General features: G+C 43.7%; 1 protein-coding gene across 1 annotated transcript; it reads left to right on the forward strand.

Moving 5' to 3' along the window:
* The first annotated feature begins 8,647 nt into the window (after positions 1 to 8,647).
* Positions 8,648 to 95,359, forward strand: LOC144823553 (indolethylamine N-methyltransferase-like). The gene is made up of 3 exons (XM_078682167.1): positions 8,648 to 8,804; positions 34,385 to 34,592; positions 94,624 to 95,359. Exons 1-3 carry the CDS (start codon positions 8,660 to 8,662, stop codon positions 95,066 to 95,068), a joined length of 798 nt encoding a protein of 265 aa, XP_078538293.1. The 5' UTR covers positions 8,648 to 8,659; the 3' UTR covers positions 95,069 to 95,359.
* Positions 95,360 to 144,179: the final 48,820 nt, after the last annotated feature.

A 144,179-nucleotide genomic window follows, 5' to 3' on the forward strand; every position in this document is an offset into this window, starting at 1 on the left:
GTTATCTCAGCGATAAATTCCGGCGATGCTCAGCGATAAAAAAATCATTGCTAAGCCTATTTAGCGATAAATATCGCTAGTTGTTGGTAATATGCCCCTTGGTTCGGCTAGGGAGCACAATGATGAGCTATCAAAAAGATACATTAGCATTAATACATGTTAAGATTAGAAAGATATCCTATTGGTTTTATTCAATTCACGTTCTTAAACAATAGCTGACTCATCTTCTCTTTTTTTTAAAACCGATTGCAATGCATTTCTACAAGAATGCCTACAGGGTTGTAAACATGTCCGACCGAACCTGAGCATGACGATTCCCTGCATTTCCCATTACTCTACAAAGTGTTTCGTAAACATTCAGGAAAACGGATGGGGCGTATTGAGGGTGGTAAGGTGCTACGTTACTGCCAATGATCCGGGTCTGGCAGATTGGTATGCCAGAAGATGTCAGGGTGAGGGTATCTTGTGTTGTATTAGAGGTGTGTACCTTAACTGGATGTAGCCAGCAGTCAGGAATGGAGGATCAGGGCCAAGGATTGTGCGACTTTGGAGGGGATGGGACCTTGGGGACGGGGGCGGAATTGCTGGGTGGGAGAGGGATAGTGGCGCAGGAGGGCATCTTGCAAAACTGAGTAGCACTGCACCATCGACTTCCTCCTGTTTCAGGGTCCCTTTGGGTTATGGGGCTGAGTGTAGGTTGGAGCTAATATCCGACACTGAGAGCATGGTCTTCATTGTAGGGTCAATCAGTCGGGACTCTAGGGTTTTCCTGGCGTGGGCAATATTTGACTGCAGAGTTCTCTCACCTCTTCTCGAAAAAGAGCTGATGTGTCAGCCTCTGCCCACCTGACTAGAGTGTGCTCAAGATCTCAGTTGCTCGAGGCAGTGGCACATGATTATTATAAGGGCCGGGTCCAGAAAGCGTGCTGCTGTCTTGTTGCTTTTGTGAGGCTTAAGGACACCCTTAAGGACAACCCTTATTGAAAAACAATGTGGGTCTGATTTACACGTTCGTGGTCATGGTACTCTGTCACAAGGAGGACAGAATACTGTATGTGTTGGTCTGCCTGCCCTATATACTGTTGGGAGGACTGTCAGCTTTATGACAACGGTGTCCCCATTGGCTCATCAACAGGAAGCCTACTTTTAAGGCCTAATGAAGTTCTGGCCACCACAGTGAAGGCATCACATTGCCATGCCCTGTATATAGCTGACAGTCTGATGCCCATTTTTCTTGTCTGTTTATATCCAGAAAAACCTGGTGGCAACAACCAGAAATATTATAATGATGACCCCTTACCCAGGGGGAAAATCCCATTGGTGTGGGGTCACCCGAAACATTTGGTGCCTTCAGAGAATCTGCAATGGTGGAGGATCCTCTGAAGATACAGAATTCATGACCGGGCCTTACAACAAATCAGGCCCAAAGCACTATGGTAAAATATTTTACCAGTATGACTTGCTTTGCTTTCGTTATACCTGCTCTATAGTGGTTTGCTTGAATTCACATATAGGTTCCAGTCAAACACGAACTAAACGTTTAATTTGTGTTTTGTATTTTCTGGGTGCTTTTTGCTTACAGACATTAAAGAGTCATGTTTTTGTTTTCCCTATTTTCATAAGTTTAGTCTCTTGTTGCTTAATTCATTTTTCTAAATTGGTTTATGAATTTGATTTGAGGTTTTCTTGACTTTAAAACTGCTGCTACTGTTTCAACTTTACAATCGTTTCCATGGGGAATTAGCTCCTGCTTGTGCCACAGTTTCCAATGATTGAGAGAAGTTACCTTAAGAACAGTTGTGTGATCTCTACCGACAACATTAATAAAGGTACCTCCTTCTCAAATTAGCAACCCAGTTTCTTTCACCTTCACAAAGAGGAAATATTCACCAGCACCTAGCAAACTGGAAAAAAAACAATGGTGAGAAAACGTTTCTTCCTCACTGCCTGTTTTTGGAATCAGGGAAGAGGGTGACCTTAACACAGCAAACGTTTGTTGAAGTTATATTTAGCCTAAAACACTTTCTTTCCATACTTTAAAAAAAACCCTGAATTTTGACACATTTTGGCTATTTTCGCAGGTCCCTTCAGCGTAAATCACATCCATATGGGGGGGAGACGTTTTAGCAGAGGCCCCCCCTGAAGGCGGGCCTCGAGGGCCGGCGCCATAACGGCCTCCAGAGCCCACAGGGAACGGATCCGGTTAGCGCTGGTTTGCGCCGCCGGGAAAGGCCACGCGGCAAAAAGCCCCCGAGGCCCTTCTCCTCCCTCTTCTCAATAACAAAGGGAAGAGGGAATAGGGGCGTAGGATATAAGGCGACGCTCCCCCTGGGGAGCTCACCTTTACATCAGGGAGCTGGGGGAGCGCCAATGGATTTTGAGTTGGCATACCAGCCTCATGGCGAAGTTGCTGTCCCCAGCCTCCAGGGATCGAGCCATCCCCCTCTGTGCCTGCTGCCCGGTGTTCGGGCGCCCGTGTGCGGGGATGCGGTCATCAAACAGCGCTCCTCTAGGCCCGTGAAACAGCAGAAAGGCGAGGACGGGTGTTATAATGTGCTTATTGCCTTTTTCATGTCTCCCCTCTTTGGTTCTCTCTCTGCCTGCTCAGCCTGCTATGATGTCATGTGGAATGTTAAGATGGCTTTGTATGTGGCAAGATCAGTTGGTGAGATGGGCTGAGCAGAGTGGACCTTGCTCCTGGTGGGGCTTTATCAGAGACTAACTGAAATACTAAAGATCTTCTTGTAACTATTTACCTGCTCACTTCTACCAGAATAAACCTATTTACATCACCAACAAGAGATGTCAGCCCCCTGACTTCATTATAACACTGGCGACGACGGAAAAAGAACCTACTTGAGCTACATTGTTGATTTTGACTTTTAAACAGAAGTAAGTGAAGCTGTTTATGTACATGAAGAAGCGTTTTCACAAAAAGGATTTAAAGTTTTGAAATTTATTGTCTTCTAATAAGCTGAATGGGGGAAACTAGGCACCCTAAAGGCCCCACCAGTGACCCTACCAACGGTCGCCCTTTGGATTAAATTGTGCCAGTTTCCATTAGCCTGTATACAACCTCACAACAAGATTTCAGCTTATGACTATTTTCGCTTATTGGAAAATTACGAATACCCTCTTGTTTTAATGTTATGGATACTGATCTGGATTTTACTGTCATCAAGCACTGGGAGAATCGCCTTGTCCTGGAGGCAGATTTTGACCGTCTTGGAGTGATCACTTTCATGAACTGTCATGTTGTGTGCCTGGAGTTCTTCACAGTACTACACACGCAGCGTTTTGTTGGTTGGCTACGCAGTAAACTTCAATTGTATCCTGACTGACTCACCATGTTAACACACTACACTGTGTTGGGAGCAGTGCAGCGAAGATGTGTGGCACTTGCGATTTGGGCAGTTTGAGACCGACGGCTTTGTCTCTGGAGGGGACACGGCGCGTAATTCTACTCGAGACCTTTGTTTTACGGATGGACCCTGCGCACATGAGGGACGTTTCGCTGCATTCACTCACCCTTTGTTTCTGCGCATATGCTGGCAGCAGCGAGTCATTTCTCATCGTTGACACCAGAGACGGTTGGTCTCTGCAGCTCCTTCATCTTCGCCTGCATGATTGGTGTGGTGACGTCACTGGAATCCTCGTTGGTATTGGTGCAACTCTCCTTTGACCTCAGTAACAGCGTCAGATCCAACGTCCTTGTGTGGTCTAATTTCCTTAGAAAGCGACGCCGAACGACGCTATGGCGGCCATTTTGAGACATTGGGATGAATCCCTTTATTATCCTGAGTTTCACGACGTTTCACCTCCAAGTTTGACTAGCAGATACATCGCTGGCGGATATTGTTTACTTTTGCCTACATTTCAATTACGAGAAGGCTATCTTTTCTATAATTGTGGCAAACCTGGTCTAACATGCGCAAATCTGGATTTACATGCGCTAACAAAGATTTTATGGTGATTCTACGCTCAACCATGAAGGGAGTTCTCGTGTAGATGATACTGTTTATGGCGCAATTCACTACTTACGCTGGATATTTCCTACAACTTTTAAACTATGAATGAAAGATTAATAACTGGATTTTCGGGTGAGATATCGCTCACCTTAGACTACGGTGACCACGTTTTTTGTTTTAGTTTGTTTTATTAATAATATCCCTTGTTTTTTAATTGCATATTCACAACTATATATTGGGGACATCTTAATGTTATTAATATATGTATGTCTTTTGAGTATGTATTATATGAATAATATTGTTTTGCGGAAGACGTCGCGAATCTTCCTGTATTTACGATATTCTTTACTTGAAACAGCTCCCCAGAGTTTTGAGACACTTTTATCATTGCTGGTCACTTGTATTTTTGTCTCTTGCTCTCTAGGATGGTATTGATGAGTATAAGTATTTTTCCTTGACTTTGTGTAGTGTGTCCCTTTTACGGTTGTGTGTAAATGTTAGATGTTTAGTGGTTTTCATGGGATATGTCATAGGCCTTGTTGATCCGTGTTTTGTTTTCCTTCAAGTGCAATTGTTCCCTTAATTCTGTACACTGGAGTGTCTTGTCTGCACGTTGTGCTTGTTTTTTTTTTTCTGAAATTTTAAGTTTTGGTCAATTTCGTACAGGATTTTTGAATTAAGAATTACCTTAGTTTTTCGAGTGTGTGACATGGGTTAAAGCTTGCCCACAGTTATACGAGAATGTCTTAGATTTTAAAAAACCCTTGGTTTTTGATTAGCATGTACATGCTAAGTGTGTTTACTTCACAAATGGGTTAAGGGTTACCCTAAGTTTTTGGTTTTTCTGAATATGCTATTTACATACACAGTCTGTGTGTGACGAGTACACACTCTTTACCACATTTTGGGATTTAGTGCACTTAAGGATTGTATTCCCTGTTTTGCCCCAGTTTATCCGGATTTAATATTGTGCTGATTTTGTTTTTTGCAGTTTTTGGGAATGGCACATTAAGTTTTGGGCATAGTTTTGGATTTATTGATTTTTAGAATAAATTATCTTACATTGTTTTTCGTTTATTTTTGATCATTTTCAGGGAGAAGGAGGTATTGTATTGTGTTAATACTGTGTCTTCTTCTTTCTGTTGGAAATGCGTTTTCCATCTGAGCATTTCTTTTTGTAATTATGATCACTATCCATAGGGAGAGTTGAGTTTGTTACATTAGGTAATACATTTCTCTTCTTCTCCTTTTGGTTTTTATTAATTCATTCTCTCTTCTTCCACTTGTTGCGTTTATTAATGCATTCTCTTATTCTCCCTTTCTTTCGAATGGATAGGGGATATTTTGATTCTATGTTTTAATACATTCTCTGTTTCTTCTTCCTTTAATTGTTCAGTTATTAAGGAGGGGGATGTGTTATAATGTGCTTATTGCCTTTTTCATGTCTCCCCTCTTTGGTTCTCTCTCTGCCTGCTCAGCCTGCTATGATGTCATGTGGAATGTTAAGATGGCTTTGTATGTGGCAAGATCAGTTGGTGAGATGGGCTGAGCAGAGTGGACCTTGCTCCTGGTGGGGCTTTATCAGAGACTAACTGAAATACTAAAGATCTTCTTGTAACTATTTACCTGCTCACTTCTACCAGAATAAACCTATTTACATCACCAACAAGAGATGTCAGCCCCCTGACTTCATTATAACAACGGGCTCTCGACCAGATGCACAGCACCCAGGTTCGGGGGTGGGCATCTCGGCATCCCTGGGTGATGGCGACAAGGGGGAGAGAGACCCTGACCAGCAGGCGCCCGGCAACCAGGAGGCGGCTTGGCCGGAACTTGGAGGGTCACGGCGAGGCGGGACCGGAGGCCCTGGGTTTCATCTGCAGCTCCCCCAGGCACCGGTGGAGGAGACTCTCGGCTCTTGCGACAAACCGGGCGGAGCAGGGTAGCGGTGGTGGCGAGGTGGGTCTAAGTGCTAGCTGCAGCAAGGCAGTACTGGTTCCATGACATGGGTTTGAATCCCAAAACTATGTTTGGATTATGTTGTGCTGCTGCTTGGGTGCAGGCCCTCCTAGTATCTGCAACTGCTGCGCATCGTCTATTTTGGGTCTTGGAATAGTCCAGGGTCAACTGCGGGCATGCGTCTGGGCCATTTAAAAAAAAGAAAAACCCTCTGTGCTTGCAGGCTACATTGGAATGGCAGGAGGCAGTCTCCCGAGCCTTCCATGGTTGAGGGAGGTCACCAGGTGCAGTGTGATAATGTATGATCATGATTTATGACCCTGGCTCAGAGAAGGTGTCCAGGGGAGTTGTACAAATATGACGTATGTGATCTGCAGTTTGCCACTTTTACTCACTTTGGAGAGGTAGGGCTTCTTTTTGGGTTACTGCCCCAACGTTGTTTGCCCGCCTACCAGTGGCTCCTTGACTATCTACCTGTTTTGCTGACCTCTCGTTGTTAAGGAGAGGGTGATCATGCTCTCCCCTGAGTCCAAGGGACAAGTATTGTAGCTGACATTCCGTCTTAAATCACCATTATCTGAAGCCCCCGTGATATCGGCAGAGTCCAGCACAAACTGAGAACTTCCCTTGGGGCTTAATCATAGGACAAAAGAAGATTTGATAGGCAAAGGAACATGGTGTAAAAACCTAATAGTAATGGTTAGCTAAGCTGGGGTCCAATTTACCAGGGGTTCCCAGATGGCTCTCTTCTTGCCATTTTTTAATCTAGCCAGATCGATCCTTGATGTTTTATACAAAGAGGAAAGCCAATTCGAATGTGTAGGGGGTGAAGCTTCAGCCCATCTCTTACATATTTCTCGTCTGGCCAGTAATATAGCAAAAAACAGAAAGCCCCTATTGGAGCCAGTAATTCCATCTTTCATACCAAAGATTATTAAACTAAGTGTAATAGATAAAGAATATCCTAAGATAGATTTTATAGTGGACCCCACTTTTCCCCAATATTCTGAAACAGCAGGGCAAGTCCAGAACACATGTGTATCCAGAGCTCTTTCCAAGTTGCATTTTTTACATTTAGCAGGTAGATCTTTGGACATCTTAGAGAGTCTTGCCAGGGATAAATAGGCACTATGAGTGGTGAAATAATGATTTCTTCTCAACCATGCTGACTTTACTGTTGAAAACAAAGTACCATAGGAAGTCTGCCGCATCTCGGCCCAATCTGCTTCTGGGATAGGTTTCTCCCATAGCTCTCCTGCTAGTTTAAAATCCCCATCAATGGCCTCCTCAGTTGCCCAATAGAAAGAAGATACCTCCTTCTTCCCTACTGACTTTCTCACAAGATGATCTTCTAGAGGATTTCCCCACCCAATCGGTGTTTTTGGGTTCTGAGACCAGCTCTTCAGCTGTAGATATTTGAATCTAGACATGCCCTCTTCCAATTTCTCATTGAGCATACCCCAAGAAAGGAAAGAATCAGCTTCAGTTAGATCTCCCACCAGTAAGCTGGGGTCAGAGGCGAATGAGGAGAAAAAAATATGAATATGACATATGTAATGAGTAATAAAATTGCGGCCAACAACCACCTAAAAAAACAATGACTGTTGGCTCTGTGTAGTAATACAGATTCATAAGTATGGTACGGTTCCTGGAATGGGTGCAGTGCGGCTGTTATAGGTCATGGGCCACGTGTGCAATTGCCTAAGTCCCCCACTTTCTAAGGGGCCACCAAGGAAAATTAACTTTCTCTATATTCTGCCCCTCTCTATACTTTTTGTCTATCTTTCACTCTCGATCTACTCCTACCTCTGATCCCATCACTCTATCCTGTGTCATCGTAAGCATTTTTGGGCTCTCGGGCAAGACATATTTCAACAGTTTTTGTGATACCCTAATAAAGTTTAACATGCGATTTGCAATTGTTTGGCATCACGCAGGATTTAATGAGCATGAAATGGGAAATCAAATTAAAACGTTTTCCCTACCAGCACCCCATAAATATATCTTGCCTGGGGCTCCCAAAATCCTATCGATGACACTAATATGTGGATGTATAAAAAGCATAAGAATTTTCCTTGGTTGCTTAAGCGTGAACTGCTCTAAATTTAAAAAAAGCACAAAGGGGCATATTATCAAAAATGGCGTTAAAAATTATCGCCGGTTTAGTGGCAGAAAACTGCTACTAAAGCAGCGATAATGGGCTTGATAATATGCCCTTGAGAATTCCAATAGAAGTCCATGTTCTGGTGTGAACATGGGCTTCTATTGGAATTCTCCAAGGCATATTATCAAGCCCATTATCGCCGCTTTAGCTGCAGTTTTCTACCGCTAAACTGGAGATCATTTTAACGCCCTTCTTGATAATATGCCCCTTAGGTCTCGGGGGATTGACACAAGGGATTAAAACCCTACTCTATTGTGTAATGGGCACATTATTCAAATTGCTAAGTCAAGTGAGGTACTATTTTAATTGAGTTTTGAACTGTTAGAATAACATGGCTTTCAAACATTCAAAACAGTCTCACCTTGCCAGGAGGCATTCCAGTGGCAGTACTTTATTTGGTGAGCACTGCAGTGACTTTGCATCTATAATGTTGTAACCACAGTCTTTTTTTCATAAATCAGCAGGGTCTGCAGTTAGCACAACTAATGCCTGAGGAGCAATATGTCTTATAAAAAGGAGTGAGTTAGCAAACGTCATCTGAAGGTTTTAACATTTACAAGGAAGCAACATGTTGTTATCTTCGAAGGACGTCCAACAGGAACCATTCAATGCAAGACTTTTTTTAACCACATTTTTTTCAGAACACACTGTTATTAACAAGCAAGACATGTTTGGGTTTCCTCTAGAGCACCTGCATGAATTGTTTAAGCCAGGTAGGTGAAGAACTCTTGTAATAGGAATCTCATGTTTGTAAAGGCATTCTTTGGAGCAATCGTCTAAAATGATCTTGCTTCACAAAATATTTTGTGCACATAAATATAACTCAGGTGATCTCCTCACGAATCTAAATACCAAATAGTATTCACAAAATTGAGATTTGAGATGGAATTATGGGAGTCTCTGGGTGAGACACCAGGCTAAATCATCTAGGGGAACACCAGTAATTTTGCAATTGAGGACAGGCAAATTCCTCTTGTAGATAGCTTCTCGCCTTCAAAATATTCTCAAATTAGTTTTTATCAAAGGTAGGAGTAATGCTTTGTCAGAGACACAATTGCAAGCCAAAACGTCCATATTTTTAAATGGGGAGCAAGAGATTGGGTAACAGTGTGTGAAAACTTAACATTTCCGTGTAAGAAAAAATTAAAAGGTTACAAGTGGCGAATTACATTTTCACCACATTTACATATGCACAATTTTCCACTCAGTAAACATTATGTATGTTTTATTTTTTTTAACTGCAGTACCTCTTGAAATCCATGTTTCTCGTCGAATTCTATACTTCTTTGTAATTTTTGTGACAACAAAAGTGTCCATAGAAAATCAAAACTCCTCTCCAAATATAGAAGGTTTTCAATTTCTTTCTATTTTTTAACTTGCCTTTTGTGAGCCAGGATACATATGCCATAAATAAATACGCTGATTGATCGCTTATCATGACAGAAAGAAAATGCAATATACAGAGACATTATTTGGTGTGTATGCGTAGATATTTCTCCACCCCCCCCTTTAGCTCTGTACTATTCTCTTTTTTACTCTAAGCCTGCATGTAAAGTTAGCAGAAATAAGGCAAATATTGGTAAATATCATTATCCCAGGGTGAGGTGTGTACCACAAGAAGTAAATGCCTCCTATTCTGAGTTTGTAATTTATAAATAAGTTATAACATAGGGAATTGGTATTTAACACACCAAATGTGCCTATTTCAACTTTTTTATAGGCCTTATACCCCCATAAATGTATGCAGGTTATATGTGCTGGAATATATCTAGGGAACTGCAGGAGTGTGATGATTGCCACATATATGGAAATTCCAATCTGCACACTATCGGAATTAAGCCCCACCATTGTAATCGGGGCATATGTCTCATGCCTCTCTGTCATTCCAGATGTCGACCCTGTATTGGTAATTACTTCCACAACTGTGCATGATGCATTGAGTTATCTGTAAAATACAACACGTTTTTACTTGTTTGCAGGGATTTCCAATTTTCTTGCCATATTTCAGAATTGTGAATAAGGGATGAAGGAAGATATGTTATACCCATGATTCTGTCCCTCTCCACTCCAAGTGCATGGTTTGTGTTAGTTGGTTGGTTTGCAGGTTAAAAAATGTGAATTGTGCTCTGTTATTGCAATTTGTACAAGTGCAGATTGAGTTTTTGAATCATCCTACGTAGGAAATAGGCTTTACATTTGTTCATGCATCTGCTTTGCAGATAGACCTTCTTAGGCAATGGATTTCCATAGAGACTTTAGTAGAAATTTGACTTGATCAATTTTTATATTATAAACAGCGCCAACTATGGCAAACAGTGTTACAGGGACAATAAGACAGATACGGTTTTCTTGCTGCGAAAGCACCTCAAACACAGGTGCTGTAGTCAGAAAGATTTTCATGGAGGATGGTGGAAACCAGAATAAAGAGATTTGCCAAGAGGAAAAGCTTTTTGATCAATGATTTTAAGCTGGACTATAGACCAACTCCTAAGAATTAGAAGGAAGCCATTGTATCACTGGATCAAAATTTCTTCCGTAAATACGTGATATCGTTAAAAAGCTCAGACAATGCAAATTAGAACACAATAGTGAAAAGCCTGAATGTATTTGACCCACCATTCTGGAACTCTGTGGTTCCAATTTGAAAATTAATAGATCAAATAAAAAACACCGACCAATTCTTGTTATTGAAAGTATTAGATACTCTAACCCTGTCCGCTGAAGCCTGTACCCTTTAACTAATGTAAAATGTGGGGTATGTAGCAGTGAGTAGCGAGTTATAGTTACCTTAGGCCACAAGTTACAGTTTCTTGAGGTAAGTATAACTATAGCTCTTGAGTTTCTATGGATTTGTGCATGTAAAATCTGATCTAACTATAACGTCCCTCTAACCTTAGTTTGTTTCAATGAATTTCTATGTTTTTTAAACACTAAGTAATACTTAATTACCTTACGTTAATCCGAACACTGTCATGCACAATCATTGGCGCTGTGCGGTGGGGGTTGGCTGCAGGGCCTGGCCTATAGGCACTAGGACCAAATGGCACGCATGGACTTTGGGCTTGACTGCAATGCTGGCAGTCAACCTGCCGCAGGCACCTAACCCTGCTCCGCGTAGATCTTTGGCTGGCCATGCGAGGAGGTGGGTCTGCTACAGGGCCTGCAGCCAACATCCCGCAGGCACCCAAACCTGCACCCTTAGCATGGCCTTTGGCCATACTTCATAGGGGCATTGGTCGCTAGGCCTGCCAAGTGGTCAGGCTCTGTGGCCAAACCCCCATATGTAGGCAACATGGGAGGGAGGCACGCAGCCCCCATCCCCTTGACAATTACAACCCTGGGGACCCCATCCCAGCCTGCAAGGGGAAGGGGGGTGTGTAACATCCCTCCTTGGGCTGATTTTAGCCCCAGGGGCCCCATTCCCCTGAGCCCAGCTAATTAATGCAAGGAGTGGGGGCACGCTACACTGCCCCCCTCCTTGCGCCAAATTTTGCTCAGGGACTCCATTCCCAGAGACCCGGACAATTACTGTAAGGGGAGGGGGTAGGGTGGCACCCCTCCTCAAGCCGAGTTTGGCCCCACAGATCCTATACCCCAAGGGCCCAGCAAATTACTTGAAGGGGAAGGGCGCGATTTGGCCTCTGACCCAGGCCGATTTCTGCCCTGCGAACACCATCCCCCGTGGCCTGGCCAATTAGTAAAAGGCGAAGAGGATACACATCCCACCTCATCCCACCTTCCCAGGACCCCATAACCCAGGGCCCAGCAACCTACTGGAAGGGGAGGGAGGCTATGTCCCTGTCAGCTCCCTGTCTCCAACAAGAGCAGGCAATGCTCCCGCACACAGGGAGCAGCAAGAAATGCATGACAGTGGGCAGGGAAGCGGAAAAATCTGCTCACAGTGACGGGACCAGTTTCCGTCTTCCCTCCTGCTGGGAGTAGATTTACTGTTTGCTCTCACCTGGTGGGAGATGTAAAAGCTCCTCCCAAGTAAAGGAAAACACCTATATTTCGAGGCTGGGCATCTCAGGACATGGTGAGAAGGCATTCCTCATGGCCATCAACAGCTCCTTGAGGGAGACGGAGCGGCCCACCTCCTTTGCATTTGCATGGTCTGACCTTGGGGATGTGGGGGTCCTTGGATCTGAAAATGGTACAAAAGGGGGGCCACATGTCCCCCTCCATATTCAGAAAATCGGCTTCGCCCCTGAGATATGGTGAGTCCCGGGGCCGTAAAGAAACCCAGAGGAGGTCTGTGTCCCCCTTCCTCTTATAGTATTCGGCCTGGCCCCTGGGAGGTGGTGGCCTCTGGGGCCAAAAAGGGCCCAGGCAGGGTGTCCATGTGGCCCCCCCTCCCTAACAAATATCAGGCTTGCCCCGGGGCGGTGACACCTCCCTCCCAAATATACGTATATAGATCTGCCCCTAAAACCTGGACCACAAGTGAACTGAAGTAGAAACAAGCCCTGGAGAACACATTTTCTTTTCAGGGGTTCACAGATCTGCCACAATTCAAGTGGCAGTTTAAAAAACTAACTGATGACATCCCAAATGACAATATGACTTTTGATGTCATCAGTGATGTAATTTGAGATGTCATGAGTGATGTCACCGACCATGTTATGATGATGTAATACGTGAGGTCATAAGCAGTGCATTGCAGGGGCGTAACTTATAGTTAGCTCAGGAAAATATAACCACTGAATTTATACTATAATGTCCCTGCAACCTTTGTTTTCGTCAGTGAATTTCTAAAGTTTTTAAATTCTATTTCCTAACTATAACGTCCCTTTAACCTTGGGTATTTTAAGTGAATTTCTATGTTTTTTGAACTAGTAGTCGCAGAGTTGTGGGGAAAGGGGGCGGCACCTCCAACCATCTATCAGGAATCCCACAGTAAGAGACTTACTGGAGGTAACAGGAGGGCCTCTTGGCCTCCAAGGTCCCTCAGCATCCAAGGGCACCTCATCCCCCAACCAGTAGTGCACCAGGAGGTGCATTTGCAGAGTGGTGGAGACAGGGGGTATGGCCTCTGAAGTCCTGACAGCATTGTGCTCTGTGGGACTTATAGAAGGTAACAGGAGGGGTAATTGGCCCCCAAGCACCTTGGGGAGCCAAGGGGACTTCAACCCCCAACTATCGGTGCACCAGGAGTCGTGTTTGCAGAGTGGTGGTGAAAGCGGGGGGTGGCCTCCAACAACCTCTCAGCAAACCTGCACTGTAGGACTTACAGGAGGTAACAAGAGGGGTAAATGGCCCCCAAGTTCCCTCTAGCAGCCCATGGGACTTCATCCCCCAACCAACAATGTGCCGGGAGGTGTGTTTGCAGAGTGATTGATAATCTGGGGAGGGGGTCTGCATGGCCCTCCTTCCCTGGGCCGATTTCAGCCCCAGGAAGCCCATACCCTGACCATGGCCTTTTCATTAATTTGCTTTTTCAGAAAAAAGGATAAGAGGAGGAAGGCCACGTGGCCCCCCATACCCAGCTGTTTTTGGCCACAGAGACACCAACCTCTGGGACCTGGCCTCTGCACTCACTATTCAATGATGGATACCACTGGGGAACCTCAAGGCTGCTGCAATCCGTGCCAGCTCCCCACCTCTTCCAGGAGCAGGCATTGCTTTGACAAAGAGGGAGCTCTTTCAAAGCAATTGAGCTCACTTTCAGCAAGCAAGAGCAAGCAAGAGCAATGTTTGTGCTCTCACTTGCTGAAAGTGAGCTCTGTTTGCTATGACTTGGCCGAAGTGGTAATGCGCCCGCCTAGCAATAGCACCCCGGGACATAGCAGGAGTCACCCTGGGTGTGGCAGTCCCCAGGGCCATCCTTCACTCCAGGAGGGGGGCTGCACTCCCCCCTCCAATCCTTACTTTAGCCCCAGGTGAGGTGGTGGTCTCTGCGGTCCGGATCTACAACTGACCCCCTCCATTATATTACTTGAGCCCGGGGAGTTGTCGATCTCTGGTAGTGTGAGAGTGCCGGTCTGTCTCCCACATTTCTATGTTAATTGCCCCGGGGAGGTGGTGATTCCCGGGGCTGCAGGTGGGCATGCGTCCCCGTATTTCTATGCTAATTGCCTCATGGAGTTGGTGGTGCCTGAGGCTGAAGGGGGGTCAGTGCGGTCACCCGCATTTTTCTAATTTAAAGCCCCGGGAGGTGGCAGCCCTCAAAGTTGCAGGGGGAGAGTCTGCACTGTCCCCCGCTTTGTCCTTATGTAAAACTCAGGAAGGTGATGGTTCCCATGCCTGCATAGGAGGTAATACAGGCCTGTGGGGGGCATGCAGGCCAGTTTGCATCGGTTTATTATTGTTTGACCCAGGGATGGGGTGGTCCCCAGGGCATGGGGGATGCTGCTTGGGAACCCCCCACATAAATCTTAAACACTGCCCCAAGGATTTGACTCACCTGGGGGCTTCCTATAAGAGACGTGCTGGAGCCTGTTCATCTTTTTTTTTCAATGCAATTCATTCTCTATTTTCCATTTGATTAAATGCATAAAAAGTACAAAAGACAAAACATTTTATATATATATAATGGTACTGCATACCACAAATTACTAATACAATTACAAGGAAAACATGATAAAAAAGAAAGTAAAAATGTTCCAAATGAATGAAACCATTAGCCCGAGCTTCATATGTTAGATCAGTTAAATTAAGACACATAAAAGACAGTAGTAAAAACAGAATTCATTTCTACCGACAAACCTTCACCCAGTTCTTAATCATGGTTGAAGAACTCTGCACGAGAAACAAAAATTATTTGCTTTGTTCATGCATACAAGAGATGAATGTGCAAATCAAGAGTCAGTTAACATCATAGTCTGCCCCTAATGTAACTTCATTCGGGTGGTTCGTTGTTGGCCTTTCAACTTCTTAACATAGCTTGTAGGAAGGAATCCATAGTAAGGCAAAACATGTTGTACTGTAGCAAGAGCCTATGTTGGGGAACGATAGTTACATTTTTTCATCAGAGGGATAATATATTGTTTCCCATCTTTGGTATAAAAAGTGCAGAAGAACAATATGTGCAAGATTGATTGAGATGAATTATTACACGGGCAAGGGGGGAGTTGTTAGGTTGAGAAAATATTTGATGGATACCCCAGCATTATCGGTATATAATTGAATCATAATCTAGTTAAAATCAAGTGGTGTTGGGTGTTTTCCACAGAAGGATGATACGGTGGAGCCCCTGGCTGTGATTGTGGTAGACCATAGTAGGTCGTAACAGAGATTTTCCCTCTGCATCTGTCCCACCTATCAAAAGCAGTTTTCTTCATAAATATTTCCTTTAACCTTGATTTAGGGAAACCTTCACAAAGTCTAGGAGTGTCAAAGAGTTCCGTTAGCCCCAGTGATGCCAAGGTGTGTTTTACGTATGAAAGCCACAGGTTTTTATGACTGTAATCTAGAGACAAAGGGGCCAAATGTACGACCAAGGAATATGCGAGTCGCAAATTGCGACGCAATAGCGAGTCGCAATTTGCGACTTGCAAATTGGTATTTACTACAGTGTCTGCCCCACTGATTGTCATTCCTATTGGAGTTGCAAATTGCATGCCTCATGCATATTCATGAGGCACTCACAGTTGCGACCCCATTGGGAATGGCTGACTCTCCCAGGTATGGTGGCCTGCTTGGCTCAGCAGACCTCCATGTCTGAGACTGCTTTTAAATAAAACCGTTTTTTTTGTTAATGCAGTCCATTTCCCTTAACTGAAAATGGGATGCATTTAAAAATAGAAAAATGAAACATTTTTGTTAATTTTCTAAGGGTAGGTAGTAGTCCCTGTAACCACTGCCTGCCCTTAAAAAATATTTTTAGAGCCAGTCACAAAGGGGAAGGGGTCCCCTGGGGACCCCTTTCCATTTGCAAGTGGTTTACCACCCTTCTGTGAAGGATGGTAAACTGATATTGTTTTGCGATCGCAATAGCGGTCGCAAAAAGTCATACATGGCATTTGGGGTTGCTATTAGGAAGGGAATGCCCCTTCCTAATAGCGAGTCGCAAATCCTATTTAGCGAGTCGGAAATAAATTGTGACTCGCTAAATAGGGTCTGTACATGGCCCTGCAGGTTTTTGCATGCGCAAATGGATCAAAAACCTGTTTGTGCATGCTAAAACCAGGTCATACATCTGGCCCATAATGTCTTTCAGGATCCGTTGGTTTAGTGCAACGCTATTCCTTTCCCAAATTGACAGTCACAAGGAAAGCGGAGCCAATTTATTAGCATCACTAATATAGGGGAAATCAGCTTCCTTGTGAGCAACAAGGTTGCTGCAAGCTGTTGGGACCGCTAGCAGCCACTTAATTAAGTTGTCTTCTGCTGCTTGAAGGGGTGCGCAGTCTACTATCCCCCAAATTGCTGCCCCATATGTGGCAATAAAGCTTGATATATCTAAATAGATTTTAATAATTTTAAAAGGTTTGGTGCATTCCCCTCTTTTACCAAATTGAACCGAAACAGAGGCAACTATATAAGACTCTCTAATAAATTTGGTGATTGCAGCCTCCACTTCATTGGCCTCCATGATAAATCACACAGTCTGCTGTGCACCACGCAGTCAAACGCCTTCAACAGATCCATGAAGGTCATGTAACTGTCCTTTTTTTGCCAGGGTGTACTTCGCAACAAGTAGCGACAAATTAAGACATTGACCAATGGTACACCTAGCCTGCCTGAACCTATACTGGACTTCTGCGAGAATGTTCTTCTCCGCCACACAAAGTTTCAACTAATTCAGTAGTAATCAGCCCATTATTTTAGCCGTGCTGTCTAGCGAGGAAATAGGTCGATAGTTGAGTGGCGTAGAGGCATCGCCTTTTTTCAAAATAGGTATTATTACTGAGGTTTTCCAGGAAGGCAGGGGACCCATTAATGCTATTGAATTAAAAACTACAGTCATCCCTAAATTCTCTAATACAGATTGAGGATTGGAAAAATTGTTATTGTAAAGATGTATTAACAAAAGGTCCCAAGTATCGTAACCTTTAATTACTAGCATATGAAAGTGAGGAGATGCGTTTAAGAAGTGTAATACTTTCATTACAAGAGTGTTAGCTAGCAAAGTCAGAAGGCCCCCCTTAGCTCCATCCCCAGCTGAAGGTACTGCTGGTGTGCTGAATGAGCAGTAACTGTTCATAAAGTTTGAATGTGTCTCTCAGGTTTCTTGGAAGCAAATAATCTGATAGTCAGAGAATACTTTAAACCACTCTTCATTGCATCCTTTAATATTAAAGCCTGTGATGTTCCATGATGGGAGGCTGTAAGTCAGTGTGGTCGGCAAGGGGTGGGGGGAACTATTATATCATCCTGTTGTAGACTGGGTGGACAGGTATCATAAGTCGGGCCCATCCTTTCCTCCCCATTCATAACATTGTGTTCCTGAAGCCTTGGACACACCCTTGGAGCTGGAAGATCGATCTGGCAGAGCCTTCGACTGTCACTCTCCAGTCAATCACAGGAGTCAAGATTTGATAGGGGAGCAAATCTGTCAAAAGTTATGAGGCCATTGCTGACGTTAGATCCAGACCTACTTCCTGTAATATCTGCCTTTGGAGCAATGTGATGTATGTAGCGTGGCGGATTGTAAAAAAAAACCAAGTGGTACAAGGAGAATTTGGGTCATGGCTTTGGGCACCACGTGAAAATGAGATAGTAGATCAGCTACAAGCGGCAAGTTGTCAACATTTAAAACAGTTCAATTGCCCTCGTACAGTTTTGGAGATGGGCCAACCCAGGGTATTCTTCTTGCCATAATAAAATGGTTCCGGGCTAAGTGTCCCAAACAATTATAAGCTGATAACCTTTGGGATTATTTGTCCATGAGTTAAATGATAGTTTCTTGCAATATGGGCCTTAGTATGGGAACGTTTGCCAAGATTAAAACAAAGGGTTAAGCGGCTGGAGGTAAATTGAGAGTTTTTGGATGAGCGTCACTCATGTGTTCTGGGGGAATAGGCGTCCGTTGGCTAATGGTAGAATTACTATTGGCCCTAAAGGGTCTGGGTTGTGCACCCTTGCCCCATAACTATTGGGAACACAAGTGGTCTTCGACGTGTGTATGGATAGCCCTTCAGGACCTGCTTTAGGAGTCAATCCATCTGTGGAGGATGCCGCTTTCCCCTTAGTGTGGTGCCCGTTTTTTATGCTCGGGTTTGGTTTTATTGTACCCCGAAATCGGCTACCTGCACATAACATACTAACCGTGCGGTCATAGGGGTACAAATGTGGCATTGAAAGGGCTGACTCATTGTAGTGTAATTTTTAGATGTAAAACAAACCTTATCTAAAATTTCCTGGATTTTTAATTAAAGAAAGTTAGACGTAACAGAATAAGATGTAATATTGAGGTAATCTCCGGAGTTAGATCGTCTATATTATAATGTTGCGATAAAGTCTCATTAGCTGCCATAGCAGGCATTGTGGTGGGCTAACTAAATATAGTCTTTCTAGGTTTCTTGTGTTTGATTAATGCAGGGTCTTTCGTGGTTCCTCTTTTCCTTTTGGCCATAATGGTTTTTGGTGTGGTGGACGCATTGTTATTAAGTTGTTGAGATAGGCCTGGATGATCGATATAAGGTGCCTGGGTGATTACTTGGGGCGTGATTTGCTCTTGGAAGCCCTGGATATCATGGTCCACTATATCATTGGTAGGAATCTGCTGCAAGCCGTTAGAGACAGAACCCCCCTCTCCAGAAGACAATCTTCTTTCTGCCATGGTAATCTCCTGTGTTATTGCGTTTGTTGCATTAATCAATAAAGTACCAATAGCAGACATGGTAATCCCTGCGAAAGATGTTAAGGTTGCCTTTTTCTTTCACATGACTAACCTGGAACGCCAGCGGCGTGCTTCAAAACTGCAGCCGATGGAAAGAGGTTGGGGGGCAGCCTAGCCTATTCTGGGCTCCAACGGGCCAGCCCAGCCTCTTCCAGGCTTCAAGGGGGTGGACGGGCCCGCCCTTGGCCCTGGCTTTGCCCAGGCGCTCTCTGGACGTGCCCGTGCACATTCTGCGCAGCGGGGCCTGGCCGCCATAATTATGCGCCTCCGGGCGGAGGCTGTAGACTGTGCAGGTGTGGCAACAGCCGGGAAGACTGCCGGGGCTTGTGCTCCTGTCCCTCTAGCTTGGTAACGGGCTCCCACGCTGCGGGGACCAGCTGCCATACGTATGCGCCTCTGGGCACAGGTTGTAGGCTGTGCCTGTGTGGCAATGGCCGAGAAGACTGCCGAGGCTTGTGGTCAAGTCCCTCTTGTCAGTGCAGCTGATCCGCATTTCCACCTCTAAATTTACTGTAAAATTGACCACATCACCAAATCTTGTGGGTCAGGGTATTCCTTCTTTACCCTGTATCCTTAATTTTTTTAATTGTAGGATTCAGCTTCAATCAGAGTCCCAAGATGGCTGCCAACACTTCCTCGTTGAAATGTAGGATTCACGAGTCCACGGCAAGGACTTGCATCCCCAGAAATCTACATTTCTTAGTCTTAAGTATCTATGAAACTACTGACCAGATTTAAACCAAGTCATAGCTTCCGGACCAACATCTAGTTTTCTGCCAAATTTGGTGCAATTGTGTTCAGCGGGTCGGGCTGTAGGCAGGTTAAAAAAGGTAAACATATCCAGAGACATAACATAGGGAAAACTCGTTTTGGGACCCCCCTTTTTTCCACACTCCTGAACGTCAGATCACCCCGAAACATTAAACACAGCAGCTGAACCAAAAACGGAAGTCTTTTGAAAATTTAATGGAAATTCATCATGCAGCGGAAAAGTTATTGGCAAGAGAAAAAACGATTTTCCTATGGATACTTTGGTCCCAACTATAACTACCTAGAGCTCAGAGGGGGAGAAGGAAGGGATGGAGAGAAGCAAAGAATGGAAGGATGGAAAGACAGATAGTACATTTTTCCCGGACTTCTTTTAATTCCCAGTCCTGGTCATTTGTTACCCCTGAACAGCAGAGCCCAAAGAGCACATAACATTTTAGGGGAAAACAGTCTTCACAAGGAACAAAAAGATTGCAAAATGAAAAAAAACCAGATAACTTACCCTGTAACTCTTCCACTGAGATTTAAACACATTAGAAGAAGCTTATATGGCAAGGGAAAGAACCTAGGCACTGGGCTGTAGCTGTGGGATATTGAAGTATGTTTACAACAACACTAACAATGTGAAGAGAGACCATGAAACATTAGCCAGCAATTAAGCTTTGGGATACTGATAAGAGAAACACAACAAAAAAAAGGGGAAATGCAAAGCTCAACCAATAGAAACAAAGGAAAACGAATATGACAAGCCAATGGACAAATGAGAAGTGAATAAGAACTGAAGGAGGGATGTAAGCCCCTTTTAGGATATAATAAATACAATAGATTTCACAAGCACAGCGCAAGTGCTGTGCAGGCGAAATCTAAAAAGGCTTTGTTAAGAATAAGATTGGTAATTGCTGAAAAAGACAGTGCCCAAAACTGAAAGAGCCAAGCAGCTCCAAGTATTGAGAAATGGAAACAAGTCTTGACATGTGGTATACCCTATAAACTCCAACATATATGCATGAGGATGTTTCCAGAAACACCAAGGGCCACATTTACTAGAGGCATGCGCCACCGGAGGGTCACTTTTTTGACATACTCGTGGCACAAGCCCCTCAATCATATCTATGAGGTGACACAAAGTCACCCTACATGGCTTTGCACGGCATCACAGAAATTGAACGAGGCAGCACAAAGCACTGCCTTGCTTTACTCTGTGTCAATGAGGCATTCCATGGGTGTCGAAGTGGGTGCTCCCATGCAACACCCAAGGACTTTGACACTATCCCAGGTTCACAAAAACCCGTAAACCTGGGTCAGCGCCAATACCTTACACCTCCGCAGAGCAGGCGTAACAAGGAGACATTTTTAATTGTTCCTCATTTTTCCCTTTTTTTTTATGTGTGCTGCATTCCACACTCCTATCACTAAAAATACACAAGTCACTCTTCTCTGCTGAACCAAAGAGAATTTAGTTCTATGGGCTTCTGGTTGCACACAGATACTTCTTTAGTGAGCGCATTAACCAAGAAAGTTTCATGACATAAACTACAGTTTTTCTCTTTTTTAGTTTTTTTACTTGCATTTACTCTTTTTTAAGGTGTGCATTATTATTGAGGAATTTCTAGTGCTGTTACCTGTGCCTCCTTGCCGCGATACTCCGGCTCTGTTGCAATCTTTGGTGGAGCCTTTCATTTTCTCTGTCCACTGCGCGACATCACAGGCCCCCGCTTCGCGTGGGCCGCTCGTCACCTGATTGGTGTGGGGTCGTGGACATTGCTGCATATCCTGTTGTGGACTTTGTGCTCAAGCTGACAGCTAACCATCACCAGCCTAAGGCGGGACTGCGTGGTCCAGGCTCCTGTGCACGGCGCTGATCGCCCGCAGCTGCTCCTCTTCCCACCCCTCCCTTGGATTATAAACTTGGTGGAAATCGTCGCACTGGTGAATTTCTAGTGCTGTTACCTGTGTCTCCTTGCCGCGATACTCCGGCTCTGTTGCAATCTTTGGTGGAGCCTTTCATTTTTGCTGTCCACTGCGCTACATCTCGCTGCCCCTGCTTCGTGGGTGCCTCTCGTCCCCTGATTGGTGAGGGGTCGTGGACATTGCTGCATATCCTGTTGTGGATTTTGTGCTCAAGCTGACAGCTAACCATCACCAGCCTAAGGCGGGACTGCGAGGTCCAGGCTCCTGTGCGCGGTGCTGATCGCCCGCAGCTGCTCCTCTTCCCGCCCCTCTCTTCAGCTCAGACTATTAAATTAGTGGTTATTACTCACGCGTAGCGGGACGCTTGCGGGACGAGGGCCGGACGAAGCCCGGGCAAAGGGCGGGCCCTCTGAGGCCCTCAGAGGCTGAAAAGGCTGGTGCTGGGTTTTTTCTGTTAAATTTTTAAGTATACTCTTATATTATTACTCTTTCACCGTATTTATTTTAAAATTGTATGTGGGTCTGCCTATGGTAATATAGTTATTGATCATTGACTGTTGTTTCCTATAAAATCCTCTCTTTGGGACTACAAGCCACTTTTTCTGATAAACTAAAATACTCTATGACTGCTACGAAATTGAGGTCTGGGAGACTTTTGGTAGGCAGGTCTTGTTCCAAAACTAAATCTAATCCATTACGAAACAAGGATGGTCAGGCTTCTCTATTAAAGGGGAAATCTCAGTTATTCAGCCTATGGGAAAGGGGCAAGGATAAAGTCCTTACAGGGGGGCCTATGTTAAATGATAATCTAAAGGTTGGAGACGATGAGGGTCAACTCTCAGAGAATAGGTATAATAAACTTCCTATTGCTGTGACTACGGGGGAAGAGAATGTTGGCCCCCCTTTAGAAGGGTTAGGGGGTGCGTTTGTACCATCTAAAATCTGTACTCCATCTCCGCTAATTGTATACATCACAAATAAACTTGGTCTTTTGCCCCCTCATGGATTATCTGCACCTAGTCATAAAACAGTAGATGTTATGGTACATAACCAAATGCCTAACTCTGGCGATTCCCCAATTCCTTTAAAAGATGCTTCTGGCACCTCATCGCAGGGGGCAGCACAAAATATTGATTCCCTTTTTCCTGATATAGCCATGGATCTCTGTAAAAGGTATATAGAGGATGAAATTGGTAGGACGTTAGATCCAATAAAAACCCCGGCAGTATCTGCTCCAACAGGGCTTCTATTATATAGCAGTACGCCTTCTAACAATTCCCATCTCATCTTGTCTCAGTCAAATATTTCTTCGAGTCCGCAGCTTAATATATCTAATATTGATCTTAATAGGTCTGCTAGGTATGATAAACCTGTTTCCGACACTTTGTTATCTCTTGAGCACTTGCTCTCCTCTATTCTTACTCTTTTAGAAAAATTTGTTGGCGGTTCCGATTGTGTTTTGGAAACCGTGACCCAAATATTGAAGGTTCTTCCGAATAGTAAGCGGGGGAAGGATCTTAGTTCTTATTTGGCGACTTCCCAATCTGAGTCTGACGCTCTGAAGGTTACGTCGGAAGAGAATGAGATTGTTGACTCGGACCAAATCGGCTTAGTGGAGAATCTTTTGTCTATAGATAAAAAGAAGGTAGTCGTATCTCAGAAGAATTCTCCTATAATTCTTCTGAAAGCTCCTAGAACTAATTGTGTTGCGGAAGTAGAATTAGAAATTGAATCTATGGCTGACCTGGGAAAAGGAACAGGTCAAGATTTATTCCCTATTTTTAATCCTTTGGTAAAAGATGGAAAAGAGGAGGTACCGGCGTCATCCGATAAGGGAAAGATAGGGAATTCAAAAAAGAATGGTGGGAAAAGGAGGAAACCGTCACGCAGATTTGCGAAAAAGAGGCGGAGGGAAATTATTTTTGAAGACCAACAGAATATTACAGTTAATAATACTCATGAGGACATTCGGGAGGATAAATCTCCTCATGAGACGCAGGTCTTACTAGATAAGGGAGTTGCATCCCCACGCCTCCAAAATGCCTTTCCTCCTACCCCTCCTCAGTCCTCATTAGGTTCTATTTGTCCAGCACTTGGGGGGTTTGCTAATATTGTTTTCTCTGTGGAGTTGATGAAACCTGTTGGCCAAGTGTTGACCGTTCTTAACCCTCTCGCAGAGTCATTTCCTGTCTTTGCGGGAGGGGAAATGGACGCAATAAGGCCAACTGAGTTAACTGAGGAGGAAAATATCGATACTCTTATTTTAGATTTTTTTCCGCTGTTTGATTCTGATTTTATTTTAAATAGATCCATGCTTCTTAAATGTTTTCAGGAGACGGAAAGCTTGAAATTGTTGCAATCAAATGATATAGACTTAGTAAAAATTTTGAAAACTGACTTTGGGACTCTAACTAGAGTAAGATTGTACTCAAAACTTATTGTTAATCTCATTCTTGAAAAATCTGAAAGCTTTCAGTGTAGAGGGATTGATGTTATGCCTTTCTTGGTAAAACCTCAATTTGATAGATTAATTGGCAAGCCTTTGTCTTCACAGGCAGCCGTTGGAAATAAGGTCTATCCCTCTGAATTTGAAGACCTAAAAATCAGTATTGCTAAAAATGTGCGGCACGTGACATATTTAAATCCCCCTCTCTCCTATTCTCAAAGTGTTGTAGCAGAAGAGTGGCGTCAATGGAATTGGTTGCCTGGCGTCCTCTCGAGTAAATCTACCAATAATTCCCAGCCTCAACCATACTTTTAACAAAGATCTCAGGATTTTATCCTGGAATGCTGCAGGAATAAGAAATAGCCCTGAAAAATTACAATTCCTACTCACATTAGAGGTTAGTGTAATATGTCTCCAAGAAACTTGGGGCCCGATGTAGGTGGCCATTACCAGTCGGTAACGGCCGTATTCGGCCGTTACCGACCGGTAAATGGGACATTGAGATGTAGGGGCTATATTTTACAGAATCTGTAAATTTACCGAATCGGTAAATTTACCGATTCTGTAAAATACCAAATCGGTAATTTTTCCGATTCGGAAAATTCCTGATGTAGGTAGCACTGTTTCCAGTGCTACAGGCCTTTTAGATTCGGTATTTTACCACCCAATCCAATTGGGTGGTGAAATACCGAATCCAGGTGTGCATGCACATCTGTGCATGCACACCTGTGCCATGTGACACACAGGGGCATGTCTGTGTGCCACATGGCACACATGCCTGTAATTGGGGTGCCAGAGGGTGTCAAAGTGACACCCCCTGCACCCTTGCAAAAATCGGTATTTACCGATTCGGTAAATACCGATTCGGTAATGGCCATTGATTCCTATGGGCTTCAATGCCCGTAGGAATCAATGGGCATTACCGATTCGGTATTTACCGAATCGGTAAATACCGATTCCTTCCGATTCGTTAATTGTAAAAATACAATTACCTACATCTGCCCTCCTCTTTTTTACCACTTCTTAAATACCGATTCGGTATGAATCGGTATTTAAGAAGTGGCAAAAAAGATTTACCTACATCGGGCCCTTGGTGCGTAGAGAAATTATCTGTGGGAAAGGATTATTTCGCTTTGGAAGGTAGAGCTACTCCTTCAAGGAGAGGTCATGCGAAGGGGGGAATAGAATGCCTCTTGTCTACTAAGATAAAATGGAATTTTAACCATTTTTTAGATTCTAGTAACCTTTTTCAGGCAGTTACGTTGTTTAACTGTGTTAACTCTGAAAGCAAACCTATTGTTCTGATAAACGTTTATATCCATCCCGATGCCTGTTATAATGAAACCTTAAAAAGGGTTTTTTCTTACATTAAGAAAATTTTGGATAACGATCCCCCATATAATTTTATTAGGGGATTTTAACTGTAAAATCTCTAACTCTAGTTTGGAGATTTTTCGAAATAAACATAAAAAGGAATCTTTACAGATTCCCCAAACCTTTTTTCCTGGGAATATTAAGACAACTAAGAGAGGGAAAATGCTTCTTGAAGAACTGTCTGAAATTTATGGAATCATAGTAAATGGAAGGCTTTCCTCCGATACTCCTGCAAATTTTACGCATAAGTCTAATAACAGCGATTCTATTTTAGATGACGTGTTGGTGGATATTTCCTCATTTTCCCTTCTGAAAGACCTCATGGTCACTCATACAGCTTATAGTGACCATAAAAAAATAACACTCTCCATAGATGTAAATCCACCTCCCACGGTTTACTGGTCCTTGGACAGTAATCTGGTCAGCTTCAGAGTTCAAACCGGAAGATGTTTTTTGAATATTTAGGCAATTAGGGGTATTGAGAGCCTCCTAGAGGTCACAGTGAATGATCTGACCAATTGGAAGGGTTCTGAGTTAATATGCTTTGCTGATTTCTTGAGCAAGGTGTTATTGGTTGCAAAAAAAACGTTAAAAAAAGAACAAATTAAAAAACTTCCTAGTTTGCTTCGGTTGCTTAATTTAGAAATAAATAAACTTGTAAGGGAACAGTATTTGAGTCATTGTCCTTTAAGATATCATAGATTGGCTTTATTAAAAAGGAGGAGGAGAAGGGTGAAAATCAAATTAAAAAAGGAAAATGAGGACACAGTATGGATTAAACTGCGGAAGGCTGCCTTTAATGGCCAAGCTAGATTATTCTGGTCGCTCATCGGGGAAGGTTGTGGTGTAAGATCTAGATCCTTACCAGTCCCGATTGAAGAACGAATTTGGGTAGATTACATCTTGAATTTGTATGCCGGAAATGGAATGGTAGTCGTTTGCGATAGAACGAAAGAGAATAATTCCGGCCTTGACCCGCCTTCCGAAAGGGTTATTGAATTGGCTATTAAAGGTATGCGTTCCTTGGGAGCTATGGGCCCGGACGAGCTACCTATTTCTGTTTTAAAACAAAATAGTGTCCTCTGGAGTAAGATTCTCTTCCCTGTGTTTAAGTTTTGTTTTTTGCACAAAATAATTCTTCCCTCCTGGAAGGGGAGCATACTGGTCCCCCCTGTTTAAGAAGGGAGACAGAAATGCTCCTCAAAATTACCGTCAAATTGTCCTTTCGGACTCTATTGGCAAAGTTTTTGCTAAATGCCTTTTTCAGTTGATTAATTATTGGGTAGTGGAGAATAATATATTGCCCCTCGAGCAGACGGGGTTTCGGCAAAGGCATGGCACCATGGACAATTTGACTGCTCTGCAAGTTTTATCAGAGAAATACATCCGGATCCGGGGAGGGAGAATTTATGCTGCCTTTATAGACTTCTCCACAGCGTTTGACAAAGTTGATCGTCCTCTGCTGTGGAGAAAACTATCGGACCTTGGCATGCCAGCTGAGCTCTTGGACTTGGTCCTGGAGCTTCATTCCGATACAAGGTGTAGAGTGCTCTTGGGAGGGGAAAGAGGCCTCTCTCAAGCTATCCCGTCCGTCAATGGGTTGAGACCAGGCTGCCTGTTGGCCCCACTACTATTTTCCTTATATCTATCAGATCTTCCCCAGAGCTTATCGTCAAGTGATGGTATTGCCCCATACTGGGGGGCAAACCAATTGTATGTCTGTTATACGCAGATGATATATTAATTTTGGACTTTACGCCTAGTGGGTTGAATAATCGCCTGCAAGCACTCCATGGATTTGCAGAGACACACCATTTGAGGATACATGTGTCTAAGAGCAAAGTTATGTGTATTGTAGGAAGGAAAAAGCCAAAATATGGGAGTTTCTCCTGGAATATAGGGGGTCACGGGTTAGAAGTGGTTCAATCCTATGTTTTCCTAGGGAAAATAATTTCCAGTACGTTAAGTGACAAGGCCCATAGCAAACAATATTCGGAAGGGAATGGCTCATGGGAAGGGTTTAAACACCCTTTATAGATCTACTGGCCAGAGACATTTTGCTTATTTATTGGAGGTCTTTAGAGCTAAAGTCCCGGCCTCCCTACTATATGGTATCGAACTACTTGAAATGGGGAACTGGGGTTTTCTGAACACCACGGAAGGGAACATTTTACGGAATTTGTCCACGGTTAATACCGCTTGTAGTGTAGCAGCTCTTAGGCTGGAATTTGGCCTACGTAGTGCCTGGGTACAGGGCCTTGCTGCGGTAGTACGGTGGGTTTCCAGTCTGGCAAAGGGAGAACCGGGTACTTTAAGATATTTGATTCAAAAAGAACTTCATGGAACTCTAAAAGAGTACTCCTTAATTATAAAGAATTTTAGATTAGCAGCTGATCTCTTGAAATTAAATGAATCGACTCTTTTTTCTTTATCCGCATACCAGTTAAAATCCACCCTAAAACTGGCTTCATGGAAACTAAGTTTTGTAATGGATAGGGAGGCTCTCATTGCAAAAAGAGGTCCCCTACCAGTCATTAATTCCTGTCAAATTAGGACTATTCAACCTTATGTCTCCTGGAATCTCTCCATGGGGTACATCGTTTTATGTTCCATTTGAGGCAGGACCTACTCCCTTTAAATAATCTATTGTCAAGATGATATGGCTCATCAGTAATGTGCAATTTTTGTAATAACCCAAATCAGGATGTTAAGCATGTATTATTTGTATGTCCGGCTTTAAAACAACATCGTCTTAAATGGTTGAGACCTATTTGTTTAAGACTAAGTATCTTGTCTGCCCCTGCTTTCTTAGATGCTATTTGTAATCCGCCTAATGAGAGGTTTTGTTGTAAAATCTTTAATTTTTCTAAATGTTTTTTAGATATATATTAGTTGGTTCTCTCAAAATGCTCATTTGTTATAATTGTATAAATTCTAATAACCCAAATCAGGATGTTAAGCATGTATTATTTGTATGTCCGGCTCAAAAACAACATTGTCTTAAATGGTTGAGACCTATTTGTTTAAGACTAAGTATCTTGTCTGCCCCTGCTTCTTAGATGCTATTTGTAATCTGCCTAATGAGAGGTTTTGTTGTAAAATCTTTAACTTTTTTAAAACGTTTTTTTAGATATATATTAGTTGGTTCTCTCAAAATGCTCATTTGTTATAATTGTATAAATTCTAATGTTTGGTGATTTTACGTGGACCTCTGTTATGAGTTCCAAAACATAAATAAATAAAAACTTGAAAAACTTGTATGAGCAGTTACCTGATAGTGAAAGATTAAAACATCAAAAAATAGTCACCGAATAATTTGTTCTTTTTAGCTCAGCCTTTGATTCCACCTCCACGCTAAATGGCCACATCCCCATTGCACTCCGGATGACTGTATCCATACTTTTGTTAAGGCCCTTTGACCACTAAGAAAGTCTGTGAGGTTAGCATATTTTGTCCCACAGTCCATCAACATCACTATGTACCTTTCTTCTGTTTGTCACTTTGTCAAATTAACATGTGATCTGTATTTACTTAACACAGTGTACTATTCATCTGACAGAATTGTACAAAAACACTGTCCTCTGGTTTGAAAGGGGATTGCGAAAAAGAAAGTGATCTATACAAATGCTAAATTGCACTTTATTAGGATTCCGGGTTTAAAATCCCGGCTCACCCGCATGACTAATTGTGTGATTTACGGGAAATCAACTTACTTCATGAGTCTAGTTTATTTAGTAGTGCCATTTGAAAACACATTCAAGTAATTCAGTTCAAGATCAATCCAGTTTAAAACTTTCATTTGGTATATACTTCAATAGCCTGTAATGTTCCTTCATCCATAAAAATAAAATTGCCCATTGCAGAAGGGATACCTGACAATTTGCACGATTTGTTCACTCATGGCTTTGTCAGGGGAATGGTAAATAACTGTTTTAAGTTTCATGCTTAGAAACTTCCAATTCAAATAAATGTTAATGCAATGTTGTAAATTGATATACTAAACTGAAACACTTCCATGGTTTAAAGGAACACTTTCTATATTTTAAAGTCTGTATCAGGTTCTTATATTTCTTTGTTGTTTAATTTGTATTCCAAATATTTTGAAGGTTTGGCATGCTCTTTGGCACTAAGGGATGAGCCAGACCACTGGTTCAGGCTTTGTTTGACTGTAGAGCCATTTTAAGACATGGACAGAGTGGCCAATTGCCCAGAGCCCAATATTTCAAGAAGCTGTCCTCTAGCCTCCCTTCCTAAGCACTACCAATGGACCATCACATCAACGGAGCTTGCCAGGGTGGGAGGGTCCTGCTTATTCAACCACTGGACAGTGCCTCTTCTGTTTCTGGCCCCTCTGCTGAGACTAATCTCTAGCTACGCAATACATTCCAGTACTCATAGAGGGTCTATTTGATTTTAGGAATTGTCCTGCTTTGTTCTTCTCTTTCCTATTAATTCAGTTCTTAGGAGTTACCCTGGGAAACAGTTGACTGGATCTCCCATCTGAGCTTGACTTCATCCGGCTCTTTAATTCTCTCTCTCTTGTGATTGGGCTTTCAGTTCATAGATAAATATAAAATCCCTGAAACACACAACCTAATGCAGCAGTTAGGCCTTTCTGGTGCAGTGAGACTACAGACAAGTTGTGGGTACAGCACATCCTGACATTTGGTGCGCGAGTGTCACCCGCACCATCTGCTTTGCCTCATTAATATTTTTAGGTTTGATGTTTAGTAGAGGGACAGGTGAGTCAGATATGTTTATTCCCCTTGCCTAAACTAAAGGAAGGTAAAAAAGTCCCTTACCTTAATTTTTTCCAAACTGTTTACATACATATTCAAATGTTTGGAAACAGAATCAAAATGTGGCTGTTGTTTTCTGTTCAGTTTCGCTAAGCATTGCACAGTGTGCATGGTTTACCCCTCTGCTACAGCACGGCCTTCTAACTCTTAGTAAACTGTATCCGTTTTCAAAATGGTCCAAATCCTTTAACACACAACAGTTTAGTGATTTGTTAGCTGAATGTTTCAATCAATATTTAATCAATGTGGCAAAACGGGGGAAAGGGAAAGATAACGGCTCGTATGTACATTATATAGTACGTATATTTATTTTACCTTCTCAAGGTGTTTTCAAGTGTTAAGCAGATTTGCAGCAGAAAGAAAGGTGTCACACTGAATGCAGTTACAGAATATAGTTCAAAAGTTGAGAGATTGTAATTTGTATTAGTTGCATGCAATATGGGATACAGTTGAGAAAGCTTATCAATTGTAATTCTCAACCTATTACCCACCAGCTGTCATCATCAGACAGAAGGGCAGGTGCGGTGCAAGGTGGTGAAGCTAACTTGAAACTGTAGCAATGTTAGAAATGGGGTTCTCTAGTTTGCAAGGGTTTGCACCTTTGTCCAAATAGGGACCCTTCTTCCTAGTCAGGATAAGGGAATTACACTCCTAAAATAACCCCTGCTCACCCCCTTGGTAGCTTGGCAGGAGATGTCAGGTTTATCTGCATTTGCACAAACCAAACAGTAATACAGTGTAAGCACTACAGAAAGACACCACACGAGCTTAGAAAAATATCCAATATTTTTATATACTTAGAACAAGACCAAGGCCCAGATGTAGGTCGCCATTTACCGGTCGGTAACGGCCGAATTCGGCCGTTACCGACCGGTATTGTGGATTTGGCATGTAGGGGCATCTTGTTTACAGAATCGGTATATTTACTGATTCGGTAAATATACAGAATCGGTAAATTACCAAATCGGTAAATTTACCGATTCTGTAAATCAAGATGTAGGTGGTACTTCAAAGAGTCGGTATTTACCACCCAATCCTATTGGGTGGTAAAATACCGATCTCCAGTGTACATGCACATCTGTACATACAGACACACAGACATGCCCTTAGGGCATATATGTGTGCCACATGGCACACAAGCCTACAATTGGGGTGCTACAGGGTGTCAAAGTGACACCCCGTTCCCCCTGCCAGGATTCGGTATTTACCGATTCGGTAAATACCGAATCGGTATTTCCCATTGATTTCTATGGGCTTCAAAGCCCATAGGAATCAATGGGAAATACTGATTCGGTATTTACCGAATCGGTAAATACCGAATGTTACAGATTCGGTAATTGTTATTTAAAAATTACCTACATCTGCCTCCTTCTAATTTACCGATTCATAAATACCGAATCGGTAAAATTTGGTATCTATGAGTCGGTAAATTAGATTTACCTACATCTGGGCCCAAATCTGATAAATATCCAGAATACAGTACTATAAAAATAGTTAATACGCAAGATGTCTTTAAATTGCAAAAATACATTGAAAACACAGTTTGTACGAGTCGTTAGCTCGGTACGAGCCTACCGCAATGATGAAAACAACAGAGTCTCGCAGTTCCAGATGACCACGTCGATATGGGCCAGCAACAGTGTGAACAGACTTGTTAACAGTACCTTTCTTAGTGTGGCTCACGCGGAGGTGTAAGTTGGTCTTGGCACTCATCGCGGTTGCGATTCAAAGTGGCGCACGGTGCGGTGTACTCTTGATGCGGCGCGAGCAGCAACTCGGTGACGATCATCCAGATGGTGTCGGTGAGAATAAGGCTTGCGGTGCAGGGCGAGACAGTGCTCAATGCGGTGCTGGCAGGTTGCGGTGCAGGTGACAGAGCTGGTTGTGGGGTCTGTCGCGGTTATGGTGCAAAGTGGAAGCGGTGAAGGGCGCGGTATCCTCTCAATGCGATGCAGGCAGCTGCTCGTGATGATCATGCAGACGGTGTTGATGAGCCCAAGGCATGTGGTGCAGGGCGAGGTGGTGCTCGATGTGGTGCTGGCAGGTTGCGATGCAAGCGACAAAACCGGTTGGCAGGAATTGGCGCTGGCAGAGCCGGACAGCTGTGCGTGATGAGGCGGTCACGGGTTTTGAGCCAGCGGTGCTCATGTCGGTGAGACCAGGCCAGCAAAGTGAAGCAAGGCAGTACGGGCTGCGGTGCAACTCGATGCTGTGCAGGCAGCGGCTTGGTGCCGATCGTGCATACGGGGTCGGTGAGACCAAGGCCTATGGTGCAGGGCGAGATGGTGTGGCCTGTTTTGCCTTCAGGACACAAGGCCAGCGACAGAGTCGTTGACAGAGTTGGTCATGGTTCCCTCTTCTCTGTGGCAAGGCAACTGGAACAGTGGTTCCAGGAGCAGTACCCAGAGGTTGGTGAAGTCTTTGGAGTCCCTGAGACTTCTTAACAGGAGGCCAGCTTGGTTTCAGGCTCTTGGAGATACTCAGCACAAGTAGAGAAAGTTCAGTCCAGTCCTTTCACTGCCTAAGGCAGAAGCAGCAGCTTCAGTCCAACCCAACAAAGCAACAACACAGCAAAGGGGCAGTACTCCTCCTGGCAGTTCTTCCGGCTCTTCTTCTTGGCAGGTTTGTTGATTCCAGTGAGTTCTAAAGTCTTGGGGTCTGGGCCCCAATATTTATACCAGCAATTCCGTTGTCCTCCGAAGACAGAGGGGCCTGGGACTAGTTCAAACTAGCTTGGGGTGCATTCTGCCAGGGTGCACCTTCTTCCTTTGTCAGTGTGACCACAGACGCACCATAGGAGGTGGAGGCAGCATTGTGGAAGGCAAACTGGCCTATTCAGACCCAGGTGCTACTCCTCCCACCCTTCCATGTGTGGATGAGTCTATTTAGACCTGTGCTGACTCAGCCTGTCTCCTGGAGTCTCCCCAGCCCTTGTCACTCACAAACTAGACAGACAATACACAAGCTAGCAGAAGCAGGCTGGATGGTTAGGTCAGAAAATACCTACTTTCTAAAAGTGGTATTTTCAAATACAGAATGTTAAAAACAACTTCACTAAAAGATGTATTTTATCATCCTGAGTTCAGGCATACTAAACTCGAATTTCTACCATGTTCCCTGAGTCAGTTACGATTATAGGATGTTATAATCAAACTGCCCACTCTGGCCTATGGGGAACAGGTAGCCTTGCAAAAGTGAAAAACGAAGTAGGCTGCAATTCACTATCAGGACAGGCCACACACACACCAGGGTTTGTCCTACCTTTCACGTACAATGCACCCTGCCAATGGGGGTACCTAGGGCCTACCTTAGGGATGAGTCACATCTAGAAAAATAGAAGGTTTAGGGACTGGCAAGTGTATGCACTTGCCAAGTCGACATGGCAGTCCCAGGCTGCACACAGGCTCTGAAATGGCAGGCCAGAGTTACACTTTACGGGCTGTTTGCATAGGTGGCACAATCCAGTGCGGCAGTCCACCAACAGCATTTGATTTATAGGCCCTGGCGCTCACAGTGCACTTTACTAGGGACTGACCCATAAATCAAATAAGCTAATCATGGAAATACCAATTCTTAACACATTTTACAACAGGAGCACTTGCACCACTGATCAGCAGTCAAAACCGTGAGGTCAGAAAGCAAAAACTCAGGGGAAACACGCCCAAGTCTAACAGGCAAGCATACTGGTAACTTGGGGTGGGTTCAATGCAGCCGAATGAAGAAACACATCAGTCAAACCTGATTAGATGTTGTTGATTTGTCTTGCATTGTCCTTAGTGAGTTCTAAAATTATGAGCTGTTTTGAACTTTATCTCCTTGCTGTTCCTTCTTGAGATCTATTGCTCAGTCCTTAGGTAGAACGACGTCACTAGTGATATACATTTAAGCCAGAGGAGAAAAAGATGTTGAGCAGGACAGATGTGGAAAGCTCATTCTATACAGGTTTCAGGCAGGGCTCAGGAGGTGAACATCAAATATTGCTGTATTAAGCAGTGCATTCACCCCCATTCTCCTTTCACCAGACAGTCACCCACAAGTAACATCAAATACCTTTTTACTTACATAAAAAGGACTAAACGCAGAACTGTAGATACATGAAATGCACCGAAGACAATACGCAACAGATTGTTCATATACTCACATATCTTCTTTTAATTTTGAAATCAGTGTGCAAAAAATGCAGAACTCACAAGTTGTTTTGTCTGATAACAGGTGGCATAAAAGGGAGAGTCCTGTTTAGCTTAGCGTTTGGTCCAACGTTCTTGCAAGTCCTGCCAGCCTGCGAACATTTCGAAGAGATCTACATGGCAACCTCCTTTGAGGCCTGTGTAGCAGAATACCAGAAATGGCTGCGGAATGAGCCCGATGCATTTGACTGGACTCCACACATGAAACAACTTTGCACCTTGGAAGGCGATATGTATGTATGGAGTCTCAAACCTTTTACTTAAATTGTGTATTCTGTTGTCTCATATAAATTATTTTGGCCTGATTTATAGTTTGACGGATGGTACTTTCTCAAGGTGGCACTGGATCTTGCCTCTGTCATCCTGATGAACTACCATCAGTCTAAATTTAGAAAAGACCACGAGCCTAGCCTCCTCTCTGTAAATTCAAAGGGACATGTGTCCCAGAGTTTCTTTTCAAAGTACCAAATGTTTGCTGGATGTCTGTTGTCAGTTTGTATGGCAGTTCACCACACTTTTTAAAAGATTTTGCTTTTCGGAAACAAACTATGGGAGTTTATTTCAGACAAATAAAAAAAACGAATGACCTCTCACATTGTGAGAGTTTACTGCCAGAGTGTAGAGGTCATTATTTGTTTTTCTTTTCCTCACTCCTTTTTTTTCCTGGTTGTGAGGGAACAAAAAAAGACATTCCACCAGTCACCTTAAATAGGGTGGGTGGTTTGATATTCTTTCACGTTCTCCGTTGAACTGTTGTAGGTCGTTTTTAGACAAGAAGCCAGCAGAGACTCCATTGATGGTCCAACCTTCTCTATATGAGGTGGGAGGACTAATGATTTGGCCGACGGGTACTCTGACACATTTGTGATGGAGTACCTTGTCTGCCAAACTCTAAATCGAACTCTGGGACATAATATAAAGGACCGGCGTTAAAAGTATTGCCACTTTGGCAGCAGGAAACTGCTGGTAAAACGGCGATAATGGGCTTGATAATATGCCGTAGAGAATTCCAATAGAAGGCCATGTTAACACCATAACATGGGCTTCTATTGGAATTCTCTAATTCTCTACGGCATATTATCAAGCCCATTATCACCATTTTAGCGGCAGTTTCCTGCCGCTAAAGCGGCTATCATTTTAACGCCGTTCCTTAATAATATGCCCCTTAGTTTGTTATCCCATAGACTTCTAATAGAATTAACTTTTCTATAGCCCTTGCAAGTGGAGTTGTACTGTTTATTGGAAAAGTCATGAAGTTCAAGATACAGCCTCATATTTCTAGATGCTTCACAAATGCAGATTTCTTGCCATCAAATGCCCAGTGTATCTCAAATGCCAAAAACAGCATTTAATATGAGGGTCAATACATCGCAATTGTAAGAACAGTCTAATATCACAAGGCAGAGACTTATGTGCTCAGCTACAATTCGCAAATTCCTAACTAAAACCTCACAAGCTCAGCTATATTGCAGATATGTAGTGCTGTATTATGCTTTGTTAGTTGCCGAAGGTATCCTGATGCTGCTAAAAATGTACAGTGAAAGCATTACTTAATGAATATTTTTCTTGTCTTGTGAAATGTTGTCCACTCTTTGTCACTATGATAGCAACATTGCAGAAAAGTGGAAGCTGAGAGGACACCCTAGGAGATAGCCAAGAGGTAGTCATTCTTGCCCACTGCCCCAACCTTAGAACCTCAGCAGCTTCCGTCTTTGTGCCAGGGACCAAGGCTGTGGCATTTGTAGAAAGTCCCTGTTTGGCGTTTTCTCCCCAAAGCAGCCCCTGAGAATCCTGAACAATAGCTGGTAGTGTTAAAATCAAAGTACTGCCAATGATGTGCCAATCCTGGGTTGGCTATTGTAACCTCTATCAAGCCCTTAATGGCATCTCGGATATAGAAAAACACCTTGTATAGCTACTGCACATATGACACACAGGAAGAAATTAAAACAGTTCTTACATTGCAAACCAGTTTAAAAATGATAATGATTGCGTCTTCACATGTCCTGTAAATATCTGTATTAATGTGCAAATGTTACCTAAGGACCTCTTGAGTATTCTGAGAGGCTACTTTCCACCGCCATATATCATGAAAATCAGGTTGTGAAATAAGATGTGCATAGATGTCTCTTAGAAAAGGATATGTGGCTTCTCCGTTGCTTGGTTGCATATCTAGATAGATGTCTAGGGACACATCCTTAATGGCTTCTATGTTTAGACTGTGTTTTGGATTACAATTGGTAAACACTCAAATTGAAATAATTAACATATTTATTACATCCAGTTTAGTCTCCGGACAGATGAACATATGCTCTACAGCAGTAGAATCATTGGCTGCATAAAATGGTTTATGACAGAAGGGAGGTTAATAGTTAAAAAAACAAAGAGGCATATTACCAAGTGTTAGAACCTGGGGTAGCCTGGCCTAGGGCAAGACATACATTTCAGAGGCACAGTGTTAAGGTTGCAGACCACCCAAGAGTAAATCCACGCAATAGCACACCAAAAACAACACTACACCAAAATATAGGAAAATAAGCACTGCTTTATAAAAATAATATTCTCTTTGGTTTAACTCTCAATATTCACACAGGAAAAATTTACACTTAGTTCAGGAGAAATTATATCACTGTTTGTCTGTAGAAAGAGAATTACAACTCAATACATGTAACTTGTAAATATGCTTAGTCTTTCACCATTACTAAATTGACCTCTTATGCAGATTCCCTTTTGGAGAGAAAGCACAATACCTATTAATCAGGAATTTAATATAGTCTCTGCCAAGGTGCTAACTAGTCATCAACTTTACATCACTAGAGGTCTTAGCATTTAATTAAGCATAGTTTCTAAGCAGGTTCTATACTCTACAACTGGTCTCAGTAATTACAATAACACTTCTTATCTGCTATGCAAGTTCAATGAATTCCTGTAGTTCATTACGTTTAACAGGCACTATAACCATAACAGGCAGGTAACCTTTATGCCTTCTTAGGCCAGATAAGCATGCCTTGTACTTGGCTCTGGCTCCTCAGAGCTTCTATTCCACCCTGGGGGGCAACTGTCATGCACTGTCAAAAGTGAGGATTAACCCCTGTGCTCAGAACTCCCCAGAGGGCCCCACTCCTTACTGTAGCGTGGGGACGATGTTGTCCCAGTCCCCACGCGTCGCTGCTGACTTAAGGCTCCTTCGAGGTCCCACAGGCCTCACTCTACTCCCTCCTGCCGAGCCAGCTGCTTATTTGATGCTGGGGCGGGGGAATAGCGAAGCGCACATTTCAAAAGCTCCTTTCCGGTCAATTTCCTCCTCGCCGCTCCAGCTGCTTTCTTGATGCTGGGGCGGAGGAACAACAACGAGCACACTTCCAATGCCCCCTTTTCGCTTGCGCCAGCTCCTTTCTGAGGCGCTCGAGTGGGGGGGGGAAACCGAAGCCACACACCTCACCCTGGCCGGGGACGCGCTACTCACTGGGGCATGCGCGAAGCGCTCCACGCTCCTCAGCGGCTGCTCCCGCCTTCACTGATCTGGCTCCGCCTCACGGAGCCCGGCGGCGCCACTAAGCATGCGCGAGTGATGAGTGTCTCACCGCTTGAGACCGCGCTGTGCTTCCGACGCTGCTCTCCCCTCCCAGCACACTTGGAAATTGTCAAAGGCTTCCCCGGCTCCGCTCCTCACCTCAGGGCACTCGATTACAGCTCCAAAACGGCGCCGCTCGCCCTGCACCGGATTGGGGGGTTGGAAGGGCAGAACAGCCCGTTTTCTCCTGGCTTCTGCTACTCTCCTCAGTGGCGCTCCACCACAGCAGGTGAGAGATAACGCTCCAGGGGTTTACGAATTAGGGGACAGTCTAGAACAATTTACCAGTCTCTGGACTCTTTATGCTGGGCAGAGGACTGCACACCGCAGCGCTGCAGTCTCCTTCTCCTGAAGGCTTCCCCTGGACAATTTAGACAAGGGGCAAGCTAGGGGCCCAGGGTCTCCAGTAACTTCCCACAGCGGGGCCAAGACAAGTAACTAAAAGGGGAGTAGTGGGATGGAACAATAAGGCAGCTTCCCAGTCCGGGAGGTCAACCCTAAGTCTAACCTCTTCCCACCCTTAGCTACAGCCTGTCCTCCAGCTGACTTCCACAGGTAGACAAAATGGCTGCCCCGCATTCCGCCTTTTATAGGCTGCCCTTCAATGGTCCAGCATGGACCAGAAGGTTCTGGAATGCCCTATGTTAGGCTATGGCCAAGTCCTGAGTGCGACAGTTGGGGCAGTTGGAAGCCACCATTTTGTGTGGTTCCAACTTTCCTGTCAGAACAGGCCTCTGGGCCTGAGGTAAAAGACTATGGGGGGAAGAAAGAACACCTATCCCCTTGACCAACACCTATAAAAAGTAGTAGACACAAAAAATATTAAGGGTATGAGGGGCAAAAAGGGGACAAAATAAAGAATAATGAGGAGGGACTGCCCCAAAAAATCCAGACAGGTCTAACACGCGTCCCCCCCAGCTGAAAGTGGGGAGAACTACCCAACCCCTTGGGAGTCCTCTTCACTAAGGCGGAAATACCTGGAGAGACCGTCTGCATTGGCGTGGTCCACTCCAGGCCGATGTTCCACCCGGAAGTCCATTCCCTGTAGGGAGATGGACCACCTCAACAGCTTGGGATTTTCCCCCTTCATTTGCATCAGCCAACGAAGGGGGCGGTGGTCAGTCTGAACCAGGAAGTGCGAGCCAAAGAGGTATGGCCGCAGCTTCTTCAGAGCCCACACCACCGCAAAAGCTTCCCTCTCAATTGCACTCCACCTCTGTTCCCGGGGAAGCAGTCTCCTGGATAGGAAGACTACAGGCTGATCCAGGCCCTCTTCATTTAGTTGCGATAACACTGCCCCAATGCCATGTTCGGATGCATCTGTTTGAACAATGAACTCCTTGGAGAAATCGGGAGCCTTCAGGACCGGTGCTTCACACATAGCCTGCTTCAACTTTTCAAAGGCTTGCTGACAAGCCTTTGTCCAAACTACCCGTCGAGGTTGTTTCCTAGAGGTGAGCTCTGTGAGGGGCGCTACAATAGTGCCATACCCCTTCACAAAGCGACGGTAGTAACCTGTGAGGCCCAGGAAAGCTCGGACCTCAGTCTGTGTCTTGGGGGGTTCCCAGGCCATGATTGCCTCAATCTTCGCCTGCAGGGGCTGCACTGACCCCCTACCCACCAAGTGTCCAAGGTACACAACCGACCCCTGCCCAATCTGGCATTTGCTGGCTTTGATGGTCAATCCAGCTTGTTTCAGCGCCTGGAGAACTGCTTGCAAATGTTGCAAGTGGTCCTCCCAACTGCTACTGAAGACAGCAATGTCATCCAGGTAAGCAGCCGAGAAACCCTCCATTCCAGAGAGGACCTGGTTCACCAGTCGCTGAAATGTGGCAGGGGCGTTCTTGAGCCCAAAGGGCATCACACAGAACTGGAAGTGTCCCTCAGGCGTGGAGAAGGCTGACCTTTCCTTTGCTCCATCTGTCAAGGAGATCTGCCAGTACCCTGAAGTGAGGTCAAAGGTACTTAGGTATTGGGCAGCTCCTAGCCGGTCAATTAACTCATCCGCCCTGGGGATTGGATGAGCATCAGTCTTGGTAACTGAGTTCAGTCCTCGGTAATCCACACAGAACCTCAGTTCTGGTGTGGTGCCCGGTGGGGCGGCTTTTGGGACTAGCACCACCGGACTGGACCAAGGGCTGCTGGACGGTTCTATCACTCCTAGCTCCAACATCTTGGCAACTTCGCCATGGATGCTAGCCTTCACCTTGTCCGACAGCCTATAGGTCTTGGATTTCACTTGGGGGCTGTCTCCTGTGTCCACATCATGGGTACACAGGTGGGTTCTTCCCGGGACAAGGGAGAACAGCGAAGAGTACTGCCCCAATATCTGACGGCAATCCTCTCGTTGCTCAGGAGTGAGAGACGGGGAGAGAATCACTCCCTCCACTGACCCATCCTTCTCTTGACATGAAAAGAGATCTGGGAGAGGCTCGCTTTCTGCTTCCTCAGCACCATCAGTCACCAACTTCAGGATGACCTCTGGCCTCTCATGGTGGGGTTTAAGGCGATTGGCATGCAGCACCCGTAGGGGCTGCCGCGGGGTCTTAAGATCCACCAAGTAAGTGGCCTTACCCTTCTTCTCCAACACCTCAAATGGGCCTGTCCAACGATCCTGAAGGGCACTTAGCTCTCCAGGTTCCATCACCCAAACTTTCTGGCCAGGCTCGAACTCCACCGGGTGAGCATTTTGGTCGTACCATTCCTTCATGACTGCCTGACTGGCCTCCAAGTTGTCAGCAGCCTGCTTCCACAACTTGGCCATCTGGCTTCTGAAGGCCAACATGTAGCTCACCACATCCTGGGGAGGTTTTCTGGGAGACTTCTCCCATCCTTCCTTCACCAGGCTGAGAGGCCCACGCACAGGGTGCCCATACAACAATTCAAAAGGGCTGAAGCCCACTCCTTTCTGCGGCACCTCTCTGTAGGAGAACAGCAAGCAAGGTAGGAGGACGTCCCACTTCCTCCGTAAGCTCTCCGGCAGACTTCTTATCATGCCCTTCAGGGTCTTATTAAACCTCTCAACCAGTCCATTGGACTGGGGGTGATAAGGAGTGGTGAACCGGTAGGTCACCCCACACTCCTTCCACATGGTCCGCATGTAAGCGGACAGGAAGTTAGTCCCCCTGTCAGACACAACCTCCTTCGGAAATCCTACCCTAGTAAAGATTCCCATCAGGGCCCTAGCTACCACAGGTGCAGTAACAGTTCTCAGAGGGATGGCCTCTGGGTACCGTGTGGCATGATCCACCAGAACCAGGATGAACCTGTGACCAGCTGTTGTTGGTGGATCCAATGGCCCTACAATGTCGATGCCCACCCTTTCAAAGGGGGTGCTAACGACAGGAAGTGGTTCCAGGGGAGCCTTTAGCTTCACCCCTGTCTTCCCACTGGCCTGGCAGGATACACATGTCCTACAGTATGTGTTGGACGCCGCTTTCATCTGAGGCCAGTAAAAGTGGAGAACAAGCCGTGCAAAGGTCTTGTCCTGGCCTAAGTGTCCTGCCAGTGGTATCGCATGAGCCAATTCCAGCAGAAAGGCTCGGTATTGCTGCGGGACCACCAAGGCCCTTGATGAGCCAGGTAGAGGTACCTTAGGTTCACTGTAGAGGAGGCCATCCTCCCAGTAAATATGGTGGTGTCCCGTAGCATCACCTGCTGCCTGGGCTTCAGCCTGACGCCTCAGTCCCTCAAGGGTAGGGCACTCCCTCTGCCCCTTACAGAATTCCTCTCTGGTAGGACCTCCCTCCACATGCCATTCAGCAGGGATGGATAAATCCTCCAGAGAGTCTACTCCCCCCTCCATGGACTCCTGGCCTACCACCGCAGGTGGCCGATCTGTCCCATGGGGCGTGGAAGCCGAAGCAGGCTGTCCCTGTCTCCGTTTCTGTCCCTTTTTGGCAGCGGGTTGGGCCATTGTTCCAGGCTCCAACCCAGGCGAACTCCCTCTCCGGGCAGTCGCAGACCGTGTGCTTACACAGGCCCAGTCAGGTGTACCCAGCATCGCAGAATGCGTCCGGTATTCCACCTCTCTCCAAGTGTTGTGCTCCATGTCATTCCCCAACAGACAATCAACTGGCACGGCAGGGCTTACGGCAACTCGAAGTGAACCTGCAACCCCTTCCCACTCAAAGGGAACCTCAGCCACTGGATAGTGGCCCATTCTGCCGTCAGCCATCACGGCGGGGTGGAGTACATTAGGAACAACCTGCCCTGGAGACACCAGTTGACTTCTCACCATAGTCATACTGGCTCCTGTATCTCTCAGAGCCTCCCCTCTTTGGCCATTGATGGTAACCCATTGCCCATACTTTGTAGTATTTGGGGGCACCTGGATCTTTGGTACCATCTCCCGCTCTCCCAGGGACACTAAGGTGACACCCGCCCACTCACCCCCCTTATCTAAGGGCAACTCCTCCCCGAGCGCTACACTAGCTACTCTCGGTGACTTTCCTCCGGTGGGAGGGGGTGGTCTCTTTGGGCATCTGACATCTCCCTTATAATGTCCAACACCACCACATTCAAAACAGTGGAGAACCCTTGGCTGCTGGCTTTGACCAGGATTAGGGTTTCTGGGCGGGTTTGCCCTAGGGGTGAAACCTGCTCCCTTACCTTGGAAATTATTTTGGGGACCTTTGGAGAACTCCTTCTTTTTATCTCCTCCCTCTTTCTTCTGGGGGGCGCCCTGTCCGGCTTTTTGAGAATCCCCTCCAGTCCCCTTGGAGGACACCCGGGTACTTGCCCAAGTGTCCGCCTCCTCTGCAAGCTTCCGGGGATCGGTCAGCTTGCTGTCCACCAGGTGTTGGCGCAACTCGGGAAAACATTTCTCGAGGAGGTGTTCTTTCAAAAATAGATTGTACAGCCCCTCATAGTCTTTTACCTCGCTGCCCTTGACCCAACCCTCCAAAGCTTTCTTGGCGTAGTCTAAAAAGTCTACCCAATTCTGGGTACTCATTTTGTGACTTGCCCTGAATTTCTGTCGGTACCTTTCAGGGGTAAGTCCAAACTTTTTCACCAGTGCCACCTTCATGGCAGGGTAGTGGGTTTGCTCATCCTGCTCCAGAGCCAACAAGGTGTCTCTGCCAGCAGGTGGCATGTATTTATACAGCCCACCTCCCCAGTGAGTTTCTAGGATCCCGTGAGCCCTTAAAGAAACCTCGTAGGCGGCCAACCATTTGGCAATGTCATCACCTGGGGTGTAGCTAGCAATGACATCTTTGGGTAAATAGGGTCTGGATTCCCTGGTGTTCACTTTATTTTCGCTGCCACCATTATCAGGATTGGGAGACCTTCTTAGGACGGCTTGTAGGTCCATCTCCTTGATGGTTCGCTCATGAGCTAACCTCCTTTCCTCCCTTTCCATATCCATCCTAGCTAATTCCAGCTTCATTCTCCTCTCCTACCTCCTATCTTCCAGCTCGGCTTCAGTTAAACCCCTGTCTGAGACGCTGCTGCTTGCCCTTGAAGGTATCCTGGGACCTGTCAGCAGATTCCCACCTCCCACTTGGTTTAACAATGCAGCCTCAGTGACAGTGTCCCCGTCACCCTCTTCAGTTTCTGGTTCCTCCCTTAAATGAGCTTCCACCCATGCCCTTATGCTTGTCAGCAACTCTCCTTTCTTGGCACCTTTATTAAAAAATACCCCTTGATGCTGACACCAATCTCTGAGTTGGGCCACAGTATTGGCTTCCAGCTCTTTAAAATTCAACTCCATCTTTGCCATGGACTAAAATCACTCACAGGAGAAAACCACGAAGTGACCTGAGGTTAACCTCCACCCACCACCAGAAATAAATTTAGAAAAAACAAAATTCAAATTAGGAGGGCCGCAAGGAGAAAACTCCTGGTGTAGGTTAGTGTATTGCGTTGAATTACTAGTGAGTAGCTGCAACCAAGTCAGTAATCCCACCGCTAGGCACCAAATGTTAGAACCTGGGGTAGCCTGGCCTAGGGCAAGACATACATTTCAGAGGCACAGTGTTAAGGTTGCAGACCACCCAAGAGTAAATCCACGCAATAGCACACCAAAAACAACACTACACCAAAATATAGGAAAATAAGCACTGCTTTATAAAAATAATATTCTCTTTGGTTTAACTCTCAATATTCACACAGGAAAAATTTACACTTAGTTCAGGAGAAATTATATCACTGTTTGTCTGTAGAAAGAGAATTACAACTCAATACATGTAACTTGTAAATATGCTTAGTCTTTCACCATTACTAAATTGACCTCTTATGCAGATTCCCTTTTGGAGAGAAAGCACAATACCTATTAATCAGGAATTTAATATAGTCTCTGCCAAGGTGCTAACTAGTCATCAACTTTACATCACTAGAGGTCTTAGCATTTAATTAAGCATAGTTTCTAAGCAGGTTCTATACTCTACAACTGGTCTCAGTAATTACAATAACACTTCTTATCTGCTATGCAAGTTCAATGAATTCCTGTAGTTCATTACGTTTAACAGGCACTATAACCATAACAGGCAGGTAACCTTTATGCCTTCTTAGGCCAGATAAGCATGCCTTGTACTTGGCTCTGGCTCCTCAGAGCTTCTATTCCACCCTGGGGGGCAACTGTCATGCACTGTCAAAAGTGAGGATTAACCCCTGTGCTCAGAACTCCCCAGAGGGCCCCACTCCTTACTGTAGCGTGGGGACGATGTTGTCCCAGTCCCCACGCGTCGCTGCTGACTTAAGGCTCCTTCGAGGTCCCACAGGCCTCACTCTACTCCCTCCTGCCGAGCCAGCTGCTTATTTGATGCTGGGGCGGGGGAATAGCGAAGCGCACATTTCAAAAGCTCCTTTCCGGTCAATTTCCTCCTCGCCGCTCCAGCTGCTTTCTTGATGCTGGGGCGGAGGAACAACAACGAGCACACTTCCAATGCCCCCTTTTCGCTTGTGCCAGCTCCTTTCTGAGGCGCTCGAGTGGGGGGGGGGAAAACCGAAGCCACACACCTCACCATGGCCGGGGACGCGCTACTCACTGGGGCATGCGCGAAGCACTCCACGCTCCTCAGCGGCTGCTCCCGCCTTCACTGATCTGGCTCCGCCTCACGGAGCCCGGCGGCGCCACTAAGCATGCGCGAGTGATGAGTGTCTCACCGCTTGAGACCGCGCTGTGCTTCCGACGCTGCTCTCCCCTCCCAGCACACTTGGAAATTGTCAAAGGCTTCCCCGGCTCCGCTCCTCACCTCAGGGCACTCGATTACAGCTCCAAAACGGCGCCGCTCGCCCTGCACCGGATTGGGGGGTTGGAAGGGCAGAACAGCCCGTTTTCTCCTGGCTTCTGCTACTCTCCTCAGTGGCGCTCCACCACAGCAGGTGAGAGATAACGCTCCAGGGGTTTACGAATTAGGGGACAGTCTAGAACAATTTACCAGTCTCTGGACTCTTTATGCTGGGCAGAGGACTGCACACCGCAGCGCTGCAGTCTCCTTCTCCTGAAGGCTTCCCCTGGACAATTTAGACAAGGGGCAAGCTAGGGGCCCAGGGTCTCCAGTAACTTCCCACAGCGGGGCCAAGACAAGTAACTAAAAGGGGAGTAGTGGGATGGAACAATAAGGCAGCTTCCCAGTCCAGGAGGTCAACCCTAAGTCTAACCTCTTCCCACCCTTAGCTACAGCCTGTCCTCCAGCTGACTTCCACAGGTAGACAAAATGGCTGCCCCGCATTCCGCCTTTTATAGGCTGCCCTTCAATGGTCCAGCATGGACCAGAAGGTTCTGGAATGCCCTATGTTAGGCTATGGCCAAGTCCTGAGTGCGACAGTTGGGGCAGTTGGAAGCCACCATTTTGTGTGGTTCCAACTTTCCTGTCAGAACAGGCCTCTGGGCCTTAGGTAAAAGACTATGGGGGGAAGAAAGAACACCTATCCCCTTGACCAACACCTATAAAAAGTAGTAGACACAAAAAATATTAAGGGTATGAGGGGCAAAAAGGGGACAAAATAAAGAATAATGAGGAGGGACTGCGCAAAAAAATCCAGACAGGTCTAACACCAAGCAATAGCGATAATTATCGCTATTGCTTGGTTAGAGACAAAAATGTATCGCCGACCTGCGGCGATTTTTATCGCAGATAAACCTTGGTATTACCAAGGTTTATCGCAAATGCGATAAAAATCGGCCGCAATGCATGAATATCGCTGAAAAGTCAGAGATATTCAGGCATTACCGAGCTAATGCTCTTAGCCATGTTATCCACCTCCCATTGGATAACATGGCTAAGAACTGCTCAGGGCAGGTGTTAGTTTTTGGAGATATTCGCGCTTAGCGCGAATATCTCCAAAAGTTGGTAATAGGAGATAGCGATGTTAGCGACTGTTTCCAGTCGATAACATCTTGGCACGCCCACTTTGCATGTCATTAGTGATACATTTCTCTGACATGCAAAGTGGGGCCCAAGATGGTCGCTATCTCCTACTAGCTGTCGCTAACTGGTGTTAGCGACAGCTAGGTAATAGGGAGATCATTTTATCTCCGCTTTCTTGGCTTTTTAAGCCAAAAAAGCAGAGATAAACCCCCTTGATAATATGCCCCAAAGTGACGTTGTATCTAATGCCCCCTCCAAAACCCCAGATTGTTCACTCTTATTTAACGACTGTGTCTAATCCCCAGCATAGGTTTATTTTAATGAGGTTTCAAATAAATGATATTCCTTTGATGTCAGGTTATCCAAGTAACTTATATTCTGTAGATGACCTGACTCTATGCCCTTGTAATTGAACATAGTCACAGACAGATTTGCATATACTCGTTTCCTGCTCCATTTATAGAATCCACAGGAAGAGATTTACAATCCCCATTCTGTGAAAATATAATTTTAGTCGCTGTAGACCTGCCCTTCAGTTTTTTTCAGTTGTTGGCGGATCCTTTGATATGTTATTCATTGGCGTCATTTCATTGGGTTGCCATGAAGAATAGGAGCTCAGTTACTTCATGATACTCGACTATAGAGGATGTTTTATGTACCTATGAACTGTCGTTAATATTATTTAAATTACATGGTATTATGGAAATATAGTTTTGAATTTTTGTAAGATTTTTTATGAATCAACTAATTATCTATTATGGTGTCTTTTGTTTTAAATATTTTAATAATATTTGTATAATATGTACTTTTTCTGCATTTGCACTTTAAGTGCTATGAAATATAGCAAAATAAAGTGTACAGACTGACTAAATCATTGGCTCAATAGGCAGTTTCCAATGGGCAGGCGAGTTCCCTGTGTATATTAATAATTCCCAGTACCATCACCAGCCCTAAAATCCTCTGCTGGTTTACAAAACTGTCAGAGGTTGGCCATTACCCAGGATTGCACTATTCCTGGCATTGATTACGGTGCTGTCTTGTGTGCACTGAAGAGATCTGGCTGAGTGTAGAGGAGCACCACTAGGTTCCATCTCAAAGAACGTCACATCTGCACCCATCTGCTGCCCCAGGAATAGGCCCTTCTTCTTCCTGGGAGGTGAAGTGTAACTACTGTAATCAGGGCCGGATTCGGAACCCAAATCAGCCTGGGAATTTTCTTGCACCAGCCCCATGGGAAATACTGCCTGGCCCCATGAGGCTGGAAATGCTTGCTTGCTGCTTCTGTTGCTGGGGGCCAATACTGCAGCGCCACTGCACAACCGGCCCCCAGTAACAAAATCAGCCCCCACCTCAGCAAAACCAGCCCCACCATTCCAACCTCCGGGGGGAATGCCCGATGCCCTGTTCGGCCAGTCTTGCCTTGTTTACCAACTCCCTGCTTTTCCCTTACCGATTTACTGTCTAGAATGTAATGCTTCATCTTGGTGAAGTGGCTTTTTTACATTACAAGAGACCACTATTGGCACTATAGGGATGGATCATGTCAGACTTTTTAAGAATCCACATGGAGTAAGTTTCCATGCGGTAAATCTAAATGGAAGTAATTCACGATGTCATAGGCTATTCTGAAAATCTGGCATTAATCCGCTATTTGTCGACCAATGTTGAACAGCGCTGCTCTCTATTGTTTTGATAGGGGAGTGTGACAAATTTGTGTCAGCACTTTGAATCAATAAATTCAAAACGGACGATAAGCAGGATGGGGACTGTGTGGATCCCAGAGGGCAGAGGGCCTAGTTGTATAGAGGAAACCTTTGCAAGAGAGAATTCAAAGTTAAAGACCCTAACGGTTTATTTAAAATTAAGAATCATTACAGAAGGCGAAAGTAAGTTAGTCAAATTTGAAATGACTGCTAATGCATAAAAATAAAGACTGTTGCTAGAGGTCATAACATAAGCGAATTAAATATAGTTTAGTCATGAACAAGCATAAAATCTACTCAGTTCAAAAGTCAAGACAAAGGGGTACATCAGTAGACAGTCTAACATTGAGACTGTTAATTAAAAAACAAAGGTCTAATTATATAGTCAGATAACAGTCCGACTTGGGAACTGCTCAGTATGAAGGTAGGTAAAGTCTTCTAATTATGTATCAAATAGCAGACTGTCATAGTCTGCCTTCATGGAAATGAGCAATAGGTTTCACACTCTAGCAAGTCTATGGAAAGCATGGCACACATTTGAGAAAAGGTACATGTTATAGCTCAAGAGAAGTAGAAAATAATTATTTCAGCGTAAAATGATGTGGTATCTCAAGTCTGAGCTAATAAAGTTACATGACACAAACCAATCAAATTGGCTGAAATTGAATTACAAAAAAACATGCTACGTTTGGGACCACCTAAATTATTAATAAATAATGATCCCCTTAAGTCTACAAATAAGGGAAATTACATTGTACTATTGTATTATATATTTATTTATTATACAGTTAATTAAAACCGTAACATACAAACATCATATTAATATTTGGTAAAAATAAGATTAAAAGTTGAATACACATTATAAAATTAAAAAATACGAGCTAAATGACAGCTCTAAAACAACATTTCTGGTTGATGACAATGAATCACAATTTAGCCTTTTAGCACCAAAAGTAAAGTCTGTAGTGCAAAAAGGCAGTAACAAAATGTCCCAATACTTATTACTAATACAATAGCTAGTTTTCATCAAAATTCATTTGTACAGCAGCAATATAAAATAGAACTTGAAATTAATTCAGCGGCTCTTACAAGGCTATCACTATAAATGTATTGTTAAACCCTTCAAGGTGATATGATTTAGCCCCTTTAAGCTTGTCTCATGTTCTATGACTATTTCTCAGTGTTGGGCTGTATGCAATGCAGGTAAAATGATATTAACAAACTTCCCAGCCCTTGCTAGATCTTGAGCTGAATTATTACTGAAGCCCAAATCCGATGCTTCCCTGCAGTGCCTCTGTAATTTATCCCGATAGACTAGGACCAATAGGGGTCGACGGTCAGTAGCAAGATGAAGACTACAACAACATAGCAGGTGTAACCAGGACTCATGTAGATAATTACAAAGCCTACATGTTAGCTGTCCTTTCCTCCGTGCTCACAATGGATTAAAGTCATAAATTGGGAGTGTTAACAGCCTCAAAAAAATAATTTTATTGTGAGTCCGTGGTTGGAGGGAATGATTAAAATATGGTTGAGGTTTCCCCTGAATATACGAGGTGTCCAGAGTTGTGAAGAGTGGCTGTTTGAGAAGCCGAGCGATGTCTCTCTCATATGACACTAGGGTGATTTGACTCTTTATTATATTTTTCCACGTTAACAAGGGAATGATTGGATTAGAGAGGTTTATAATTTCAATCTTCAAGGTGGAAATGGCCAAATGCAGCTGTCTGTACCAGGGAGAGTGTTCATCCGCGAACAATGATTGCAGTTGCTCTTTCATGGATTTAGCTGGTGCATGCAGAGTGTAGATGTAAAATTTGATTAAATCACCTAGGTAGTAAAGGTCTACACTTGCCAGGCCCAGCTCAATCTCAACCTGGCCCTCCTTGCATGCCGGGGAACCAAAAATATTTTCTTATGGCCATTATGTGATATTTCATGAGGAATGAGTCTATTTTGCCTGTGAAAGCCATGTGACTATAAGACCATAGTTTGGCACGTAAGACCCTTAAAATTGGCTCAGCAGTGGGGCTGTGCAAATTCCGATTCAGGCGCCTCAGACTATGTATAACCCCAGCTCCCTTGGGCCGCAGATGTTTAAGATGGGCAACTTGGTTTTCTCTTTCTTTAAACCAAACTCCGAGTTAATTGTAGCTGGTGCAGGTGGCTATTTGTAGTCCACCTGCTCGCCAAGACAAGATTTTCTTTTTTTTATATTTCCCAAAAATCATAACTTTTGTTTTTGACTCATTCATCAGAAGATTATTTTTTATGTTTTATGTGTTAAGGGCAGGAAGCATTCTTTGTAATCCTGTTTTTGTATGATCCATGATTATAATGTCATTTATTTATTTATTTATTTTGAAAGTTTTATATAGCGCGAACAAGATCTTTGCAGATAACAGAGCGCTTTACAGAGGCAGGTGTAATCATCATCAAGATCATCACGTTCCAGTACATAGCAAAAATATTTCGTATAGTACAGGTATGAGGTAGCCAGGCATAGTAGGAGCGTATGACAACAAAAACGCTGCGATTATACAGAGATGGAGAAAAAAAAGGATCTAAGCATTTCAGACTAATATAGGTCAAAATCATCATCATCAAGATCATCACGTTCCAGTACATAGCAAAAATATTACGTATAGTACATGTATGAGGTAGCCAGGCATAGTAGGAGCGTATGACAACAAAAACGCTGTGATTATACAGAGATGGAGAAAAAAGGATCTAAGCATTTCAGACTAATCTAGGTCAAAACACACGTGCAGAGGAATATATATGCTATATCATAATAAAATACTGGAGTACTGTTCGCAGTGTAAGTCAAACGCATTGTTCAAGTGTATTTAGCCATAAGGATACTTTTGACTTCTTTCTTAAAAAGAAGGGAGGAGGAGATGAGCCTCGTTTCAGGAGGGAGTGCGTTCCAGATCCTGGGCGCCATTCCAGAGAAGGAGCGTTTGTAAGTTTTTTCCTTCCGGAATCTTCGCGGTTTCAGCAGAAGATTGTTTGAGCTCCTGGTAGTTCTGGACCCCCCGGAAATTGTCAACTTATGAGAGAGGTAGCTGGGTGATTTCAGGTGTATAGCCTTGTGCGTCATGCAGGCAATTTTCAGCTGTATTCTGGCTTCAAGAGGCAGCCAGTTCAAGGATTTGAAGTCAGGGGAGATATGCGAGTGTTTTTTTGATCCAGTGATGAGTCTCGCTGCCGCATTTAGTGACGCTCTGAGGGGTGCAGTTGTCGTTAGGGGGAGGCCGCAGAGGGCCACGCTGCCATAGTCTATGCGAGGAATGACCAGAGCTTGTACTGCTATTTGGAAGTCTTTTGCTGGAAGGAAAGGTTTCAGTTTCCTCAAGGTATTTATTTAGAAGTTCGCCCCCTTGGTAGCCTTGCTGATATGCTGCTGCATGTTGAGGTTGGTGTCAAGTGTTATGCCTAAGTATTTTGCTGAGTCCACGATGGTCGGTTGGACATTGAGTGCTGTTAGGTGTTTAAGCCATGTTTGAGCGGAGGATATTTTCGAGGGAGGTGAGATTAGGAGGAACTCAGTCTTCATAGCATTGAGTTTGAGGTGGTTATCGGCCAGCCAGGATTGGGTGCTTCTGATCGTTGAGTTCAGACTCAGGATGTCATTGGGGGAATGTAACTTGAGATATATTTGAGTGTCATCGGCGTACATGTGAAAGTGCACATTTGATGTTTGTAGCAGGGTGGTGAGAGGCTCCATAACTAGGTTGAACAAAGTAGGGGATAGGCAGGATCCTTGAGGGACACCTAACGACACCGGTACTGGGGAAGACATCAGGTTTTTGCTCTTGAATTTTTGAGACCGGTTGTGTAGGAAGGAAGTGAACCAGCGAAGCACAGTCCCAGAGAAGCCCATTCTTGTTTTTAGGAGATCGAGTAAGTTCTCATGTTTCACTGTGTCAAATGCTGATGAGAGATCAAGAAGGATGAGGAGGCAGGTATTATTTTGATCTAGGATTTGGATGGCATCGTCAATTATGTGAGTCATAGCGGTTTCAGTGCTGTGCCCAGCTCGGAAGCCTGATTGGTGTGGGTTGAGGAGATCAAACTGTTCTATGTGCTTTGTCATTTGTAATTGGACGCATTTTTCTAAGAGTTTGGCGAGAGTGGGAATGTTGGTAATCGGACGGTAGTTGTTTAGATCAGTGGGGTCGGCTGTTGGTTTCTTCAGTAAAGGTGTAACTTGTCCAACTTTGAGGGAGTCCGGGATGGCTCCTTGTAGTAGTGAGCTATTGATAATTTTAGTCCAGAGTGGGAGTAGCAGAGGAATGAAGTATTTTACGGCGTTAGCAGGGAGAGGGTCAGTGAGGTGATTGGATGGTTTTAGGGTGCTGAGTATTCTGTCAATTTCTACTTCCGAGTATGTGTCAAAGGATGACCAGGTCGCATTGTTTTTTAGATTATTGTGAGTTATGCAATTGGGGATTGAGTAAAGGCTTGCGTCATTGAGGAGGTCTCTCTTATATTGTCAGTTTTTTCGTTAAAGAAGGATGAGAAATCTTCACAGGAAGGAGTAGTGCTCATAATGTCGATAGCTGGGGGTTGTTCTTTAGATTGAGATCGGATTAGCTCGAACAGTTTACTTGGACGGTTTTTTGCTAGGTCTAGCTGGACTCTGAAGAACTCTGACTTTGAGCGTTTTATTTTCCTGAAGTATACATTTCTCTTTTTCCTCAGGGTTTTAAGATGCAGTGCCGAGGGGACTGATCTCCAGGTGCGCTGTGCCATTCTCATAGCCCGTCTCTCTTCATTGAGACTCCCGTTGTACCAGGGGTTGGATGTCTTAGTGGATGCTCTTTTCAGTTGCATTGGAGCGGCCTCATTGATTATTGAGGCCATGGAGTTGAGATAGTGGTCAGTCAGGTCCTGGACGTCAGTAGGGGGGAGTAGGAGATTGCAGCTGTTAGGGGGTAGAGAGTTTGCATTGAGTTTCTTCATGTCTCTTTTCCAAACTTTGGGCATGGCGTATTGCACCGGAATGAGTTTTACTTTTTCCTTGATGAGGAATGTGATAATATGGTGGTCTGACCAGTCACAAGGTTGGATTGATTCAAGTTGAGTGGTGCCTTCTTTGGAGATGACCAGGTCGAGGATGGAGCCTTTGTCATGTGTTGGAGTGTTGCAAATTTGCGTGAGGTTAGAAGCGATGAGGAAACTTTTGAGGCTATTAACTACAGCGTCACTGCTATCATTCCAGTGGAGATTGTAGTCACCAAGGTAAATTTGTGTGTTTTGCCGTCCAGCGTTGATAGATATTGTGTCCATGAGTTGTTGGGAGAAGAGGAGGTTGTCCCCCGGGGGGTGGTACATGATGTGTAGTGAACATACAGGTTTGTTCTCACTGATGACATCCAGGCATAAGTATTCACAGGAGGTAGTGCATTACATGATCTGTAGTTGTACGCCACCCAATTTTGGGGCAACTCAGGTTGTGCCTGCAAATGCTTTAGGCAAATCAGCAGTATAAAGATTAAATAGTTGCGGGGCTAATACACAGCCTTATTTCAGACCATTTTTCACTGTAGTGGTGCTGGTTTTAATCCTTACACAAGTTTTCTGGTGTAGTGACTTCAGTGCAGAGAGGAGTGTGGAGGGTATCCCCCAAGAGTTTAGCTTGTTCCATAACATCCCTCGATCAACTTTATCGAACACTGCACTAAAGTCCACAAAACAGCAGAATAAAGGTAGATGATTAGCCAGAGTGCCTTTCCAGGACAAGTAAGCTAGCGCCATTATGTTATCTGTTGTACGGCAGCCTGATCTAAAGCCTGACTGAGTACGGGGAAGGATACTATTTTCTGTGACCCAATTTTCTAGTTCTGCCAGCAGGACACAAGCATAGGCCTTAGCTTCGATGTCCAATAACGCTATTAAACTATAGTTGGCCGGACATAGCGATTGCCCTTTTTGTAAATTGGATGTAATATTGAGCACTGACAGGTAGATGGAATTGTGGTGGTAAGAAAGGCTTGTTTAAAGAGCGGCGTGAGAAGCTCTGCCCAAAAAGATCGACTCGATTTAAAGACTATAGCAGGTATTCCATTGGGCTCTGGCACGCCGTCATTCCTCATACAACTAATGATTTTGATTACTTCGGCTTCAGAAATGTCTGGTGCCTGGGTGTTTTCATAGTTTAGTGCTTGGGACGAATGGGGGACAAGGGGCTCCCCTGTCCCGCCGCAGTAAAGCTGTTTGATATGATTCACAGAGAGGTTCTCAGGTACCCCATTCTCCTTAGACTGGCCACTATTGCTGACTTGATTAATATATTTCCAAAATTAAGCTGTATTTCTTTCTTTGAGAGGGGAGAAAACTTTGAGCGTCCTCTATATGTTTAGTGCGTTGCTCCCATGCATGTCTCTTTTTGGTAGCTCATAGAAATCCAATAGCAGCGCCCTACACTGCTTTTTCCCCTCTTTGTTTTGCTTTTGGGGCGTTTTGAAGGTTCCATTTGCTTTCCAGCGTTTACTTATTTATGTACCGGTTTAGCTGATTTATCCCCTGCTTTTGACGAGCATCCGATATTCCACCAAGCGCCCAATGCAGATCCATAAGAAGGGCGTGCCAGTATTCTAGCAATGCTTGCGAGCTGAAAGAAGTTTTTAATTGTTAATTTTTAGTTGTCCAGGCAGACAATTTTGTGCCGACGTTAGTGGTCTATTTTAGTATTAAATCTCTTTATTAGCATTAGAAAAAGATCGACAAAAGGAGTAGAACAAGGTACACCTACAACCCAACTGGGCCGGCTCAACCACACGCTTCCGTGCATGCCATATCAAAGTTCTGGAGGCACAAGAAATGTTAAACACAGCATGCCGCCTACAACCCCATGGGGCCGGCCGCGTGGTAAATAGGAAAGGGAGAAAGGGGAGGGGAAGGGGAGGACAGAGCATTCGAAGCAATACTCCAGCGGCATTCAAATTAATAGTAAGTAAGTGCACCTCAGCGGCAATCTCAGTCCCCGCACCCAGCACCCCCCCAACCAGTCAGAGCAAGTGACGTGGGGTAGAACATGCATAATGCCAGTGTCCCGATGCTCCAGAGGTGCTTTGCATGTCTCTCGTACGCACTTCCCATGTCCAGGCCTACCCTGGGTATCACCAGCAGACTTAACACGGAGTAAGGAACGTGGCCATATGACCACGCCCAGGGCGACGCTAGGCGAGAAAGAGATAGAAGAGGGAAGAATGAGAAAGGAAGAAGAAGAACTCCCAGCCCACCCCCCCTGAACCCCGTCCCCAACTCACCCCATTTCCTTCCCCCCCTTCCTCTCCCCAGTTCCAGGTCCAAGTCCTACCCCCTAGTCGGGAACTCCCCCTCCCCAATTCAACAGGTGTCCGTGTGTGATAGATGCAGGAGGCGTAAGTACCTAGGGCACGTGATTTCTCTGAACTCCGTGGCTAGGATGGATAAGAATGGCTGCCACAGCTCCACGTATTCTGACCCCTTCCCTGCTTTGATCAGAGACAATTTCTCCATGCCCAACACTGCCCACAGACGTGAAAGCCACCCCTGGAATGAGGGAACATGTGTGGTACGCCAGAGGGACAAGATGTTCTGCACTGCGGAGCCGATGGCGATGGTGATCAGTCTGCCCCTCCACGCTCTCATAGGGTACGTGATGGGGATGGGAAGGCCCAGTAATACATATGAGGGGAATCTCGGGATTTCAGTCTCAAAATGTGTGTCAACCTCATCTAAGACTGACTTCCAGTATGCCTGCAGGTGCATACATTCCCAGAGGAGATGTACTAAGGACCCCGCCTCCCCGCAGCCGCGCCAGCATGTCGCCTCCCCAGTGTGGTCCATTTCGTGCAGGTGCACCGGAGTGTAGTACCAATATGTGACAAGTTTGGTGAGGGTCTCTGTTAAGCCCATGTGATAGGCGGAGTGGCGCGCGCGGTAATATATACCCTCCCATTCCTTGGCGCTGAGCGTGCGTCCAAGCTCCCAGCGGGCTCTACCGGGATTATAGACAAAGGAATAGCGATCTAACAGCATGCAATAGAGATCTGAGATAAGATGCTTATCCGTTTTCCTCGTGAGCAGCCAGTATTTGTAGGGTCGCAATTGCCTGGCCGCCGTCTCTCGCACCTGACCATTAAGCGCCCAGTGGCGCACTTGTAGGTAACGTAAGCGTTCCGTATTGGGCAGGCCATAGATCTGTTTAAACACGTCGAAGGGAATGACCCCCTCGGTGTCGTACATGTGGAACAGGACTCTGCAGCCCGCCGGGCGCCACCGCTCGAAAGCGGCGATGTCCTGTCCTGGGGAGAAGTCCGGGTTCTCCACTATAGGTGTTAGTGGGGAGGGGAAAGTGGTCAGCTCATGTTTGATATTAGTGCTATCCCATACCTCCAGGGGCAAATCGCCGATTTTGACCACCGAAATGGAAAGCTAGTCTGGAGGCAAGAGCGGGTGTGTGCGTCCAAAGAGAGGTCTAACGCTTCTGACTTGGTCACATTGGCTTTAAAGCCCGAAGCTCTAGCAAAGGCGTCAAGACCTGCCACGCAAGCGGGTAGGGACGTTTTGGGAGAGGAGAGTGACAGGAGAATGTCGTCGGCATAAAGACTGATGGTATGAGTGTAGGCTCCGATCTTAATGCCCCGCACCTCTGGGTCGAGCCGTAGCCTCTGAGCAAATGGCTCCATGTATAAGGCAAAGAGCAGGGGCGACAATGGGCACCCCTGCCTTGTGCCTCGCTCGATTGGAAAACGGGGCGAAGAACGGCCGTTGACTTTGACCGTCGCTGTGGGAAACGAATAGCAATTAAGAGCCCATGTGCGGAATTTGATACCGAGCCCTGCTTTCACTAGTACATGCTCCAGGTAGGGCCAATGCACGCGGTCAAATGCCTTCTCGGAGTCTATCGCCAAGGGCATATATTCCCCCGCCATCCTCGTGGCCTTCTCTATAAGGTGTAACGCCCTCTTCGTGTTGTCTACCGTTTGGCGTTCCAGAATGAAGCCCGCTTGGTCCAGGTCAATCAGGCAGGGCATGAGCGGCGCAAGCTGGGTTGCCAGGATACTAGTGTAGAGTTTGATGTCAACATTTAGTAAAGAAATAGGCCTGTAGGCCTCGCACCGCGTTCGGTCCTTCCCTGGTTTAGGGATGACAGAAATTGTAGCGTCTAGCAGATCCCTCGGGATGGCCCCTGACTCTGCAAACGAGTTGAAAAGAGCGGTCAGCAACGGCGCCACCTGCGCGCAAAACGTTTTATAGAATATTGCGGAAAATCCGTCCGGTCCGGGCGCCTTGGCTAATTTAAGGCGTGAGATGGCCGCAATGACCTCTTCCGGCCTATTGGCCGATCCAGAGACTCTGCCTGCTCAGTGTTCAGGGATGGAAGGGGAATGGCCTCCAGAAAGCTCGCTCCCTCCGTCGGGTCTAAGGGAGACTCTGCATATAGGGAAGTGTAAAAAGCGCTAAAAGCTTCAGCAATGTCCGCGTCCATGGTAACCACCCCCCGATCTTGTGTATGAATCTCCTGAACCGCTTGGCGTTGCTGCACCTCCCTCAGTGCCCGCCCCAGCAGTCTCCCGCACCTGTCCCCCTCTGTGTAGTAGAGGTGTCTCACCCTCAACGCGGCACATTGTGCCCTGTCTTGGTCTAACGCAGCCAATTGTTGTCGCACCTGCCGCAGCTGTCTCCACACCCTTGGGGCCCTGGTACGCTGATGCATATGTTCCAGTTCACGCGTTTTCTGTGATAGCTCCTCTCGTTTGCGCGCTCGCTCTGAGTTTTCAGCAGCCGATATTGCTATCAGTTCCCCCTGAAGGACTGCCTTGAGCGCCGCCCAGCGAGTAGCTAACGAGGTGTCAGTGGAGTTATTATGTGTTAAGTAATCGTTAATGGACCCCTTAAGCTTTCCCACCACCTCCGCCCTCTGCCAGAGTGTGTCGCGCAATTTCCAGGTGCGGGGTATGCGAGATGTCGGGGGAAAGGCGAACACTGCTAGTACGGGTGAGTGGTCAGACAAAGACGCGGCTTCAATCTCAGCTTCAGTAACAAGCGTGCGCAAAGAGGTGGAGACCAAGAAGTGATCGAGGCAAGCATAGGTTTTGTGGGTATGTGAGTAGTATGTGTACCCCCTCTCGCCTGGGTGAAGGCTACGCCATAAGTCTATGAGTCCCATATCACCCAGCCTGGCCACCCCCACCGCTGAGAGCGCCCCAGTCTGTGAGTGTCTTTGTCCCGACCTGTCTTGTATAGTGTCCATGACTAAGTTTAAATTCCCCCCCCACCAGAATATGTCGGTCGCGCGTTGTGGCGATTTCTGTGAGGGCCGTATTGAGGAACTTCTCCTGTCCTTCATTTGGTGCATAAATGGAGCACAACGTGAAGGTGGAGTCCCCTAAGGAGAACCTGTATGCGAGCAGCCGCCCTTTCAATTCCGCCCCCTTCTGCAGCACTTTCCCTTTGAACCTCTGGGCCACCAAAATCGCCACCCGGCCGTCTTAGTAGGAGAGGAGGAGTAGAATTGGTGTGGGAAGCAGCGGGATCGCATCCTAGAGCAGTCTTTTGGCAACAGGTGGGTTTCCTTCAGGAGGCAAATGTCTGCTTTGGAGGCCTCCAGAAGGCAGAGTATTGCCTTCCATTTCACGGGGTTGTTAAGTCCCCGCACATTTAGTGTGAGGACTCGCAACTCAGATGGGGTCATGAGACAATTCACGGGGGCCAGGCCCCCTCGGCCTGCTGGTGTAGGTGGGAGTCACCCTGCTCACTAATAAGCACATCACTCAACCTGGAACCTGCCCCCCCCTCGCACCCTCCCTCCCTCCCCAAAAGAACCCCAGAGAAGAAAGAAAGAGAAGAGAAAGAGAAAGAACAAAGTAATTCCAACATTTCAAAACATACGTATTGTCCATCATCCGAAGGTGATTGGTGAAGAAGTTAGGAGGGCGCACAAAGGTGAAACAAGCAATCATCCTCCTGTCTCTTTCGACGTCCATCAGGACCGTGTCCTGGAACCACGGGTAGGTGGTCCCCTCCGGCAGCAGCCAACGCGCCCAAGGGTGTACATCCAGAGCAGAAAGCTCATTCCCACACCGCCGCCTCCGTCACATTGGCCACCGAGGCAACTGCTGCCCCCCATTCGCGCTGAGTGATCGCAGGATCCGGTCTCAGCGAAGTCGCAGGTTTGCCGACCCTCTGCCACTCCTGAGAGTGGGGACATTGCCTAGAAGGGGGAACCTCATCGTTAGGCGACCCTCCAGGAAATTCCAGACCCAGGAGCTCGCAGGCCGCCTCCTGCGAACGGATCTGGATGAGTTTCGAGTTCCATTTAAAGATAAGCCTGAACGGGTGACCCCAGGAGTAGGGCACCCCTTGCTCCCGAAGAAAGGTAGTGACGGGTCGGAAGCTCCTACGCTTGGCCAGTGTGGAGGCCGCAAGATCCTGGTGATAGAGCGCGCAGGTCCCCCGATTTATCGCGTAACCTTACACTCTACTACCAGTAACCCTGTCCCTTTCTATTTATTTCCACTGTGCCCGACTTACCAATCCACTGTTACGGGTACCTATAATCACAATGGATCAGGGAGCTAGCTGTACAAGAAAGGCAGTCACAAAATCTATAATACCATTTTTATATTTGCACTCATATAATAACCACAGACTCAGGAAGTTTTAAACCCTTTATCTAGTTTTCATCAGTTCAGAAAGCATAAGGTTCACAGCAAGTAAACTATCAATAACCAGGATTATAAAGAGCACGTATCCGTATAGGAAATAAATGAGACCAACCATTTATGAGTCTAATGGAAGGTAAGAACAGGGAACATGCTAGTAAAAAAAAATTTCAGGAATTTTGACGTGAAGTAACTAACGGACAGGGAAAAATAAAGGAACAAGCTAGAATGTCACAGTTTTATATATCCTTGCAAAACTGGGCAAGGCACGGGAAATTTAGTCAGTCTAAGGAAACTCGAAAAGTAACATGTAACTATGGGGAAGGTAAAAGTGGAACACGCTAATATTCCAGAGCAATCACTTCATTTTAGCTAAAGGAAGGTCAAGAAAAGGATCATCTATATTTTATGAACAGTACGTAGGATAGTACTTATAGGATGGGAAAAAATTGGAACATGCTAGTATAACAACGATAATGTATGACTTTTTCATTTATCAGTGCAGAAAGAAAACATGGAAAATCAATATGCAAGAGTACGTCTTTACTAAAGCGAGGAAAAAAGAATGAAGGATGCAGAAGAGGTTTCCCAGCACTATATTTACCTAGTACGGTGTGAAGACCAACCCTGGCCACGGGTCAGTTAAGGACAGGAGAAACCCCAAGGAAGGACAGTCGCCAGTAGGCCAATAGGTGCAGAATGGACACTCAGGACAGGAAAACCAGATTAGGATCAGGACAGGACCATCAAGGAAAGACTAGCACCCGCAGTTCGGTAGCAACGCCTGCGCTACACCCTCTCTGCAGCTATCAGTCAGATTGGGTTATCGAATTCCCCAGCAAGGTGCTCCGCCAGCACTTAAGGATTCTGGAAATTTCGGGCAGAGTGCTCCGCAGCTCTCTGTATCGATCAGCTATTGAGTGCGTTGGGTCAGTGACAGGTCAGCTATTCGGACAAGTCAGACAATTTCTCTAGCTAAACCTAGGCTAGTTATACTGTTTTTGGGTCAGTGTACCACCCCCCAAATGTTGCAAGTGTAAGAATCCTCAATTTCGATTGGTCCTCAAGTAGGACAGGTCAGCACACCAACCAGGATTAGACTGTTACAAGCTTCAATTTACATCTTTGGGACCGCCTATTGAATTTGGGGTTCCCATGCTATGTGCTCTTCTCCTGACAATGGATAATACAATTTAATATACAATTGTTACAAATGCAGTACAGTTCAGCTTCGTCCTACTGGGTCACAGGTCGGTTCTCATGAGCATCTTGATTGTGGCTGTCAGCTGGCTGGGTTCCACTGGTACAAGGTTTTCTTCCCTCTGCTAGGATGACATGCGCAGTAGGGACTTCAAAGATGGGGTAGTAAACGCCTCCCAGGCCCAAAAGATTTGATACATGAAAAGTAAAGTAAAACAATTTAGAACACAGAAATAAATGAATACACTGTATACCAGGAATCCCTATATGACTCCCATTACTTTATACTAACTATAGCATTAATATTAGTGCAAGACGAACAGTAGTGCAAAAAGCTGCAGGGCAAGCGTCGGCATGTGAGAACACAAAGCAGCCATCTTAAGTCGAGTGCGCAAGTGCGAAAAGTTCCCACCAGAACTGCGAGTACGTCACGTCACGTGAGTGTGACCTACGCATGCGCAGAAGAAATCCCCGCATAGCAGCAGCCATCTTAGGGACAAGCGTTTTAGGATAAGTAAACACATAAGCAAGCGTTACTGGGACACCCCGTGTAATGTAGAAATGTGCAATATTAGTAACACGTACATGTTGGTTATACTTATTAACATTATTTGAGGTTTTTGATACAAGCAAGTCGCTTTACGTGCGAATCCTTGCCCCATCAATCCCCTCTTTGATGATATTTTATATAATCACAAATCAATAGAACTAGATGCCAACTTTTCACAATTTTCCCAGCTCAATTTCTTCAAACATTCGATTTAGCTTCTCCTTTGTCTCTTTATTAGGTGAAAATTTTTCACCCTTTTATAAATCTGATTATTCATTTCCTCTAATTCAAGTTCATCCACATTTCTCTTCACTCCTCTCTTGTTCACAGTGTACTTCTTTTGGTGCTTTCGACATTTGCAACATATGAATATAATGAATATTGCTAACCTTATTCCCGCAATTGGCATCAGTACTTTAATCAAAAGACTTTTACCTAAGTTACAAAACCAATGACCTACGGCGGAGAGACCATCAGTAAGTCTCTTCCAGGCACTCTCAACCTCTAGTGGTTTGAGTTCCTTTTCCAAATTTGTAATGTTCCTTACATACCTTTTGATTTCCACACTTTTATCAGGTATGTAAGTGCAACAATGTTGCGCTTTCAACATCCTGCAGACTCCGCACTCTTTTGCCAATAGAGTATCAAGAGCAAGTCTGTTCTGTAAGACCATCGATCTGACCGCAACCATTTCGGTATTGATCATCAGGAAACCTCCAGCAGTGTCAGTAGATAACCGATCCACTACTGTTGACAATTTGCAAATTCTGTCTGTGTTCAGAACCACTCCCACTGTAGGTATCATTGCACTAAAAATATCTCCTACAATCTCAGCAGCACTTTCTCTTTTACTACGTACTAATTGATTCGTTTTTTCAATGCTTCTAGTGATTTTTCCCACATGGTATATCTTTGGGAAGACAATACCAAAGTAACAACTCCCGTACCAATGGTCGGGCAATTGAAGTAAGCCTTATTCCCACAAATAAAATAAATTCCAGGAAACACAGGCTCTGACCCATCTTTGAACCCCCAACCTCCAATTACTTTGTAATTATGTTCGCACTCACTGGAACCAATGAAAATATTGTTATAATAACTAGTCATTTCTCTTTTAAGACACAGTTTCCCTTTCTTTTCGAAATCCAAAAGCATCGCAGCATTAGCTCCACCATTTGAGGTGCTCCCTATACTCTCTTCCCATTTAGGAACTTTCTGGTTCTTGTCTTTGGCTTTCTTTTGGAAACTCTCTCTTCTCTTTTCTACCATGTCCAGACATTCCTTTTCCTTTTCATGTAAAGAACAGGTCAGGTTATTTTTGTGTGCATCATCTATATTTTTCCTACGTTAGAAAATAATCACTCATGTATTTAGCTACATCTCTAGTCGTATGTACAGGGTTCAGGTTTCTTTGAACAGGAAGTTCGGAAAATGTCACATCAAGGTTTGAGTAATAATACTGTAAAGGTCCTCTTCTATAAAATAAACTAGTTAGTATACTACAGGAAATTCCATAGGTTAAGGGCAAGTGGTGATATGTCACACCTTCAGCTACTGAAGTGGGTAGCTTCATGCAGACATAACAGTCTATTTCCATAGTTTCTACATAATGCAATAACAGGTTTGCGAAAACATTTAAATGCGTTTTATTTTTAATTTTGTTAAAGTGTAATCCTTCCTCATCTGGTGCTTCTAAATCTACGCTTGTCTGTTTCAGGCTAAGTGGTTTGTCTAGTACATCTACTCTTTGTGGTGTACTTCTAGTGTGTGATTCTACAGTGTCATCAGGTAAGTTATTATTTGGGTACAAACTCGGGTTTTTACTCATCATAGAAGGAATAGTTATAGTTAGTCCTATCCAAAGGATCAGTACTATTGCTACACTACATAAACATACTTGGCAGCATGTTTTACAACAACTTCGTCTCGGTCTCCCATTCTCAGAAGAATCAGACATTTTGGCTCAAAAGAAGCTTCAACCCCTCTTTGTAACTCTGCACAGATTGCTTATCCAAGTAACTTTTCAGGTTGGGTTTGCTTCTTCACTGGTCTGTTCAGCAATCACTTCTTCATCACTTTCATCGCTTATTTCAAGATTCTCGAATTCTTCCAATACAAAGTAAGTCCACTCCGGACTCGAGTACTTGTTATTTAATTTCTTTATACGAGCACTTCTTCTCTTTGGTTTTGTCACTACTGTGTCAGTTTGGCTCGAGACCTCATTTATTTGTTCAGGCTCCTCGTTTATTGTCTTCAGACACAATCTCAGCCTTTTCACAAATTGAGGTACTGAGTGTCAGGAATCTTCAAATTGCGGCAACTTGTACTCCTCTTGTTAGAGTTAAGTCCTGTGCCAAAATAAAACCAAACCGGGTAAATGTTTGGTTTCCTTATTCAGGGTAAAAAGACTGTTTTCAATCTGTTGTAAATATTGTAAATTAATAGCGTGTACATTATATAGCTAGTACTTCTCCTAAGATGGCCGACGCATGGGACATTCAGTGCGCTCTCTCCAGAGTTACCGGTCTAGTGCACAAGGGAAGACCGAGCGTTACGAACTGCGCACTTCAACGAGTTCGTTTCTGAGGCAGCAGTCGGGTTCCGAGGCTCCGTATCAAACTTTCCAGTCAGGGGCCTGGAATTCCGAAGTTAGGTCAAAGTCAGTTCGAGAGACAGTGAGTGTATTATATCTTAGTTCTCTAGTAGTAAGGAAGCAAAGTCCCTGAGGAAGTTCGTTATAGGAGTTCAGAGGAGAAAGTCAGCACCACAGGGGTTGTGCTCAGAGGGACAATTAACGGCAGTCAGCAGCAACCAAAAGCGGAACATTTCGAAGGACAGCGTAAGAAGATTTTTTCTTCATCTCCTGTTTCGAATTCAGCACCAGCTTCAGCCTGCAAAGAATAGACAGTAAGACTGCAGCATTGAGCCTAAAAGCAGCGAATTGGCCTTACCTTTTCCTCCTTGCGCTTGCCCTATCTTTTCCTTCCCTTTTGTTCCTTCCTTGTATCCTTTTTGCGCGCTAAGGAATCCATTGGCCAAAAGAACTTGTTTCAAATAATAGACTGCGTTTCAAATAACAGAGAACAGTACAAGAATCCAGTCAGAACCCCACATGAAGCATTAGCGCGAGGCTTTTCAGGTATTACTGAGCAGACAGTGAACGCAGTTCTTGTGATTCTTCAGATAGTTAAGGTAGTAACAAATTCCTTATCTTACAGAAAGAAAAGGCCTCAGGAAGTAACTACAAAACACAGAAGAGTAGCTAATTCCTTGAAAGTCACTGGTAGGATAAGTTTCATTTACTCTATAAAGTGATTTCCTGATAAGGTGGGTTGTTGTTTATTTTTTCCCTCCTCTCTGTGCATTAGGCCCTACCTGAAAAGAGACGGCTGACGCTATAAGAAGTCATACAACCCGGGCAGGTGGCCACAGAAGTTCAAGGTGTCTCTTCTTTCTTCCACTTCCCCTTTTCCCTTCATCTGGTGTTCTTGCTCTCAGTAGCGGGGACACTGGAGAGAGGGCGATTGGGACTTGCTTCGATACTGCCTCTGCGAAGTGTTTGGAGCCTTCTGACACTGAGTCACCTTTTCTGAGTCTTTAACTGGCACTGTGTCTTGGCCTTCGTCCAACACTCTTTTGTTTTCATTCAGTTGTGGCACATTGGGATCAAGTTCGTCTTCTGTATTGTTCCCTAACTGACTAGGTCCAGGTCTTTCATCTGTTTCTTCTGCCTGGTCCCTAAATTGGCCTTGTTCAGGTGTATGCTGATTTTGGCTTTGATCTGCTTCGATCTCTTCTTCCTGGACACAATTGTCTAATCCTATCTGTCCCTGTTCAAGCTCTTCGAACTCTTGATTTTCTTCCGCATGAACTTCCGCCCTAATTTCTATCTGTCCCTTTTCTGGTGCAGGTGTTCTTGGTGGAGTGTCAATTACCTGCTCTTCCCCTATCTGGTCCTCCTCAGAATCAGATTTTACATGGATTTTGATGATCTGACTTGCTTCTTCTTCACCTGTCTCGTCCTCACTATCCCACTGTCTATCTAACTGGGCTTGACTTCTAGTTCGAATAGGGTCGATTGTTAGGTCGATTAATGGGACCCAATCTTCTTGACTGGAGCTCAGTTGTTCTTCAGCTACTTCAGGACCGATGTCTTAGGATCCTTCAGCTGCGCAACCTTCAGCCTCAGTTTGGTCCGGTTCAGTCACTTTCTTCGTGTGGCTGGCATGGATCCAGCGAGGTACTCCTGCACACTTAACAGCTGTGGTGGTAACCAGGATCACCTGTCGTGGCTTTACCCACCTGGGTTTGAGGCATCTTTTTCGAGTGTGCTTCTTTATTACGACCCAGTCACCTGGATTCAGGGCATGGGCTGGAGTTGTTGGCCTGGCGACGTCTTCTCCCCCAACCTGATGAGAGATAAAACAGTATTCCAGTACCAAATCATCAGATATGCTTATTATTTTGTATCCTGGCACCCATGCTTGCCGCATTGCTCTTCCCATCAGGATTTCATGGGGACTCAAGCCCGTGTTCCGATCTGGAATACTTCTGAGTCCCATCAACACAAGAGGCAGAGCATCTGGCCATTCCAGTTGAGTGTATTCACACATCTTTCCCAATCTTGATTTGATTGTGCCATTTATCTGTTCTACCACTCCAGAAGCCTCTGGACGATATGCACAGTGCAGTTTTTGTGTTATTTTGAATGCTTCAAAGATTTGACTTATTATTTCATTTTGGAAATGACTTCCTCTGTCAGATTCAATTAAGACTGGGAAACCGTAACGAGGTATAAGTTCCCTAAGTAACAATTTTGCTACTGTGATGCTGTCATTTCTACGTGCCGGGAAAGCTTCCACCCATTTTGAAAACAGGCAGACAATGACAAGTAGGTATTTCATTCCTTGACAAGGGGGCAACTGAATGAAGTCAAGTTGTAATCTAATAAAAGGGCCTTCTGCCTTTCCAATTTTCCCTGGTAGCACTATAGTTTTCTTTCTAGGGTTAAATTGTTGACAGGTCAAACACCTCTGGCAGAGTGCCTCTGCTACACTTCTGAATTTCGAATTGAACCATGTCTGGCAGAACATGCGAATCATCGCATCTCTGCCTACATGTGTATTTCCATGTATCAGCCTAGCCATAGGAGCAAGCATACAGTCTGGCAACACAGGCATATCATCAAGGTAAACAATGACACCATCTGCATTTCTCCTACGACAACCAAAGTTTCTCCATCTTTGTTTCTCCTGTGGTTCTGCTGCTTCCTGTAAGTCTCTCACTTCCTCCCATGTATTCGCTCCCTCTAGCATCAAAAGTTGGCAGCTGTTTCCAGTTACCCAACCCTTATATTGATTGAAATGTTGTACTTTGCACAATGTTGGGCTAACTGGTCAGCATATCGATTACCTGCTGTCACATTGTCATCGCCAGATTTGTGAGCAGCACACTTGACCACAGCCAATTCTTTTGGTAACTGGATTGATTCCAGTAAATCCTGCACATATTTTCCATTTTGGATAGGGGTGCCTGAAGAAGTCAGGAACTCCCTCTGTAGCCACAATTAGCCAAAGTCATGCGCAACCCCATAACCATACTGGCTATCAGTATATATGGCTATTCTCAAATTTCTCCCAAACTTACAAGCTTTTGCCTATGCAATTAGTTCGGCTATTTGTGCAGACTTGACTCCATACAAATAGGATGCTTCCACTGGACGCTCTAGAGTGCACACTGAGTAGGCAGCGCTCAGGCCACCGTCCTCATGTCTCATGCATGAGCCGTCTACAAACAGCTCATAATTTTCACTGTACAGAGGGTTCTCCTTGATGTCTGGGCGTGGCTTGGTGCTAAACCCAGTCAGGTCTATGCAATCATGTGCAAATTCCTCCCTCACCTCCTCGTCAAATGAGCTGGGTAGTAAGGTAGCTGGATTCAAAATGTTACATCATTCGATGGTTACATTTCCTGCACCTACAAGGATCCTCTTGTACTTAGTCAGCCGACTAGGTGTGAGATACTGGGTTTTTGTTCTTGTCAGTAAGATTACAACGGAATGTGGAACATATACAGTTACTGGATGTCCCATCACAATGGACTCACTCTGTTCGAGACTCATGCAAGTTGCAGCTACAGCTTTCAGACATCCAGGTAATCCAGCTGCTACTAGGTCCAATGTGGAAGAAAAGTATGCCACTGGACGTCGAGCAAACCATGAATTTGGGTCAGGACTGAAAGTGCACAATTGTCTCGTGTGTCACAGAACAGTGCAAAATCTTTCGAATAATCAGGCATTCCTAAGGCAGGAGCAGTACAGAGACAGTCTTGTAAATTTATAAACGCTGACATGCTTTCGTCATCCCACTCCACTGGGTCCTTTGCTCCTTTCTTTGTAATTTTTATCAATGGTTTTGCTAGGACTGCAAATCCCACAATCCACTGTCTACAGTACCCAACAACTCCAAGGAACATTCTGATTTCCTTCTGGGTATTTGGTAACTCCATGTTTCGAATTATCCTGATTCTTTCTGTGGTGACTTTCCTGATACCTCTCTCTATCTGGTGCCCCAGATATTTCACTGATGTGGTACAGAATTGCAGCTTTTCTGGTGATACTTTATGCCCCCTTCACCTAATTGGTTCAGCAAGGCAATTGTGTCAGTCACACAGTCTCTTCGACTTTTAGACGCCACCATAAGTTCGTCTATGTACTGCACCAGAACTGATTTTCCGGGCAAAATTAGGGTCTCAAGGCACTTTTTCAGAATCTGATTAAAGATTGAGGGGCTTTCTGTATACCCCTGAGGGACGGGATTCCAGACGTACACATGACTGTCGAATTCAAATGAGAAAAGAAATTTGCTGTCTGGATGCAATGGAATTGAAAAGAATGCATGACATAAGTCAATGACGGTAAACCATCCAGCATTCCATGGAATTTGGTACAGTATCACTGCAGAGTTTGGCACAACAGGACAGCAAGGGACTACAATTTTGTTAACCTTCCGCAGGTCCTGTACTACCCTGTACTTACCACTAGGTTTCTTTATGCCAATTATCGGTGAGTTACATGGACTGCTCAACACTTCTTGCAAAATTCCTGCTTCCAGCAATCTTTTTATTTCAATGGCAACTCCTGCTTTTACTTCTGCACTCATTTTGTACTGTTTAATATTTGGGTATACTGCATTTTCCTTTATGGCTATTTTGATTGGGTCTACATTTTCCATTAATCCTACATCTTTTCTAGTAAAATCCCATACTTCTGGTTTAACTGTTTCTTGTTGTTCTTCAGGTAAGTCTTGCATTGTCAGTCTTTGAATTTCAGAGTCTGGTCTAGCTAACATTAATTTGTATATTCCATCCTCATCTGGGGTTTGAATTTCAACGCCATTTGGTGTGCAAAAGATAGTGCAATTCATTTTACACAGCAAATCTCGTCCTAATAGGTTTACAGGACTGGAGTCGCAAACAACAAATCTATGCATCTCTTTAAAATTCCCAATTTTAATCTCCATGGGTTCTGTAACTGGGGTACTAATTAGCTGATTAGAAACGCCAACTACGTCTGCTGTTCTTACAGTAGAACGGGTGGCACCAGTGTCCAACAGAAAGGTGACGTCATTTCCTTCAACCTTTCCTTCAATGTATGGCCCTGTCTGGTCCACCGGCAAGGAGGCGCCAAGCACGCACTCCTCGTCCTCCCCTCTCAGGCACCGTCAGTAGGTGTCATCACAGAGAAACGTGTTGTTTAACAGAAACTGTGAAGTTGCTGCATTTTTATTTTCCCTTCCTTCCCACACTTTGGTGTCTTCACCCTGTTGTGATTTGCTCCTATAATTTTGTCTAGGTGCACGAGGCAACTGATTCTGCTTTACCTGTTGCTGGTATTTCGTGGTTTCTCATTCTGTGTCTGTGGATTTAAATTATTAATTTGCACGTTACCATTCTGTACATGTGGACACTCGTCTCTCCAGTGACCTATCTTTCCACATACATGACAGGGGAACTTCTATTTGGCCTCCTCTCTGCTCATTTTTACTCTGGGCTTTCCCTCACCCCCGGAGCCTTGATTCTGATTACTGGTCAATTTATTTAGCTGCTGTTCTTGGTGTTCTGCTAATTTTACCTGAGCCCACATGACTTTTTCTTTTAACTCTTTCCGTTTATCTGCCAATTCAACCTCACAATATTTCGCATACTTCAGGACCTCATCAATTGGTTTAGACTGCCAACAGATTTTATTGTCTTTGATCCACTGTGAGATTTCAGGTCTTAATCCTAACACAAATCTGTAAATGAAATGGGTCATGTCCTTCATTTCAATGTTGTCTAGACCACTGTACGTTTTGAACACCTGTAACTGTCGTTCATAATAGGAATGCACAGTTTCATCTCTATTCTGGGTAGTTCTGTCTATTCGGGTCCAATCAGTTTCTTTTGCAGGCACCTTTCCTTTCAGATACAACATTACCTGATTGTATTTTTTCATTACTTCTGCTGCAGGTGCCCCGGTGTTTGGGTCTCTTGGGTATTCCTCACTAGGCCAATCAATAGCAATTTTACATTCTGTCCACAGATCTACAGGCACTACAATGTCGAAAAACCCATCTAAATCTTTCCAGAGACACTTCTGGACCTTCACAAATCTCTCGACCTGTCTGTACCAATCTACAGGTTTTTCTCGTAGTTTTGGGAAGTCATTAGTAAAGGACACAATATCTTGTCTGGACCATGGAACATGCACATACTTTCCACCAGGCACTTCTCGCATAGGATACAATTTTTCTGCCTTGTCTGCTTCTTGTAACACGTATTCAGATGTCATTTGCTTTGGTCTATTTTCTTCCTTTTTCTTGGCCAACCTGGCTTTCCATTTATCTAAGTCTCCCCATTTTTGTAACAGATTTATCAATTCTCTAATTTGTACTTTCTTTCCTGACACATTCATGTTTTCCAAATCCTTGTCTGTAAATTCTGCTCGGTAGGGTTTTTGTAAGACTTTCGATTTGCTAACATCTATTCCCATACTAGCCGCAGTGTCCATTAATTTCTCATGATATATTCTGGTTTTTCGGGTTAGACTTTTAAAAATTAATAACAATTCCTCTTCTGTTAGGGTGTTCAGTCTGTCCAACCCCACATTTCCAGCTGATAGTTCTTCCATTTCTATTCTTAGTTTGTAAATATCTAATGGTTTCGGCTGAGGATTTTGTTTCTCTAATTCTCGGCTCCATCTTTTAATTTCTTCAGGAGTCACTACTGTGACATTTCTAGTACCTGAAGTTGATTCCATTTGGATTTCTCTCGAAGTGAAAGGAGTGTTCTTTCTCTATGACCCCCTTTCCGATTCCCTTACTGGTAAATCCATCAAGGAAATCACAGATTTACATTCACTTGCCTGATCATCTACAATCAAGGGTTCTTTTCTCGGCTGTACTGCAGCTGGGGTAATAATCGGAGTCTTTGGACTCCCCTGTTTATCCCCGTACAAAGGAACAACTGGTCCAATAGTTACTGGAATTGTCAAGGCTTCAGGGCTTGTATTTACTTGGGAGATTTTCTGAATTATTCTGTTCTCTGTTTGGCTAGAGCCTCTCGCTCTCTATCCTGCAGTACCTTTTCCATGGAGTTTTCATGCAATATTTGCGGAGTCAGGGTTGGAGTATAACACGGGGCAGTCGGATGTGTCATACTTGGTCCTTCACCATAATTAGGTTTTAGGAACGGGTTTCCTGTACTAAAAGGTCTTGCCTCCTCCTGATAAGGAGGTCGTAGGCAGGTATCTCTTGCATCTAGGGATCTTAATCCCTCCTGGTAAGGTGGTCTTAGGCAGGTATCAAATGCTTTGTTTTCTCGGTCTTTTTCTCTCCCAGGGGTGCATCTAAGGCTATTACAGGGTACAATCCCTCAACTATCATATCCTGTCTCCATTTTTTCATTCTATTCTCTTGGGTTTCTTTTTTCACTTTCGGATACCATTTGGTTAACCCTTTGTCAATTCTGGGCCTGTCTCGCTCAAAGCCTCTATCTCCCATTCTTCTAAGGCCTCATATTGCGTTAATCTGGGTCTGGGATGTAAATCATTCATTCGGGTTCTCAAATTGAACAGAATCCTGCTATTAAATGTACCATCTAACGGAAATGCCAAAACTCCGTCATTTTTAGTATATTCCACCCAATTTTCCAACCACACACAAGAGTGGTATCCTTTATCAAACATCATGAATGATGCGGGAGTATTAGGTGGTGGAATGACAACTCCTTCTCTAGTTTTGATAGGCTTGTCTTTCTTGAAATAATTCTTTACTTTATTTACTAAGGACATTTTCCTCTTGTTTCCGTACATAATGCTGTAATTACGACATTTCCACTGATCCTTTTCAAACCCTAAATATCTTGGATCAGGTCTAGTTCCTGGATTATATGTATGCCACATATACTTTTCCGCAGTTACTTTGTTTACAAAAATCACTTCCAATCCAAATGCGTCTTTTATTTTTCTGCAAATAATCAAATGCGCGCTTTCAAAATAATTCAACCAATGGGGGTGCGGCGTTTCTCGTAAACGAGTTCTCACCTCCTGTGCTCCCCCTCCTTTACAATTCCGCCTCAACTACACGCCCGCTGTCTCGACCAATACCAGCGCGGCACTGAGTGACGTCAGCGCAGCTCCGCAACTGACTCCCTCCTTCACAAGATAAGGAAAATTCAATTTCTACCTTTTAAAGTGCAAGTGCTCTGTTTAATTGACAACGTAAACACATTCGCCACTGTACTCGAGTGTCTAGAAAGAAAAGATTTGTTTCACTTCAAGTAAACTTCTTCTATTTACTTTTCAATTACTATGAGTAGATCCCTTCTGCCTACTCTTCACACAAGCATTAGTGAACCTGCTACTCCTTCGACTCATCCACTTTGGGATATATACTAAGCCAAAAGTTTCACTAGTGAACTCCTTTGCTACCAATCAAGCTTAGACGAGCCTGCTACTCCTTCCTTGTGACCCTTACTAGGTTATATCACAATAGAAGTTTTTCCAGCGAACTCTTTGCTACCATTTATTCAAACATTTATTCAGAAAACCCTAATTAGTGCTTCCAGTTCTGCCTAACCTGCACCAATTTTCCTTGAGCAAGTGACCTCACTGCGACGTGGATTCTCCTCACCACCCGCTATTCTGTCCCCGGGGATTCCAAACAAACATGTAACAATCACTAACGAGTATTATTAGTACATTTATCAATATAACAGCAAGCAAAAAAAAATATAAAACATTTCATAATTTTTCAAAGCAATAAAACAACAATAGTACAGTCGATCGATCGATTAGCAGCAATATTTTTCACAATTAGCAGCAAATAACCTACCTACCTATCCTAACTAGTCCTACCTACCTTTAACTAGTCCCTAACCATCACCTCTGCTACCAGAAAATTACTGATAGAGCGCGCAGGTCCCCCGACTATAATTTTACCATATGCACATTGGGCCCATAATATTTCAATTTACCATATTCATTAATCGGGTAACCTTATACTCTACTACCAGTAACCCTGTTCCTTCCTATTTATTTCCACTGTACCCGACTTACCAATCCACTGTTACGGGTACCTATGATCACAATGGATCAGGGAGCTAGCTGTAAAAGAAAGGCATTCACAAAATCTATAATACCATTTTTATATTTGCACTCATATAATAATCACAGACTCAGGAAGTTTTAAACCCTTTATCTAGTTTTCATCAAGTTCAGAAAGCACAAGGTTCACAGCAAGTAAACTATCAATAACCAGGATTATAAAGAGCACGTATCCGTATAGGAAATAAATTAGACCAACCATTTATGAGTCTAAAGGAAGGTAAGAACAGGGAACATGCTAGTAAAACAATTTTTCAGGAATTTTGAGGTGAAGTAACTAATGGACAGGGAAAAAAAGGAACAAGCTAGAATGTCACAGTTTTATATATCCTTGCAAAAGTGGGCAAGGCACGGGAAATTTAGTCAGTCCAAGGAAACTCGAAAAGTAATATGTAACTATGGGGAAGGTAAAAGTGGAACACGCTAATATTCCAGAGCAATCACTTCATTTTAGCTAAAGGAAGGTAAAGAAAAGGATCATTTATATTTTATGAACAGTACATAGGAAAGTACTTAAAGGATGGGAAAAAATTGGGACATGCTAGTATAACAACGATAATGTATGACTTTTTCATTTATCAATTCAGAAAGAAAGCATGGAAAATCAATATGCAAGAGTACGTCTTTATTAAAGCGAGGAAAAAAGAATGAAGGATGCAGAATAGGTTTCCCAGCATTATATTGACCTAGTACGGTGTGAAGACCAACCCTGGCCACGGGTCAGTTAAGGACAGGAGAAACCCCAAGGAAGGACAGTCGCCAGTAGGCCAACAGGTGCAGAATGGACACTCAGGACAGGAAAACCAGATTAGGATCAGGACAGGACCATCAAGGAAATACCAGCACCCGCAGTTCGGTAGCAACGCCTGCGCTACACCCTCTCTGCAGCTATCAGTCAGAACCCCGATTGGGTTATCGAATTCCCCAGCAAGGTGCTCCGCCAGCACTTAAGGTTTCAAAACCCCGCTTGGGTCTATGGAAATTTCAGGCAGAGTGCTCCGCAGCTCTCTGTATCGATCAGCTATTGAGTGCGTTGGGTCAGTGACAGGTCAGCTATTCGGACAAGTCAGACAATTTCTCTAGCTAAACCTAGGCTTGTTATACTGTTTTTGGGTCAGTGTACCACCCCCCAAATGTTGCAAGTGTAAGAATCCTCAATTTCCATTGGTCCTCAAGTAGGACAGGTCAGCACACCAACCAGGATTAGACTTTTACAAGCTTCAATTTACATCTTTGAGACCGCCTATTGAATATGGGGTTCTCATGCTATGTGCTCTTCTCCTGGCAATGGATAATACAATTTAATATACAATTGTTACAAATGCAGTACAGTTCAGCTTCGTCCTGCTGGGTCACAGGTCGGTTCTCATGAGCATCTTGACTTTGGCTGCCAGCTGGCTGGGTTCCACTGGTACAATGTTTTCTTCCCTCTGCTAGGATGACATGCGCAGTAGGGACTTCAAAGATGGGGTAGCAAACGCCTCACAGGCCCAAAAGATTCGATACATGAAAAGTAAAGGAAAACAATTTAGAACACAGAAATAAATGAATACACTGTATACCAGGAATCCCTATATGACTCCCATTACTTTATACTAACTATAGCATTAATATTAGTGCAAGACGAACAGTAGTGCAAAAAGCTGCAGGGCAAGCGTCGGCATGTGAGAACACAAAGCAGCCATCTTAAGTCGAGTGCGCAAGTGCGAAAAGTTCCCACCAGAACTGCGAGTACGTCACGTCACGTGAGTGTGACCTACGCATGCGCAGAAGAAATCCTCGCATAGCAGCAGCCATCTTAGTGACAAGCGTTTTAGGATAAGTAAACACATAAGCAAGCGTTACCGGGACACCCCGTGTAATGTAGAAATGTGCAATATTAGTAACATGTACATGTTGGTTATACTTATTAACATTATTTGAGGTTCTTGATACAAGCAAGTCGCTTTACGTGCAAATCCTTGCTCCATCACTGGTATAACACGGGCCGATGGTCTAGAAATGCCACGGGGGAGATGTTCCGCGCCATCCTTAGGATTTGTTCCTTGAGCTGAAAGTCGTGGACGCAGACCAGAATGTCCGGAGGTGGGGCCTTTGGGCCTCGCGGTAGGCCAACACGGTGTACCCTGTCCAGCTTGATCTCCAGAGGCGCTGCATTGCTCAAGATAGATCGAAAAACCACATCCACGTACACCCGCAGGTCTGTACCTTCACCTTTCCATGGCACCGCCCTTATTCGTATGTTATTTCGGCGAGACCGGTTTTCCAGATCCTCCGTATGTGCCTGGAGGTCCAGGTTTTGTTCCGTGAGGCGCAGGACATCCTGCTGCAACCTGTGCACATCCTCTGCAGTGCTTAGGTCATGGTCCCCAAGGGTCACGACATGTTCCCCAACCGCATCGACATCTCGTCGCATTTCCCCTAGGTCTGACGCAAGCTGGGAGCGCAGCTCCGTGATATCTTCTTTGATTGCTGCAAAAAGTTCCAGCATGAAGGCTTTGGTCGCTGGGCCCTTCAGGTCATCGCAGTGCGGGGATTTCCCAGTGCTTGGTGATGCCACTTGTTGCGTGACCTTTTGCCCAGTGTCTTTCGGCAGCTTGTCTTTTTTGAGTCTGGGCACCGCCATAGCTCGGCACCCCGGTAGTGGCTGGTACAGCCGCTACCCCGTTCGGCGTCAGGTCCCCACCAAGCACCTAGCTGTCACACTCCGGAGGGTCTGGATGGGCCTCCCCGCCCTCTCACTCACTTCAACACCGTGTACCCAAGGTATCTCGGTCTCTCACTGCGTAGCTACTGCTGCGGCCGAGTGGCAGGGAAAAGTAGGCCCAAAATGCAGGTCACCTTACCGCCAATATTGCGTGGGTAAGCGTAGCAGTGTACGTCCCCGCTCTCCCGTCACTCACCCCACCACTGCACAGTCGGGGGGGCCGGGTGGCTGTGTCTCCAAGCAAAGCAGTCCCCCGCCCGGCCTAGTGGTCTATTTTATCCTGCGGGGGACTTTATCACCTTCTTCACCCATAAATTCGCCTACAGGTGTGCACCCGGAAGCTGCAGTGGTAAAAAGACTAAAGGATGCTCTAAGGGGCACTCTCTGCTTGGTTATCAATATCAAAGTCATTCAGATGAAAGGCTAGTGTACTGCCGATAAATAGATAATCGATTGTAGAGATGTTCCTATATGTTGGGAGCCTGGCCCATGACTGATCCTTTGCTTTCCTAAGATTATGGGCAGATGGTAGAGAGCAGGCATCAAATAAGGCTTTTAATACAGCGACCTCTTTGGATTGCTTATTGTCCTTTCCTGTCTTACCAAGCAATCCTTTATTAAAGTCCCCAAATATAAGTGGATTGTGGTAAGGGATATACAATGAGAAGATCTCCAATAATGGCTGCCTGGTCATCAAGGGCTTGGTTTCTCTGGTGCAAAGCTGGGTTGATGTAGCAGGAGAGTAACAATCGAAATGGTTTATGATGCTTTTTTTCCATTGATAAGTAATGCTTGGATTCCAGATGAGAGGGGTGCAAGTGTGATGACTTCCAACCTTCGGGAATGCTTGATGTAGACAGAGAGGCCACCCATTGGCCGCCCAAAGATGTCACGTTTTAAGGCCGGGACATAGTTTTCAAAGTACCCGGAAAGAGCTGTAGTAGACGTTGCCCATGTCTCCTGTAGACAAATTATATCGCCACTTTGAAGATAATCTAGGGTAGATTCTATTTTGATCAATTTCTGAAGGCCAGCCACATTCCAAGCATTGTACTAGTGAAGCAAGCAAAAAATAAACCATTTACAATAAATCGAAATACAATTGTGATTGCAGACAGCAACAGCCTTGATTACTGCAACATTAAAAGAACATCTCGGACATGGCTTCCTCTGAAGCACATAGTTGAATACAGTACAAGAAATAGCACAATTTATTTTTAATAAGTTTTTATTTGAGCAAGAAAAGATGCAGGTAATACAGATCAATTCATACATTGTTCTCTCAATATGCAAGTATATGGTAATTAAAAACATCTAAAAAATAATCCAACCAATTTATCCACCTAGACAAAACACATATTTATCTTGATAGCAGTATCAGAATCTTTAACAAAACAAGCATTTGTAATGCAATAGGTCTCGCATTAATTAAGTTTGAGCTATTGGCATTGCTAACTATTGCAACAGCAATTGCAACAAAAGTCTATAAATTGTAGGCCAAAAAAATGTGTATTTATTGTTGTAGCAATGTTGGCATGATGCGCTTTAGATGAATATGTTTAAAAGTTAAGTGCGCCATACTGCAATTGCTACAATAGTTAATTGTGGATGTGTTAACAATTGATGTGTGCACTGATGGCTGGTGGTGTGTGTGCCTGTAGAAGTTGTGCACTGATGGCTGGTGGTGTGTGTGCCTGGTGGAAGTGTGCACTGCCGGCTGGTGGTGTGTGTGCCTGGTGGAAGTGTGCACTGATGGCTGGTGGTGTGTGTGCCTGGTGAAAGCGTGCACTGATGGTTGGTGGTGTGTACCTGGTGAAAGCTTGCACTGACGGCTGGTGGTGTGTGTGTGCCTGGTGAAAGCATGCACTGACGGCTGGTGGTGTGTGTGTGCCTGGTGAAAGCAGGCACTGACGGCTGGTGGTGTTTGTGCCCGGTGGAAGTGTGCACTGACGGCTGGTGGTGTTTGTGCCCGGTGAAAGCATGCACTGACGACTGATGGTGTCTGTGCCTGGTGAAAGTGTGCACTGATGTTGTGTGTGTGGTTGTGTGTGTGTGGTTGTGTGTGTGGTTGAGTGTGTGGTTGTGTGTGTGGTTGTGGTTGTGTGTGTAGTTGTGTATGTGGTTGTGGTTGTGTGGTTGTGTGTGTGGTTGTGTGTGTGGTTGTGTGTGTGGTTGTGTGTGTGTGGTTGTGTGTGTGGTTGTGTGTGTGGTTGTGTGTGTGTGGTTGTGTGTGTTGTGTTTGTGGTTGTGTGTGTGTGGCTGTGTGGTTGTGTGTGTAGTTGTGTGTGTGTGGTTGTGTGAGTGCTTGTGGTTGTGTGTGTGGTTGGGCGGGGCTGTGTGTTTGGTTGTGTGTGTGTGGTTGTGTGTGTGTGGTTGTGTGTGTTTATGTGTGTGGTTGTGTGTGTGGTTATGTGTGGTTCTGGTTGTCTGTGTGGTTGTGTGTAGTTGTGTGTGTGGTTGTGTGTATGGTTGTGTGTGTGGGTGTGTGTGTGGTTGTGTAAACCGCCCTATCGCAAGGTATCTGACATGTGTAAATGCATTTTGCTGCACAGTGTTCCATTAAACTCCAGTTTAAACTAAGTCCTGTATGGGTCTAGTGGCGCAGCCAGAAGTGCTGGGACTGTGCTGGGACTTTTGTTTGCTTCAGTAAGGTGAATATTTTTGCAAAAAGTAACATAAGCAAATAATAAACCACTGAAGCGATTTTAAAGGCAAGTATTTTCTCGGAGAACCTTTATAAATGTTAAGGAAATATAATAAAATGATAAAAATGTATCTCTTCTTGGAGTGTCTTTATTCTCACACACCGGAGAGGCTTGAGGCACTGGAGTTCACAACTGACTCTCACTCGCCCAGCCTTCAACATTCCCTGATGTCACATACATTCTCGAGGAGAATGTTACACTTAAAGGCATAAATACAACACATCTCCCTTATATAATAATAAAAATAATGAAAAAGAAAGGAAACAAATCACAGAAAAGAAAATCATGAAGCAAAATACGAAAACAATACTACAAATTCAATAGAAAGCAATAACTACATTAAACACAAATAAGGTCTCATTTGAGATGATAATCTTGCAAATACAGAGAAGATCTTTTAGTTCTAGAACTGCGAACAGGAAAACGAGAGATATCAAGAGAAGCTTCATCCAAATTTTTTGATCTGAACTTCACATCAACATCCCCCTCCCTACATTTTGCCAAACGAGACATGCTCCAAACATCCCCGCCAGCAAGCATGACAACATTCTTCATGACTTTTACAATGCGCCTAGGTCCAAAATATTTTGATTCCCCTTTAGGAGACCACACTGCCTTTTTAACATAAACCAAATCACCCACCTTCCACACATCTTTCTTCACTCCCATTTTCACATCAAATCTCTTCTTGTAATTACTCTGGTAGTTCATAATTCTCCAATTGTTGACAACACAACCCCTATCCTTCACACTTAACCACAAGGGATTAAGTTTAGAGCCAGCCATCCTACCATTCAAACACTTAAAGGGAGAACAACCAGAAACATTGTTGGGTGTATTCCTATGTGCCCACAACTTTTCTCTAAGAACAGGTTTAAGCGGAACTCTCAACTCCAGAGCAGTTTGAGCAGAAGCCCTAATCAATCTGTTCATACTCTCCTCCAGACCGTTTGCCTGGGGAGCACAAAGAGCAGTTCTTTGATGAGTGATAGACAAATCATTTAAAAAATCAGAAAATTCCTGTGAAGTGAACTGCACTCCATTATCGGCGACTAAAATGTCAGGAATCCCTTCACAAGTGAAAGCATCCTTCAAAAACTCAATAACATTCTTAGAAGTGACAGAACTCATACAAGAAGCAGACACCCACTTAGAAGTATAGTCTACTAACACAACTACAAATCTTTTAGAAGGAGCCAAATTGTCAAAAGGACCAACTAAATCCACAGCAAGTTTGGACCAAGGACGTACAGGTATTGCCACAGGGGAAAGAGGAGCAGTTCTTATTTTCCTCGATTTGTCATTCCCTGCACAGATGACACAATCTTTCACAACTCCTTCAACTTGACGATCTACTTCAGGCCACCAGTACGATTTTCTAACTCTAGCTTTTGTGAGGCTACGCCCCAAATGCCCCTCATGAGCAAGGTTAATCGCCTTCTCACGCATCAACAAAGGGGGAATAAGTCTGTCACCACGAAAAAGTTCACCCTGCACAATGCGTAACTCCTCCCTAACATTCCAATACCCTTTTGTACAATCAGGAACATCTTTCAAAACAGGCCAACCATTTACCACAAAATTCAAAATATGCACTCTTGCTTCATCATTTGCATAACAACTTTTCCACTCCACCTCATTCAATGCCGATTCTTTCACCCACGAAACCGTGTGACAATCAGATTCAATCACCACATGCTTCTCCAAAGGTAATCTTGAAAGAAAATCAGCCAGGACATTTTTTAAACCAGGTAAATACTCTACACTAAAATTGTACTCAAAAAGTCCTTCAGTCCATCTCTTCATTCTAGGAGTAGTACATTCAACATTCCTGCAGGAGAAACTTTGAACAATAGGCTTGTGGTCAGACCTGATCAAAAATGGTAAACCCCACAAATAAAACCTAGAATGTTTAATAGCCCATGCACAGGCCAGAGCTTCACGCTCGATTACCGAATAACGTTCCTCAGCTCCCTTCAGTGAACGAGAAGCAAAACCAATTACTCTTTCAGAACCATCAACCATTTGAGAAAGGACAGCTCCCAGGCCACAAACACTTGCATCAGTTGTCAAAATCGTCTTTCTCTTTACATCAAAATGACCTAAAGTAGGTATTTTTCCAAACTCAGACTTCACAGTATTGAAAGCTTCAGCACATTCCTGATCATATTTAAAAACAGTGCCCTTTTTCAAAAGAAGTCTGATAGGTTGCATGACACTAGCAAAATTATATATAAACTTAGAATAGTATAATAGGAATGACTTCACTTGGTCTTTGTTCGACGGTGAGGGAGCCTTCAAAATTGCCTCAGCCAGATTAATCTTAGGACTGATTCCTTCACCTGAAATTGAGTGTCCTAGATAGGTCACAGAATTCACTCTGAATTTGCACTTTTCACTTTTCAAGGTTAATCCAAATTTTTGCAATCTCGCCAGAACTTCAAATAAAACCTCATCATGCTCACATACATCGTGCCCATTGACCAAAATGTCATCCTGAAAGAACAGTACAGAATTAATGCCAGACAACACATTCTTCATGATTCTTTGGAAACAGGCAGCAGCACTCGCAAACCCAAAAGGCATCCTAATGAATCTGTAGGCTCCAACAGGAGTTACAAATGACGTCATATGTCTAGATTCTTCATGGAGCATGATCTGGTGAAAAGCTGCCGATAAATCCATCACACTGAATACAGAAGCTCCACTCAAACCTGAAAGAATCTCATTAATATTCGGCAGTGGTTGTCTATCTACCCAGATTGAACCATTTAAACTCCTTGAATCAACACACATCCTAATTTTGGTTCCATTGTCCTTTGGTGCTAAAACAATGGGTGCGAGCCATTCAGAAGATTCTATTTCTTCTATTACACCCAACTTAAGTAACCTATCGATTTCTTCTTGTAAAGGCTTCAACATAAGATTTGGTACCTTCCTTACCTTATGCACAACAGTCTTTGCGTTATCTTTCAAAATTATTTTGTGTTTAAAACCATTCAGCAGTCCCAAACCATCAGTAAAAACACTCAGGTATTTTCCCACAATGTCCTGAACATCGCCCTGCAAAGAGACTAGCATGACCTGTTCAGGAGCATTCGGATTTAAAATGATATCCAAATCTCTTTGGTGACGCCAACCAAGAAGACTGTCCCCACGTTTAGCAACATAAACCTTTCCTACAGTTTCTCTGTCTTTAAATACAATGGTTTGTACAGAATAATCAATTAAATAAATGTTTTGACCCCCATTACCCACAGGATTAATATCAGGTGCTAACAGTACAATGTTGTAAGATCCAAAAGTTGCAAACCAAAATTTGTCACTGATTAAGGTATGTAATGAACCTGAATCTGCCAAAACAGGCACCGTTTCATCACCTATCTGAATGTCATAAATAGGCATGGTAATAGCATCTGAGTCTACACCTTTTACATCATTAACCACAACAGATATTTCATCAGAAACACAATGAATAGCTTGTTGACCAAACTCCTCCTCTTCTTCTACAAAGATCACTTTGCTACTTTTACACATGCGTGCATAGTGACCCCTTTTTCCGCAATTCCTGCAAGTATTATTCTTTGCAAAACAGTTTGGAAAATTAGATCCATGAAATTGACTACCACACCTTAAACATTTAAATTTCCCATCTCTGTTCCAATTCGGATTTGACTTTGGTCTGTCAGGCTTCTGAGTAGACTTTCCTAAACCAATGTTAGCTTTACTGACAAAAGTTGTCTTACTGACAGAAGTAGCATTCACTTGAGATGACAGATTGTCTTGTCCCTTTTCAATCACATTGGAAACAGGATCAGAGGGACTTGGACCTTTACGTATCTCTTTAAGCCAATTGGAAGTATGCTCAACACTTTCCACAATAGTTATAGCCTCTTTCAAATTCGGATTCTTGGATAGTAGTTTTTCCTGAATTTTTTGATCATTTGTACAACGAACAAGCCGATCACGAATGAGAGAGTCAGTCAGCTGTTCGAATTCACAAGTCTGAGCGAGTGATTTAAGTGCTGCAACATAGTTGCCAACTCTCTCACCTTTGGCTTTTACACGCATAAAGAATTTATGCCTCTCCATGACTATGTTTATGCGCGCTCCAAAATTTCTTTCTAAAAGCAAAACACTCATGTCATAGACATCATTTGGCTGCCCCGCACTTCTACCTAAAGGTATAGGATCTAAACTGTCATATATGTTCCTTCCCTCAATTCCTAGATTGTTCAATAAGACAGCTTGCTTCCTAATGGCTGAAAATGTTTCACCACCAATGCCAATTAAATAGGGGTCAAAAATCGACTTCCATTTTTTCCAAGTTAAGACTGGTTCACCTTGTTCACTTAAAAATTGAGGTGGTTGATTCATTCCTCCTGCCGCAGACATCTTGAAAATAAGTAAACACAACAAACTAAAATAATAAGTTGAAATAATTATTTAAAATAACAATCTAAAATAAATATGGAAACATAACAAACTGAGTGACAATTGAATTCCTAAATTTGTCATCTCATCCATGTCATTTGTCTCAATCCTTGTAAAATGACTCACTTTTTTTTCAGAATTGTAATTATGTTCTTCTTGTGCATATCACAAATATGCTGTATCTTTTGAAATATACGTCTTGTATACTTGTTTATCCTTGGATTGAATTGACTTAAGTTACCCTTCTAGTAGTTTTTTCTTTAATTGACACTTGACTTCCTGGTGTTTTTTTAACCCAATGTGCAGTCCTTCTTCAATTTCTATGTTTTCAATGCTCTGCAGTCCTTCTTTAATTTCCACTTCCTGAATGTTACCCAGGAGCTGAAACTGAGGAGTGAATGTTCCTTTACAAACCAAATCTCAAGGTGAATGAAAACAATTTATTCTTTATATTCCTCCTTTCGTGCTCATGTGACTCGCTTAGTGTTTACTCTCTAAATAGGGCGATTCACTGTTTACGTTTAATCCTTGACAAGCTGTTTACCGCGTGCACTTCAAACACGGACCTCTTTACTCTCAAGTGCACGCGTCGCTGATTTCTCTTCACTGCGCACATTAAACGCGAGCCTTTCTCTCTCGGATGCACGCGCAGCTGTTTTGTTCAATCAGAGTTTAGAATTCTAAATAACATGTACTTTAAGCACGCGCTTCTTCACGCTCGAGTGCAAAGGTGTTAAGACATTGAATTCACCATATAAATCCTTTAAAATAATTTCAAGTTTGGTTGGATAATGTCAAAACAAAATATTTACTGTTAAATAATACTGCTGCTCCTTAAAATCGAGTATCAAGATACTCCTTTTGCACGTATTCTCCTTGCGCTGTTTCCACACTTCAAAACACGCGTATCTTTTATTTAAAAAAATGCGAACAACTTCCTCTTCATACGGTAAGCTCATGCGCTTCTTAATGCCTTTAAAACGCTTCCAACAACTTCTTAATTCAATAAGGTAACAAACTGACCTTATAACCTCAGTAAAGATTCGTTCTCTTCTGTGGGTTCTTTATTTTCCTTCAGGTGTGTGTGTGTTCCCTCTATCGTCGCCAGTAATAAAATGATGAAACTGTATCTCTTTTTGAAGTGTCTTTATTCTCACACACCGGAGAGGCTTGAGGCACAGGAGATCACGACTGACTCTCACTCGCCCAGCCTCCAACATTCCCTGATGTCACATACATTCTCGAGGAGAATGTTACACTTAAAGGCATAAATACAACAAAATATTTAAAATCCCATGTGGTTTACAGTTTTTTGGCACTTTGAAATAGACGGATTACAAGAAACGTGTGTTTAGTTTTGGTGAAGGGGCCTGTATTATAGCCCATCATAACCGTAATATAACGGTGCGCTATAAAAGCCAGTGGAGGCTAGGGCTGGGGAAGAGTCAATGACTGCAGTGCTACTCAACGTGAACCCAAACAACACATATGCATTTTAAACGCACCATAGGAGATGAGGCCTTGGTTAAAACACCTTGTCTTACTGCCTAGAAATAGCCTAAGGTGAGTGGGGGGGGGGAGGGGTTCTGTGTTAAAACTAAGCAGACTCCGCCCTGGAGCCATTCCACTGCCTTATTTGTTGTTGTAACAAGTCTGCAGGCTAGGGACATGTGTCTAGGAGCAAAAAGGTGGCTGTAAAGACATCCCAAGGGAGGACAGCGGTAAACTAGCAACTGAAGCTGTAAATTCATTAGTAACAGGATACTAGTTTAAGCGAAGGCTGCATCTTTTGTAAAGGCACTTCTTTAATTAGAAAATGTTTATGATTTCAGAGGAATTATTTTTAATTCTTTGCAGTTTACAGATTGATACTGCTTTATTGCTCTTTGAAACACTATCGCATGATATATGTTTTAGATGTAAAATTGCTTGTTTACATACTTTTTAATAAGAAGTGTTCTGTTAGACACCTGTTAAAATTAGGCCCCTGGAAAGGAGTAGGTTTAAAGTGGAAGAGAAGAGGCAGCTAGGGGAAAGAGCAGGAGAGACGGAAAGAAGGGGGATGTAAAGCGTGGGAGAAGGAAGGCATGTGAGGAGGAGGACGGGCGTGCGACAGGAGGCAATAGACTGCTGGAGAGAACAAGGAACTCTCAGAACTTCAATTTTGACAGTGAATGCTACATCAAACTTAAGGCGGTGTAAGGTCTCTGTATGCAGACTAGTGCAAGGTGAACTTTACACAGTATTAAAAAAAAAGTGTTTGCTTTTGTCAGTGCTTGTTTATTATTTCCTTTCAGTTGAAAGAAGCAAAACATTGTTTTTCCAACTAATGCCGGGTTAAAAATGTCCTAACTGAGTTGTGGCACTGATGTGCTGTGAAATCACTTATCCACGACTCTTTTAACCGAAGTGCCGATTCATCATACTTATGTGTCACCAAATGTTGCGCTGGTGCGGGCACTTTGATATACAACAGAGAAAGGTTAGAATCAGAACTACGATTTTCTCTGACAAAAAAGATAAGAGGACATTTTCAAAACCACCAGCAAGCAATGCTCGACAGGGAATTTTTTTTCTCAAAACACATAGTGGTTTTGACTGAACCCAGCAACACGGAGACTACAAAGGGGGCCTCCCATGGCTCATGAACAAGTTGAGGAAAAGATCAGAAAAAAAATGCGAGATGTTTAGACAGATGGCCTACTTAAAATGCCTGGGACGAAGCTTAAGCAATTTTAATGAAACTTTAGACCTAGACTTGGAATTGATTTTTTTTGTATGCATTTTTCCTAAACAAAAAAAAATAACAGTCAAGGGACACCAATAAAAATACAACAGTCCTCGTAATAAAGAAATGGCTCAGTCCCCAAGCCCCGAAAAAGACACGTCACATTTTCGAGGATCATTGCTTAATACCGCCCTGCATGGAAAGACGCATGATTTGTTGAAGCCGCAGTTATCAAGATGACTATAAAAGCACATGCGAGTTAGATTTAAGGAATTAAACACAGCAGCGGGCAGCCAACAAAAATAAAAAGCCCCAGCCTCGCCAGTGCATACTTTAAACACTTTCCAATGTAAAAGTTCTTTGCGAACCAAGAGATGAAAGGGGTGTTTTCACAAGCCTTTCCGCAATGAATAATGTTGGCGGCATGTGCACGTATCTGCGGAGGTGGAGGGACACCCTTCTGTTGCATCAGAGCTATGCTGGCCTCGAAATGGGGTCAACTGTAGTGAAAGATGTAGATGCGGTAGGTAGGGGTGGCTCAAGGCTCATGGCGGCCCTGGGCAGCAAGTGTAGGTAGGGGGCCCCAGAAGAGGGGGTCCGGGCAGGGCGGAGCCCGGAGGCCAGTGAAGGCAGGGGGGGGGGGGGGGGTCAGGGTGTTTGGAAGTGGAACAGAGCCGTAGGCCGCCAATTCCCTGCCAGGGGCCGCCACGCAAATATGTATCCATCCTCAGAGGATTATTATATTAAGGATATATATTGGCGTGGCGGCCCCTGGGGTTTGGTGGCCCTGTGCAGGTGCACAGCTTGCACATGCCTAAGGCCGCCCCTGCGGTAGGAAGAGTTGGTGCTGGTAAAGACCAGAAAGTTTACACAAATAAATCGCTGGAGAGCAATAGCTTAGGAGAAACGAGCACTAACAAAGTAAAACAAGCCAAGCCACGAAAGTGAAAGTTATAGGACGGAGGCAGAGGGGAAAGCAACTTAGTGACCCGTGACGGAGGAGATAGATGGCGGCTGCACATGCACTCATACATGCACTCATGCTTCAGGCCAGCTAAACTCTGGTAGGTAGCACTTTTTTTTGCCCTTTACAAAAGATCGAGCAAGCAGCGCATGCGCTGCCCTAAGCTCAACCTAACAAGTCAGCAGCAATGAATGTGCAAAATCCTATACAATAAAATCTATATAGCAGCATTACTCTTATTATACTTAGACCAGGAGGTTGTCATATTCACTATATCTTGCCTCATTCGGCTACATTTATAGAAGACATTCCAATTCATTGAAAAAATGAAGAATAACCAGCCCACGTAGCCTTAAACCTACGGAATGCCCCTACCCTCTTTGCAAATGACTTCTCAAATTCATTGGTCCTGGCCAGCTTATTAAACCACTGTCCTATTGTCAGTAGCATTCATATTTTCCAAATCTGCAGTATCAAGGACCTGTCCAGCACTAGTGCTATAATGACAAAATATTGAGGGTGTTTAGTTAGCTGAAGCACTATATGCGAAAAGTTGAATAGGGCCAACATAGTTGATGGAAGAATGGTCATTGACATACAGTGACTAATAATCTTAAAATTCTCCTCCCAAAAGTGCTGTAGGCTAGCGCAAGAGAAAAATGTATGAACCCATCCACCCGTACATTCATCTTACACCTGAAACATTTATCTGGGAGTGATGGGAACATTTTATGTAGCCTATAATATGCCATCCATCTAGAAAGTTAGGCCATTCTTTTAAAGTTAGCTGCTCTTAATGTTCTATGTCCGATCTTGCTCAATGACTGCCATTCTTTCATATTAAATCTGCACCCAGTATTTTGCAAAAGTTTAGGAAGTAACTCCTCCAGACCTTTCTTGTCAGCACTCTGACGTAGCAGGCAATACCAGTTACCTACTCCAATCATCTTATTATCATTAAGCTTCCCATTATCATTCTTGCATTCTCATTAATCATCACATATGTGTATTTAAGAAAGCTGGTTATTTGGTTAAAGCTTAACCATAAGGCTCTAGTGTGACTACCAAATTGCTGTGATATTATCTCCCATGTTATCAAATTCATATGATTGTAGAAATCACCTAGCTTTTCAAAGCCTAGATCTCACCAAGACTGCAAGACACCTCATGAAAGCTGGAGGCCACAAATCTCACAATCTTGAAGTGGAGTAGAAGCGTGACATAGCGGTATATTATATGCTTTAAAAAATGACTGGCTGCATGATACTAATGACAATATGACCGTATATATAATTTTCTTGGGTAGTTTTGTTGATCACAAGAAAGCTGGTATTTTAATTGCACTTTCACTTAACATACAATTTAGGAAAAAGTTATTGAACCTTGATGCTGCTGCTGTTAATTGTAACATCAGACTAGCCAGATGAACCTGATATGTTTGAAAATGTGGTAACGCTAAGCCCCCCTGCGCTGTGTCTAGTTGAAGAGTAGATAAATTAACCCAAGATTGTTTTTTGCCCAAATAAACTCACAAATAACCTTATCGAATTTGCTAAACTATGAGTTAGGGACTTTCAGGGTAAGATTAAGAAACTAAAATACAAACAAGGGGAGTATTGACATTTTAACTAACGAGACTCGTCCCACTAATGACAATGGTGGTAAAGTCCATCTGTCTAATAACATTTTAACCTTTATAAGAGTATTACCACAATTCAAATGGAATAATTGCGCATATTCATTTGTTACATAGATACCTAAATACCTTATAGGCTGTTGTGGTAAAAACTGTAACTCAGCCGTCAGCTGAGAATCTATAGAGTTGAACAGCAACATTTCAGTTTTGAAATGATTTCGTTTATATCCACCTAAGCATGTGAAGGCCTGGATTTCCTCCAGCACTTTCTATATATATGCCTTTTTGGCCTTTAGATCTAAGATTATATCATCTGGAAATAGTTTCATTTTTGCCATCCCACCTTTAGGAGCTAAAATCAATGGGTTACAACAAATGTTAACAGCCAGTAGTTCAATAAAAAGAAATAACAAGAGTGGAGATAACGGACAACCCTAACGGGTTCCTCGCCTAATCGTAACCTATCCCACCTCCTCTAAGTTGATAATTTTTTTGATTTCAGCTTCATTATATAATTCCTTTAGCATTGCTACCAATTGAGGTGGAAACCCAAATTTCCCCAATATAAAAACAAAGCTTGTCAGTTAACAAAGTCGACTACTTTTTCCGCAACAATCATTAATATTGCAGCCCTGTCCTTGTTGATTGAAACGTAATTGATAGCCTGCATCAGAAAATAGGTATTAGCAGCCATTGATCTTCCTGGCAAAAACCCTGTTTGATTTGAATGAACGACTTGTTGGGTGCTTGGGGCAATCCTATTCGCCCATATTTTTGTAAGTAATTTATAATCTAAATTTAATAGGCTTATTGGGTGATATGAGTTGAGCGTCTCTTGGATCTTTTTTTTCTTGAGAAATCTTATTACTACTACCTCCTTAAATGTTTGGGAAATCGGAATTCAAACCTTAGTTTGATTAAAAAGGGATAATAAAAATGGAGAAAGGTCAGCGAGAAACATCTTCTATACTTCTGTGGGAATACCATAGTTTCCACTAGACTTTGCACTAGCCATATTTATTAACGATTCAACCACTTCTATAGGCTGAATTGGCTTATTCAAATTTTCAATATTATCCCTAGTAACTTGTGGTAACTGGAAAGAGCCAAAGTAGTCTACTAATTCTTGCATATCTATTATCTGTACATAGGCATTAATTTGTTACAATGACTAAGAAATATTTCTGCTATCCTGTCCGTATTATCCTCTATCAATCCAGTGTTAAAATCTCTCACTTGAGTAATTATTTGCCTGTTATTCTGTGTTTTGGAAGTCCATACTAAATATGTACCTATATGTTGGCTTTCTTCATACACTTTCTGTTGATAAGCTTTACTTCCCATAATATCTGCTAAAATCAAAAAATATCTTAATTTACCTTCACCATCATCTATTCTTGGAACGATCCCTCATAAAAATATTCTCCTGTCATCCCAAGATTAAATTTGCTCATAGCCTTTTCTACTGTATTCTGTAAACTTTCAATCTTCTGCACTTGCTGTTTGTGTGTCCTAGCTTTATAAGAAATAACCTGACCCCAGAAGATGGCCGTAAAAGCTTTCCACGCCATGAATATTGGGGCAGTGTTGATATTATCCCTAAAATAAATCTGAATGGAATATTGGATTTATTCAAACCACCTTTGATCCATTGGCAAGGATGTATCAAACTGCCTTCTCGATTTACTTTTTCACGGTATTCCTGATGCTTATACTAAGGAGACTATGGAGTGATCTGAAAAGGAGATAGTTATTATTTCCAACTCTCCTCTTTTTAATAACTTATCCACCAGAAAGAAATCCAAGCGTGAGGCTATTTTTAAATCTTGCACAGTAGCACATAAACTGTGAAAAGCCCGGGTGATCTAATCGCCATGGATCTATTAGAGTATATTCATCCTTTATAACTTTGATCAGCTTTGAGGATTTTGGTTTTGATTATTGCTTAGTTTTATCGAAGTATCTAATCCTAAATCTTGTATATATAGCGTAACTCACCACCCATAACTATGGGACCTTTTGAGTTTATTAACAGATCATGAATCTAATTTAAAACTTTAATATAATCATAAATGGGGCTGTAATCATTTTAGAAATACTCCAGCAACTTTGACCTGGATCCAAATCCATCAACCTTCCCCATCATGGATCACATCCCTTACCTCCCAGTCTATTGTATTCGAAAACAAAATGCCCACGCCCTGTATGCCCATACTTGCTGAAGCAAAATAGGAATGTGAATATTTCTTTGGCAGAAGCAGTTTGGCAGAAGTAGTTTCGGGGTATTACATTTAAAATACGTTTCCCACAAAAAAATACTTAAGAGCAATGCCTCTCTTTTCTGTGCATTTAGCAAACAGTTTACATTACACGTAATTATCTTTATATTTTGTGACATTTCTTAATTTTGGGCTTATGGATACATCGTTTGTACTCTGAAATGTTTTCGTTTATAGTACCATTACTACTATTTACTTGCTGGACTTGACCCTTTTTACAATCGTCGTTTGTTTTCACAATCCCTCTCATGCTTCCCACCCATAACCTGCTCTCATCTTGGTTTGCAGGCCTTGCAAGAAAACTTTGGCTAAAGTTACTGTTAAGGGGAATCCCTAAGGAGGTGTAAATGACTTCAATTACTTGAGGATCGTCTTTAGCAGTTCAGGGACATGGCACATGCACATTAGAAACTCTTGTTTAAAGCTTAACAGAGCAGCTGGATCTATGTTTAACTTATATTTGAGGGCGGGAAAAGGGGCACTGTTTCCCCTGTCTTTAATATCTACAAAGCTCAGTGTGTCTCAGGAGCTCCTTATTAGGCACGGGTCTGGGGTTCAATAATCCTGATACCCTTCAGTCAGAGGAAAACCATACCTGTAGGAGAACTTTGTATTGATCCACTACGAGCTCCCACTTTATTGTACATTTGGAGCTGGGACTTACATATATTAAAGACCTGTGGATCATAATGTGGTCAAATCCCAAGGCAAATGTGAACAGGTAAGTCATCACGGACTGCCTGAATTCAGATGAGGGTCTTTCCATCCTGTGGTTGGCCTATATACGTAAGGCCTGTGAAGCACTGCATCTTCCAACTCTGATTGATTCACCACGCTCACAATCAGGAAATCTGATAAAATGAAGTTTAAGTCACAGTCTTGCGTACAGAACATCCTTAGATAAACTGTGAATTAGATGACAACCAATTCATTAAATGTCAATCCAGACAAGACTGAGATCCTTGTGTAATTTCTCCTAAGGGGAACCCCTGGTATGACCTTTTTTTGCCTCCAGAGCTCGGCACTGCCCCTTGGCCAGTGCCTGTCATTAAAAGCCTGGACATTAAGATCAATGCCAACCTCTCCTTGACCAATCATATGTCCTCGGTGGTTTGCACCTGCCTGGGCATAATGCTGCAGCTGCGGAAGCTGGCACCCTTTCTCTCACCTACCACCCTACAGATGATCGTATCTGCCATGATCATGTCCAGGTTGGACTATGTCAATGCCCTTTATATCGGCCTCCCTGAGAAACTAATCAGCAAGATGCAGGTGATCATGAACGATGCAGCTAGGCTGATTTTTAGGCTCCACAGATGGGCTCATGCCACCCCTTTGCTGCTTAAGCTGCATTGGCTCCTGGTCAAACAGAGAGCCAAGTTTAAGGGCCTTTGCATTGCCCATAAAGCCATATTTGGCCAGGCAGCGGGCTATATTAAGGAGAGGCTAATGAAATATGCTCCGGTACGCACACTTGCGATCATCCATGGCAGGCCTTTTGGCCCCCTTACGAGCCCAAATGGCATCAAAAGGTGGAAGAGCATTCTCTGTTTTAATTCCCCAAATCTGGAATGAATTACTGGAGAACCTTCATAAGGAACATGCCCTCCTCCTTTTCAGGAAGAGTCTTAAGACTTATTTGTTTAGAGAGGCCCTGGCTATAGTCTAATACATTGGTCTGGTGCTTGGGTCTTTGGATATTAGTAGCTACCTTAGCTTTCTCTACAAGCGCTAAGAGAGCTGCTGGTGATTACGCACTATATAATCTACAATTAACATAACATAACATATTTGCAGGTCTCTGTCACTCTCTGAGACTTGAGTGAACGGCATAAGAATACTGTAAAAGCATATTTCGACTTACATGATTTTGAAGATACAGTGTTGTACCTCACAATACCTTTGTTGCGGTGGGAGCAGTCTGCTCTTTTGCCTTAGGGCAGGTGCTATGGCTAGGCTTCTTATTTTCCCGAGTATTGATGCCCAGGCGGTATTGCCTGAGGCTACCTGCCCTTTTGATGGCCATTCAGCTCAATCTATGATGCATTTTATGTTCTTTTGTACGTATTTTAGACCATATTTTAATGTATTTATTAAAGCAATTTTAAAATCCCAAGGTTTTAGGAGTTGTAGTTCTTAGATTAAAATAATGAAGTATGTTACGGATCTGTGCCTTCTTAAAAGCTGCTGTAGGATGATAGGATCCAAGAGAACAATGGAGGGTGCTTTTAGGGCTAAGTGTGGAGGATGTTGCTATTTGTCTGCTTATTTTACGTACCTTTAATGGCTATTTATGTGTCAATTGAAGAAGGCATTGACGCTAGATGACTATGCTTAGCTATAGAAAAACATAAATAAACTGAGACTATCTGCTTATCATCTTCCCTCAGTGCTGTAAACAACCATCCCATTCATCACTGAACTTCTGCCCCATTGCTGTCTGCAAGGAACATGATGGTTCCTTTCAACAGCCATTTGCCAGTATTTGAGTCTACAGGCTTGACTATTGTAACAATCTCCATGTCAGCTTCCACATTACTCCTTTCTTCTTTCGATTACGAACGCAATGGAGATTTATCACCATTCGTTAGATTTCTCCCACATCCACATCCGCAGGCTGGTTGCCCTATAAGAAAATGCATCAGTTCCTTATCCCGGCCTTCAACATGTTATATGGCTAAACAAACTTCAACCTTTCACAGTTTTATGCCTTAAATTCTACTATCTTTAATATCCCAATGCCTTTAATTTACTACTTTTGTATAGTTCAACCTTACTTCGATAATACATTTACTTAGTACATTTACTTTAACCTGCATTGACTTTGTACTCTAACCCTATACTCCTTGCCCAACCACTAATCTCTAATGTCTTCTTTTTTATTCACTGATACGATCAATTGCATTATTCAATCAGTAACTCCATCCCCGAATGAATTACGTTAGGCTGTATTAACATTAATTAATACTAACTCTAACTCCATGTTTTAACTATGTAATTCAATTAAACATTAATACATACATGTATTGATAAGAATGCTAATTACAGCCCTACCCCTTAAGTTACAACAATGAGAATGATTTAATTCAATCTAAACTACATTCAGTATTAATTACAACATATGAACTTTGTATTTCTTAAATAAATACTCTGACCGTAATTTAAATTCAATTAAATATGTCTCCCTAGTGCTAGTTGTGTGCTCAGATTTGTTAAAATATATTGATTTGTAATTGGATTTTATTATAATATTTTAATACTAAGACTGACTTCTAACTAACACCAATACATCCGAGGCTTGATCTGCTATCTTTTCTCTTTCCCAAAACAACACATTTTTAAACTTTGAAAGAAGTCCTTACCGTACGAAAGGGCTCGTTCCAAGTTGGTGGCCTGAGCCCCCAGAAAACTTCTGACATGAGTGGGAGCTGCACTGGATGTGAATACTGACCTTTCATTGTCTGTGCTCTCTTCCTGTTCCCTGTATATATATTTATTCATACAAACATACTTGGCAGATGTATAAGATACTGTTTCTGAAGGGAGGCAAGACTTTTAAGGAAGCATTGCTATATGACTGCCTGAGTAGCCACCATCCAGGGGTTGTTGGATTATCCCTAAAAGGAGCAATTGTCAGTCCCACAAGGGTTTGAGCTGCAAAATAACAGGCTACCTTGTAGCATGGTCCTGAATACCGCCCATTAGTGTAGCAGGTGCAGTGGTGCCAGGGCCATTTAGAGCGGGGATACTATTACATGGCAATTCTGGCTGCTTTTACTACCCAACCAGAAGTGGGGGCCTTTAAATTGCTTGCACCGCAGATCCGGTCACTCATGCTGCAACTTTGGGAGAAATTTCTTCTCTGCAAGGTATCCACATCTTTTGTTTCTTCCTGACGACTTTCAGATGAGGTTACAACGTGTGAGATGATTGATACTTGGCCAGCATAATAGCCTCACTTTTTATCGTTGTTAAAGTAAATGCAATGCTTTATGTGACTAAAGAAGGGATAAATACATTGGAAGATATGCCTTGCAAACTAAGTAGTACTAAATCAGGCCCCTTCTGATATAATTAAACAAAACACACTGTATGTACATTGCTTGATACCGTTTTTTATTAGCTGTTCCATTAACAAAAATGTTGGTTCCTTTTCCTTCAACAGGGAGAAATATGCAGAGAAGGAGCGAGTACTGCGAGCAACTATCAAGCAGTGCCTGACATTCGACATGACCAAAAGCAACCCATTTCATCCTGTGGTCTTGCCGGCTGCAGACTGTGTGATCCTTTATTTAATTTTAGAACCCTTGGGGAAAGACAAGGAGACCTGTATTGAGTATCTGAGAAAGGTTGTCGCTCAGATAAAAGATGGAGGGCATTTAGTTATATATGCAATCCTGGGTTTGTCCTTTTTCAGACTTGGTCAGCAGAGGTTCCCCTGCTTTACCTACGATCAGCAGTTTGTGCTGAAAGCTCTTGATGATATAGGTTATGAAATGCATTACTTTTCTTGCACGGATAGAACAGATCTTTCTAATACTAGCTACGCCGACTACAAAAAGATTGCTGTCTTTGCTGCAAAAAAAAAAAGGCAGCCTGTAGTTGTTTAATTGTCGCTAAAGATTTGAAATACTCCATGTGTCAGAAGCGAGTATAGATGATTGGCTCATGCAATGCTATGTTCTATAAAAGAGCTTTCTCTATAACCAATCAGGTGTTTATGCCCCTAATCAAGTAACAAACAGAAAGAGAGGCAAGGCACTTCTTCAGAGAGCACTAAAGATTTTTCTTTCAAAAAATGTCAAGGAAAAACCTCAGAATAATTTCTATCTAAATTTGTTTTTCATTAATTTTCATTTCATCTGATAAAAAATAAATCTCTCAAACAAGCTTAACAATCATGAATGTGTTTCGATTCCTGTTTGGGACTCATCCAGATGACAGGACCCCAACTACTTTCAAAGCTGGGTAAAAAAATGTGAGGAGAAACATCATGTGAGGAGTAACACTTCTTGCAATCATTTGTGATAACCCTCAAACCAGTGTGGACACGGTTCTATTACACATAAGTGAAAATTACAGCTGCCCATATCAGCTGTGGGTGGATCTGACCATCTTGTATCTCAGGGGGAAATTGCTATGCCATACTACAAGTGGTCCGGTGTTTTTGGGACCAAACCTGCTGGGTCTGGATACACCAGATTGGGTTTTATCAGATGCAGATCTACACCTAGTAGCACAATGCAATGTACAGTAGTCCGAAGCACATCTTTTTCCCTGACCACCGCCTCCAGCATCATGAGGGATAAAGACATGGGGCCATATTTATCAAGGGGTTGCATCACTTTTGCACCACGCAACGTGGCCCTGAATGGCTTGATAAATCCAGAAAAACTCAATGCAGCGCAAATCACTGCATTATGTTACTCTGCCCCAGGGAAGCAGTCCATGGGTGGTGCATGGTTATTCCTATGCAAAACCCCAGGGTTTTGACCCATTCCCAGATTTACCAGTAATGGTAGACCTGGTAATTAGCCAAATGCTTCGCCGTCCCCGGGGAGGCATAACGAGGAGAAATGTCTTCATTTCTCCTCATTTGTTCCTCTTTCTATGTGCGCTGCACTCTCCTGCACACATAGAAAGAGAAAAATGCCTCGGGGGGGGATTGTTGTTGTGCAGAAAGGTGTCCCTTCCTGCACAAAAACAATCCTGCTTACAACGCAGGCACCCTTTCACCCTGGTGCCTGTGTTAGGGCTAGGCAGCATATTGTGCACCAGTCCTGGGAAACGGCAGGAGAGCAGCGTATTTTGATAAATACGGGACATTCCTGTCCTTTCTATGTAACACAACGCAAAGGAAGGTGACTTGCAGCGCTGCTGTGCATTACATTTTGATAAATATAGCCCAAAACTTCCCAAAGCCAGGCAACAGACTGCCAAGGCCATCAATGGTATCTGTGTCCCGCCCACAGGCCCCTGACTACTACAGCACACTTGCTAACATTTACCACCGGCAGAGGGGCCAGTATCCTTGAACCACTCAAGTATTTTCTCTGACACTTAAACTAAGGCTTCACCAGTGAAGTGAGCTGCAGTCCTAGTAATGAAGAAAAAATTAATATATGCATGTTCCTTTTGCCCATGTCCCCCCTTTCAATAACGATTGAGCCAAGTGTAATGCTTCCTATGGCAATGAAGCATTAAACTTGGCTTTTGTGAGACACAAAAAACAACTATAATTTATCTTGAACATGGCTCTATCAAGCTCATTTACCTCAAGGTATCACTTGAATAATAATCATGAGGTTCAAACCGATGGAAGGATGATGCTGTTTGATAAAAAAGCATACAAAGACATTTTTGGGGATACAGGGAAAACGTTATGCTTTCGAATGGCATTAAGTTATGGTTTTGTCGAGGCATGAATGTATAAGATATTTTCACGAACTACATATGAAATTAATTTACATTAAATGAATTTTTATTCACATAGCGAGTGAAATATTTAAAATGCAGCATGGATCTTCCTATCCTGGACCAAAGATGCCCACCAACACTAGATAATTATCCTTTTTAAATCCAATGATACCAACTTTTTAATGCATGTAAAATTACCTTTTAATATCATGAAACATTTTAGCACTATTTCTCTGATTTAAAACCCACTCAAATTGTAACCCACAATTTGTAGAACTGATGCTTACCTACAATCAAGACAAATTCGCTTTGCAAAAGAATATCAGTAAAACACAGAGAAGACTGAGGAAAACACTTTTCATCTTTAAAATGTTTGTTTTAGAAAAATACATTGAATCCTGTTTCTTTTAGTCTCTGGTACACCTGGCCACCAAAAAGGGTAGAACCTTCTAGTCCATCCTCACTATGGAGAAGTGTGGCTCAGGGGTTAGAGGCAGCAGACCCGGAATCTGAGATCGGTCCTGGACCAGGGTTCAATTCCCCACCTCGGCGGGGTCTTGGGCTAAAAATTCCACGGACTTGATAATTCTCGCCCCAGTGCCTCCTCGACTCATGGGTTCACACTCTGTGACTCTGGGCAATAGCTTGCTTAATCTCCACAACAGCCCCTCGTGGCAGGATACCTGACTTTCACCTTGTGGATACCCTGCAGGGGAATACCAGGAAGGGTTCCCTAAGCAAGCGCCGGGAAACCCACTTCGGGTAGCTGTGCGCTATATAAGCTCAACTACATTTACATTTACATTTTACTACTCCACAACCTTCTGGAAGGTGCTTTGCAGCTAACCAGACTTCTTATGGTCTGATATGGCATTCAACCAATGAATGTTTAAAGATTGGGCATGTGAACTTTGTGAAAAGTTTTCTTTTCCACATAATTACTAAATATTATATCATTGTATTCCTTTTCATGGATCCCTCTGTAGAACCTTAGTTCATAAGGTTAATAACTGACAAGGAATGATGAAAACTGAAAACATGAAAAACCGACAATGCAAGATTAAAATTTCCTTTAACTATTATAACTTTGTCCAACTTTAATCAAAATAGTGCGCCCTTCTTAGCAGTTAACCGTTTTAGAACATATCTCTTTATAGTTTATTATAGCATACGTTTTAAGCCTCGCAGTCACAATAATCATATTATTATATATTTGAAGTATTTCAAAAGTGCATGAACTAAATTGTTTAGAATTGGTCAACTGGTCCATCACTGTGTAATATTCTTGCCTAGGTTTAGGCTGTGTGCACATAACATATTCGAAGGTCATATGCCATATTTTCATTATAGCAGCTTGATGACAATTTAGAAACGATGGCCAAAACTGGAACCATTTATATCATCAGTACTTGTCGAAAACGTGAAATGAATTTAGCGGTCATTGTGCAACACTGGGCAGTCCGATACTCCTTTGATACTTTGATAAATTATAAAATAGCTAAAAAGTCCAACACTTCAAATTCCATTCCCAACACGTTTGTTATGTTTACTGCTAATGTCCAGTGAGTGTACAGCTTTGTAATGTTCAAAGATATCAATAGGTATTAGTACAAAATGGACAAGACTTGGAGAGATGCATTTATACTTATTTGTTACTTCAGCTCAGTCTCTGTGTCTTTAATTTACATTAATGGCAACCATTAAAGTAAACCTTGCGACCGCTATGAACTATAAAAATCAATTGCATAGATGGAAACGCAAGCATCCTAAATAACTCAACAATTATCAGGGAAAATCTAAATGGTATATGTTAGAAATGGGATTTCCGGTTGGCTGAGGCTTGCGCCAAAGCCAGGCAGAAACCACCACTCTAGTCAGGGCAAGGGAGTTACACGCCAAGATAACCCTTGCTCACCCCCTTGGTAGCTTGGCACAAGCAGTCAGGCTTATCCCAGAGGCAATGTGTAAAGCATTTGTGCACGCATACAGCAACAACATCCCAGGCACACTACAAAAGGAACTCCACACAAGGTTATATAAAAATAACTTTTGTATTGTCAAAACACATCAGATAGTAATCACACAATATACATTGTGCCAACTGGCACGGGCAATATTCACAAGGGATTATTTACACAGGACAGGGCCACGTGGGCACTGTCAGGATCAGCACTTAGCAGAAATTGGTACAAGTAAAAATAGATCACAGTACTCCACCTCAACCTGTAACATAAACTACATTACGTACAGTCACATCAGGCGCGCATTACATCCTGCGCCAACCTCACTAGTCTAAACACATGAGACCCTACCTCCTAAGTATAACTCCAATTTAGGGGCATAAATCACAGTGAAGTACAATCTCACTAACACAAACCTCCATAGGTAAAACCATCTCTAGAGGTATCAAACACAGGGTTCGTAAAACATACTAAACGCATTACATTTCCTAGCACCGCCTCTAGAGCACATAAATCACATTAGAGCCTTGCGCCCTATCCACATATCAACCCCCCTGGCCAACTGGCCATCCAAGAAGGGGCTCAAATGCCCTGTGTCCAGAATGTCAGGGCGCGACAGTCAGGGGTGCGCCACCGAGTGCTGCACAGCTGTGGAAGGCCTGGCACCTCTGTGCCACTTCTGTCCCTCTCAGGGACTCTCAAATTGCACCTAAACGGTACAGCTGCCCACTACTTGCTGGGCAGCTGTAAATGAGCAAATACAAACTGGCGCATGGGCTCTCACTTGCCCTCAAACAAATGACTGTGCCCCCTGAAGCCATCTGGCTCTAAAATGAAAACATGTCCCTCGGGGCACTTCGGCCCCTTAAACACTGAGCCCTCTAGGCTCTAGAACAACTAGGTGTCCCCTAAGTAGAAGAACTTGCCCCCAAGCACTGAGGCATCCATGGGAGAAGACAAGGGCCTCACGGGGCTTTCTGCAACAATCACTGCCCCCTGCGTTAGAACCTTTTAGGTTCTAAACCACATAGGCCCCCCAGGGCGAGTACGGGCGATAAACATGCCCACAAGGGACAACGGGAAGAAATGTGGCCATGCTGGCTCTAAAACAACTAATGCGCCATATGTGGGAGCAGCCCACTGCCCAACCGGGGCCGCTCTGACTAGGTGCTTTTGCCTGGCACCCTTGAACCCGAGCCCTGCTCACCTGACTTCCGCGGGCTGGGCGTGGCGCTCTCCTCCTCAGACGCGGCGGGGGCAGGCACCGGCAATGTGCCTTGGGCCCCTGCCGCCATTCATGGGCATTCTCTGGCACCTGTGGGGCTCTCCCTCAGTGTTGGGAGCCCCGCACGCATAGGGCCTGGCTTCACTCGGTCCCCCTCTCCTCGAGACCGGGACTTGTGGGCCCCATCTCGGGTGGCGAGCGGGACTTCCTTGTGGCAAGGGGAAGTCCCGCCCCGCCCCAGGCGTCCGGCCGCCTGACTTCCGGTTTTGCTGCAGCAGCGGCGTCAGCATCTGTTTTCGGGGGCAATAACGAGGGGTAGACTCTGTCCGTGCGAAAACCAAAAGTAGGAGCGGGGTGGGCACCCGCTAAGGCCCCCAGAAACGGGGTGGCGCCCGTAATATAAACAATTAAATAAGCGGGGTGGGCACCCGCAGTGAAGCAATTTTGGGGGAATCCCTACACCGGGGATTCCCTCAGGGCAAGGGGCAGCTCAGCGCTGTCAAGCCAAAACAAAGCACTCCCAGAGGGAAATAGAGCGCTCACTAGGCTAGCACCCCTCAAAGTAAAATACAGCGCTTCCATGCTGTCAAATGTGCTGGGAAGAAAGGCAAAGCAAAAAGGGTTCCAGGACAAGGAAAAGTCTTCCAGCCATCCTCAGGCAAGGCAGGAGGGCCCCAGAAAGAAGTCCTCCAGCAATCCAGAGGCTGGGCAGGGCCCAGGGAGGCAAGCCTTCCCCTGGACCCCTGCAGCAGCACGTCCCTGGCAGATTCGAGTTGGAAACAAGAACACTTTTCATGGGGTCACAGCCCTTTTTATCCACATAAATCCTTAGTTTCCAAAGGTGCAGGCAAGGGGCGAACCAGATGCAACTGGTTCTGGAGCACTTTGTTTTGCTCAGCCCCTCTGCCTATTCACAGGTTGGGTCAGGGACATCAGACACACCACAGGGGGTGGAGCCAGCATTGTGGAGGGAAGGCTCAGCCCTATTCAGGTCCTAGGTGCACTCCTTCCTTCCATCAACATGCAGATCTCTCCATTCACAACCGGCGCAGACCCATCCTGACTCCTGGAGCCAGGCACACCAGCCAGCTCCAGCCAATCACCAGCCAGACAGTCAATTTACTGCACAGACATGCCAACTTCTAGAAGTGGCACTTCCACACTAGACATAATAAATCCACGCACATCATCGCGCAGCAATTAATCACACAAATTCGCACATACCAAACTCGACCCTGCACTCCCCACACATCAGGAACTACCATGATCACACATATTACCCATGCAATCCTATGGGAGGGCAGGCCACTCTCACCACACATACACAGAGAGCGCACGCACTTTACACTGGACCACAGTGAAAAAATGCGCAGAGGCCTAAAATCACCAACACCAGGTTACAGAAACAGGCTAGGTAAATGCAAAAAGTTTAGGGGTGAACCTGCCAAAGGGCCAAGTCCAACAGTATAGAATCCTAAAAATAAGTGAAGGACTCTTCTAAGCAGTAACTAATAAAATATGGGAAGACATACTATTGCATTGGTCAAGCAGCAGTCCTTTTCTCAACAGCAGAGCTGCTAAATTCAGAAATTCCTCAGGAAGTCAAAGTTATCCTGCCACATTCCCTGATGTACCCATAAAAGTGGCTCACAACATCCTCAAAAGGTCTCACCTACATCCAACTTCCAATTACAATCTGCTTCTACAGTCCTGCCCACTTTCTGTGTTTTCCTATAGCTCACGGACAAGCACTTCATGCCATGCAGAAATGCTGGGAAGAGAACACAAATGAAGAAGCAAAAGCATCCCTTTTGTATCAAGAAGACATCCTCTGCAGTAGTGGAGAAGTCCTGCTGCTCTTTGTGTCAAGGTGCCAAGCTGTCAAATACCTAAACCATTATGATTGCATATAACTCAAAAGAAACAATACAATGATTTCATTTGTCATCTAATAATGTTAGTGAGGCAAAGATAATTTATTTGATTACGGTTTAATTGATATCTGGCTGATGTTGGTTTTTGTAATACCCCAAAGATGGTTTACATGCTCACTTCAATGCTATTATCCGGCAACGTCATGGCAATAGAGGACAGAGTCTTTGAACCATATCCCTCATTCGATCCTTCTAGCCTTTAAGAGCATTAGCTACAAATGATTTTTCAATTCAATGTTATTTAATATCTTAGATTTAACTACAAAACAATTGTATTATAGAATATGCTTTCATTCTTGACGAAGGTGTGCTTATTATAACAAGACATTGTTTTGATATGTAAGTTTCTGTTGGGATTGTCATTGATAGAAGCTTAAAAAATGAATAAAAAAAACTTTTTCGGTAATATATGTCTAAATGTCAGTGGAGAACTAGCATGTGTTTGAATATACAGATTTATTATAAGGAAGGGCAAATATGCCAGAATATGGACCTTCCATGGTATCAAAATTAGAGAGAACTTCGTATCTTTTCAATTGTTATTTTCATTTTCCAAGCTACTTTCAATAACGCAGAATGAAACTCTCTTCGGTAAAAAAATGAATATACAATGTAAAGTTTTTAATGCTAGTTGCATATAACGATGAGTAAAAAGGAGGAATGTACTGGATCCTTAAATGTATGTGCTTTTATTTTGCCCTTGATTTTGCTACATTAACAAATAAATAATAAGAAATCATCTTTGCCAACAAATTGTAAAGTAATAAAATACTTACTTAAATAAAACAGGTTAGTACATTTTTCTTTGCTATGTAATACCTTGCTTCTATTTAATACATTCACCAATATTGCTATAGTTATATATATATATTTCTTTGAGTGGTTTTGCATCGTTCTGAATGTCACCTCACATACACTTTCCAGAATGACGTGGTCAGCAAAATGCGCATTTAGGGCCTGATTACAACAGGTCCGAGGCTTTCCAAGTCACATCTTAGGTTTCAATTCCGACCGCCTCATTACAACGCAGGCGGTCGAAAGTGAAACCGGTTGGTCATTCCGACTGGATTCTGATGAACTCAAGGAACCCATCGGAAAGTTGAAGGACTCACCGTAATCTCTAAGGATGGCATTTTCTGCCATCGGAATTACGATGTCGGTTTCCAACAGTCTTTCAATGTCGGGCTTTCCGACACGGAGATATTGTTGGAAAGAGAGTTTGGGGATCTCTTGCAGGGCCCCCTTCTCCCTCCGGCCTCCGTTGGCACCCCCTGTTAATCCTTGACCATATTGCAGGCACTATGAGGTGCCTGCCATGCAGAGCAGGGATGAACAGAAACTCCCATTTCTCTATGGAAGCTTGTGCTACAGCCAGTTTATGGCTGCAGCACAAGCTCCCATTGAGAAATGGGGGTATCCGACTGCACCATGTGTGGTTGCATTGTAATAGCAGTGTCGGGACATCCGACTAAAGGTCGGTCGTTCCCATCCACCAACATCTTAATCAGCCCCTTAGTGTCCAGTTTGGTGATCAGTTTGGTGATCCTCAAGGACTGTGATGAATGGCTGAATGATTGAGGGTCAGTCATACAACTCACTGGATCATGTGAATTGGGGGTGTGACAGTTATATTTCCACCTAAAAAGATAATTTCAAATAATTAGGGGTTCTGGGCCTGGAAATTGTTATTTATCAGGCCCAACTTTCAGAATGAGCGGTTGGTCTCATTCAAGAAATGTTGTGACAAAAGAATCTTCTGCATCTCCCCAGCACAGACTCCCAGAATCCCCTGCTGCAATCCTGGTGCTGCTCTCAGCAGCATAAGAGCTGCATCAGGATTGGCCTGAGCGCACTTGATTTGCACTCCCAGAGAGACTGGGAGCCTTTCCCTGTTGTCTTTAACCCGGCAAATTAGCTCAGGTTGGAGAGAGCTTCAGTGTGCATGTCAGTTTGGTCATCCCGAGATGGCTGGACAAACCAACATGCCGACCACTCCTCTTCGTGAATGCCCCGTCCCGAAGACTCACCTGGAAAGAAGAATAAAGTGATAATAAACCTGGTTTATTGTAATTTTTAATGTTCCGTTTTTATAACCGCTAGCTGGGGAGGCTCCTCCACCATAACTGATGAGTCGCAACTGAAAAGGTGATTATGAGGTATTTTCTAACATTGAAGTAGTTAGGCTAACATCATAATTTTGGGTTCAGTTCATTTCAAAGGAAAATCTCATTCTTGGAAGAATTTATTATAAGTGTTTTTATCAAATTGGCCTTCCTGACTTCCATTTTTACAGTCGGGACCCATTCTTGGATCTGAGGTTGATCCTTGATAAATATTGAAAGATCAATTTTGAAGGTAGTTAGAGTCACAGCTATAGAAAGCATTTTGCATGGTGTACAACCAGTTCTTGCTGGTCTGGTGGTCAGTGGAGTGATAAGTAGGTTGCATGCTCATGCACGGTGAAGTTAAGACAGACACAGTCTGCCAGCCTAATTCTAGATTCTATGCATTTTTGTAATCTGTAAATTAAATGTATGTTAAATTAGCCCAGCCTCAATAAGGCCAGGCTTCAAAAAGGTACATGGTTTGTGGAAAAGAGCAAACCCTTCTCAGCAGTGATTGTTGGAAGTTTGTACTTTTCACCACAGAACTGATCTGTGGCAAAAATGATGTCTGAGTATATAATATGACTTGTGGGTGTGTTTTAGTTTTGATGTTAGTGTTTGGCCTAGCAGACACATCCATGGAAAGGACAGGAGTGTTGGGACTGGAGCACCTTCCTACCATCAGAACCATGTTTTTCAACAAATCAAATGATTATGGTACGTAGTGCCACATTTACGTAGACTTTATTTTGCAAGTTCCTAAATGCGAATGTTTGAGATTCGCTACTAGGAAATCGCAAGCACCTATGTATGAATTTGTCCTTGACACATTTACCGATTCTTAATTGGGCCTAATTGACCTACCTCATTAATATCCATTAGGTGGGTCACAATTTGTGACCTATTAGGAATCGCAAAAAACAGGGATGATGGCCTGCTATGGACAGCCGACCACCATTTCTTGGTTTACTTTTGAATGAAGCAACATTTTTTTTATGTCTTTCTTAACTTTTGCATGAAGCAACACTTTTTTTTAAATGCAACCCGTTTCAATTAAAGGAAAACAGGATGTATTTTGAAAAGAAAACAAACGTTTCAGTTTCATTAAAAAAAATGTTTGTGCAACCCATCACTCAGAGGAAGTGTCCCCTGGGGACCCCTTCTCGTTTGCGACTGGGTTATCACCAACTTAAAGTAAGCAGTAAAATGGGAATGTTGTGCAACCGCATTTAGGTTGCAAAAGATTTGTACATGGGACTAAGAGCTACTATTTGGAAGGTACATCCTTAACATGCCTCTTCCCAATACCGAATTGCAAAACCCAAATTGCGATTTGGTAACAAGCTAGCAAATAACTATTTGGGGTTTGTACATGCCAAAAAGCCTTTTTGCGTTCACAAACAGGACAATTCTGTGAATTGGCCCATTGTTGACAGGCAAACAGGTTGGTATATGTGGCACTCAATGATGGCACATTTGTGACCTTCTCAAGCTGCAGGTGGATCTTGGTGTCATCAGCGTACATTTGGAATTGCAGGAATTATCGAATGATGATCTGGGCATGAGATCGCATGCACATTTGGCGCAGGAGTGTTGGCATCGATGTCTCTTGAGGTTCCTCCCAAAACATTGGGATCCATCCGGATACAGTTAAGCTGATATTTGTTTAATGACTCCAGTTCAAGAGAATGAAACTGTTCCTAACACTCTTTTAGGCTCCTGCAGTCGATTTCTGAGAATCATTGAGTCTTTTTTACTGAAGGCCACAGAGAGCTTGAGAACTGTCAAGACTACTGACTGATCCTTGTCCACAGGAATTGGAAATGCTTAACAGACATTGTGTGAGGGAAGTTAATGCTATTTACCCAAATTGCATACAATACAAACTGCCAGACTCGGTTCGTGGGGAGGGAGAGGGTGCCAGCAGACAACGGCAGAGCCTTTTCGCCCACAGCCATGGTGGGTGTGGTCATTAGCATCTGGGTATCTGGGTCTGTCCTACTATGACTCTGCAATCTGAGGGTATTGAGGGCTGGCAGACAATCAATGAATCAACTTTATTGTGGCAGCCTGCCATGGACAGACTATAAAATATACAATGTAAAGTATACACACGTGAATATGGAATAGTATGCTTAATAATTAAGACTTAACTTGTCAAATAAAAAGTACTAACGCATGACCATAAGCCGGTGTTGTGTAATATCAGGTATCCCCTTGGGATCGTGTATCCCCTCCACTTCGGCCGTCTTCGGAGAATGAACTCAGCCGGGCAGGATCAGACAGAAGCAGTCGATCTCTGCTCGGGCTGAGTGCAGGGATACACGATATAATGGGACACCAGACCGAGCACACGCTATAAATTACTTGACGTTTCGTTTTCTAATGCTGGAGCCACAGCTGCACAAGAGACAGGAAGCAAATAAAAGTAGTTCAAAGAATGAGAGCTTAAATAAATGAAAACTAAATGCAGAGACGGAGTGAAACAATGAAATGGTTATTTTCCAACCAAATCGCAACTGGCACAAAGAAGGAGAGGTGAAATAAATACACGCACGGAGTAGGAGTGAAAGAATGTCACACATAGCAATATAAAACCTTGCAAGCTATGTTTTTTTAATGTTTTAGGCAAATCCCATCTAGTTCAAAGAAGGAAAGGTGAAACCAGTGACAATTAAATTAATGCACGAATTATGTTGGGGAAAGGAGTTGGCCTAACGGCTAGGGCGCTCAACCTCGGAACTGGGGATCTGGGTTCGAGTCTCGATAACGACACCAAAATGTGTGTCTGCATAAAATGAAATGCACTCAGGTACTGGAAGTGAAAGTATTGCATTTTTTTTATTATTCAGGCAAATTGCAAGTAGTACAAAGAAGGAAACGTGAAATAAATGAAAATGAAACATATACACGAAGTCGGAGTGAAAGAATGGAATTTTTATTTTCAAAGAGATGGAATGACGTAAATTAAAACATGGGGACAGAGAAGGACAGAGAAGGGAATATAGCTTGCAAGGTTTTATATTGCTATGTGTGACATTCATATAATTTCAGTGTAATTATGAGTGATATTTCAACAACAATGAGTTACACTTTTTGGAACGCAAAGTCAAGTAATAAAGATGATGGAAGCATATAAATATCAAAAATGACACCCATTTCACGAAAGAGAAACGTAAATTAAAACATGGGGAGAGAGAAGGACAGAGAAGGGAATATAGCTTGCAAGGTTTTATATTGCTATGTGTGACATTCATATAATTTCAGTGTAATTATGAGTAATATTTCAACAACAATGAGTTACACTTTTTGGAACGCAAAGTCAAGTAATAAAGATGATGGAAGCATATAAATATCACAAATGACACCCATTTCACGAAAGAGAAACTCTAAGAAGATCCTAAAATTACTGCAAGTCACCACCAGTTATGGAAGAGCATTAACCTAGAACTCGCAAACCGCCCCAGAAAGACCAGGGCAATGGTAAGGCTCATGACAGTGAGGCGCAGCCTTTACAGCCAGCCAGAAAGCTGTTGATTTCAAAGACAGTTTGTAATCCGAATAAAAATGATAACTGAGGAGTTTAGCTGAGTGGTGTCAGCCCCAGTTGGCACACCACTACCTGCAAATTTTAATGTGAGTAGCACTCCTCTTTTTGGAAATTATTTTTAATTAAAATTCTTTCTTAACACATGCGTGCTGCGGAGGTGGCACGTTTGTCCACACACCGTGCCTGTAACTTCACAACCTATCTGGAGTGGATAGACCACTCAACCTCTGCGCACTGTTGCTCCTGGTCAATATATCATACCAGATTAATCATTCAATTTTTCAATTTGTTGAACAGTTTTCAGTGTGACTCAATCATAACATATGACTCTTAACCAAGTTAACTCAAGATTTCTTATTTAATCATCAAATTCATTAATCGATATCATGGAAATGTAATGTAAACAAATATTAACATTTCACAAATTCAACATAATCTTTCTTGGCAGTATACAGTTGTCGTAGCCCGATGCATTTCGAGTCCCTTCGGACTCTTCCTCAGGGGCCTGTAAATATAACCAGTTCATAACATAAGCTTATGTTTGTAACATATAAAAAAACAGATTCAATTTCGTAAAACAATGTAATGCGGAAGGCAACAAAATTCATTTGCTTTTAATTCGGATGCTTGAAATAAAATGACATAACATAACTAAGAGCTTTTAGGGTACAGATACCACCACCACACCTCTGTGGAAAACTGTGAACCGCTTAAAAAGACTTATACTCACACACAAAACCAAAGAAACACGCCCTTCCTGTGGACAGAAAAATCTATATGTAAACAACTGATACAAGACGTGGATAAACTACCAACCACTTGCTCCGGGGGGTTCCTGATCTTACCTCAGCTCTCCAATACGGACACAACCGCGTTTCCGACTTTTAACCCAACTACCGGCCACTACCTGTAGACAAACATGAAAACCATCCTTAATCATCACTCTCTCCTTTATAAACCTAAAAAACTCGTCCAAACAATACACTGCTGCCTACCTCGGCGTTACTGCTCGCATCCCTCGTATACTCCACTCGGTTCCAGTATCAATGTAAACACCGGATCTTCCGGTTTAAAAACACCATGCTCCTTCAGAAATTACCCACAACAGTGAAAAAGGACTAACGGGAATCGTCCTACGAACACTACCCACAACAGTGAAAACGGACTAGCGGAGATCTTCCAATCCGCCATATTGAATCAGTCTAATCCAATTAGCTTTCCTCTGACTACCAACTAATAAAACAACCCATCGGTAAAACTAACCTGAACCTAAATGCAACTCCTAGCAACATAATAGTCGCGAATGGTGAAAAATTGTTGTGAATGGTGAAAAATTACCGCGAAAGGTGAAAAAGCATATTGTGCCTGGAGATCAGAACTCCAAAACAAAAAAAAAAATGTTTTAAAACCAAACGTAGGAGTGAACTACCGGGGATAGTAAATTACAAGGAATCTTTCTATTGTGAACTAATACTCAAAAAGCCAATACATAGAAAAATGAAACAATTAGGTGCATCCATAGTGTACAGTATTACAATACTTAGTGTACTCATTATAAAGAGTTGCTAGCCAAACCCTCAACATGTACCTCTCCTGGTGTACAGTATCATAATTACAAGAAACAGGAGTAATCCATTTTTTCATTTAAACCTTTTGGTTCCTGTGTCCCTAGGAACCTAATCCAGAATATTTCTCTTTGAAGGAGGGATCTAGTGAGATCCACTCCTTCATAACTTTCAGTTCTCTCCAGGACTGAAAACTGCATCTGGGAAATGTTGTGCCTGTTCTCTGACCAATGTTTGGCAAGATTGCTTTTAATGTTGACATTTCTAATAGTACTCTTGTGTTCAGATATTCTTGTTTTTAGTTTCCTTTCCGTTTTCCCAACATAAAGTTTGCCACATGGGCATTTGATGTAGTAAATCACATTCTTAGAGTTACAGTCACTATCATGGTGCAATTCAACAGTTTTACCAGTCTGTGGGTGATGTAAGGTGGTTCCAACTATGACATTGTGACAGTGGACACAATTCGAGCACCGTTTCATCCCTTTATGAGTCTGCCTCCTGCTGATGGTTGGAGTCTTCAGCAACTCCTTCAGATTTTTTGATCTCTTATACGCAAACATCGGTTTTTGCGAGAAAATACCTCCAAAATCTGGCTCATGTTGTAGAAGTTCCCAATGTCTTGTTATAATGTTTTTGATTTTTACTGAACTCGTAGAGTATTTAGATACAAAAACTTGTCTCTCCAAAGTTTTTTTCGGTTTTTTCTCCAAAAGATTATCTCGGTTGAACGATGCAATCTTCTCCTTAGCTTTCTTTAACACAGCCTCTGGATAACCTCTGTTTGCATATTTCTGCTCTTGTAAATCCAAATGTTTTCCCAAAGTCTCAGGCTCTGAGCAAATACGCTTTATTCTCATGTATTGCGACAGGGCAGGTTCACTTTTAAATTCTGAGGATGAAAACTCTGAAATAAAAGAGAATTGTTAACATCAGTTTCCTTCCGGAACACCTCAGTCTGTAATCTTCCTTGTCTTAGTGTTATTAATACATCCAAGAATGAAATTTCATGATCACTAATAGTGTGAGTGAATTTGATTTGGTCCACATGTGTATTTAAAGTCAGAATTTTTTGTTCCAGCATTTCTCTGTTCCCTGACCAGAGTACAAAAATGTCATCTATAAATCTTTGATACACAAGACTATGGTCTCGCCATTCCTCATCTGAGTAAATAAAGTCAGATTCAAATTTAGCCATGTATGTGTTGGCATATGCGGGGGCCCCCGCAAATCCCATCGATGTCCCATTTTGTTGTAGAAAAAACTTGGAATCCCACTGGAAGTAGCTGTGATATAAGCAAAAATGCAACAATTCTAGGATGAATGTTTTCTCTGCTCTGATGGTTTCAAGTTCCAACAGCGCCCATTCCACAGCTTCAGAGGAAAGTTTAGTTTCGGATACGGATTTAAGTGCTTCCAGACCATCAGCAAATACACAAATTGGAGAAGCATCTGGCTCCACTCAACAAACAGAACCCGCCCAAACAGCGGTTACATCCAAGCCGTCTTCTTTTCCCCAGGCTGGGGATCTAACTCAACCACCAGGAAAACCCAAACCAAAACAAGGAGAGGTAAAAGAAGGAGCTCGAACAAGGAGCACCAAGTAAATTTGGTGATGAACATATCTAAAACAGAGTTAACATTTGATGAACTAAAAGTTCTAAATAGAGGACTAGGTTTTGTCCCTACTTATGACATGAATATCCTGGAGAGTGAAATAGCACTGTTTAAGTTCATGAGGGTTTTAAGACTCAGACATTTCTTCACAAATGTAGTTCCTACACAAGAGGAAAAAGAACCTACTGAATTAATGGAGTTCAAAGTAAAATCCAAGTACCAATCACCAGTATCTCATAAAATCCTGGATGCATTCGAAAAATCAGTACGGAATGATCTAGAGAAACTACGCTTCCAGAGATCCAAAACTAAGAATTTGTCAGAGTTTGAAAGGAACACTTTGAAAAGGCTTCAAATGAATGAGAGTATTCATATCCAAAAAGCGGACAAGGGAGGAGCAATCATTGTGATGGACATGGAGTTCTATGTTAAAAAAGTCAATGAACATGTTTCTGATGAGCTTACATATTTGGAACTGGAAGAAGATCCCACCAAAGAATTAGAAGAAACTTTGAAAGTTACTTTGGATAAAGCATTTGAATTGGGTTACATCTCTAATGCCACGAAACAATTCCTCACGGTACAACATCCGAGGCGGCCACGCCTTTATATGCTTTCAAAAATCCACAAGGATAAACTGAACCCTCCCATGAGACCCATCGTCACAGGCTGTGGAACAATTTTTGAACCTTTGGGGCAATATATTGACACCTTTTTGCAGCAATTTGTTCAAGAGTGGCCATCTTACACTAAAGACACCAACCATTTTTTACTAAAATTGAAGAATATTTCCATTACTCAAGATCTATTGTTATGTACAATAGATGTTAAATCACTCTATACCTCGATACCACACCAAGCAGGACTGGAAATTGTGGAATGGGCGCTGTTGGAACTTGAAACCATCAGAGCAGAGAAAACATTCATCCTAGAATTGTTGCATTTTTGCTTATATCACAGCTACTTCCAGTGGGATTCCAAGTTTTTTCTACAACAAAATGGGACATCGATGGGATTTGCGGGGGCCCCAGCATATGCCAACACATACATGGCTAAATTTGAATCTGACTTTATTTACTCAGATGAAGAATGGCGAGACCATAGTCTTGTGTATCAAAGATTTATAGATGACATTTTTGTACTCTGGTCAGGGAACAGAGAAATGCTGGAACAAAAAATGCTGACTTTAAATACACATGTGGACCAAATCAAATTCACTCACACTATTAGTGATCATGAAATTTCATTCTTGGATGTATTAATAACACTAAGACAAGGAAGATTACAGACTGAGGTGTTCCGGAAGGAAACTGATGTTAACAATTCTCTTTTATTTCAGAGTTTTCATCCTCAGAATTTAAAAGTGAACCTGCCCCTGTCGCAATACATGAGAATAAAGCGTATTTGCTCAGAGCCTGAGACTTTGGGAAAACATTTGGATTTACAAGAGCAAAAATATGCAAACAGAGGTTATCCAGAGGCTGTGTTAAAGAAAGCTAAGGAGAAGATTGCATCGTTCAACCGAGATAATCTTTTGGAGAAAAAACCGAAAAAAACTTTGGAGAGACAAGTTTTTGTATCTAAATACTCTACGAGTTCAGTAAAAATCAAAAACATTATAACAAGACATTGGGAACTTCTACAACATGAGCCAGATTTTGGAGGTATTTTCTCGCAAAAACCGATGTTTGCGTATAAGAGATCAAAAAATCTGAAGGAGTTGCTGAAGACTCCAACCATCAGCAGGAGGCAGACTCATAAAGGGATGAAACGGTGCTCGAATTGTGTCCACTGTCACAATGTCATAGTTGGAACCACCTTACATCACCCACAGACTGGTAAAATTGTTGAATTGCACCATGATAGTGACTGTAACTCTAAGAATGTGATTTACTACATCAAATGCCCATGTGGCAAACTTTATGTTGGGAAAACGGAAAGGAAACTAAAAACAAGAATATCTGAACACAAGAGTACTATTAGAAATGTCAACATTAAAAGCAATCTTGCCAAACATTGGTCAGAGAACAGGCACAACATTTCCCAGATGCAGTTTTCAGTCCTGGAGAGAACTGAAAGTTATGAAGGAGTGGATCTCACTAGATCCCTCCTTCAAAGAGAAATATTCTGGATTAGGTTCCTAGGGACACAGGAACCAAAAGGTTTAAATGAAAAAATTGATTACTCCTGTTTCTTGTAATTATGATACTGTACACCAGGAGAGGTACATGTTGAGGGTTTGGCTAGCAACTCTTTATAATGAGTACACTAAGTATTGTAATACTGTACACTATGGATGCACCTAATTGTTTCATTTTTCTATGTATTGGCTTTTTGAGTATTAGTTCACAATAGAAAGATTCCTTGTAATTTACTATCCCCGGTAGTTCACTCCTACGTTTGGTTTTAAAAAAAAAATTTTGTTTTGGAGTTCTGATCTCCAGGCACAATATGCTTTTTCACCTTTCGCGGTAATTTTTCACCATTCACAACAATTTTTCACCATTCGCGACTATTATGTTGCTAGGAGTTGCATTTAGGTTCAGGTTAGTTTTACCGATGGGTTGTTTTATTAGTTGGTAGTCAGAGGAAAGCTAATTGGATTAGACTGATTCAATATGGCGGATTGGAAGATCTCCGCTAGTCCGTTTTCACTGTTGTGGGTAGTGTTCGTAGGACGATTCCCGTTAGTCCTTTTTCACTGTTGTGGGTAATTTCTGAAGGAGCATGGTGTTTTTAAACCGGAAGATCCGGTGTTTACATTGATACTGGAACCGAGTGGAGTATACGAGGGATGCGAGCAGTAACGCCGAGGTAGGCAGCAGTGTATTGTTTGGACGAGTTTTTTAGGTTTATAAAGGAGAGAGTGATGATTAAGGATGGTTTTCATGTTTGTCTACAGGTAGTGGCCGGTAGTTGGGTTAAAAGTCGGAAACGCGGTTGTGTCCGTATTGGAGAGCTGAGGTAAGATCAGGAACCCCCCGGAGCAAGTGGTTGGTAGTTTATCCACGTCTTGTATCAGTTGTTTACATATAGATTTTTCTGTCCACAGGAAGGGCGTGTTTCTTTGGTTTTGTGTGTGAGTATAAGTCTTTTTAGCGGTTCACAGTTTTCCACAGAGGTGTGGTGGTGGTATCTGTACCCTAAAAGCTCTTAGTTATGTTATTTCATTTTATTTCAAGCATACAAATTAAAAGCAAATGAATTTTGTTGCCTTCCGCATTACATTGTTTTACGAAATTGAATCTGTTATTTTATATGTTACAAACATAAGCTTATGTTATGAACTGGTTATATTTACAGGCCCCTGAGGAAGAGTCCGAAGGGACTCGAAATGCATCGGGCTACGACAACTGTATACTGCCAAGAAAGATTATGTTGAATTTGTGAAATGTTAATATTTGTTTACATTACATTTCCATGATATCGATTAATGAATTTGATGATTAAATAAGAAATCTTGAGTTAACTTGGTTAAGAGTCATATGTTATGATTGAGTCACACTGAAAACTGTTCAACAAATTGAAAAATTGAATGATTAATCTGGTATGATATATTGACCAGGAGCAACAGTGCGCAGAGGTTGAGTGGTCTATCCACTCCAGATAGGTTGTGACACCACTACCTGCCCCACCCGCAGCACCAGATCACACCAGCAGGCTACAGCTGTCACGGACCTACTAAAAACAACAGGCTCTGAAGTGACAAAGCTGCTGGCCATGCTGAAAGTTGGACCAGCATCATTACCACTGCCCCTGATTACAATAGTATCAAGTTGTCGATGCTAGGGGCGGAATCACTTCGCTAGGCCTGCGCCAACAGACTGAGGCCCTAGGAAGGTGGCATCTATACTGGTGACTGCTTCTTAGGACTCACCTTCCAGCTTGCTTATGTGTAGGCCGCACTCCCCTGCGGCAGCCTAGTATGCACGGGGTGTACCCAGGCAGTCCTTTGTGGAAGGGAAGTATGGAAGCAGGGATGCTGGTTGGAGGGGGGGTGAGTGTATGGGTTTCTCTGGTGTTTTTGGAGGGCGTGGGGTAAAGATTCCAGTTGCAGGCAAGTGTCTCACATAAGGTCCCTTACGTTCTGTGGTGCTGCAGATCACTGCCGTTTATATGCTGTGAAGGGCCGGTGGGGAATCAAGCCATTTGCGGGGTTAGGTGCTAAGTGCAGACCCTTTCATCCCTGTGGCTCCCATTACCTGCTGAGTGCGTGAGTACTTGCGCTCCTCGCCTGCACTGTGAGAATTCAAGACCAAACCGACCGGGGAAGCTAGTACTGGCCCACATGGAGCAAGATTAAGTATCATGGTGGGGGCACGGGTTCCATTACCTGCTGCTGGTGTAGGCTCACCCTCTCCCTCCTGGGTGCTGCTGTCTGCAGAGTTGGCTTCAGCCGTGCTCCTCCAGGTGTTGAGTTGACGACTCCTTGCCTGCTGCGCCACAGCATGCATTCTGAGGTGAGGCTGCCTGGCTGCAGCTAAGTGCTGCCTGTAAGAGACCACCAATCCCGTGGCTGTCTAGACTGGGACAGGACCGGCCATGTGTCACAAGCCTGCCACATTAGTCAGTGACTGCCTCATATCCCCCTCGCACCAAGCTGGTCCGCCAATGTATAAAGAGAGCATGTCTCTTGATAGAAGCTGTTGGCCATAATTTTAACACGGACTGTGAGGTGCCATCACGTGATGAGTCTCACAGTGAGTCACACAGTTAACCTGAATGGATTACCGGAGTCGAGGGGAAGTGTATAAACTTTGTTACATTGTAGCCTCTGCTCTCGCCTGCCTAAGCAAGCCTAGTCACGAGCTGAGCCAGCCGCCCAAAGCCGACACGAGCAGCGCGGACCACGAGCTGCAACATGGATTTCAGATTCTAAAAGAGAACTAATAGCACTCTGGCTTAATCCTGAGGCGCTACAAATGCATGACTTTCAATTTCAGTGCGGTGATGCGGAGAACCACACTCAAATGTGTTAGTCCAACATCTGATGCGTGGTACTTGGCAGAGCAGAGGGAAACAATGGCAGAGATTAAAAAACCTAAAAGGGGAGGTGTTGCTAAGATGGCAGAGTGAGTGGACGTGTCCTCTCCGTGCTCCGCCCCTGCCGGTCCCACAGCATTGAATATTGAACACCTGGACACGGACTTACCAGTGGAGGTCCAGGGACCTGCCCAGAGGACGAGGCGGAGAGCACAGGGTCGCGTTCCCTACCCGCGACAAGCCTTCCCGAGAGTTCCCTGAGCTGCCCACAGCTCCGGCGAAGAGTCGGCCATACTGCTGCGCCTGCTAGGGCGCATCGGAGCTGGAAAACGGCGGTACGGCCCTGACGGCGGACGGCACAAGATTCACCCTGCCCCTTGTACTGCTGGGGGACCTGTGAGCTGGACCTAGCGGGGCACCAGGGCTTAGTGCAGCGCTGCGAAGGTGCCCGATCCTGACTCCAGAAGAGGCGACGCTGTTCTACGTGATACCGCCAGCTGGCTGAGATTGCCGCCCGGGCCTGCGGCGGTGGCTGGCGCCATCAGGGACTTCGTGAAGCCAGCAAGTGTCCCGTTGAGGGCCCGCTCTGTTTTCCTGTGCCCGCGGGGAGCCCTGCCTCTTTGTCCCCCTGCTGGCAGTTGGCTTGCAGCCTACGTGAGGCCTACCTGTGGTCTGCTGCGTGACAAAGCGCTCCTGCGTCCTGAGGAGGCCTCTACCCTTGGCAGTGACAGGCCTACCGTGCACATCACAGGGGGTCTCCGTGGTTTTTGCGGTGAGGGTCGTCTGCTGGGCCCCCGAGTGTTTGACTGACCCCCTGCTGATTTCTTGGGGACTGGCCTGTGGAGGGCCCATGTGGTACAGTAGAGGGACATTATTCCACAGCATCGCAGCACAACAGAATTTCAGCCTGGGCCGCCCGGTTGATAATCCTCTTTCTCAAGCGTTTCACTAGGGGTTGGAGAGGAGCTGGCTGGCTGATAACATCGCAGGAGGTGTGAGCAATCAATGGCGGCTGTGGTGACAGGGGGATGGCTGGGTCTTCTTGCTGCTACTACTGGCATCAGGCGCTGTTGCCTATATTGCCCGCTGGTTGCGGTTCCAGCAATGGCTGCCGCTAAAGGTAGAAAGAACAGGTCGGTGCGGGATCTCCTACTGAAAGCTGCGGGAGATGCATCGGGCTCTGGCTCAGCATCGGCAGAGGGCAGTCCAGACAGCGCCGTCACCCGGGAGTTTCTGGAGTCTCTCTTTGCCTCTCAGAGGGAGGACATCCTCGCCGTCAAGACAGATTTGCAGGCGGCTCTCCGGGAGGTCAGGCGCGATGTGGGTGCGGTTGGGAGAGCACGTTGCTGCCTTGGAAGACTCCACGGCGGCGAGGGATGAGGAGATCACAATGCTTCAACAAGAAGTCCTGAGACTGCGGGAACAACATCTAGACCTCCAAACGCACACAGAGGATTTGGAAAACAGATCTCGGAGGAACAATGTTCGCATCCGGGCGGTCCCTACGGGGGCGGAGGACGGGGACCTCGTGGGTTATGTGCAGGATCTCCTCTGCAAGATTTTGGGCTCTTCATCGGATTCCAACATTAAGATAGATCGATGCCATCGGGTTGGCCCCCCCGCCAGTCCAATCGTCCCCCTGCGGACATCCTGATATGCATCCATAACTATATAGTGAAGGAGGAGATTCTCAGAGCGGCACATTCCATACAACCTCTCCATTTCAGGGATCATACTCCACAGCTCTTCCAGGACTTAGCTGCTAGCACACTCCAGAAAAGAAAAGATTTTCACCCAATAACAATTCATCTCCACTCACAGAACATTTCTTGTGCCTGGGGCCATCCTTTTTGCCTCATTTTCCATCTAGACGGGAAGCTCATACAGGTCTCTTTCATTTCTGAAGCTTGCAGAGTGTTGAAGTTGTCTACCGACGAGTTGCCCTCTCCTCCAGATGCTGCAGTTCAGGGTTCACAGAGATCTCGAAACCGCAGTCCTCAGAACGCCTGGACCGCTGACCGCCTTTGCCCTGACCCAGACACCATCTTTAAGGAACATTCTGCTGTTCTTCAATCCCTGACGGGCACCTGGGGGGATTTGTTGGATGACAATGACTGAGGGTGATGTGTCTGGGGTTTCTACCACTTTTGTGGGCCTGGTGGGGGCGGACGGGAGGTTTTGTTCACCTGGTGCAGATGACCCTTACTTCCTTGGCAGTCTCCTCTGAATACTGCCCAACCTTCACGTTGGACCATGTGCTGTTTTGGTGGTCTGCAGTTTGTTCTTTTTGTTGTTCTGGGGGTGGGTGTATCCTTCCTATGGTGAGCTTTTTAGTCATGTATGCTGAGATAAGTTTTACCTGCCTACACATATACCCTTTGTCCTTGTAGTACTCCACTCCTTACTGGGTCTCTGGGACCTTCACTATAGCGTCTAACGGTCCTTTCCCTACTGATGACAGTTCAGATTGTTAGTTATAATGTCAAGGGCTTTAATAATCGCACTCAAAGGAATGCTGTGCTATCTTTACTTGAGATCATGCGGGGAGATGTGTGCCTACTCTAAGAAACGCACCTCCTCCACAGTGACACACCTCGCATGCAACACAGGGCGTTCCCGCTACAAGTGTGCTCCTCGGGGAAACGGAAAACAGGAGAGGTGGCCATCTTGCTTTCCACGCATTTTAGAGGCAGGGTTGTGGGTACAGTCGCAGAAATTCTGGAGCAATTACTCGCAGAACGACTCTGTATAGGGTCCACCACTATCACAATAACCTCCCTCTATTCTCCCAATGTTCACCAAGAGGAATTCCTGCTTAATGCTTTGGCCGAAGTACTGCACACACCTGACTCTCTGGTGGTGATAGGAGAGGACCTGAATTTGGTTATGGATGCACAGGTAGATCGCTCTTGCTCACGCACAAGTGGCGCAGGCGCTCTTTCAGGGGTGGGGAGGGCTTGGCTGGATGATTGCGGGCTTAGAGATGCTTTGCAGTGTTTGCACCCTGATGAAAGGAACTATACGTTCGACTCCGCGGCTCATAAGACATATGCCCGATTGGATCATGTCCTTGTCACTCGTGCTGCATGGAACTGCATTCAGGCCTCCTATATAGAAGCCTGATCTCTGTCGGACCACCCTCATATCACCCTCACACTAAGCCTTCCGCACACACAATCGCCCTCCCCTCATTGGCGGCTACGGGACTCTCTCCTGAGGTCCCCGTCAGTGGTGGAGAGCCTCCGTAGTACCCTGACAGATTACCTGAAGCTCAATGACAATGGCTCCACTCCCCAAGCTTCTGTTTGAGAGGTGTTTAAGCTAGTTGCGCGGGGGTCTCTTATCTCTAGGGCGGCCTACGATAATAAAATCAGGCGTGAGAAGCGTCAAGAACTTGAAGGCCGGATGAGCGAACACGAAGTCATTCACTAGCGCACGGGTGCCCCATGTATCTGGCGCCTGTTTGAGAAGGGGCGGCGACAGCCGAAGCACTTGGATCTGGATAGAGCCGAATATGCAGTACTACGACTGAAGCATAAGTATTATGTTTGTTCTAATAGGGTCGGCCGCATGCTGGCCCACTGTCTTCATTGCCAACACCAGACCCAGGCAGTGAAAGTGATCCGAGAAGCCCAGGGGTCAGAGGCGACAGATGATCTTGCTATAGCCACAGCCTTCTGGGCATTTTATGCGGGGCTATATTCTGCCAAGACCTCAGGCCTTCTAGATCCTCTAGAGTACGTATGAGGTGCAGCAGTAACCCCCCTCCCAGGGCAGGAAGCGGAAGGACTGGAGACCCCCATTCGAATCGAAGAGGTGATATACGCCATATCTCGGTTGAAACCTCTGAAAGCACCTGGCCCGGATGGTTTTAGTGCCCTGTTTGATAAAACATTTTGTACGGAACACGCACCAGTGCTCACCCGACTGTTCAACTCATTCTTGGACACAGGCACTCTTACGCCCTCTAAGCTGCATGCCACGATTTCTGTCATTCCCAAATTAGGGACAGACCCAGTGCTTTGCAGTTCCTACCGCCCCATCTCCCTGCTAAATTTGGACTCTAAACTGTTCTCAAGCATCTTAGCCCATAGGCTCAACCCTCTTATGGGCAGCTTAATAGACCCGGATCAGTCGGGTTTCATCCTGGGGAGACAGTGCAGGGATAACACGAAGAGGATCTGCCACTTAATTGATAAGCCTTCGACTGAGTGCATTGGCCGTACCTATTTGCCACGTTAGAGTGCTTTGGCCCAGGACCGAAATTTCGTAAGTGGGTGGCTAGAATCTATAATGCCCATTCAGCCTAAGTCTGGGTCAAAGTCGTACAAAAGCATTAGGGTGGAGAGAGGCACCAGACAGGGCTGTCCGCTCTCCCCATTGCTTTATGTTTTATATATGGAGCCCTTTGCCCAGCGGCTTCGGGACCATCCACAGGCACAGGGGATTCCATTCAATGTGGATCGTCACCTTATCAGCCTCTACGATGATGATGTTATCTTTTCACTGGCACACCCACAAACCTCTATGCCGACCGTAGTGACAGCTCTGCAGGCCTTCAGCCAAGTCTCTGGTTTTAAAATAAATTTACAAAAATTGCAGATACTGAATCTCACTGTGGGGCCCTCTACAATGGCGGATCTGAAGGTCCACTTTGATTTTGACTGGGTGACGGGGGGCATTACCTACCTCGGACTGACTCTGCACACTAGCTTGGTTAGGACAGCGGAAGCAAATTACGCCTCCTTACTCTCTCGCATTAGGAAAGACCTCGCCCACAGGAAATGGCTACCCCTGTCTTGGCTCGGCAGACTGGCTACGATAAAAATGAATGTTCTACCCCGGGCTCTCTTTTTATTTCAGACCCTTCCCCTGCTGCCCCCGTCGACTGCGCTCACACGAATCCAGACAGAGATTGAGCACTTTATCTGGGGTCCTATGTCACCCAGGCTGCAGAAAACCTTACTATGACGTCCTAAGAAGGAAGGGGGGTTGGCCTTTCCTAATCTCATTCATTATTACCAAGACTCGATTTTGTGTTACCTGGTGGAGTGGAACCGTCCCATGACGGAGAAACACTGGGTATTTATGGATCAGTCAGTAGCTGGTAGGCATATTTGGAGGGAGTGTTGGTTACCTAGGTCGGTGCACGCATGGGGTCTTTACTCCTCACCAGTTACTCGCCCTACCATGTTAGCATGGGACAAGGTGCCTCGATGAGCCAATCTCACCACTTTCCCCTCCCCCATGTCTCCCATCTTTTTGAATACTGATTTCCCTCCGGGCATGGACAGAGGTGCAGGCTCTCGCTGGGTGGAGGGAGGTTGTAAGTGAGTGTGGCAGTTGTTTGATTTGGATGGCCATATCCCTTTTAAGGTACTCTGTGAGGACTATAACTTAACAGACTCAGACGATTTCCTCCATGCCCAGATGTGCCACTGGACATCGGGCCCCCTGGTGCAGCCCTTGGTCAGTAGGCCGATGCTTCTGTTAGAGAAGTGGCACTTCCAGAAAAAGGATGTTCACAGGCTTATTTCAGAGTTCTATGCCTTTCTCTCGCCTTAGTCAAAGGGGACCCGTTCTGTGGGACAGAAGCGGTGGGAGATAGAGATTGGCCGTACCTTGACAGACAAGGAGTGGGAGAACATCTTCTACAGATCACATCATTTTGCACACTCAATGGGGCACACAGAGACTGCATATAAAATAGTTTCCTATTGGTATTATACCCCGGCTTGACTGGCTAAGTGGAACTCCCAGAATGATGGCCTCTGCTGGCGTGGCTGTGGAAGTCCCGGGACCCTCCTTCACCTGCTATGGAATTGCCCCAAACTAACACGATATTGGGACACAATCCTCGATGAGATTGATAGAGCCTTTGACACTACTATTCCGAGGTTTTCCGCTTACACTATACTAGGACTTCCCAAGGCCTTGACCTTCCCCTTGCATTCACTTAAAGGCAAGCAGATTACCCTGGCCTTGAATGCTGCACACCGGGTTATCCTGGCGGCCTGGAAGACTGACAGGATCCCAGACCGTTCCCAGTGGCTGCTCCAGTTATGGTCCCTACTAGGTACGGAGTGTTTATCCATGGCTTTACTAGGATAGAATACTCTAAGATTTGGGCTCCTTTCATAGTGATTTTGTCTTTTGAATTTATTTCGGGAACTAACTTGTCCTGCCTATTTACGTCTGCTGAAATTTATTCCCGAGGGGACCGCTGCGGAGCAGGGCGACCGCCCCTAACATATCCGCCCTTTTCTCAAGGGGACTGTTCTTCTTCTTAAAGGCACGCATGTGTAGGTTTTAGGTAGCGGGTGGCTCACCAGGGGGGAGGAAGAGTGGGGTGGGGGACTAGGTTTAGATGTTTAAAATTTTGATTTGTTCTCTTTTTCTCCTTTTTCCTTTTTCCCTTTTGTTGTTCTTATCCCTTAAAGGTAGGCATACTTGCTCTGCATGTGCAACGGAGTGTTAGATTGGTGCTTTTACTTAAGCAGGTGTGGTGCCCTGGGCCGGGCATTGTTTTTATCTTTACACTGTTAAGCTTGCTAATTCTTTCAGGTTGTCTTACGCGGCCGGCCCAAGTTGGGTTGTAGGTGACATGCTGTGTTACATAAATGCATAATTGTTGGTTGGACCATGTACTATGCCCTCTACTACATGTTTGTTAATTTGCCGGAACACAGGCTTGTAGGCGCTAACGCTCTGTATTCTGTTTGCCGTGTGTACTGCCAATAAAAACGATTTCATAAAAAAAACAACTAAAAGGGTAAAACACATCAATATGGAAAGAATATTAAAGTGTGAGGGTGTTGGACTTGGTCCTGCTTGCAGGGTCATCCTGGAACTTTTTGCCTTCCCCCTAGTTTTTTTAACCTAATATAGAATTGGTGGTTTGAAATGAGACACAATAAATATGTATGTTTTGTGGTTGCACTAGAAATAATACATGCTGCGCAATGGTGTCAAGAGGTTTAACTTCACCATGGAAGAAAATGTCACTTTTAAAATGGACGCCATTGCTGTGTGCTTTGTGCCGCCTGCCTGAGGAGGACTGGCGGTCTAGTGTTCGGAGTGACAGGGTGACCTACACCTCCCCCACAGTGACAGTTGGGACTGGAACTGCCAGGAGCCTTCTAGAAGGTTCTAGCCCTGTCTGGTAGGTGGGGTGAGGGGGGTATATATAGGGGGGCTGTGCCTCCATGTGCTCAGACTGAGCATGGACTTGATCGAGAGGGGACACTCTGCCAGGAGGTACCGCCGCAAGGGCCTGTTTGCTGGCCCCTGAGCCCATCTGTACCCTTCTGCTGTCCACAGGGCCAGTGAGAGCCTTTTCTGGAGTGAAGACTGCTATGTGAGGAGGAGTGCCACTTTATGGGAGATGACTGCTTCTAGGAGCTGCTGTCCTGTACTGATGAGTGCCCACTGACTGCCGATCTGGCCCAGCATTGCCTGCCTCCGCTCCAGCCCTAGCATCTTGCGAGTGCTGCAACTGTGCCTTGGAGTTAAGGAGCGTGGGCACTACTTTACTTTATGGGACCTAGCACCGGGGGAGCGCCACAGCTTTACCCCAGCATGGATTGTGCTCTGCCTGCTGCCTAGTGCCTGGGAAGCGCTTTGTCTTCGCTGCCCAGGAGGTGCGGAGCGCCTGCCCCCTGCAGCTCTGTGCTGCCAGAGCGCTATGTGATCCTGGGAGGACACTAGCGCCGCCAGATCGCTATATTTCATTATCCTAAGGAAGAAGGTGCGGGGGACCTGTAGGGTGTGCTGCCAGGGAGAGCTGCTTGTTTAAGAAATACAGCGGGAGCCTACCCCGCTGCTGTGTGACCCCCAAGGGGACCCCCGGCGTGGGGATCCCCCCTGTGCAGGAGAAATGCGGGTGCCTACCCCGCGTTTGTGCCATATTATAAGTGCTGCCTGGGGGAGCTGCATGTCTAAAAGCACAACGGGAGCCTACCCAAAAAACATACAACTGACACTGTAAGTACAACAACAGTGACAGCCCTGGCATTCGAACAGGCAGTACTGAAGGAAATTCAAACAATCGACTCTCAGAACATCAAAGGCTAACAGAACTTGAAGAAAGGTGAGATGAAGGCACTCATGGACCTGAAAGAGAATACTACACTTGTCATTAAACCAGCTGACAAAGGTGGCACAATCATTATCATGGATAAAAACATGGATCACGAAGAATGCATCAGATTGCTATCAGATGAAAACAGCTATGAAATCCACTGGATTTACCCTACTCCAAGACTTGCGAACAAAATCAGAACCTTGGTGGATGAGGGCCTGATGAATGATTGGATAACCAAACATGAGGCTGGGTTTCTGGTGGGTGATTATCCCTGCACCCTCAGATTCTATACTGCCCCCAATATCCACAAAAATCAGGATGCCCCCACCAGGGAGACCTATAGTGTTGGGAATATGTTCAGTTCTTGAACCTCTTTCACAATTCTGCGATTGGTGTTTGAGACCTATCGTACAGTCGTCTACATCTTGCCTAAGACACTAAAGATGTCCGGTGCCTACTTAGAGACCTCGAGATCACCCCAGCTGAAGATCTTTTCATTACCATGGACATCGAGGCATTATACACCAGCATACCTCACAGACACACATTGAGCGTGGTAGAACACATTCTCCTGGAAAGAGACTGGGAGTTCATGACGCTCAGACATTTCATCATGGAGTGGGCAGAATTGGCTCTCATGGAAAACTTCTTCGAATATGAAGACACAGTATACCATCAGATCAGAGGCACTTCCATGGGAAGCTCTTTTGCTCTGAGCATGGCGTGCCTCTATGAACACCAATTCAAAGTGAACCACATCTTTCATCAAGGCAACTCGTTTGCAGCACAATTGAAAGTATGGAGATGAAATACTGTCATTTGGCACGGCAACCAAGATGAAGCTGAGGACTTTATTAGATGGATCAATACTAGAGATGAACATCTGAAATTCACACATGCAGTCAGCATGGAGAGAGCTGTTTTTTTGGACCTAGCTATAAGCATGACAGTGGAATGGATCCAGACTAAAGTTCACAACAAGAGCACACACAAAACAGCGTACTACTTTTTGAGAGCTTCCACCCCAGATCACTGGGGCAAAATTTGCCAGTAGGTCAGTTACTCAGGATCCGGAGGAATTGCTCTCGTATGGAAACCTATGAGGAACAGGCTGAGACTGACCCTGGATTAGCTTTATTTGGTACCCACTGTTTCCATTGAAGAATGTTTGAAGGGGAGGGAGGACCACAAAGCACTTTAAGGTAAATTACACAATGCTTCTTACATTTTCCAAGAACTCCGCACTATAGCTTAGAGAAATATGGCATCATGTGCGTTAATAGTTACAGCTCTGAAATGACATACAGGATCACTTCTCTACATGCCTCTCACAAGCAAGCGAGGCACAGAGGGCACTCAGTCTAAATCTCTCAAGTAACATTTCTATTTGTCTTTTGTGCTTCCAGTCACTGGTCTTCCAGGTGTAAACATAAGACCACATTGGCACGTGACTTACAATCACCGTCTGTGAAAAAGGTAGGAAACCTAAACTGCAATAATGCTCGCTTGAGCAGAATCATGCCAAATACACAAAGAAACGTGTAGCGGTCAAGATAGCTGTCTGTTTGAAACATGCAGTTTAAAGTTCAAATGCATCCAGGCTTAAAGTTGAAGCTTGATGTACCACACAGATGAATAGATAAAACACTGCATGCCGCGCTGATCAAGAGGGAAAGAGCAAATGAGATGCTCGTTGCAATGGACAACCAGGAGGAAACATGATAGCCAATCCGAAGGAACAATTAGTGAAATCGCCAGGGCTTGAACCAAATACCCAAAGAAGGGACAATTACAAGCAATGCATTAATAAAAAGGCAGCATTTTTGATAGGAACAAAAAGGAACGAATGGCAATCAATGGCCTTGGTTAAAGCCCATATTGTAGATACATCATGGTTCGCAGGGCAGCACATGCATGCTGACTCTAGGCTTTACCTAAAAAGGAGATATGACACAGCCGTAACCCTTTTTTTTAATTGCTGGCGGGGTAGGAGGGAAAATTGGGGATACAAGGAGGGAGGGATGAATGGGTGTCGGGGGCAACATGGACAGTGGAGGGGTTTGGAATTAAAGCACCTTTTTATTTTTTCAGTCTGGAGGTACAGCTCTGCCAAGTATCATGCATCAGTGGTTAGACCAATGCAGTTTAGCGTGGAAGTCCTCATCACCACACTAAAATGCTTAATCATGCATTTATAGCACCTCCTAACACAGCGGCATTGCTAGGCATAAGAAACTGCGAATAGGAGCAGACCATTGCAAAAGCGCAAGCAGCCGGCTTCCTGCTGGCAGTGCTGTGCAAACTGTGCTGCCAGTGAGCCTGCATTATACAGTGCCGCCTTCAAGGTTGAGTTTCTTCACTAACAATAATGAACACAAATTGTCATCACTAGGAATAATGCAGTCTCAGGTTTAGACTGCAGTACACAATGAATCAGAACCTCTGGTACTCAGCCACGTGACATGCCATGGCTAAGTCTGTTAAACTGACTGACAATTACCAGTGGTGGCTCCTCATGGGAGTGCTTTGCAGCGATGCAATGCAGCGCTCGTAATGAAAATCGTTTTATTAATTTATTTATTAACAGAACTCCGTTCAGCCTTAAGCTGGAGTTTACTACCCCACCCTTCCCCTCCCACACCTCGCCCACCACCCTGCACCACTTCCATGAGGAGCCGCCACTGATAATTACATTCTCCCTGGAGAGTAGTAATAACACTGAGACTAATCAGCTGTGCACTGCCCCTTGCTCAGACTGAGGCTGAGAGTGATGATGCATCCAGAGGGTGGCAACTTGCCCTGTTGTATTTTGAAAACTGATGCTTCCTGTACGCCACCGTCAGTGACAGTTAATTCAATTCCACAAAGTGAGTGATTGGATGATTGGCCAGTGACTCGGCAAATGATGGGCAAAAGTATGTTTTTACGTTGCTACATGTTGTGTGGTCCTCTGCAGGCATAGAGTGAGTGGGGCTGTTGGCACCTCTCAGACCACGCATCGCTACAGACCCCCAGCCTCATTAACAGTGCTTTGTTTGTACTACCTTGTGTGCTAGTGTGTCAGCACACTGAAGACTGGCACCAAAATGTATTTTTCAAAATCCTCCTGCTACTCCCCAGGAAGGCATCGCTGCGAGTGGACGGGGCCCATGAGGCCCACCTAGTGACACGATAAACAACAAATCGCTCATGTCACACATGCTGCTCTCAATAGGCATCCGCATTTGGGAAGGCACAGGATGGCAATCTGTTTGTGTCCAATCATGGCAGAGACATGTGCCACGCTGTAATGATTCAAAAAGCTGGGGCGGCTGTCAAGTGTGGCAGAGTGTCGATGCTCAGGGAGTTTTTCCCCATCTACACCCATGAGAGAGAGCACAAGGACTCCACTTACTCTTACTCCACATCGTCACAATCAGCACTGAGCAGCAGAACACGACAACACACTAGATAGCAGCATCTCTGTACTAGTTGAGTATCAAAAAGCAGCCAGTGTGAGTCCACACACAGGAGCAGCTATAACATGAGAGTCAGCATTTCTCCGTAGGATGTATATTACCCCCTCAAGACTCCACAGGATAGACCCTGCCAGTTCACACCATTGTACCACATGCAGCGCTCCAAATGCAGACTTTGCTCATCTCGCTTGGACCTGTCCGAACATACATTTATACTGGGTAGCTATACACAAGATGCTGAGCGACATGATTAAGGTTCCAATGACCCCCCTAGCCTGAGATCGCCCTGCAGGTTTCTGTTAACCAGTTCCCACAGGAAACTCGTAGGTTTGTGGCCAGTAGCTTACTCCTGGCCAAGAGGAAAGTAGCCATACATTGGGGGGATAAAACAGCACCCTCTGTGAAAGCATGGCTGAGGAGCATGGCATCCTGCACCACAAACAGTGACATATACGCAACAACACTCCTCCCCACCTCCAGGCCCAAGGATATATGGGGCCCTTTCAGGGATTATCTACTGGAGCAGCAGCGAGACACCCTACGCAGCAGGAACAGGGCATAGACCCTACTGGAGTGGGCTGAATTGTCTCAAGATATGTGTCGTTACACGCTTCTAGGAGCTGTACTTTCTCCTTGTCACTACAGCTGTTGCGCGCCCACTGCATGCTGGGGTAAGCCACCGGGATGGTTCGGTGTTGGAGACTGTTGGGGTCAGAGTAAGGTTGGACTCTCGGGGATCCGCTTTAAGTCATGTATGATTATAATGCGTCACGGACTGAGCCACCTGTGATGTATGTTTTTGCTCCCTGTGCATGTTAAATAACTGACTTTGTCCCAGTGTACTGTTCTTCTTATACCTAAATGCAAAATAAAGTGTTAAAAAACAAAACCTGACAGTCAGCACGCAGAAGGCCAGCAGTGGGAGTTGGTAAGTTTCAGGCAGGGCAACCATTAAGAGAAACACAAAGTGATCTGTCTGTCACTGTGCCGTTTGGAGTGATCATGTTTGTATGTCATATTGTGGTTCTCTAAAACAATGAGAAAAGGAGATTTAAAATCTAGTTTCTAAGTTGTGATAAAACATGTGTTTATATAGCTAAATTACATTATGGCCCAACAATTTTGCACTTTTCAGAGACGGCAATGCCATTATTTGTCCATAGTGCGGCAAGGGTAAGAGCTGCCCTGGTAAGTAGTGGCCAGTCCAGGAGTTTCTCACATTTTTATAGTGGAGGACGGTTGTGATAGTAACCTTCCATTTGTGGTACTTAGCAGCTGTTTCAAGATTGTTTTAGAGCTTTTCATTACTCAAAAGACTGTCATTTCACTTTCCTTGCACTTCAGTGCTTGGTTTTAGTCAAGAGAAAGTGTCACTCTAAGTGTCACATATTTGGTCATTGAATGTCATTCATACGTACGTTTAAACCATTGAAATGTCACACATAAGCAGCACATAAGCAGCTATGGAGGCAACTTGGGTGTGTGGATGAGTAAGGGGGGCAACACAGACAATGGATGATAGAAGGGAGGGGCTCAGAGCAGGCAAATTGACAACGCATGGTGGGAGAGTGGGTAGAAGCAAACACTGACAGCATCAGGGACAACAACAAGTGGGAGGGTGGGTGGGTGGATTAAGGTACAGATCAATATGGGCAACAACAGAGAAGGGTGAGTGGGGAAAGCAACAACACAAGAAAAACAGAAGGAGTGAGGGTGGGTGGGATTGCAAGCAACAACACAAGGAACAATAGAAGAAGGTAGTGTAGGTAGAGGCAAGTGACAACAAAGGCAACAACTGAAGGAGGGTAGGTGTTGAAAGCAACTACACAGGCAACAATGGACGAAAGGAGAATTGGTGGGGAAAGCAACAATAACTGTTGCAACAACGGAAGACAGGAATGAGGCTGGAGGTGGATGTTGCAAGCTGCAACAAGGACAACAATGGAAGGAGGGAGGGTGCAGGGCACGCAACAACAAGTGCAACAATGGACGTAGGGTGGGCCGGTAGAAGCAATCAATAATGCGGATAACAATGGAAGGAGGGAGGGTGGGAGCAAGCAAGCAACAACACTGGCAACAATGGAAGGAAGGAAGGAAGGAAGGACAGTGGATAGACAAAGCTACAACATGGACAACATTGGCAGATGGGAAGGTGGGTGTAGCAGGCAAAAACACAGGCAAAAACAAAAGGAAGTTGGATAGGTAGGGCAAGCAACAACATGGACAACACTGGAAGGAGGGAGTGTGGGTACGCAACATGGATGAGTGAGGAACCCTAAGCGGGAGAAGTACATGAGGGAGCCAGCTGACCAAGACGCACTCTAGTATAGCGCTTAAACACATAGAAAAAGTAAGGGTAAAAATCATGATCAGTGGAAGGATACAAGTAGTGTGTCCATGACCGAGTGGAAGGACAAACACGCAAAAACAAAGGAAGCCTACTGAATCTTGCCAATAAAAAGCAAACAAAAGAGAGTCACAATAAAGCCAACGAATGGTAAGCAATGAGCGGGCTCTAAGCCCACTCTTGGAAAACAAAAGATCTCAAATTCACAGCGCTTGCTCTGCCTAGGCGAGAGCTCCGAAGCAAATGTATACAATTCTGTATGTTTTCTTTTGACATATAAACCAGAAACAGCATGTATGTGAATGAATCATTTAAAAGTGTTTATTTTTTTAATACTTAATAAAGGAAATGGAGGCATGATTTTTACTAATGTGGATTTACTATTTAACACAAATTTGTTTCCACCGACTACCTCTTGGCTGTTCCAAAATAGCAAATGTAAGCAAATTATATTTTTTTCTAGTGTAACCCGATTATCAAGTATCTGTATGTCATGTAAGATTGCAGTCTTCACTTTTTAATTACACCATGTTGCATTCTGGGACTGGAAATGGTTCTCTTTTAGGGTTGACAGTACAGGTGAAAAATGATAGCAAGTAAACTGATAATGTGGCTAAATGAGAAGGACATTGAATATGCTTTGTGGGCATCAACAGTGCATTTGTCAACAACTTGAAGAGAATCAGTACTTTCCAGGCCCCTGCAGTGCAAACCTCAGTCAAACAAAAAATAGCTACAGGTACAATAGTACACCTGTGCACTGTTACAAGCACAGGTGTACTAGATGACTTCCTAAGGAGCCAAGAGAAGTGCATACGAATTTGAGGGAAACATTTCAAAATAAAAACAAAATCAATGAGAAAAAAAATCATTAGTTTAGATCTCTTGTTGGTTTTTGATGTTGAATGCATTGTCTATTCGGTTTGCTTTTGGTGCCGTGTTATTTAATGGAGGCAAGCCTGGTTGCCACTGGTTATAGCACACACTTGCCTTGCACTATAGCATTGAGTATTTGACATTTTGCAAAAATTCAAAATTAGTAGATAACACAACGTGGCCATATAAGGTAAGTTAGCAGTGTGCCAAAAAATGGCCCATACTGGCTGTATTTAGTAGCACCTAGGTACCCAGTGTTAACACTTACTGGCATAGAATATGACAAGCTATTCACTTGTTGGCTAATTTAGCAGAGTATTTATCTGTCACGTCACACCCTTCGTAGTAACTGCTTTATAAGAATACCAAATATTATGGATTACACATTGCTATAGTATCTTGTATCTCCTATTATTCAATGGTTACCTTTTAGCCATTGACCATTTGAAATTAGTTTTTTTTATTTTATTTTGCATGTTCTATCAGCAGGTCTATCTACATTTGGTATTTTTAATGAACCCTCCATTCAGTTCTTGTGGCGGATACCTGTACGCTGCTGTAATATTTTATTTAAAAAGTAAACGCTTATGCTTCCCCATACAAGTCCATACATACTGTTCTTAATATCTTCACAAATTTTGGGAAATACTTGGGGTATGCCATTAACTGGGGTAAGTCTGTGCTGTTCGTGTTCTATGGGCAGTAGATGGTTTCATATACCTGGGAATCTTTGTTACATCAGATCCGGCCCTCTTTTACAGCCATAATTTGGCAACCCCGCTGGCCAGACTGCGAGCAGACGTTAAACATTGGAGGTCTCTGCCCCTGTCTTTGGTGGGCCTTGCTGCCCTTTTTAAAATGTTGGCACTCCCGTGATTTTTATATATCCTCCAAAACTGCCCACATCGAATTCCAGATGCATACTTTGTAGCGGTTGAGGGGGAGGTACATACACTGTTATGGGATGGTAAGGCCCCTAGCATAGCACTTCAAAAACTAACAAAAGGATGGTACGACGGGGGGATAGCGTTGCCTGATCTCAGGCTATACTACTACGCCCTGGACAGATACCAGATGGATTCCTCTGGCTATCTGGGCGCCCTGTATTCCCGCACCAAGAGACACAGATTTGTTGGTCCAACACAACACACAGTACAAATTTGGCATTTGGCAAACTCACAACTGGGATGGGCTGGCGTTCTCACCAAGGCAACACCTTTGTGGTACACTCAGAAACTAGGCATGCTATTCTATCAACCAGGGTTTGATATGTGGGATATGATCGGCATCTCGGCAGTGAAGGACTTGGTTAAGAAGGGGGCAATACTCAAATTTGAAGACCTCCGAAAGAGTTACCAGATGGCTCCGGGGGAGGTATTTAGGTACCTACAAATAAGGCATGCCTTACAGGCGGCCTTCCCGAACTGCAAGGACATACCAAACTCGTGCCCACTAGAAGTTCGCTCACTTGATGGCCCTCTGCAGTCTAAAGCAATATCCTTGACGTACAAAAAATGTAGTAATAATTTACCGGATAGTTTTGGCGATCTCAAAGAGCAGTGGGAGAGAGACCTGGGGCTGATCGAAGAAGAAGATTGGCTCTTATGTCACCTAGGGAGGCAGCCATCACGCTCAAATTAAGACTGATACAACTCAGGATCCTCCATAGGTCATATATGATGGGAAAAACTCTAGCAAAAATAGGGGCAAGGCAGGATGATTTATGCTTGAAGGGCTGCAAGCAGCCGGCTACCTTCTATCACATGATGTGGGAGTGCCCGCTGATACGCAGTCTCTGGGATAGAGCCACAAACCATATGCAGTCGGCATTGGTAAAGACGATGGACCTGATGTCCCGCCTGGGCCTGCTAAACATATGGGCGGACTCGGACCTGACTGAAATTGAACAACAACTGGTGATGCTGGGTACACGTTGGTTAAAAGAGAACTGGCAAAGGGATGGGGTGGCGCGGCACCGCCTGCTGTATCGGTATGGCTGAAAGTATTGGGTAGGTGTATGATTGCGAAGAAGGAGGTGTTTGTACCCAGAGGGTGCCCGAAGAAATGGGATAAAAATGTTTGAAATGGAACATTTACAGGGGAGAGATCTGTGTATCACCCATGGTGGACCTGGAAATGCGTAGAAATGTGGACAGAGGCGTAAATATTTGAAATATCTGTTTTTTCAACCTCTGTAACTTGCATGCTGATGGATGTAATTTGCTAATCACATGTGTCACTGTTGTATAATTGTAGGTCGCCAACCTTTATCAATAAAAACAACAACAAAAAAAGTAAACGCTTACCTTGATAAGATTTGAAACAGTTTTATGTTGACTACTGTATTTTTCTGCCAAGTCACACACTTTTTTGTGTTTTCCAACATCTTCTTCTACAGGGACACCAAATATTATGGCTCATTTATTTCTTTTGCTTCTATCCCCTACATTTTAAGGCTTACCTTTTAGTTATTAATGAATTGAAATGGCTTTTTATTTAATAGGAGATTACCGTATCTTTTAGCACTTTTGATACCATTCCAGAAGCTTTTCACTTCTGGTTTCATTAGGGATTACAAAATATAATGGCTCATATGGCCTATAATATTTGGTATCCCCTGTTTCTTGGGTTAAACCGTACTAGGATTTGACATGGTCTTGTCTTGAAGTGCTTTTCTGACACATCACACCCTTGTTTATAATTTGCACTGTCTCTTTCAACAGGGATACTGAACATTATGAAACATGCACTTGTAATTGCATAATAAAAGCTTCCACTTTCTGTTCCTTTGGGGGATATCAAATATAATGGGTAATAAGGGCTGTAATCTTTGCTATTCCATATGCTATTAGAGTTAAAGCTTACTAGGACAACATTTGACATGTCCTAAAGTTGGCAGGGTGAACAGAGTGTTTTCAGCCATATCGTAGCATTTTTTGTGTATTTCAGAGTCTCTTTCTATAAGGACACCAAATATCACAGCTCATGTTTTGCTATAATATGTGGTATCTCCTACTTTCCAAGGTTTACCTTTCAGCAATTAACAAGTTGTAATGGCCTCTTATTTGATTGCAGATTACAGTGAATGTTAGTACTTTTGAATGCATTTCACACGTTTTCACATCAAATTCATTTTGGGGATACCAAATATAATCACCCGTACAGACAATAATATTTAGTATCCCGTATGTTTTGGGGGATAAAAAATTCTGGGCTTCATTTGGACATGGTCTTATGTTGGCTTGGTGAGCACAGTGTTTCTCTGCAAAACTTGCACACTTCCTTCAGTTTTCTAACATTTCTTAGTAAGGAGACACCAAATATTATGGCTCATTCATTGCAAAAATGCGTAGCGGGCATTTTTTGCTTGGTCGCAGTTCTCAACGTCAAGTTGGTGACCGCGAGCGAGCAAAATTATCATTCTGGCCAAACTTTTTCCTCGTTCGCGATCAGCGACATCAAGTTGCCGATCGCAAGCGTGGAAAATAAACCTCCCGGTGAGATTCTCAATGTGGGGAGATCAGGTTTCTCATTACGAGTGGTCGCGTCTGCTCGCGACCGCTCGCGATGAGAAACTACAAGTCCGCGTTGAGAAAACTGCAGCTCGAGTACAAATCTACTCGAGCGGCAGAAAACGACCGCTTGCACTGTGCAAGATGCCGTTTGCAATGATTGTACAGTGCGGACAAGCATCCGGCACTGTGTAATCAGTACGAACAGCATTTTGCACAGTGCACTAAGCAGTTCACGTAGCTTGCGGGTGCAAAGTGCACTTCGCTTAGCTACACGTAGTGCTACTACGCGAACTACGCCCAGGGTTACACTTGAAGTTGACTTTTATATGATAGCAGACTGTGGTATCTTTTCACATTTTTACATCATTCCACAAGATTTTACATCCCGTTCCCTTTGGAGATACCATTTATAATGGCCTACACCAGCTATAATATCTAGTATCCCCTGTGTTTCTTGGGTTAGAACTTGCCAGGTATTTCTTGCACAGTATTTCTATGCCAAATAGTACCCTTCCTTTTGCTTTCCAAAATTGTTTACAATGGGGATACCAAACATTATGGCTCACACATTTCTGCAATACCTCGTATCCCCTACCTTTCATGCGTTACCCATTAACCATTGGAGACTTGAAGATGCCTTTTAATTGAAAGCAGACTACAGCATCTTTTCAGATTTTAAAATCTATCCTCAAGATTTTACGTCTGGTTCGCTTAGGGGATACCAAATATAATGGCTTATACCGGCTATTATATCTGGTATCGCCTGTGTTTCTGGCGTTAAAACTTACCAGTTTTCAATTTGACATGGTCTTATGTTAAATGGATGAGCCCAATATTTCTATGGCAAAGAGCATCCTTCCTTTTGCTTTCCAACATTGTTACAAAGGGGATGCCAGCTATTATGGCTCACGCATTGCTGTAATATTTTGTGTCCCCTTCGTTTCATTGGTTACCCTTTAATCATTGACCACTTAAAGTTGTCTTTTCCTTGATAAGAGACTACAGTATCTTTTCACATTTTTTACGTTATTCCACAAGATTGTGTGTCAGGTTCTCTATGGGGATACCATATATAATGGCCTATACTGGCTATAATATTTCCCCAGTGTTTCTGGTGTCTGAACTTACCAGTATTCAATTTGACATGGTCTTATGTGCTATGGGGGAGCACATTATTTCTAAGCCAAATAGCACCATTCCTTTTGCTTTCCAACATCTTTTAAAAATGGGGATACCAAATATTATGGCTCAGGCATTGCTGTAATATCTTGTATCTCCTGTGTTTCATTTGTTACCCATTAGCCATTGACCACTTGAAGTTGCCTTTTATATGATAGTAGACTATACTATCTTTTCACATTTTTGTACATCATTCCACACGATTTTACATCCGGTTCCCTTTGGGGATACCAAATATTATGGTTCACGCATTGCTATAATATCATGTATCCCTTATGTTTCATGGTTTACACTTTAGCCATTGACCAATTGATTTTGCCTTTTAGTTAATAGCAGACTACAGTATCTTTCCACATTCTGTTCATCATTCCACAAGATTTTGCCTCCGGTACAATTAGGGGATACCACTCATAATAGCCTATATAGCCTATAATATTTGGTATCCCCAGTGTTTCTCGGGTTAGAAGTTACCAGGATTCAATTTGACATTGCCTTATGTTGGATGGAGGAGCGCATAATTTCTATACCAAATAGCACCCATTCTTTTGCTTTCCAACATCATACACTATGGGGACACCAAATATTATGGCTCACGCATTGCTGTAATATCTCTTATCCACTATGTTTCATGGGTTACCCTTGAGCCATTGAAAAGTTGAAATTAGCGTTTGTTTAATAGCAGACTACAGTATCTTTTCACATTGTTTACATCAGTCCACAAGATTTTGCATCCGTACCCTTAGGGGATACCAACTAAAATAGCCTATACGGCCTACGATATTTGGTATCGCCAGTGTTTCTTGGTTTAGAAGTTAACATTATTCAATTTCAATTCGCCTTATGTTGGATGCGGGAGCACAGTATTTCTATAGAAATAGCACACTTCTTTCTGCCTTCCAACATCCCCTGTGTTTCATGGGTTACCCTATAGCCATTGATTAATTGAGTTTGCCTTTTATTTGATAGCAGACTACAGTATCTTTTCACATTTTGTACTTCATTCCACAAGATTTTGCATCCGGTACACTTAGGGGATACCAAATATAATAGCCTATACGGCCTATAATATTTGGTATCCCCTGTGTTTCTCGGGATAGAAGTTACCAGGATTCAATTTGGCATTGCATTTTGTTGGATGGAGGAGCACAGTATTTGTATACCAAATAGCACCCTTCCTTTTGCTTTCCAACATCATTTGCAATGAGGATACCAAATATTATGGCTCACGCATTTCTATAACATCTTGTATCCCCTATGTTTCATGGGTTACCCTTTAGTTATTGACTAGCAGAAATTGCCTTTTGTTTGATAGCAGACTACGGTATCTTTTCACATTTGTGTACATCATTCCACAAGATTTTGCATCCGTTGCCTTGGGGGATACCAACTATAATAGTCTATAAGGCCTACAATATTTAGTATCCCCAGTGTTTCTTGGGTTAGAAGTTACCAGGATTCAATGTGATCTTGCCTTATGTTGGATGGAGGAGCACAGTATTTCCAAACTAAACAGCACCCTTCCTTTTGCTTTCCAACATCATTTTCTATGGGGATACCAAATATTATAGCTCACCCATTGCTGTAATATATTGTATCCCCTATGTTTCACAGGTTACCCTTTAGCCATTGACCAATTGAATTAGCCTTTATTTTGATAGCAGACGACAATATCTTTTAAAATTTGTACATCATTCCTCAAGATTTTGCATCCATACCCTTAGGGGATACCAAATTTAATAGCTTATACGGCCTATAATATTTGGTATCCCCACTGTTTCTGGTGTTGGAAGTTCTCAGGATTAAATTTGACTTTGCCTTTTGTTTGATGGGGGAGCACAGTGTACTGATACCAAGGAGAACCCTTCCTTTTGCTTTCCAACACCATTTACTATGGGGATACCAAATATTATGGCTCAAGCATTGTGTAATATCTCGTATCCCCAATGTTTCATGGTTTCATGGGTTATCCTTCAGCCATTGAATAGTTGAAATTGCCTTTAGTTTGATAGCAGAGTACAGTATCTTTTCACATTTTCTACTTCATTCCACAAGATTTTGCATCCGGTACCCGTAGGGGATACCAAATATAATAGCCTATACGGCTTATAATATATGGTATCCCCTGTGTTTCTCGGGTTAGAAGTTAAAAGGATTGAATTTGACATCCCATTATGTTGGATGGAGAAGCACAGTATTTGTATACCAAATAGCACCCTTCCATTTGCTTTCCAACATCATTTGCAATGGGGATACCAAATATTATGGCTCACGCATTGCTATAATATCTTGTATCCCCCATGTTTCATGGGTTACCCTTTAGTTATTGACTAACAGAAAATGCCTTTTGTATGATAGCAGACCTCAGTAGCTTTTCACTTTTTTTGTACATCATTCCACGCGATTTTGCATCCGTAGCCTTAGGGGATACCAACTATAATAGCCTATACGGCTTATAATACTTAGTATCCCCGGTGTTTCTCGGGTTAGAAGTTACCAGGATTAAATTTGACATCGCATTATGTTGGATGGAGGAGCACAGTATTAGTATACCAAATAGAACCCTTCCTTTTGCTTTCCCACATCATTACCATCCCTGATACCAAATATTATGGCTCACTCATTGCTGTAATATCTTTTATCCCCTATGTTTCCTGGGTTACCCTTTAGTTATTGACTAGCTGAAACTGCCTTTTGTTTGATAGCAGACTACAGTATCATTTCACATTTTTGTACATCATTCCACAAGATTTTGCATCCGTACCCTTAGGGGATACCAACTGTAATAGCCTATATGACCTATAATATTTGGTATCCCCAGCGTTTCTCGGGTTAGAAGTTATCAGGATTAAATGTGACCTCGCCTTATGTTGGATGGAGGAGCACAGTATTTCCATACTAAACAGCACCCTTCCTTTTGCTTTCCAACATAATTTCTATGGGGATACCAAAAATTATGGCTCACCCATTGCTGTAATATATTGTATCCCTATGTTTCATGGGTTACCCTTTAGCCATTGACCAATTGAATGTGCCTTTTATTGTATAGCAGACTACAGTATCTTTTCACATTCTGTACATCATTCCACAAGATTTTGCAACTGGTTCGCTTAGGGGATACCAAATATAATGGCCTATACCAGCTACTATATCTGGTATCCCTTGTGTTTCTGGGGTTAGAACCTACCAGTATTCAATTTAACATGGTCTTATGTTCAATGGATGAGCCCAGTATTTCTATGGCAAAGAGCACCCTTCCTTCTGCTTTCCAACATCGTTGTCAAAGGGGATACCAAATATTATGGCTCATGCATTGCTGTAATATCTCGTATCCCCTAAGTTTGATTGGTTACCCTTTAGCCGTTGACCACTTGAAGTTGTCTTTTCTTTGATAAGAGACTACAGTTTACGTTATTCCACAAGATTGTACGTCAGGTTCTCTATGGAGATATCATATATAATGGCCTATACTGGGTATAATATTTAGTATCCCCTGTGTTTCTGGGGTTAGAACTTCAGTATTCAATTTGACATGGTATTATGTGCTATGAGTGAGCACAGTATTTCTATGCCAAATAGCACCATTCCTTTTGCTTTCCAACACCGTTAGCAATGGGGATACCAAATATTATGACTCAAGCATTGCTTAAATTTCTTGCATCCCCTGCGTTTGATTTGTTATCCATTAGCCATTGACCACTTGAAGGTGCCTTTTATATGATAGCACACAGCTGTATATTTTCACGTTTTTACATCAATCCACAAGATCGTATGCCCGGTTCTCTTACGGGATACCATATATAATGGCCTATACCGGCTATATTTGGTATCCCCTGTGTTTCTTGGGTGAGAACTTACCAGGATTTCATTTGGCATGGTCTTATGTTAGACGGGTGAGCACAGTATTTCTATGCCAAATGGCACCCTTATTTTTGCTTTCCAATGTCGTTTACAATTGCTCACGTATTGCTGTAATATGTCATGTCCCCTATGTTTCACGGGTTACCCTTTAGCCATTGACCACTTGAAGTTGCCTTTTATATGATAGCAGACAACTGTATTTTTTCACATTTTTTACATCATTCCACAAGTTTCTTTGTCCGGTTCTCTTAGGGAATACCATATACAATGACCTATACCAGCTATTATATCTGGTATCCCCTGTGTTTCTGGGGTTAGAACTTACCAGTGTTCAATTTGACATGGTCTTATTTTCGATGGATGAGCCCAGTATTTCTATGGCAAAGAGCACCCTTCCTTTTGCTTCCAACATCGTTTACAATGGGGATACCAAACATCATGCCTCATGCATTGCTGTAATATCTCGCATCCCCTATGTTTCATGGGTTACCTTTTAGCCATTGACCACTTAAAGTTGTCTTTTCTTCGATAAGAGACTACAGTATCTTTTCACATTTTTTACGTTATTCCACAAGATTGTAGTCAGGTTCTCTATGGGGATACCATGTACAATAGCCTATACCAGCTATCATATTTGGTATCCCTTGTGTATCTGGGGTTAGAACTTGCCAGTATTCAATTTGACATGGTCTTATGTGCTATGGGTGAGCACAGTATTTCTATTCCAAATAGCACCATTCCTTTCGCTTCCCAACATCTTTTACAATGGGGATTCCAAATATTATGGATCTCGCATTGCTGTAATATCTTGTATCCCCTGCGTTTCATTTGTTACCCATTAGGCATTGACCACTTGAAGTTGCCTTTTATATGCTAGCAGACAACTGTATATTTTCAAATGTTTTACATCATTCCACAAGGTTCTATGTCCGGTTCTCTTAGGGAATACCATATACAATGGCCTATACCAGCTATTATACCTGGTATCCCCTGTGTTTCTGGGGTTAGAACTTACCAGTGTTCAATTTGACATGGTCTTATGTTCGATGGATGAGCCCAGTATTTCTATGGCAAAGAGCACCCTTCCTTTTGCTTCCAACATCGTTTACAATGGGGATACCAAACATCATGCCTCATGCATTGCTGTAATATCTCGCATCCCCTATGTTTCATGGGTTACCTTTTAGCCATTGACCACTTAAAGTTGTCTTTTCTTCGATAAGAGACTACAGTATCTTTTCACATTCTTTACGTTATTCCACAAGATTGTAGTCAGGTTCTCTATGGGGATACCATGTACAATAGCCTATACCAGCTATCATATTTGGTATCCCTTGTGTATCTGGGGTTAGAACTTGCCAGTATTCAATTTGACATGGTCTTATGTGCTATGGGTGAGCACAGTATTTCTATTCCAAATAGCACCATTCCTTTCGCTTCCCAACATCTTTTACAATGGGGATTCCAAATATTATGGATCTCGCATTGCTGTAATATCTTGTATCCCCTGCGTTTCATTTGTTACCCATTAGGCATTGACCACTTGAAGTTGCCTTTTGTATGCTAGCAGACAACTGTATATTTTCAAATTATTTACATCATTCCACAAGGTTCTATGTCCGGTTCTCTTAGGGAATACCATATACAATGGCCTATACCAGCTATTATACCTGGTATCCCCTGTGTTTCTGGGGTTAGAACTTACCAGTGTTCAATTTGACATGGTCTTATGTTCGATGGATGAGCCCAGTATTTCTATGGCAAAGAGCACCCTTCCTTTTGCTTCCAACATCGTTTACAATGGGGATACCAAATATCATGCCTCAGGCATTGCTGTAATATCTCGCATCCCCTATGTTTCATGGGTTACCTTTTAGCCATTGACCACTTAAAGTTGTCTTTTCTTCGATAAGAGACTACAGTATCTTTTCACATTTTTTACGTTATTCCACAAGATTGTAGTCAGGTTCTCTATGGGGATACCATGTACAATAGCCTATACCAGCTATCATATTTGGTATCCCTTGTGTATCTGGGGTTAGAACTTGCCAGTATTCAATTTGACATGGTCTTATGTGCTATGGGTGAGCACAGTATTTCTATTCCAAATAGCACCATTCCTTTTGCTTCCCAACATCTTTTACAATGGGGATTCCAAATATTATGGATCTCGCATTGCTGTAATATCTTGTATCCCCTGCGTTTCATTTGTTACCCATTAGGCATTGACCACTTGAAGTTGCCTTTTATATGCTAGCAGACAACTGTATATTTTCAAATTTTGTACATCATTCCACAAGGTTCTATGTCCGGTTCTCTTAGGGAATACCATATACAATGGCCTATACCAGCTATTATACCTGGTATCCCCTGTGTTTCTGGGGTTAGAACTTACCAGTGTTCAATTTGACATGGTCTTATGTTCGATGGATGAGCCCAGTATTTCTATGCATTGCTGTAATATCTCGTATCCCCTATGTTTCATGGGTTACCTTTTAGCCATTGACCACTTAAAGTTGTCTTTTCTTTGATAAGAGACTACAATATCTTTTCAAATTTTTTACGTTATTCCACAAGATCGTATGTCCGGTTCTCGTAGGGGATAACATATATAATGGCCTATACCGGCTATAATATTTGGTACCCCTGTGTTTCTTGTGTTAAAACTTACCAGGATTCAATTTGGCATGGTCTTATGTTAGACAGGTGAGCACAGTATTTCTATGCCAAATAGCACCCTTCCTTTTGCTTTCCGATGTCGTTTACTATGGGGATAACAAATATTATGGCTCACGCATTGCTGCACTACTTCGTATCACCTCTGTTTCTTGGGTTACCCTTTAGCCATTGGCCACTTGAAGTTGTCTTTTATTTGATAGCAGACTACGGTATCTTTTCACATTTTTTACATCATTCCACACGATTTTACATCCGTTTCCCTTAGGGGATACTAAATATTATGGCTCACGCATTGATGTAATATCTTGTATCCCCTACATTTTATTTCAGGGTTACCCTTTAGCCATTGACCACTTGAGGTCGCCTTTTACTTGATAGCAGACTACAGTAAAATTTCACATTTTTTACATTGTTCCACAAGAGTGCATGTCCGGTTCCCTTAGGAAATACCATATATAATGGCCTATACCGGCTATAATATCTGGTATCCCCTGTGTTTCTGGTGTTAGAACTTACCAGTATTCCGATTGACATGGTCTTATGAGAGATGGGTGAGCACAGTACTTCTATGTCAAATCGCGGCCTTCCTTTTGCTTTACAACATCCTTTACTATCGGGATACCAAATATTATGGCTCACGCCTTGCTGTATCCCCCACGTTTCATAGATTGCCCTTTAGGCATTGGCCACTTGAAGTTGTCTTCTATTTGATAGCAGGCTACAGTATCTTTTCAGATGTTTTACATCATTCCAGAAGATCGTACGTTTGGTTCCTTCAGGGGATACTAAATATTATGGCTCGCTCATTGCTGTAATATCTTGTATCCCCTACATTTAATGGGTTACCCTTTAACCATTGACCACTTGAAGTTGCCTTTTACTTGATAGCAGACTACAGTAACTTTTCACCGTTTTTTACATCATTCCACCAGATTTTACATCCGGATCCCTTAAGGGATACCAAATATTATGGCCTATACCGGCTATAATATGTGTGTCCCCAGTGTTCCTTGGTTTGAACTTACCAGGATTAAATTAGACATGGTCTTAAGTTGGATGGGTGAGCACAGTACTTATATGCCAGATAGCAACCTTCCTTTTGTTTTCCAACATCGTTTACTATGGGGAAACCAAATATTATGGCTCACGCATTACTGTAATATCTTGTATCCCCTACGTTTCATGGGTTATCCTTTAGCCATCGGCCACTTGAAGTTGTCTTTTATTTGATAGCTGAAAACAGTATCTTTTCACATTTTTTACATCATTCCACAAGATTGTACGTCCGGTTCCCTCAGGGGATACCTTATATATTGGCCCATACCGCCTATAATATTTGGTATCCCCTGTGTGACTTGGGTTAGAACTTACCAGGATTCAATTTGACATGGTCTTTTGTTGGATGGGTGGGCACAGTACTTCTATGTCAAATAGCGCCATTCCTTTTGCTTTCCAACATCGTTTACGAAGGGGATACTAAATATTATGGCTCACGAATTGCTGTAATATCGCGTATCCCCTATGTTTTATGGGTTACCCTTTAGCCATTGCCCACTTGAAGTTGTGTTTTACTTGATAGCAGACTACTGTATCTTTTCAAATTTTTTACATAATTCCACAAGATTGTACGTATGGTTCCCTTAGGGTATACCATTATATTGGCCCATACACCTATAATATTTGGTATCCCTAGTGTTTCTTGGGTTAGAACTTACCAGTATTCAATTATGTTGGATGGGTGAGCACAGTACTTAGTGCCGAATAGTGGCCTTCCTTTTGCTTTCCAACATTGTTTACTATGGGGATACCAAATATTATGGCTCACCCCTTGCTGTAATATCTCGTATCCCCCACATTTCATGGGTTACCCGTTAGCCATTGGCCACTTGAAGTTGTCTTTTATTTGTTAGCAGGCAACAGTAACTTTTCAGATGTGTTACGTCATTCCAGAAGATTGTACGTCTGGTTCCCTTAGAGGAAACTAAATATTTGGGCTCACTCATTGCTGTAATGTCTTGTATCCCCTATGTTTCTAGGGTTACCCTTTAACCATTGACCACTTGAAGTCGCCTTTCACTTGATAGCAGACTACAGTAACCTTTCATATTTTTTACATCATTCCTCAAGATTTTACATCTAGTTCCCGTTGGGGATACCATATATAATGGCTTATACCGGATATAATATCTGGTATTTCCTGTGTTTCTGGGGTTAGAACTTACTAGTATTCAATTTGACATGTTCTTATGTTGGATGGATGGGCACAGTATTTCTATGGCAAATAGCACCCTTCCTTTTGCTTTCCAACATCGTTTACAAAGGGATACCAAATAATATGGCTCACACCTTGCTGTAATATCTTGTATCAC

The sequence above is a fragment of the Lissotriton helveticus genome, chromosome 3_1, assembly GCF_964261635.1.
Source record: "Lissotriton helveticus chromosome 3_1, aLisHel1.1, whole genome shotgun sequence".
NCBI lineage: Eukaryota > Metazoa > Chordata > Amphibia > Caudata > Salamandridae > Lissotriton > Lissotriton helveticus.

Excerpts from the sequence above, each read along its gene's own strand:
- LOC144823553 (XM_078682167.1), top strand. The coding sequence starts at position 8,660 with ATGTTGTTATCTTCGAAGGACGTCCAACAGGAACCATTCAATGCAAGA. Across the intron at positions 8,805-34,384 it reads GCATGAATTGTTTAAGCCAG|GTGGCATAAAAGGGAGAGTC; the intron begins GTAGGTGAAGAA and ends GTCTGATAACAG. Across the intron at positions 34,593-94,623 it reads TGCACCTTGGAAGGCGATAT|GGAGAAATATGCAGAGAAGG; the intron begins GTATGTATGGAG and ends TTCCTTCAACAG.